Source organism: Ochlerotatus camptorhynchus, unplaced genomic scaffold (genome assembly GCF_037179485.1).
Source record: "Ochlerotatus camptorhynchus isolate MF236.1 unplaced genomic scaffold, CSIRO-AGI_Acam_v1.1 ptg000432l, whole genome shotgun sequence".
NCBI lineage: Eukaryota > Metazoa > Arthropoda > Insecta > Diptera > Culicidae > Ochlerotatus > Ochlerotatus camptorhynchus.
The window spans coordinates 8,107,764-8,251,942 of NW_027040918.1; the positions used below are offsets into that span (position 1 = coordinate 8,107,764).

Genomic DNA, 144,179 nt, shown 5'->3' on the forward strand with positions numbered 1-144,179 from the left:
ATCCACTTATTCCTCGTGTACCACATCCCAGGCAGGTGATAGTCAGAGGCCAACGCCGTCGTAATGCCTCGTTATCACAAATTTGATGTTGGATATATGCTTATCCCTTGCGCACAGATGGATACTTGTTGAATTTTTCATAGAACAAATAAAAAACAATTTAACAATTTTCCATCCCGCAGGCGACACATCGAAGGGGGAAGAGTTGGAGCTCACTTAAATATACCCAATGCCGCCTATGCAGCAACCGATCCGGAGACACGCTTCAAATCTTCCCCTGGGATCTGTGTGTCACATCAACTTTGTTGAGTGAGAAGTCCCTTGTCGGTGGTTTAGGCCACCGACAGGTGAAATTTCCCTCGCTGGAATTTCACAGCCCGGTCCAAATTTATCAATTTTCTATCAATGTGGTGAAGAAGGTTTATAACTTATAGTTTTGATTGGACATTTTAACTGTAAACTTTTATATTTCACGCAATAATGAGTATGGTAATATGAAATGAGCAATGTGTTTACCGCGACCGATGGGCTGTTGGACTTTTCATCCCCTGCCTGTGGGGAAGGAGCTTCTAGTGCAGTTTACTCAAACGATTCATACTAGAGAGCATCTTATTTAAGTTAAGTTTACTACAAAACAAAACCAAAAATACAACTGCCTAGTTTTTCTTTCGTTTCTCTTCGACAACTAATATACCATTCACCACCTCTGTCGGCAAGCAAGTCTTCTTTTCTATAGTTTCATGTTTTCCTGTATGGCAAGAGCAGTGGGTACTCGGATTGATTTCAGTAATTTGTTTTTTTTTTGTCCTGTTTCATATACAAGATAACTCGGTGTGTTGTATAGTGAGTGACTCAGTCCAAATATTGTTATTATTAGTCCTAATTGAATATCGATTTTCTAGATAATACATAAAGCATTTTCACCTCACAATGGACAAAGTACGAATGCCTTTTTCCCAACACTTGTTTCGTTGCCTTTCATCCTGTTTGGGTCCGTTCAAATATTGCGTAACGTGAAGAATGGCATTTATACATACCGCCTCACCATAGCAAATCGTAACAATCGTCCACCCCACACACTAATCTAGGCCGCCGCTGTTCGGCATTTTTTTAACTACGGGATTGTACAGACGTTGTTCAGTTAACCCCATTTAAGGTTATATGATCCAGAAGCCCGGACTCTGATGTCACTTCGCATTTTCCAGGGGTCAATTATCTGCTATCGGAAAACATACAATAACAAAACTGCTTCCCCATGCAATAGTGTCCGAGAAGTGATAAAATATAAAACTTGACGATTTTATAGATTTCTTACTTGAAACGGTCATTTGACGCTGATTAAAAATTAGGTAAAATTTTACCGACTTCGGTAATCTGAATTCAGTGTGTATTCCCACCAGCCGTAGCGCGTGACAAGACTATTTTTTTACATATGAATATAACATCAAGGGGAAATGGCTCTAATGTGGGCCTGAATGTCCCAAATTTGGCCCATACATAAATTCAGTAGAAGGTCAAATTTTCATTAGCAACCAAAAATATGCATTGGTGCCGCCACGATGATGCGTTCATCAAGATAAAAATAATAAATAGGAGATTTTAAGCGATGGGCCAAAATTAGAGCCATTTCCCCAATATATATATTTATTATCATACTTACGCGAAACAACACCCCTTATGTTGCGCGTAACAATTTGTTCCAAAAACTGAGCAGCCCCCGACCCCCATCTGCGTGACGTAATATTTTAACGGGCCCCATTCCATCCCCCACTAGTGAAGCTATTCGAACCACACATCCATTTCCATTGTCATGCTAGTTTCCATGCATCATCAATCATCATTCGGTATGGGGTCTTGTATTCTTTAGTTACTCAATAGGCGTTCGTACATTAGTTTCTTCTTGCAACTTGATAGCGTTGTAATTACTAAGCAACATACAAAAAAAAAGAATATTAAACATTTAACACAAATTTCACACATAAACTGGTAGACGGTATGATTACTCGTTAAATTATGAATGAAAATAGTAAGTCATCGGCTGAACTTGATACCCATCCCTATTAACACAGATGATGTGGCATCAAGTTGGTAGCTTGTGCGTGAGAGAAAGCAAAAAATGAAGCAATTTTTAACATGTTCGTTTCGGTTCCTTTATTCATGTTCGGAAAATTTTGCACTCCCGTATAATACAGAACATTAAAACAGAACACACACAAAATATGATTCGTCATTCTATCGGACATTCAACACATGTGTAGAAGAAAAGTTAACTGCATACCAGTAGTAGTCTTCAAAGTGAAATAAAATGAAAGTACAGTGAAATGTGGTGTAAACGTACAGTTGTTTGTAGTTATTCTTGATATCGATGACAGCCCTGCATATATACAGATATCTGACTGGAAGTGAAGCCCTTGTTGATAAAGCGAAGGTAACTGTCTTTTGTTCGGAACATAAATCTTCTGCAACCACACACTGTGATTTTTATAGTACCTATCATTAAAAAGCTCAAATTTGAATGCAGAATCCTTCCGCGAGACGCTTAGTTTACAACTTCTAAATGGACTAGTGCTAAATATCAACAAAAGACTGCACCACATACGAGTCAAACAATAATAGGTGATCAGTAACGGCAAGCACCGGAGATAAAATTCTATGCAAGTTTTGACGTAGGACTACGTCTTTGATTTCTATATGGGGGTACACTTTGTGAAAACCGAAAATGGAACATGTAACAAATTAAGAAAGATTTTGAACGTTAATAATTCAGCTGCCCCTGGTCCAATTTCAATAATTTTATCACCAATCGATCAGAAATATGGCTACGCATCGATAACAATGCTTCCGAATGTTGATTTTCAACAAGAAACTATTGAAAAACTGGTAAATGTCCAGCATTGTCCAAAAGCGTCGAATTAACTAACAAATCTTCCAATTACCTACATGCATATGCTGCTTCCCCAGCACAGACGTCAGAGAGTAGTAAGTAGACGAAACAAGTCGAAGTGGCATTCGCCTCCGATGCTCGGGCGCGTGCGAATAGGGAGGATGGAATTGCGTAATATTTTGCAAACTCATCGCCATATTCAGAACCACACGCTCCCAACGACCACACCACTGTGTGGTGGTGTTCGGTCGTCGAAATTAGTAGCAGCAGTAGCAGTAGCAGTGCTTTCGGCGTGTGGCGTTGAAAATTGTTCTCCAGTAACAACGAAAGGTTGCCTGCAAGCAGCGAGCTGCAGAGCCCACATAAGCAACCATCAAAGGAGGAAGAAGCTGCACCGCTATGTTATGGATCGGAATCAGTAGCTCTTCGTGAGTCGCTGCGGGTCGGTCATCTATGCCAAGCGTGTCACCCTCGCTTCAAACGACATACAGCTCGACAGCCTCATCCGTGTTGTACACCCAGCTCATAATTACTCAACCATCACTACAAAATGGCCCTTTTCAGGGCCACCAAAAATTTGTTAAAGAGTATTATTTGGACATTGGTCAAGGTCATCAGTTCCCGCAAGCAGCTAGCTTTCAAGGCTCAACCTGTCTATAGAAGGTGTAGAATTGTAGGCCTGAATATATTGGTGCAATTAGTTTTTCCTCGGCTTTCATTCCGCACGATTCGTTTCTTTCGTTTAATCAATCACCCTTGTAGTGACGTCGAAAAGATTGTTTCAATCGGCGCTTACATATGAAATTTAATGTGGATTGCAGAATTTTTTGTATGTTACCAAAATTTATGAATGGATTGCCACTAAATGTTGAGATAATTTATTGATTATTGAATTATCACACTGTATACCATAAAAAAAAACAGCCTGTTTGTGAGTTTTTGCCTGTTTTCAAGTAAGGAGTTATCATGAAAAACAAATCGCCAGCTGGTATTTCCCGGCAACTTTACAAATAAATAAAATCAAACAAAATCATCATGCAGAACTAGCTAGGATTTGTTTTACTTCATATTTCACAAAACTTTCGAGTGTTAAGACATCGTCTCCCGCAAAGTTTACATTTTTCCCTCTACCAACACATACATCAGGGCTAGATAGATCTCCACAGGATCTATAGAATCCACGCAATTTCAAAAAACCAAAATGCACAGCATTACGAAAAGAGGTCAGGTTTCGAACAATAGCAGATAGATTTTAATTCTAAACAAGCCAAACGATTGAAAATTTATCTACCAATCTGCTAAAATGAACACTTAGTTAATTTTCAATAGGTCACTATTGAAAAATACCAAATGTCCAACTGTTGCAATGGTGTTCAAAATTATCACCGAATGTCTGAAAACAGCGCGTTCCCTAACACAGACTTAAAAATCGAATTCGATGCGGTCCCACTGAACGGTGCTCATTCAATCACCGTAAGTGGTGGTGTCCAGTCCAGCAGCAGCAGCAGTAGTGCTCTCAACAACAATAACGAAAGGCTGCCTGCAAGCAGCGAGCTGCAGAGCTCATATGAGCAACCATTGAGAAGGAGGAAGAAGTCTAGGATTGGAATCAGTAGCTCGTCGTGCTCAGCTCAGCATTACTCAACCATCACTACAAAACGGTCCTTTTCAGGACCACCATAAATTTGTTAAGAGTATTATTTGGACATTTGTCAAGGGCAACAGTTCCCGCAAGCAGCTAGCTATCAAGGCTCAACCTGGTCTCTATAAAAGGTGTGGAATTGTAGGCCCGAATGTATTGGTGAGATTAATCAACGTCCGACCATTTTCCAGAACACGCTGGTAGAAAGTGTTAAAAATCCATATAGAATTTGAGAGAAGTGGGAATAATTCGCTTTGGGTGTATATTCAGTCCCCAGAAAGCCAATAAATCAAATTTGTGAAAAAATTAGCTCTCACGAGTTCAATCTCTCGAAGTCCCGCCTTTTTTACATATTCTGCACAAACGATACTTTCCGCCCCGCCCCATTCATATAATTCGGAAGGAAATCCTGTGAGGGGTGAATTGAATACACTTTGATTCCAACATGCACAAAACTTAAAAAACATGAAACATGAAATAAATACTACAAATTTGATACGCTTACAAATAAAAAACGGAAAGAGTTAAGATAATTGATGATTGATCAATTAAAAGAACTAAATGTTCACATTTGTTCCGTCCACTAGCGGTCCTACGTCAAGCTTCCGTTCGTGCCCCTAAGCACAAACCCTTCTACTTTTTCTCTAAGAGGAAGAGGTGACAATTGGCTTCTTCCTCTTTTATTTCTATCTCTTTCTCTATCTTTATCTATCTCTATCTCTATATTTATCTATCTCTATCTCTATCTTACGCACATGAAATCGGCCAATCAGGAGCTGGTTCACGTTTTACAGAAAAGTGGTTCATTTTCGCGCCCGTATTGTCACCTCTTCTCTTAGGTTTTTCTGCAACAACCGCGGATGATGACATAACTTGAACGGAACGGTGCACAGTGGCAGGCCTCCATAAAAATCTGAAACATGGCACAGTGGTCCAGGAAGCTAAATTAAGTGGAATAAATTAATAACTCGAAAAATATTGGAGATATCGTACTGATGTCTCCAAAACATTTTCTTGTGAGCTATATTTGCGCTGGTTGCAAAAGTGTCCTAAACGTCAAATTCAACCAGTAACGTTATTTGGTATCTAACTTTTTTGTTTCAATAGATAGATAAATTGAATTTTATTTATTTAAATTATTTTTCTTCATCGGACTTAACGTGTCTAAATGAAGCCTGATGGGGAAAAGCCTAGAAAAGGCGTAAAAACCCCATACCTTTTCAAAATACATGAATCCCAATAATACAATACAATAACAACGAACATTAATCAAGTCTATAGCATAAAAAAGTTATCCTCCTATGGCATAGAGCTGTCCGTGAATCAGGTAAAAGTCCTCGTCTTTCTCAGGAGTCTGCGTTGAATACGGTGACGAAAGGTTTCCGCTGCACAGTTAAAGGATGGCAAGTTTTTTCATTTCCTGATTTTTAATTCATGAAAATGGAATCGGTTTTTTTCCCGTGTAGTTCACTTCTAACATGCGTACAGTTTTTAAAATTTTCCCCATATTCGAGAAGTTTTCCCCGGCAAAGTATCGGAAAATTTACTCAAACTATGAGTGACCTACGTTTTAGCGATTTTGAGTAATCTGAACTCAAATGTGGGTAACTTTTTTGTCCATGTGCGATTGGTTTGGATTTTTTTTTTCTAAATCATTAAAAATAAACTCACGTCGACCCACGCTGCCGCCGCTGGCAGAAAATAACATATTATGCCGCCGCCGAAAATATTTTGATCGGCGCACAGGTCTATTACATTGAGATATGCAAAATAAAACGCATTTTTAAGCCCCTACAAGATCTTCGTGTCCGGATTTTTTCGTGTTCAACCTGGACAACACGAACATTCACATTGTAGTGAAAATCATATAAAATTAATAAAATTTCTGTCACACAAGTGAACCTTACCTCTTTAACATTTGATACTGTCATACTCCCAGAAAAATCCACGCGATTTTTCTCAGATAAAATACCGCAGCGCTCAATACACCCCCTATTTCTTGATTTTAATTAAGTACAAACATCACAGCTCGTCGTGGGGCAAACGCCGCGTGGAATTTGGGGCAAATGCGCGCCGGGGTGTTTCTGAAACGCCGCGCGGCATATTAGATTAATTGAATCCATCAGTAGAAGAGTGGTGATTAAAGGTTCCAGTCACGCAGGTTTCGATGAGCCGTTAATGAATTTTATTTAATCCAAGGATGATTTTTCTAAAGGACGTATCTGCTTTTGAGCTCTGGGGACGGACCCGGCGTATTGATTAACATCCGTGCCCCTCACGACAAAGTTACGTGTTTAAATCTCATCCGCGGACAAGTCACGGATGACCCAAAAGTGTTATAGTAACTATAATTGGAGAACAAAATCTTTTAGCAACAGTTCGCTTTTTGATGGTGGTGTAAGTTTGCGTGAGCGTGAGTACAGTAGGGTAAATGAGGGCTTCGGCCATGCCTATTATCGTCAGGCAAAGAGGTAGACAAAGACCTTGGGTGCTCAATTTTGGCCAAATAGTGCGCTGATACAAGATGTATCCTCATGCTCAAAATTAGCGTTCAAGGACTTCATTTTCCATACGTAATACTGCCCATAAACGAAGAAACGGCTATTATGCCACCCATGTAAAATATCCAAAGACAGCATCACGTGGTATGTATGATCTGTATCAATGACCGTGAGGTAAAAAAGCCGGAAAACTGCTGGCTAATAATTGTAGTTGTTCAGTGTATAGGCTGTGCCAACCGCTAAGTTGGCTTATCTAGGGACTAACCCCCTAGTCTATACACCAACTGTCCTTCCCGTTGCACTCGTCAGCTCGTGCGATACTCTAGACACACATGGGTGGTCGTATCCGGGTCCTCCCCTGGGTAGGCTCGTGTCCGTCCAGGTTCTGGTACATTAACTTATATCTATGCATGGTAATTATACTTTGCAACTCACCTTTTGATTATAAATGTCGATAATACTGAAACTATATGAATGTTAGTGATCATTATTAGGTGTGTGCTGCAATGGAGTAGTAATTGAAGGAAATGAGGTTCTCATGTGGCTTATAGGTAATTCTAAAATAGGTAAATCATGCAAGCACACACCTTTTACAATTCTTATCCTACTTACCAGTTCCGTCCAGTATATATTGGCTGTTTCCAAATGGTCTAATCCTCTCTGACTGCTTACTCTCTTCTTGTTCACGTTTTTTCGCTTTTTTTTCCTTCTTCTTATTGAAAATCTGGCCGTGTTCCCATTTGTTCTCAGGTAGGTAATATTGGTACATGAGAGGAAGAAAGAAATAGAACAAGTTAAGTGTGAGTTGCATGCGTTGGTTAGTCGTTTGGGTCATGGTGTTGTGTTCCCTATTTTATTTGCCTCTATTCAGCTCTCAGATCGCCCCCTCCCCCCAAACTATTGCGGATGAGAAAAGGAACCCATATTTGGTAACCTCTCACTAGCTGCAATGCATAAGATATGAATTACAAACAAATCTAGAACGGGGCTTCAACATATAACATTTTCTTAGACTGAACATGATTAGTATAGTATGAATAATGAGAATTGTATGAAGAAAAGACGATCCCAAAAGAAAGTTCCCTAGCAATAAAACTATTACTCTGTGCTAATATGAGTTATTTCAAAATGGGCATCCATACTCAGAAACTATACCCGACCTCAACAAACTGTACCGAATTCAGAACAGCTAAACTACTCGGTAAGATTTTGGCATTTCTATTTAATTTTATTAAGCTATCTCACAGAGACCAGATGTCCAAGTTCGGTCAGAAACTTGTGTAAAGTTAAGTGGAAACGTTGCCGTTACGTAGCGCTAGCATCTCCTGATTTCCTCTATAAATTTATCACTTTCGACCAATTTGGCGCTAGTACCGATAAATAACCTGCTGAAAAGTGCCACTTGGCGCTACCAAAACTTAGTGTCTAGTGTAAGTTTTGCAACGCCAGCGCCATCATGTTTTCAAAGAGGGTTTTTAAGTGGGGAAGTCGCCGTTAGTGGCGCTTAAGTCGAATAGGAATCTTTACACAAGTTTTTAGAGAAATTTTGGAGCCTCAACGTCTGTTTTCTGTGGCTATCTTTTATCGAGCTCTTTTCAATAATTGCAACATGTGAATAATGCAGAACAAGTTTAAAATTGTTCTAGTGCCAAATTGGTTTTGAAGGAAGGTCAAACTACAAACGAACAGCTCAGCCGCTCTGAACCCTATGAAAATTATGCTTTCCCAATATGGTACATTCTCTCACTATAAACCTGTCATTTCTAGCCTATCTGAACTATTTAATAAATGGAAACCATAACATGGGTTACGCTCCTCCTAAGCGGGCCCTCCGCATCCTATCTCTGTCTTATCTCAAATGCCAATGGTTTGAATGTATCAATATATACATTGGAAATGACGTTCAATCAAATAAACCCATATCCCACTCACTTGGCCAGGCTTCAGAATCGTCCAGTGGGCAGTGCGCTCTACACTCCAAGTACCCTTTCTTTCAAATTTACCCCAAATTTTATATTTTACCCCTCTGAGTGTTGATTAATCACAATGAAATATTGTGACAGAGCACGGACTTGAGGTTACTAGAGTATTAAATAATCTAGGTCCTATTTAGGATTATATCTGCTGGCTAATAAGCTGAAAAATCGAAATGGCTAATATGCCATATAAATGAAGAATTGTCTAATATCCACTTTTTGGAAGCAAATTTTCCGAAATTTCAATCCCAACGTCATAGCTTTATATACGATATTTTCGTGATTCAATTGATGTATCTCCTAAAACATTTAAACCTCTGTTTACTCAGAATTTTGTTGTTGGCATATTAGCCATATCTTCGTGTATGGGCAGAGTGGGAATTTAATCTTTTTTCCTATTTGACACTCAAACCTTCGTGCCAAACACTGTCGAAGAGTAACTCCAGTTGGGCAGCCAATTAAAGGGTGATACGGTCAAAATTTGGTCAAGGGAAAACACGTGTAAATCGGTGAAATCGTTTATTTAAAAACGTGAACCAGTTCCTGATTGGCCGATTTCATGTGCGTAAGATAGAGATAGAGATAGATAAATATAGAGATAGAGATAGATAAAGATAGAGAAAGAGATAGAAATAAAAGAGGAAGAAGCCAATTGTCACCTCTTCCTCTTAGAGAAAAAGTAGAAGGGTTTGTGCTTAGGGGCACGAACGGAAGCTTGACGTAGGACCGCTAGTGGACGGAACAAATGTGAACATTTAGTTCTTTTAATTGATCAATCATCAATTATCTTAACTCTTTCCGTTTTTTATTTGTAAGCGTATCAAATTTGTAGTATTTATTTCATGTTTCATGTTTTTTAAGTTTTGTGCATGTTGGAATCAAAGTGTATTCAATTCACCCCTCACAGGATTTCCTTCCGAATTATATGAATGGGGCGGGGCGGAAAGTATCGTTTGTGCAGAATATGTAAAAAAGGCGGGACTTCGAGAGATTGAACTCGTGAGAGCTAATTTTTTCACAAATTTGATTTATTGGCTTTCTGGGGACTGAATATACACCCAAAGCGAATTATTCCCACTTCTCTCAAATTCTATATGGATTTTTAACACTTTCTACCAGCGTGTTCTGGAAAATGGTCGGACGTTGATTAATCTCACCAATACATTCGGGCCTACAATTCCACACCTTTTATAGAGACCAGGTTGAGCCTTGATAGCTAGCTGCTTGCGGGAACTGTTGCCCTTGACAAATGTCCAAATAATACTCTTAACAAATTTATGGTGGTCCTGAAAAGGACCGTTTTGTAGTGATGGTTGAGTAATGCTGAGCTGAGCACGACGAGCTACTGATTCCAATCCTAGACTTCTTCCTCCTTCTCAATGGTTGCTCATATGAGCTCTGCAGCTCGCTGCTTGCAGGCAGCCTTTCGTTATTGTTGTTGAGAGCACTACTGCTGCTGCTGCTGGACTGGACACCACCACTTACGGTGATTGAATGAGCACCGTTCAGTGGGACCGCATCGAATTCGATTTTTAAGTCTGTGTTAGGGAACGCGCTGTTTTCAGACATTCGGTGATAATTTTGAACACCATTGCAACAGTTGGACATTTGGTATTTTTCAATAGTGACCTATTGAAAATTAACTAAGTGTTCATTTTAGCAGATTGGTAGATAAATTTTCAATCGTTTGGCTTGTTTAGAATTAAAATCTATCTGCTATTGTTCGAAACCTGACCTCTTTTCGTAATGCTGTGCATTTTGGTTTTTTGAAATTGCGTGGATTCTATAGATCCTGTGGAGATCTATCTAGCCCTGATGTATGTGTTGGTAGAGGGAAAAATGTAAACTTTGCGGGAGACGATGTCTTAACACTCGAAAGTTTTGTGAAATATGAAGTAAAACAAATCCTAGCTAGTTCTGCATGATGATTTTGTTTGATTTTATTTATTTGTAAAGTTGCCGGGAAATACCAGCTGGCGATTTGTTTTTCATGATAACTCCTTACTTGAAAACAGGCAAAAACTCACAAACAGGCTGTTTTTTTTTATGGTATACAGTTTGATAATTCAATAATCAATAAATTATCTCAACATTTAGCGGCAATCCATTCATAAATTTTGGTAACATACAAAAAATTCTGCAATCCACATTAAATTTCATATGTAAGCGCCGATTGAAACAATCTTTTCGACGTCACTACAAGGGTGATTGATTAAACGAAAGAAACGAATCGTGCGGAATGAAAGCCGAGGAAAAACTAATTGCACCAATATATTCAGGCCTACAATTCTACACCTTCTATAGACAGGTTGAGCCTTGAAAGCTAGCTGCTTGCGGGAACTGATGACCTTGACCAATGTCCAAATAATACTCTTTAACAAATTTTTGGTGGCCCTGAAAAGGGCCATTTTGTAGTGATGGTTGAGTAATTATGAGCTGGGTGTACAACACGGATGAGGCTGTCGAGCTGTATGTCGTTTGAAGCGAGGGTGACACGCTTGGCATAGATGACCGACCCGCAGCGACTCACGAAGAGCTACTGATTCCGATCCATAACATAGCGGTGCAGCTTCTTCCTCCTTTGATGGTTGCTTATGTGGGCTCTGCAGCTCGCTGCTTGCAGGCAACCTTTCGTTGTTACTGGAGAACAATTTTCAACGCCACACGCCGAAAGCACTGCTACTGCTGCTACTGCTGCTACTAATTTCGACGACCGAACACCACCACACAGTGGTGTGGTCGTTGGGAGCGTGTGGTTCTGAATATGGCGATGAGTTTGCAAAATATTACGCAATTCCATCCTCCCTATTCGCACGCGCCCGAGCATCGGAGGCGAATGCCACTTCGACTTGTTTCGTCTACTTACTACTCTCTGACGTCTGTGCTGGGGAAGCAGCATATGCATGTAGGTAATTGGAAGATTTGTTAGTTAATTCGACGCTTTTGGACAATGCTGGACATTTACCAGTTTTTCAATAGTTTCTTGTTGAAAATCAACATTCGGAAGCATTGTTATCGATGCGTAGCCATATTTCTGATCGATTGGTGATAAAATTATTGAAATTGGACCAGGGGCAGCTGAATTATTAACGTTCAAAATCTTTCTTAATTTGTTACATGTTCCATTTTCGGTTTTCACAAAGTGTACCCCCATATAGAAATCAAAGACGTAGTCCTACGTCAAAAATCAAATTAAATTTCTTTTTCAAGTTCAATTAGTATAAAATTCAGGAAAAATATTCACTTAGGCTTCCGCTTTTCCAAATCCGAATTGCCGGGCCTTACGCTTGACCCCTGCCATCAGATTTTGTACAGCCACCTTGTCCACCTTCTTCGCCGCAGAAAGCCAGTTTGCCTTGAACTGCTGCTCGCCCTTACCAGTTTTTTTGGTCTTCTTTAGGTTCCGCTTGACAATAGCCCAGTATTTCTCAATTGGGCGGAGCTCTGGCGTGTTGGGAGGGTTCTTGTCCTTGGGAACCACCTGCACGTTGTTGGCGGCGTACCACTCCATGGCCTTTTTACCGTAATGGCAAGATGCCAAATCCGGCCAAAACAGTACGGAACAACCGTGTTTCTTCAGGAAAGGCAGCAGACGTTTATTCAAACACTCTTTCACGTAAATTTCTTGGTTGACAGTCCCGCAAGCTATGAAAATGCTGCTTTTGTACAAATGGCTTGCCAAACCAGATATTTCTTTGCGAACTTTGACAGTTTCATGTGCTTGAAAACATCTGCTACCTTTCCCCTTCCTTTTGCCGTATAAAACTCCTGTCCCGGAAGCTGCTTGTAGTCGGCTTTGGCGTAGGTCGTCCATTACCACGCAGTCAAACTTCGTCAGCATCGTCGTGTACAGCCTCCGGGATCGCGCTTTGGCCGTCGTATTTTGTTTATCATCGCGATTTGGAGTCACTACCTTCTTGTAAGTCGATAGTCAGGCTCGTTTTTTGGCTCGATGCACGGTTGTAGACGATACACCCAGCTTATTTGCGGCATCTCGGAGAGAGAGGTTAGGGTTTCGCTTGAAACTACCGGCAACTCTCTTTGTCGTCTCAGCGGCTTCCGGTTTTCGATTTCCCCCCGATCCAGACTTCCTGGCTGTCGACAAACGTTCCCCTAACACTTTAATTACATTTGTAACGGTTGATTTGGCAACTTTTAGCGATTTTGCCAACTTTGCGTGCGAGTAGCTCGGATTTTCGCGATGCGCGAGCAAAATTTTGATACGCTGCTCTTCTTGCTTGGACGGCATTTTGACAACTGAAGAGTGAATTCCAAAATCAAAATAGGAGCAACATTCTACACACACACACCTTCAAAATGAGGGGTGTTCAGGTTTTTTAAATGCAAAATTGAAAGAAATACGTTAAGTTGATATTGACCAAATTTTGACCGTATCACCCTTTAGTAAGAAAGCCGGACGATGACCGAGTGAAAATGGTTCGCGAAAGCGATCCAACAGGAACAAGAAGAAGAGACGCACAGCGGTCAAAGTGGATCGACCAAGGCGACCCGTCGCAGGCTACGAGTGGCGACGTGTGGCCATCGAATAGAGTGGAGACGATTTCTTCGGACAGCAGAGGACATCAAGGCAGCCTGATTGGTAAGGTAAGTGGTAAGTCTATCAAATCATCGATCACCTCTGAGTTGCAAACTCACTGATCCCATAAATGCCTGTAGGTATATATAGGTCTTTATTTATCCTCCTGACGATAGGTTAATGTTTTACCGAAGCCGGCTTTTTCGGTTTGGAAAATTTCACAACTTCCATGGGCATAGTATAGGATTGTAATTGCTACACAATTTACTAATACAGAAAGTTTGAAAGTTCGAATCGCTCGTTTGACAAATAGAATTGGGTTCTTTAATTTTGAAAAATATATCGGTTCGTTTTCTGAGCACAGCGATATTTTTTTCAAACCCACACACTTTCATCTCGATTTTCAAATCAAGATTTAAAGCAAAATAATAACTTCACCGTTTGACACTAAACTGACAAACTGACAGCTCGCTCCCATACAAAATGACACCGAGGGGCGCTAATAAGGTGATTTTTACAAATGTAATCGTACTTATTTAAAATAGTTCCACTGTACCAAAATTTATGAAATTTTGGGTTTGGGTTCCATTTTTAATGCAGATTACGAATATGCATTTACCTCAATACCCTTAAAGAACCCAATTGTGGACAAACGAAATGCTCCTGGGGCATGTCGGTTCGTCGGTGCTAATACTTTCAATCAAGCCGTAGTGCAATACTTGATTGTAGTGTTCGGAAAATCATTCTCAACTTTCATTCATTGAGCATCCCTGAGACTTGTCATTCTGCTCTGTGAGAGATAAGAGCTAACATTCTAATATTCTCGCTCTGTTCGTTCTAGAAAGAGCACTACATGCAGTATATTATTCACTACAGCTTTACTGTGCGTGTAGTTTTTGGAATGAACTGCGCGGTGAGATTAGATCACTCTACACTGGTGGGAACTATTGAGCGACATAAGAGCTGGAGAACACTCTGCAGTGAACTCACAGAAGCTCACTCCAAAGAACACTGGAGTGGGAGAACTGGTTGGTCCTCTGGATATAGAGCAAGTGCAGTTGCGAATGATTTGACGCTCCGTTTTAATTTTCTATTCGATATTCGTTGATGACTGTATTTGTGCCGGGAGACTATCCGTTAGTCCAACGATATTTCTTTTTTAGTTTTCACGACAGAAGCTCTCAAAAAGCATGCTCTCACACTTGGCTTGTCGCGTTCTCACCGTAAACGTGGTGAGTTGAAATGTATACATCCTCAAAGGAGGCAAAATATACGTACGCTAGAGCCGCATTTGGGTGAAAGGACATCTCAGTGAGAGAATAAAATCGTGAATCTGACAAACAAATCCCACGCTTGATAATATCATGAATTAACGCTTAAGAATTGTTCCACCTTAAATCTTATAAAAACCGCTCAAACGTCATTTGATAGCATGCTCACTAGACTGATGCAAAATTTGAAATTTTCGCTCCACAGTGCTCAAACGGTTTCAAATCAGGTCCTGATTAGCCTCCCAAAATTTAAACTCATTTGGTTAGCAACTGACTTGGCACAAACTATTCGAAGTTTATATGGAAATTACTATGGGAAAACCAAACTTTTTATTCATTGTCTTCTACCCATTTTCCATATTGCTTTTTCGAATATTTGTATAACTATTATTACGGGAAATTTTCTAAGCTACAACTTTGCGCAATATCGTTTTTCAGCCAAATGTCTAATTAAACTGTTATTAATTGTTTAAGAGATTGTTAATGTTATGGCATGATCAAGCAGCTGTTCTGTAGGCAACACTGTATTCTGCAGTGTGACATAGTAGCCATGATATTTGTGCTCTATTCTTCGCACCAGAAACACCAATGTTGACTGATGAACAGTTGAATGAGCATAATCATAAGACATCAGTGACTTGAATCATTCATAACTTTTGTTCCTTACATTTGAAAAGTGGTTTTGGACAAATTTGTAGCTGGAAAAATTTGCTACAATCCAAGTCAGTTTCTTACTAAAGAAGTTCAAATTTTGGGAGGCTAAGCAGGACCCAATTTGGAACCGTTTAAGCACTGTGGAGCGAAAATTTCAAATTTAGCATCAGTCTTATGATCATGCATGTTGTGTTAGATTTCGATGCAAAAACAACAGTTATAAAAATCAATTTCGCCAAAATAATAAGCATTACATTTTTGAACCTGAAAACTCATCGGTGCTTTTGCGATGTTGAATTCTGTAAAATTCATAGGCGAATAAACTCACGCATGAGATTTGAGTTTTTGAGTTTTTCCGAAGTTGATTGACGCGAATTTAGTAAATTTTAAAATGATCGGCTCAATTTAGGTGGATAAATCCTACAGAGGAAATAGGAACGAAAGGGAAAATAAACTTAGCTGAGCATTGCTACGCGTTATTTGGAACAGACGGCACCACATTGAACGGAGAGGAATTTGATATTTTTTACTAAATGTACTTTTCAACACCACTTATGTACCTTCAAATTAACACTTTAAAAAAACGAAGTTGTACATTTATAATATTTTTACAAGAACGAAAACGATGCAGCAAAACAAAAACACGTTATATTCGAAACGCAGCCTACTTGGATTCCCTATGCTTTCTGTCTCTAGTTCCGTTTTCTTTAACATCCGCTGTGCTCTATTCATGCTTAATACCCCGTACAGACTATAGGCCCAAGCGCAATGACATCGGAAGCGGAACGGCAGCGGCAGCGGAAAAGCCCGATCTGAGTAAGCCTACTTGTCGGATTGAAAACTAGTTAGAATTAAAACGACTTGGGTTAGGCTTCTTGATGTAATTTGTGACAACTGTCAAACTTTCCGTTTCCGTTTCGCTTCCGCCCACATTGCGTTTGGGCCTTATGGCTTATATCATGTAATATAGGCTGTCTTGCAATGAGCACTCATACATCTAGTTTTCACTGGAAATCCTGTGTATGAGTGCTTCCTGCAAGACAGCCTATATTAGTCTTGCAATGTATGCGTGCTCATTGCAAGACAGCCTATATTACATGATATAAACCATAGCCTGTACGGGGTATAAGAGTATCATAAATGCCCAATAGGTCGTCGCCGTCACTCATTGCCAATATTTTCCTGAAGGAGGTGCTAGCAGCTGAGAAATTCTCGCTGAATCCGACCCACTTTTTGTACGAGGTTCTCAAAAACCAATTTTTTTTTGCACCCATTCAGAAGTTCTAGTTATAAAACGAGAAAAAAACGATCAGTTAAGGTCAAATTGATGGACCCCTCTGTAACTAAGAGCTCAATCAGTTTTCGAGATTGTTCATTTTTTGCGTTTTCTTGGTTCAATAAAATCACTACATCTTTAAAAATTCTAAAGAAACCCCTTAATGTTTATGCATTATTGAAGAGCGGAAAGTTAGGGCTTCCATTTGGCATGTTTAAAAAATATTTATCATAAAATGTGGTTATCATCACTGACCACACTGGTGGTCACGAAACTGTCCTCTGGGAGATCCGGAACATCCATAAAAGAAATATCGATCTTCGTATGCTCATCTTTTAAAAGTTGCGCACCAAAATGCAAAAAGGCATTTTCGGATGCCAATCTGGATAACTAGATTACATATTTTAGCTTGTGAATCTATCAAGCTCGGTTGGTCGAATTTAATATGGTAGATCTATTAACGGTAGATCTAATAAAAATTTGAAACCTTTAAGAAGTTCTGATTGATAGAAATGCGGGGAAGTTAAAAGACCTTTGTCCCGAACAACGCGATGGTCCGAGATACCACTGCACAAGCGACACAGAACAAGCAGAAATCTAAATCTATTGTACCCACACGCCGCACAGAATTGTAGGTACATCTAAACTCCACACAGCAGGAAAACACAAACATCACGTAGGAATATCCTCACGGCACGATCACTCTCGATCGAGTCGGTAGGTATAAAAGTACCGGCACCAAACTTTACCTATATCAGTACAAATCGAACCATTGTACGAATAACACCCGTTCAATATATGTGCAATCTAACGCCGCGAATTCATTTCTTTTTCTCCTGACCGAAGCCAATCACACAACCAACCAATCAGTCTCTTTCAAGACTTAAAGAGTTTAACTTTCTGTGGCTAAAACCCCTGAACCAGTGACCATTTCCGGATAGTTCGCTCAGCCGTTTCCAGGCGTTGGAGCTCATCGAAGAGGATTCCCAGTGCGTGGACAATAGACTGATGCAAAATTTGAATTTTTCGCTCCACAGTGCTTAAATGGTTTCAAAACGGGTCCTGATTAGCCTTCCAAAGTTACAACTCATTTGGTTAGAAACAGACTTCGCACAAGCCATTTGAAGTTTACATGTAAATTACTATGGGAAATCTCAACTTTTTGTTCATTGCCTTCTATTTTTTTACATATTGAGCTGCGAAACAGTTCGATAGCCATTCTTATAGAAAATTTTCTCAGCTACAACTTTGCTGAAGATTGTTTCTATGTAAAACGAGACAGGAAAAAGTTATTAATTATTTAAGAGATTGGTAAACTTATGACATGATCAAGCAGCTGCTCTGTAGGCAACACTGTATTTTGCAGTGTGACATAGTAGCCATGATTTTTGTGTCCTATTCAACGCCCCAGAAACACAAATGTTGCCTGCTAAGCAGTTGATTGAGCATGATCATAAGACATCAGCGCATTGAACCATTGATAACTTTCGATCCTTGCATTTAATCAAAAAGTGGTTTTGAGCAAAGTTGTAGCTGGGAAAATTTCCTACAAGTACAGTTGAAAGGTTTTGAAGCAGACAGATATGGTGAATTATTAGATAGACATGAACAAAAATCTTGGTTTTACCATAGTAATTCCCATACAAACTTCAAATGGTTTGTGCCATCTTAGTTTCTCACCAAATGGGTTCACATTTTGAGAGGTTAGTCAGGATCCGATTTGGAATCGTTTAAGTATTGTGGAGCGAAAATTTCAAATTTTGCATCACGCTAGTGGACAACCTTTAAGAGTAAGTTTCGACAGCTCCAGGGCAATCTAATAGATTTCAGGAAAATTTACTTCAGCGAAGATCAAGAGCTTCAGGGCAGTTCCATTAAATTCAGGAAATTTTAAGCTTAATGTCCTATGAGTAAGTTACGGGAACTTCGGATAAGTTCTGAAAATGTTAGGACATTTCCATGTATATCAGGAAAACTGTGAAAACTTGAGCGACGTTCATAAAACTTTATGGCAGTTCCATTTATTTCAGTAAATATAGGAAACCGTCATGAAGTTCCGAAAATTTAAGGATAGTTAACAGAAGATCCATGTTTAAAGGTAAGTTTAAAGATCTTCTGAGCATTTCCATTAATTTCTGAACAATTCGAGCAACATCATCAGGAAAACATAAGGGAAGTTCCGTAAACTTCAGCAAACAATAGAGATCTTCAGGAGAGTCTGAGGAATGAAAAGAAGTACTGAGAATTTCAGAAAGTTTCATAGACAAACTGCGGCAACAAAAATTTTTTGAAATTTTTTGTGAACTTCAGGCAAACTTCAGGATTTATAAAGTGGTTCCAAAAGCTTCAGGAAACTGCAGGACCTTTTAAGAAAGTTTGAGAACTTTAGGGAAGTCATAATAATTTCAGAGATGTGGAGATAACTTGAGGGAATTGACATTTTAAAGAACTTCCAAGTTCCTCAAATAAGTTAAACTAGAGAGCTTTAGGGAATTTCAGAGATATTAAAGGCCCTTCCAATAGCTTCATAACTTCGAGAAATTTAAGAAATTCCAGACATTCAGGGATGTTCGAAGATTTGTATGCGTAAGCTCCGATAAATTCCAGTCAATTCAATAAAATTCAGAAAAACTTCGAGAATTTTTTTTAACAGTTCTATTTAGTTCAGGGTAGCACCACGAACTTCAATAGAATTGAGAGTACTTCAGGAATAGATAAAAAAATAAATAAATAAATAAATAAACTAATTTCATGGAAATTGAAGAATGTTTAAGCAGTTCCAAGAAACTCAGGGAATTTCCGAAACTTCATCAAAGTACCAAGACCTATATTTAAATTTCAGAAACATAATGAGCATCAGGAAAATGTAAGATCATTTTAAGGAAGTTCCATGGTATTCAATGCAGTTTAAAGAACTGAAAAAATGCAGAAGCTTCAGCGACGTTCAGATTATGTTCAAGAAAATCGCGAGATCTTTTAAAATGTTCAGATATCTTCAAGAACGTCTAGAGATCTCGAGAGAAGTATATAGATTTTTTGGTAGTTTCATTATGTTTTGGGAAGTTCCCGGAACTTCGTTGATGGTTAGAGATCTTCATATCAGTTTCATTTATTTAAGGAAAGTTTCAGGATATTTCAAGAAATTCTGGGATGTTTCAATAATTTCATGAATTTTCGATGCTTCAGAAACAATGCGAGACCATCAGATTTTTTTTAAATATGATTAAAATTTCCGGAACAATAGAAGAAAATAATGAACTTCAGGAAAGATTCAAAACCTCAGGGAAGTCCAAATAAAACTAGGATTTTTACGCGAATTGACTACTTTTGTGGATGTTCAAAATCTTCCAGAGAATCACAAGACCACCTGATTGCATATGTTAGTTATTCATCCTAATTCATACATGTAGCTTCAGAATAAGTGAATCGTGAAGCTCTTGAATCTTTTTTATGACTTTTACGCATAGTCCGGACCTCCCGTAAGACCGTACTGGTTGCAAATCCAAATTCATTCATGCAGCATAACAAACAAGTTGAATAAAAAAAACTAGATAATATTTTACTAATTTTCCACATTTATGGATGTTCCGGGTCTTCCAGCGGAATGCTTTCCACATCGGGTGCTCTTGCTGGAAGTTTCAAAAACCTCAACCTGGTTCTATTAGCTTCAGAAAAACTACAGGAACTTTGAAGAAGTTCCTAAAATTTCCGAAAACTTCACCGGTGTCGAGAAAACTTCAAAAATATAGAAAACTGGAGGAAAATTGTGAAAACTTTTAAGAAGTTCTAAGTGCCTCAGAAAAGCTAGATCTAGAGATCTTTGAGAAATTTCAGAGATCTTAAGGGCGCAGTTACCGTTACTTTTTTTTCCCTTGATTTGTTTTCCGTCGATCTTGTTTTCCGTACTGAGTACCAATGCTCCCGACGCCAGGAAGGCAGCTCTCTTACGTGGACCCTACCTATCGACCCATCAACTTATGTACCGGGAACCAACGGCTTTACTTCCCTTATGCCTTAGAATATCCTAGGGGTGCCGACTGGGATTGAACCCAGGACCTTTGGAGTGAGCGGCAATCACGCTTAACACTACACCACCGTCGCCGCTGGTTACCATGACTTTAATCCAGCATTTTTAGCAGTTTAAAGATATATAAGCGTGAGTTTAGACACCATCAGGATAATTCCATGATGTGCTGCAACAAAATCGAGAACCCTTCAGATGATCCAAGAACTTCAGGAAATTACAGAGACCTTCATAGAACTTATGAAAACTTCAGAAATATTTCAGATACTTCACAGAAGTCCTGAGAATTTCAGGGAAGTTTAAAGGTGTTAACGAGAATTGTATTTATTTTATAGTAGAACCGAGATCTTCAACAGTATTGAGAGCTTCAGGGAAGCTCCGAGAACATCAAGATAGATCAGAGAATCATAAGGCAGTTCAAATAATTCAAAGGATATTGCAAAAACTCAGGGAATTTCCAGAAACTTCAGCAAAGCTCCGAAAGAATTTTTGGAACGCAATAAAAATAATATGAACATCTGGAAAATGCGAGAGTATTTCAAATGTGTTATAGGGGAAATGGCTCTAATGTTGACCTATGGATCTTTTCAGGGGGGGTCCAGTTTCATTAGTTTCCAACAATTAGCGATTAAGAAGTTCCCAGATCTTCAGAGAACTTAAGAGTTGTTAAGAAAATTATTGAGATCTTCATATCAGTTCGGATGTTCACGGAAGATCAGTTCATTTACATTCAGGGCAGTACAACAACCTTCATGACAACTACAAAAACTTAAGGCAAGGATCTTCAAGAAAGAACAAGGAGCCTCAGAACAGTTCCATTAACATTAGAGAAATTACATACATTTTAAAGAAATTTCGAGAACTTCAGTTAATTTCTGAAGCTTTAGAGAAGATCCATGATTGTTATAAAAATTGAGAATGCTTTAGGAGTCCGAAAAAATTTAGGACTTAAAAAATCGATGAGAAGTATTGTGAGCATCAGACTAGTTTCTCAAAAAACTTCAATCCAGTTTCATTACTTTAGGAAAATTTCGGCAACTTTCAAGTAGTTCTAAACAACAGGCGCCGGTGGTGTAGTGGTAAGCGTGATTACCTCTCACCCCAGCAGGCATTACGTCTCTGATCACGCCTTCCTTCGGATGGGAAGTAAAGCCATTGGTCCCCGGTTCATGAGTTGATGGGTCGATAGGTACGGTCCAGGTGTGGGAGCTGCCTTCCTGGTGTCGGTAGCATTGGTGCTCAGCACGGAAAACAAGATCAACGGAAAACAAATTAAGAAAAAAAAAGAAGTAGCTCTAAATATCTCAGAATAGTCCATTCCAATTCAACGGAGATTTCACATGAAAATTCACTTGGAGTTTTCCTCAGCATTCGCTTTGTATTCTGCCGATACTCTCTGTGAAAGCCCGCCAAGCTTTACGCCCTACAGACTGCCGTCGAAACAGGACGATGCCCGTGTTTGTAAGTTGAGGTGCTGATGCTGCCGTTATACGAAAGGGATGATTGTGTTCAACCATTTTAAATCTGAGCGAGGGGTAAGACGATAGGTGAATTGAACAACGAATACTTATAACTCATTAAGGCCACACCCCACAATCTAATGGAATTATTCTTGAAATCCACTTGAAACGCTTCTATGAATTCTCTAAAAAATGTCACCAGAATACTTCATTCCAAGAAATTTCGTAGGAATTATCTACCAAATTCATTTTTTTTTAAATTTTGTTCGGAAAGACCTTAACATTCTCCTCAGTGAGACACCCTTTGGCAAGATTCATAGAATTTTCATTGAATTAATTTCTGATTTCTACTTGAAATTCATCATCAAATACATTGAAAGTCTCCTAAGAATGAATTTTTATTTCTCCTCGTAAATTGGAAAGAATTTCCTCATAATTGTTTGGCAAACTCTCATAGAAATCTTTTGTGAAATACATTGAAGATCTCCCGGAGTTTTTCTCATATTTAATTGTAATCCTCCTTTAAGCATCCCCAAAGTATGCTCCAATAATGTCCAAGTACTTATGCTCCGGATTCGTTTTCTCTCACAAACTTCATGGAGTTATCCTCAGAATGTCCTTGGAATGTTCCTCTGAAGTTCACAGAACTTCTACTCCTCAAACATTACCAAGAGTTTTGAGTAAAATTTACGTTTCGGATTTTCTTGAAATTTTACTCAAAACTATCCCAGGCTTCACATTAAATCTAAAATTTCTCAAAACTACCTTGGAAGCAGATTGCACTTGATGTTTTTCTCGGAGATTTTTTTCCCTGAACTTCCTTAGAAAGAGGTCCTTGGAAATTATAATGAAATTCCAAGAGCCTTTAAAACTGTGCAAAGAATTTGACTGCAGATTCTTGAAATTTTAGGTTCAGTATTATAACTTTTATGTTCAGAATTTAAAACTTGTTCAAATTTAAAATTTGTGGGAAATATGCATACTCCATAAGTTCAATGGATGAATGAAAATAATGAGTAAAATTAATTGTTTATATTTTAAAATGTATTATTTTCTTGAAAATTTCCCCTAGTAAGAAAATTATCCATGCCTTATTGAGTTTCGGTACAGTTCAATCTGTTGATCTTTCGAGATCCAGAGCACTTGCCCGCCACCGAAGGGCGTCTCTCACGTTTAATCGCCGAATTCAGCAATACAACTGAAACGTCAATGTCACCCCGTTACTCCCTTCCAATTTGGTTGATAATTGTAGTCCTTAACCTTGAGTAAGCCACGGCCCCGTTCTACTGATTGATTATTATGGTCCGACATCCCTCAGGATTGCACCTGCATCACAATGTTACGCCAATTCACTCGGCCGTGCTTGCCTCCAATTTCTCAACCGTCCCACACTTCCAAGATCCTGCTCCACTTGGTCTTACCACCTTGCTCGCTGTGCTCCTCTTCGTCTTGTACCGGCCGGATTCGAGGCAAACACAATTTTTGCGGGATTGTTGTCCGGCATTCTTAAAACGTGTTCCGCCCATCGTATCCGTCCAGCTTTCGCAACTTTTTGGATACAGGGTCCGCCATAGAGTTGCGCCAGCTCGTGGTTCATCCTTCGCCTCCATACACCGTTCTCACATACCCCGCCAAAGATGGTCCTAAGCACTCGTCGTTCGAAAACACCCTGTGCTTGCAGGTCCTCCTCGAGCATCGTCCACGTCTCGTGCCCGTAGAGAACTACATGGTACATTTAGAACGGAGGTGAAGTTCACCCGACCTCAGGGTCTTGTGGAGCCCGTTGTAAGCACGACTTCCGGCAATAATATGCCGACGAATTTCTCTGCTGAAGTTGTTATCCAACGTCATCAATGATCCGAGGTACACAAATTCTAGATAGAGCTGGAATTAGGGCGTAACAGCTTTTGTAAACAATGACTTCTATCGATGATTTTTAGGAACTAATGGCACACCCACGAAGACCAACATAAGTATCCGATAGGGAAAGTCTTTCCATACCAGATGAGGAGGTTGGTTAGAAATCATCGATTGAAGTCATTGTTTACGAAAGCTGTTAGGCCCTAATTCCAGCTCTATCTAGAATTCATCCACCACCTCGAACTCATCTCCGTCGATTGTCACGCTTCTGCCTATGCGAGCCTTATCCCGCTCGGTTCCTCCAGCTAACAGATACTTTGTCTTCGACGTATTCACCTTTAATCCAACCTTCTCTGCTTCACGTTTCAGCCTGGTGTACTTCTCCGCCACGGCCTGAAACGTTCTTCTGACAATGTCCACGTCGTCAGCGAAGCAGATGAACTGGCTGGACTTATTGAAGATCGTACCCCGCACGTTTCATAACACCTTCTAGCGCAATGTTGAACAGGAGGTAGGAAAGACCATCGCCTTGTCGAAGTCCTTTGCGTGTTTCAAACGAGTTCGATAACGCACCCGATATCTTCACGCAGCACTGTACACCATCCATCGTAGCCCTGATCAGTCTGGTCAGCTTCCCGGGAAAACCGTTCTCGTCCATAATCTACCATATCTCTTCACGGTCAATAGTATCATAACTTGATATTCACGACACTTTTGGAGGATCTGCCGCAACGTAAAGATTTAAGAATAGTGATCGCTCGATAGTTCTCACATTCTAGTTTGTCGTCTTTTTTATATACTGGGCATATTACTCCCTCTTTCCACTCCTCCGGTAGCTGTTCTGTATCCCAGATCCTGACTATCAGTCGGTGCAGACAAGTGGCCAACTTATCCGGACCCATTTTGATAAGTTCCGCTGCGATACCATCTTTCCCAGCTGCTTTGTTGCTCTTAAGCTGTCGGATAGCATCCTTAACTTCACCTATCCTGGGAGCTGGCATGTCCCCCTCATGCGCTGTACCGACGAAGCCATTCCTCCTGCTACCTTGGTCCTCCGCCTCTACCCGCCCCGCTACTAGCTTTAGCTATTATAAATATTGATAAACACCCATTGAAGTACGGCTCCGCAAAGCTACCCTAATTGAACATAGTGAAATATATGTATTATAAAAAAACTAATAAGTCAATGCGCCAAAACTTAAATATTCAATTCCAGCACTTGAAAGCTACAGGTCTTCACCAGCGTTGCCTGGTGGCCTCACAACTGAATACCGAATGCTAAGCTCCCTCTTCGATGTAATCAGAAGCTGATATGAACATAAATGTCAGATCATTTAGTAAGTAGAGGTGGGTCGGTCCTACAATACGGAAGGGCGGAAACGAAATCTACAACTTACTCCAACTTCTAGAAATAGTTAGATAATTGTCAAATTAAAATTTACATTTAAAATTTAGGTTCTTCACAAAACCGACAAAAATCTCCAAGTTCAGCGCAGTGCTTGTTGCGTGTCTGCCGGACATCAGAGTCGCGAGGGAGAAAGATTGCACATCACATCACACCAGCAGCAGCAGACGATGAACGGGGATAGGCTAATGAAGTGGATGGCATTCGATGAAGTTGGGAATGGCAGAGAGAAAGAAGCGGCAGAGGCACGTTGAAAACAAAATACTTTCCATTCCACTGATTTCATTTGTCGTCTGCTGTTGGCCGTGAGCAGATCGCTTGGCGCTTCACCAGGAGTGGGTTAAAGTCAGTCGAGCCTCCAGAAAACCAAAACAAAAACAAACCCACGGGATCGCTTTCTTTACCACTGATATGGAAGAGGTTTAAAACCTCCGACGTCTGTTTGCTAACATCAGTGTGTTCGGCATAGTGACTTTGTGAGTGATAATTGATTGTGTGCATGAAATGCAACGTGTAAATAGTTGTTTTACATGTGGACTGCCATCTACAGATTGCACTCGGCTGTGAACAACGGATTGTAGTGTTTAGTACCTGCCAGTTGTTGTGTGTTCATTTTGTTCAACATAAGCTACAAGCGTTCGACATAGCATCTTTTCAATGGTACATTGCATTTTCAATTAACAAGGCTATTTGGAACAGTTAAAGCCCATCTGCTGTGCAGCCGGATCCACCCAGGTAGGTGTTAAGTAGCCATCCCGGCAGAATAATGGAGTTGAAATGAGGAGAAACTTAGTGCTGTATTTGTATAGTGTCACGTTTTTGGGTTATACTGCGGGACTCGTTGGATGTAGGTAGCAACTACAAAACAAAAAATCAGTCTGTCCATAACCAGTTTTGAATTTTGTTTTATTTGTTGTCTGCTATCAAGTGATGTGAAACACATTTTTGCATATGAATGAGTGGAACGCAAATAGAAAGAGATTTTACGACAATCGAAAGAAGCGCTTAATGGGATACTTTTAAACGGCTGGATTAGCGTCAAACGGTCGTTCAATTTCATATCGCTCGGACCAGAGAGCCATAAATTGGCCATCGGAGAAGCAGTAATAAAACGGTAACTCGGAAAAAAGTGAAACCATGGAGACGAGCAATAATGCAATGTGCTTTACATTTCTGAGCGAAGAGGGAAAAACACGCAAACTTAGATAAGAAAGATGAGGAAGTTGCAAGTGTTGGCAAGGCAGCACAAAAAAAAACAAACTTTGATGTAGGAGCCTACTGCAGTGAGGGTACATCGATTTTCCTCCACTATTGAAAAGTGAAGCGGGGACGAACTGGGGACAATCAAAGACTGCAAAGTGGTGCTTTTGTGGGCGCTAAACGTGTTGCAAATTGCTTGAAAGTGAAGTAAGAGGTAAATTTGAATGGGTTTTACCTCTAAATAAACGAGTTTGAAGCGGAAGGATGAAATGGGAACAGTTCTGTGAAAAATGCCTGCTTGTAAGATTTGAGCTTCTAAGATTGTTCAGAGTTGCTTATAGTGCTGGTCCGTCCTCCCAAGCAATAATGTCATGCTTTAACGTGGCCCATTTGGTAATGGACCAACATCATTTGGGTCTATTTCGAATTTTGTAGCGAGTACCATATTTTTAATTGCATTTTGAACAATATTTTCATTTGTCACAAGTTTCGAATAAACCTTATAAATAATTTTTGAACGCCCCCTCAACAGGCGCGTGAATTCCATTACCATGCAATGATTTCGAGAGTGAATTAGTAGCCTACCACTTGGCATAATAAACAATAAATGAGTCTAGTTCAGTAGTGAGTTCCTGGGTGGTATTCATCCCCGTTTTGCTGCAAATAGGCGGTAGGTTCGAGATGGGAAATGACAGGTGGGCAGGAACTCACGGTCTCCCAGTGTTGGTGAGTTCTTTGCCGTTAATGTTGACGAAAAGTTCACTATTTTGCTATACAGAAATTCAAAACAAACATTTTTATCTGCGGATTTGGACAGTTTTTGACCTGTTTCATACGACCGGAAGGTGTATGCTGGTTACAAATGCCGTGCCAAACTGATTTCCTACGCAATTAATCAATCTTTGATGTGAATTTCGCTAATAAGCACGAGGAGCATTTCTTTTAGCAAAACTTGCCATAACAAAATGGGCGGTTCATTTTAGTAAACAAACTAACACTTCTTCCGACTGTGTCACCTCTCTTACTCGCCTAGCGGTAGGTTGCTCGATCGTCGCCTTAGCGTGTACGTACATCGACCCGGTACAAATCCTTTGAAGATTTGTTGACCTTTTTCTGATTTTATTTCCTATCCTTAAGCGCCCATTACATATGTCAATATATTGACAAACATCGTATTGTCAATTTTCCTTACAATATAATCAATATATAAATATTGACAACATTAATGACAATACACTAAAGCGTTTGTTGCTCAGGTCAATAAATTGACATACTGACAATATTATTGAAAGATAATATTGATGACGATGGTTTGATGACGAGTATTGTTGAAAACTGATTTTCATTTCACTTTCTCAATATTCTTCCCCTACCCAAGAGGAGGGAGAACGTACGTCATTTATACCGACTGACTCACAATGCACCTTCACGCATGCAGTGTTGGCATTTTGTTTAAATCTTCGTGTGTGATATAAAATGGATATCAAACTAAATAAAAAAAAGTTTCCTTTTACAGTCGCCAATCACTACCCAGGCTTCGTCTATATCGATGTTCATTTTCTACAAAATCACAAGCATAATCATGTAATTTTGTTTTTTTTTACTTTAAAATAAAATTAATACTATCTGCGTTTCACATGCCTACACGTAACGCAAATTCAATAATATATGCAAGTTTTTCCTTTAGGGATGTTTACCAAAACATCAGCATAATAGTTTATTTATGGAAAACTGCATACCATGAACGTGGGTTATTCAACACGAGTGGTAATTCCACGCAGTCGACAATCGATTTGATTCAATTCCTTTAATTTGTTATCATGTTGTCCTGTGTATTTTCTGTGTCCTGTCAAAAAGTTACAACATTTGATATTAGCGTTGACGGAACCGTCGAGAAATCATATCTTCTAACAAACATTGACAGTTTCTTATTGGAACTTTCAGTGGAGTGAAAGGATAGTACCAACTAGAAATGCTCAGAGGGTGTGATAGGGGTCGAAAACAAAATACAATACGGCAGCAAGGATTTGTTCCTTAATTATCTTGCAACCATTGCTAGAAGCTAGCATTTCAAATGACTTTTATTTTTGATTCGATTTGCATGCAAAATAATAATTGATTGCATCGCAATATTTTGCACATTTCTTGGTGCCATTCATTAACCAACGAAGGTCATTTTGTATTGTTTTTGGTTCCAAAACCTAGTTAAATCTGAGAAGCACACAAAACATAAAGGGGATTGAATTTCTATTCGATTGCAATACTTTCAAATTTATTCTAGAAAGAATAAGAAATCCTCGGAAAAATTCTAATGGGAATGTTCGATTGGCTCAGATTTTGACAGTTCATTTGGCTCAAAACATTCTCTCCGCCCATCTCTTCCTCTGAGTATTTCTAGTACCAACCAATTCAACAATTTTGAAATTTATTACGAAATTGTACGGACCTATTTAAAACCGTTCAATGATAATGTGTCGATTTTATTGATTTCTTACGAGTGATGGTGGTGCGAGTGATGGTAATTTGAAATTTTACCGACTTTTTCAGTAGTTCAAAAACCGGGTAAAATTTTACCGACTCAGGTTATCCGAATTCAGTGTGTAGTTAGTATTTTCCACACTCAAAAAATAAATCACATTTCCAATGGAAAATATCCATTAGAATTTCACTTAACTTTCATGTGATCTCATAATTGGGAATCGCATCACAAAACCACATGAACCTTATGTGTCCAATGAAGTTTATGTGATTTGTCATATACAATTCATGTGATCGTATGAACGTTATTTGAATTTCAGATAAAAATCATTAAATTTGTTATTGGAAAAATATCATGTGCGAAACTATATGAAAACTTTTTCAGTGCATAGGTCCAGTAACGACGTTTTTCTTTTGACCCGCTGATCCATGTTTCTTGTGTGGGGAAATTAAGACAAGTAATATTGACTTTAATACATTGAGGTTAAAAGGCTTCAAACGTATTGCCATTGATGTTGTCAATATTCGTATATTGATGATATTGATAGAATTGACTGTTTTTTTTGTCAATATATTCTGAGTATTGACAAAGTGAAATGAAAATCAGCTTTTCGTCAATACTTGTCATCAATCATCATCATCAATATCACCTTTTCAATAATATTGTCAGTATGTCAATTTATTGTCAATATATTGACATGTGTAATGGGCGCTTTAAATGCTTGGGCCGAACAGTCAGTTGCATGAATAAAGCTGTTCGTTAAAATTAGATGCCGATAGCAAGAGATGCAATTGACGAGAGAGTGAGGATAATTTTCGGAATATCACAAAAATCTAACTTCGTTAGATTTGCTTGATTTTCGGTGCCGAAGATTGCGATAATGTGGCTAATCTGAGGATTTGCAAGACTGCCTCGTTTACTTTGTTCAGATCAGTGGAAGAGGCAGGAGTGGTGGTCCATAGCAGCACGCACAGTGAAGACGAACTGCACCAGGACAGGAGTACTCGGTCCAGTTCCTTTAACTTTAAATATTAGACAGTAATAATGTATAACGGAAATGATAACTCGGCTCTGTAAAGTTTATTCGATTGAGCCTGTACAAATAAAGTAATTTAAAAAAGATACACCAGAACATAACCACACACGCTCGATAGACAGGTAGATAGGAGAGGAAAGGTAAAAGGCAATGAAGAAGTAGGCAGATGAAGGTAGCACGAACATGAACTGTTGCGCCTGTAGGTAGACAAGACAATAAACCAATATGGAATAAAGGTTTTTCTTTTGGAATTTCAAAGGCAATGTTTGAATAAAACCGTATAATATGTTTGTTTTTGATTTGCCTTGATGAGTAGATAGTGAATCTGATTGGGGAATTTCCATGTCCCTCGGTTTTCCGTTTTAACTTTTCTTTTGTGGATGTTTTACTAGGGAGGTTGGCCGGGTTTTCGGAACAAACAGGACTCTGTGTTATTTGTACCATTGTTGTACTTCCCGACTGTAGTGATAACTTGCAAGATCCGGCCAAAATGTTACCGGACCATCATGTTACTGGAGGAAGGGCAGAATTCGGTTCATCATTTTCTCAGTGACGAAAACCTTTGTCTTCTGGCCGCAGCTGCAAGTTCCCTGCCAGATCATATATTTGCGTACGAATATATCCGCAAACACATATTTGAATCAGCCAGGGACACCTCCTCGAGCCCTTATCTTGTAAAATTCTGGTCCTGGAAGCTGCCCGAAGTCGACCTTTACATAGGTTTCATCATCCATAAGTATGCACCCACCGGACTTGACCAGTAGGTTGTCATACAGCTTTTGAGCACGGGTTCTAGCTACGGTATTCGGCTTGAGTGATCGATCTGGTTGCCTGCAGGATGCGCAGGCAAGTATGCCTATTAGCCTTCGCGGTAGTGAATTCGCTGCACTGTACGACGGGCGGCATCATACTTTTTACTCAAATCGCGATCGGATATACCTGGGTTGCTTCTGATGGACCTCACGACCTTTCCATGGAGCTGGCGGTTGGCAGTTCCACTCCGGCGTTTACGTTGAGGCTTCCGATTCGTCGTCAAGGTTTCCCTGTACGTTTTGAGCATGCACTGTACGGTTTTTTCCACGCTCCTCTTGCATGGTGACTGTCTCCTGTCTGTTATTGCTATTGTTGTTGTCAACAAATAGACGTCAAAGCTTCCGTCCAAACGTCCACTAGAAGAGCTGTAATAAGCAAAAAAGTTTGTTCCATTACTATGTGGGCCATGTTTCACTATAAAAATCGGAAGAGTGCTGCAACTTCTCCTGCAAGTCAATTCCGGTTCATCTATACTTGATCTGGAAGCTTCTTCTGACTGACATTGGTCAATTCTAGCAATTTATCTTGAAAGCTCCGACTTCTTCTGGAACCAATCTTTCAATTTTGTCGGACCTCTTCCCTTTACGAAGAGTTTTTTTGAGTGTGTTGGGTGATTTCCCTTTTAATTACGTTATAATTGCTTATGTTGTGGTATCGAGTACTTGGCACTGATGAAATCTGCAAGTAGTAGACGAAATACGCGTATTTGTAAAATGATAAGCAATTATAACGGAATTAGAAAGAAATAAATCAACACACTCAAAAAGATCTTCTTCTGCATTGGAGGCGAACAGTCTCAGGCTGAAAGCCTCCTTAATAATGATAAATCAATCAATCAATCTTCTTCTGGAAGTTTATCTAAACTTTTTCTGAAAGCTTCTTCCGACTTAATTCAAGCAATTGACAATTCGGATGCTGTGGGGCTCAGCTGATTCCATATTGGCAGACCATGTAGCCTAGGACCTTTACCTGGTCCGAACGGGTCTCGCACTGCTGCAAACGTTTGCAGAACTCGGCAAAGATGGACCACACCTAGGCAGAACTCTAGAGCACCTCTTCGCTTTCCTCAGGAGATGAACCTGATGGAGCATTTATACCCGCTCTGGTACGTTAATCCCGGCGTTGACTGCGGACTGTGAGCCCACAAAATGTAATGCTCCGGGGGGTACCGAGCTATTCGGTAGCGTAGGGAAATCCTTCATGGTCAGCGCAGGTGCAGCTGAACACTTTCTGACCTCCTGCCGACCCTGCTGTTTCGTGGTTGTTGCTTGTTGTCGAGTCCGAATGTATTCGGCACGCTTGGGTAGGGTTACCATATGCTGTCCTAAAGGCGGGCATGTCCTCCTTTTTCAATAATTTTTCTACATCCTCCTTTTGCACGCAAATGTCCTCCTTTTAAATCCTTGCATTTTTTCCAGTAACATATTCATAAAATTGTTTTTAAAGAACGTTGTTTGCAGAGCTTATTTGTTTAATTATGTCGCAACCTCATCTTAGCTAGCAAATGCCATTCGATGGTGGGACTAGGAGTATACTACAGCTGTCAACCCCCTATATTTAGGGTGCGGTCCATTTGGTGAATTTTAGCTTGAATTTCACAGATGGAAAATTTTCAAATAAACCTGCTATTCTACCAAACTTATTTCAAATAAACCAGGAATACATTTTGACAAATAATTTCTCGAAAATCGGACGTTCTTTTGTTTAATTTTTCTGATTTTTACTTAAATTTGACATATCGAAAACAAATTATAACGATTTTCGACGTTGTTCGTGTGATTTTCGAGAAGGTATTTGTCAAAATTGATTCCTGGTCTGCCAGAAATAAGTCTGGTACAACAGCAGGTTTATTTGAAAATTTTCTATCTGATTTTGTAAACAATCACTTCAATCGACGATTTGTGCCAACTGCAAGCTCACTCACAGAAACTAACAACACCAGCTACTAGCACTAGATTAAGCTATGTCGTCATCCATGTATATTGCAACAAAGCAGGCAAGCAATATATCATTATTCTTCTACCACTCCGATCGAGCTGTGTGGCAGAAAGAGTTTGACGTGGTAGTCGTAGCAAGCGTTTTGTCTGTATCGTTGGTTGCTTTAAGCTGGGTTTGGATTAGGCAAGTCAAATGATCAACTCAGTTGAATTCAATTGGCTTGAAAAGTTGAGCATGGTTCAACTTTTTTCAATTTAAGTGAGTTGATCAAGTCAGTTGAATGGCAATGGTTTACACGTTCAATTCGCGCTCAAGTCAGTTGAATTCAACTGACTTGATCAATTGACTTGCCCTGTCTAAACCCAGCTTTATGTGTTTGGATTCGCTGGTTGCGCTTGATTTGTTTAGGCGAAGAGAGAAGGGGCACGCGAAGCATGAAATCGAATGTGAAGAATAACATCAATATTAGGAATTATTTTGTATAGACCGCTAAGCGCGCCTCTTCGCTCCCACTATAGACTTTTCTGACGTTGAATCGTCTTTCTCTATCTAGCACACATGGATGAACGGCCGATTTGTTTTCCCACTAATCTGTTTCCCTCTTGCTCGCAATCGTTCGATTTAAATGGTGCAGTAGTGTGCTCCGATTAAACGTCAAAAAGCTCTATGGCAGCGGCTTTAGAGTCATTTGCAGAATCAATGGTAAAATTCACAGGTTGCTTAGATTTTCCATGTTGGTTTCAATCAGCGATGACAAGTATCCTGATTTTTGTACATGATAAAAGTTGGGATGGTTTTAAGGCTGTAAATCTGTAGTTTTCATTCAAATCAGTTAAACTAGATCATTTCCAAGTATCAAAAATGAATTATGAAGGCCATTTTTATGCAGAAGTCTAACGAGAAGATGTATTGAATTGGTAACGAATATAAGTTATGAACAATCTCAATTGAACCTTTGCAATGAATTTTGTGATAGCGCACATATTATAAAACGTTTGAAAAAAAAACTCATTATCCTCCTTTAATGTTAAGAAACGGAATCATTGTCCTCCTTAATCCCCAAACCTCAAATCAAATGTCCTTCTTTTCAAATTTTTGATATGGTAACCCTACGCTTTGGGCTGCTACACTGATTAAATAAATCACATCACCAGTGGAAAACATAACGTTCATGTGATTCCATAATTGGAAATTGCACCACCTACGGAATAGCGTTATGTGTCTAATGAAATCTATATGATTACTCACATAGAAATTCTGATGTTATGTGATATTCAGATAAAAAGCATTATTTTATGTGCTTTCCTAATAGAAACTAAATGAAAACTTTTTTCAGTGTACGATCTGTAGGCGGATGAGTGCTGTGGCAGTGGACAAGTGCACCCATGGATTTGGGTTCACTCACAGACACAAGCTGCGGGGAATGTTTACTAATCATGAACACTAAATGTTCATCAATAATTTATAATGAACATTTAGTGTTCATGATTAGTAAACGTTGCCCGCAGCTTGTGCCACTTTTTCTCGAGTGAGTGAACTCAAATTCATCGGTGCACTCGTCCGTTGGCACATAGTCTCGCTGGTGAACTCTTTGTCGAGCACTTTTCTGTAACGTGAGTTTTGGCACAGTTGTTTCATCTGCTCTTCAAGTGACAGTTTCGGGCTCCCTGGCCGTGATAAAGGCAATTCATGTACTGCGTTACGTCGGCTCGCTTGTTGCAGTAGGTTTCCTACCGCACGATGATGTGCGCAACGTATTTTACGTCTCTCAGCTTCTTGAGGTTGGTGTACCGTGTACCCCTTGGCAAAGTGCACCAAGTAGAAAGATTCATCGACGGTTACATAGTCTCCCTCCATTTTGATGATGTGAGCCGTTTGGCCGATGAGATTGTGTTCCTTTTTCAAACGTTCTAGGAACTATTTTGGTTCGACCAGCGGAAGACCCCGAAGCACAACCCGTTAGGGTTGTTCATTTGGTTTGTCGTGCGTGTAATATTCATACCCACACCGCTTCAGATGTTTTTGTACCTGTTTGAATTCCTCTGCAGAGGTGCAGGTGATTTTGGTACCAAATCATGGGTACCAAATGGGTCTGGGTTCAATCCCAGCCGAGGTCGGTGAGATTTTTCTGAGGCATAAAAATTTCTGGTCACGTCTTCCTTCGGAAGGGAAGTAAAGCCGTTGGTCCCGGCCCATGTGTGTTTGAATGGGTGCGATATCCTACGCAGGTGTGGAAGCTGCCTTCCTGCACATTCGATTGCTGGCTATGGATGGCAATCGATGTCCGCCGGTGATTGGCACTAGATTGCGGAACAGAGACCGACGTTAAATAAATGAAAGAAGAAGAAGAAGTTGATGGCCATGACTACCCGGGGTGGCTTCTTTCCCTTTCCAAGGAAATTTTCCCCAGTTGAAACCACTGACTTTAAGTGTCCTGGAATTGACGCTCCTGCTGAATGTGTCGTTATTCAACGTTGCTGCTGCTTCAACTTGTTTCCATATATACGACAGTTTTGATTTCGTTTTTCTTCCGCTTGTGCTTGGTGCCCGTGGAGAAGCCAGCCACGTCGTGCGGCGTCTCATCTATGTCCATCTCCTTCCGATGCACGCGAAGTTTTCGGAGCGGGCGAAAAGCACGTCTGAACGTGCCTGTTTTAGACTGTTCAATAAAGAAAACGGTCAATACCGGTCAGAGCGTGATGAAAACACCTTTGACAATCTTCTATGAATTCGAGGACCACGCTCACATCACTCTTCTCCGCCAGATACTCGGTCGTTGATGGTACCGGCTAATCTGGACGTGCTGGTCCTTCTATAGAATTACATTTGACTAAAATCGACTTCCCTTCGGTTGTTAGCATCGCTTGAATTTTTCATCCTGCTTCGTCTTTCCTTCGAGATATCCTTGTCATAAATTTTGCTATTATTTGCTATGAAGGTCCATCTTCTAAGTTCAATTTGTAAACAGAGTAAAGCGGATTTTATGATTCACTTTAAAAAGTCTAATAAGCAACAATACATTTTTGACGTAGGACTACGTCTGAGATTTCTATATGGGGGTACACTTTGTGAAAACCGAAAATGGAACATGTAACAAAATTATGAAAGATTTTGATCGTTAATAACTCAGCTGCCCCTGGACCAATTTCAACAATTTTATCACCAATATATTAGAAATATTTCTATGTATCTGTTAAATTTAAGACTTAATCTTTTTTTTTCAAAATTTCGCTACTGAAAATTGCACGAATGTGCAACTGTTGCTATCATAATTAAAACTATCACCGATTGCCTGCAAAAGCGATTTTTCTAACACAGATTTCAAAGGTGAATTCCATCCGGTCTCACCAAACGGTGTTTATTCAATCACAGCGTGGTGAGTGGTGGTGTTCTCCAGAACACAACAAAAGGCTCCCCGCAAGCAGTTAGCTATCAAGGCTGCCCACAACCGCTGATCGGATTCAGCTCCAATTATCGTGTGTAGTGATGTCCGATCGTCGGCATCAGCAGCAGCAGTGCTTTCGGCGCGTGGCGTTGATCATTGTTCTCTAGTACACAACGAAAGGCTGTCTGCAAGCAGCGAGCTGCAGCCCAGATGAGCATCCATAGAAGGAGGAAGAAGCCGCACCGCTATTGATCGGAATCAATAGCTCTTCGTGAGTCGATGTGGGCCATCTATGTCAAGCGCGTCATACTAAAGAGTATAAACAGAGAGAACCTCGCTCAAATTCCTATTCCTACACAAAACACAAGCTCCTGCTGCAGTTAACAAATAAGATTTATGATATGAAGTTTATGATAGATTAAAAGAACAGTCTTATGGAGTGATTGAGAGCTGCTTTAAATTTATTTTTTAAAACATGATACCTAGTTTTTTTTTACTTTTTCGCCAGACTGTAATAGGTTAAAAAAAAGGAAAAAGAAAAAAATAAAAGGAGAAAGACAAAAGGAAAAATTTGAATTACTTACCAGAAATGTTTTACCCTTTGAACAGCTGTATTTAAACCAAATGGATTGTTCATTGCCGTTATAAAATCATCATAAATCAGAGTGTATGCCAAATGGCTCCTGGATTGTTAAATGGGGAGTGAATTCCTAAGCAAAATGTTCACCATAACCAAGGAAAAGTCTCTGAACAACTATACAGAATACATGTATCTTCTATCTTGTATCAATATAATGTCCTGTTTATAGGTCGCTGGGCATTTTGAATGTATGTCCTATTTTTAGGACACAGGGCGGATATGAGTTACACAGCAAAAAAATAATTTTGATATCACATCAAAGTGGATGTACTTCAATCGTGTAAAAAATATAGTGTAATATTACTTGAAAAAAGGACAAAATTATCATTAATACAGTGCATGAACTGACATTACGCTGCTTCTACTGCATTTGTTTATTTTTGTGACCATAAAAATTACAAGAGATGTTCGACATGATTGAAGAGTTGGATGTAAAATTAAAATTTACTTTTTGCCTTGTAATTAGGGTGGACTAAATGTTTGAATTGGAACGTAATATGCAACACAAGAAAAAGATGTAAACTTCTTCACTACTACTTCAAGTAGTATGAGTTTATCATTTCATGCATAGCTCAAACACCAAACTCCGTAGATCATTCGGACCGCCGTTCATTCAGGCTTCAACCCAGTCGGCCGATCATTGAGGCACACTGGACTGGATCGATCGATCGGTCGATCGAAAAAAAAAACTCGCATGGTGAATGAATTGGATAGCAATTTGCGACCAATTCCCTCCCTTTTACCATGTGGTTGGAGGTAATAATTTCACGAGCTCTCAACTCTTTTCAATGACTCGAAACCTGTTTCCTTCGAGTGCGGGGCTGCCGTCGTCGAGTTGTTTGGATTGGAATTGACTTAGGAGGTTTCGCAGCGTACCGGATTGTTACTTTGAATAGGTGAATGTTAATTTTTTTTTTTCGAGCATCTGCAAATAAACCATTGATATTACAATTGTAAACAATTCAAACGTCGAATTTATCTTTCACATAACTTCAGTGAAAATATTATGCAATCAAAGCTATGGAAACAGCTTTTGATCCCCACAACAATAAAGCAAAACAAAAGTTGTCAGCTAGCACGCGGCAAATATAGAAACTGGTTTTAATTATTCCTGTTTCGGGCACCTTGACTGACAATCCGAAAAATGATGTCACTGCATGCAATGGCTAATGGGTGGATCATGCACTAACTATCATAAGCTCGTCATGAAACCTCGCAAATGCGATATGGATAATACAATTTTTTGGTATAAAACAACAGAGAGGTGTAAACGTAATTCTTTAACTTAGGAGAAAGAACTGAAAGTCATTCACAGTTCACTTCAAAGATTATTATTGTCACTGCAGCTGCAAATGGGATAAACCCAGAAGCGAGTAATTGCTGTTTTCAAAAGGAAGCATGAACTATTTACTTCACAGCCATCAGCTGCCGAAATACTGTGGAGATTCATAAAGTGCATCGAACAATGCATCAGGATTCGATATGTTGTGGCAAAGTTACAGTTAAATCTATTGTCTAACTGTCAGATTTGCCGTAACGGATCAAATCCGGAAACATTGTGTGCTGCTATTGAGATCACATATTGAATGTTCTAGTTGTTCAAGTAAGGACAAATTTTTGAACTTTTCTTTTATTCTTAATTTTTATTAATTTTTTGAGAAATTTTGCACAGAAACCGGCCTTCAAATTCTTTTTTTTTCGAATATGCCATTTTGAAGTTTTTTGCAAGACTTAAAAGGGCCGAATTTTAGTTCAAATGCGAATAAATGTCCATAACAAACAATTATGCAAAGCTTCATGGAAATTGGAGAAGGTCGAGTCTGAGTTAGAGATTTCTATGCTTGAGAACAGTTAAAAACAAATCTATGATTCACAATTTATGCAACCCATCACTTGTACTACTCAATGCTTATACTGATAACTGGAAAAAGGGAGCGAACCTCGTGCGTGGTTCCCTTAAATGGATTAAAAGTGCTTACCATGCTATTCTCCCCTACCGGCTACTGGTGCATCCCATGGTGTGATGCGCCTGGCTTGCACGCCAACTGTTCCTATTGGCTAATCCACCTAACAGAGTTTTACTAACTCAGAAAGTAAATTTTTACCCTAATCCCATTTTTAGGCATCTGATTATTTTTGGATTAGGTAACTCTCGCAAAATCAGTGCAGCCATGGTAAATTGAGAGGCTACTCACTGAATTTGCAAATGACCACCTCAAATTCATGCGCCTTGTTTCACGAGAATCTATAATTGTTATTTAAGCATATAAGCATACTTTAGTTCCCTTGAATAATGAGGTATGTATGGGTATTATTTTTTGGTATTCAGCTCGCCACCCAAGTAGCACAATTCTGTCCCAAAAAGTTGCAGCAACTTGTTTATAACTGAAATAAGTCGTATATAAGTTTCCAAGACTAATTTATAACAAGGGTGCTACTAGGGCATAAAACTTAAAAATACTTACAGGTAAGCGAGTCATTCGAATAATCCTATCCAATTAGCTATCGAGTTTTGCTACGTAAAAAACTTTGGTTAGTTCGATGTGAATCCATATCCTTGATAAGCCAAACCCTCACCACTGTTCTATCCCTACATGGTAGTTTTACGTGCCCAGATTCTTCATAAACCAAAATCCTTATGCGACACCTTAAATCACATGCCAATTGCAGGGCTGGTAGTGAGTCACTTTTTAGTGACTTGGTCACTTTTTTCAACCCAGTCACTAAAAAGTCTCTTTTTTAAGGCCAAGTCACTAAAGTCACCTTTTCTTGTAATCAGTCACTATTTTCAACTTTTTAGCGTGAATTTATTTCAAGATTGATCATTCTTTTCTTTGTGGCGTTTAATCGTCTTTCTCTATCTACAGGTTTCTAAATAAAAGTACCTGAGTTTTCCAGGTTTTTCCAGTACTTTAACGGATAAATTCCAGGTTGAAAATAAAAAGCTAGTTTTTAAATACGTTAAATATATGCTTTTTTTTTGTGGATCAAAAACAACAACAATTTACCCAAACGTTTTTAAGACATGGCAATCAGTTTTAAAGAAACAGCTTTACAATCAAATCCATTGAATGTTGAAGTTTAACACTTACTTAATTTCTCACTTAATAAAGTTTAAAAAAATTTATACTTAATTTGAGTAAGTCCAAGCTTAAAATATGGGGAACTTACTGGAAGCTTTAAGAACATCAAAGCGGAAAATTTTAGGGAACTTTTATGAAATTCCTGGATATTCAGAGAACTTCACAGGTGTCAAGCGAACTTGAGAAATTTAGAAAACATGAGAGGTATTGTGTAAATTTTTAAAAAGTTCTAAATACCTCAAAAAAGCTAGATCTAGTGGTGTTGTGTACTTGGCACTGATGAAGTCTGCAAGTAGTAGACGAAATACGCGTATCTGTCAAAAGACAAGCAATTATAACAGAGTTTAAAGAAAATAAACCAACCCACTCAAAGCTCTTCATAGATCTAGAGAATTTTGGGGAATTTCAGATCTTAATAGCAGTTTCCGTAGCTTTAATCCAGACTTTTGGAGCAGTTTAAAGATCTGTAATGGGTAAATTTAGAAAAATTCGGGATAGTTCCATGATGTGCTGAAAAAAAAAATCGAGAACCCTTAAGATGTTCCGAGAATTGCAGGGAAGTACAGAGCCCTTCGGGCTACAAAATGGTAAGTGACAATCTGGAAGGGGTGATATACCTAGCTCCGGTCCTCACAAGTTCCTACCTCACGCCTCCACGAGTCATATGATCACAAAAGACTGCCAGTTGAAACATGGACACAGCTGGTTGGCGTAGCCTGGGCAATGTTGTCAATCCGACAATAGCAGAGTGAGGAGCTGCGACGCGAACACTGGTGCGGTAACCATAGCACGGTGATAGAGGAAATGCTTCGCCAACCCGAGCGTCTGTTCACCATGGAGTTGCGGCTCAAAAAGCGTCTGACTGGCATCCAGCGGCTGAATAAGAAATGCTCTTCCGCGGAAGCTACACCTAAGATGGCAGCCCCATCACGGCGGATAGGAGACCTTAGGCCAACCACCTACTGTCTCTGAAACCTTTACAATTGTTACAGAAACCAACAGAGAAAGACATCTAACTGAATTAATGGCAACGACTTTTAGCGCAAAACAACGGACACGAATTGGATCATGGAATGTATTGACGTTAGCCCAGCAGGGTAAACTGGCACAACTCACCAACGAGGCTCGACGCATGAAGCTAGAAATCCTGGGACTGAGGGAAGTTCGTTGGCCAAACTTTGGAGAACACAAACTGCCGTCGGGACAGGTACTACTATACTCTGATATTCGAGGTGAAAACGCTCCCCGCCATCGTGGAGTTGGTCTCCTACTTAGCGTCCAGGCAAGTGCTGCGCTCATCAAGTGGGAGCCTGTTAATGAGAGGATAATCGTTGCCAGATTTAGAACACGGGTTCGTAAGCTTGCCATAATCCAATGTTATGCACCAACCGATGCTGCCGAGCTACAGGACAAGGAGAATTTTTACAGTCAACTGAATGTCGTCGTGGATAAGGTTCCAAAGGGTGACATCAAGATCTACACTGGCGACTTCAATGCGAAGATCGGCTCCGACAACACGGACTATGAGCGTGTCATGGGACGCCATGGTCTCGGCGAAATGAGCGGTGAGCTGTTTGCAGAATTTTGTGGCAATAATGACATGGTGATCGGGGGCTCGCTCTTCCCCCATCGGCCAGTGCACAAAGTCACGTGGGTTTCCCGTGATGGACATACCGAAAATCAGATCGACCACATCTGCATCAGCCGAAAATGGAGACGGAGCCTTCTTGATGTCCGGAATAAACGCAGCGCCGACATCGCGTCTGACAATCACCTTCTAATTGGCGAAATCCACCTACGCATGGCGCGGATCCAGCGACAGGAGGAGAGACTCGGGCGGCGGTTCAACACACGCCGACTTGAAGATCCAGCGGTAAAAAGGTCTTTTGTTGAAGAACTTGAGACTCGAGCTGCGGACGTTCCAGAAGGTGGCAGCGTAGAAGAACAATGGACAGCCATCAAGAATGTCTTTATAGAAACAAGCGAGAACAACTTGGGTGAGGAAAGAGTGGATCATAGATAAAACCTGTCGGAAGATTGAGGAGCGTAGAGAAGCAAAAGCCGCGATAGAGCGGGCGAGAACCAGAGGAGCCAAGAACGAAGCCCGTCAACGGTACTCGGCTCTTGCAGACGAGACAAGCGAGCGTGGGTGAACTCCCTGGCCGACGAAGGGGAGAAAGCCGCAAACACTGGCGATATACGCCTCCTCTATGATATCTCACGACGCCTGAGTGGAGCAAGGATGAACCCGAGGATGCCAGTGAAGGACACGGCTGGACAATTGCTTACCGACCCCACTGACCAGCTGAAACGCTGGTTTGAGCACTTCGAACAACTTCTTCAAAATTCGACGGCCAACCAGCCATCAACATCTCGGCATGATCCGCCTAGGGTGCGGCGCAGTAGATTGAAGCAGCTATCCGAAGCATGAAATCCAACAAGGCTCCAGGGGTCGATCGCATATCAGCAGAGATGCTCAAAGCTGACCCCATGCTATCCGCACAAATGTTGCATCAACTATTCTGTACTATCTGGGACACCACGACTTTTCCGGCCGACTGCATGTAGGGCATCTTAGTGAAGGTCCCAAAGAAGGGGGATCTGACTGTTTGCGACAATTGGCGAGGCATCATGTTACTGTGTATTATTCTCAAAGTTCTGTGCAAAGTTATCCTGAATCGGATACAGGAGAAGATCGACGCGACTCTCCGACGGCAGCAGGCAGAATTCCGTGCCGGAAGATCTTGTGTGGACCATATTGTCACGCTCCGCATCATCCTGGAGCAGTTCAATGAATTCCAAGAGTCCCTTTATTTGGTATTCATTGACTACGAAAAAGTTTTCGACCGTCTCAATCACGAGAATCTGTGGGGCGCCCTGAGACGCAAGGGAGTCCCGGATAAAATCGTCAACCTTATCGAAGCGCAGTATGAGGCTTTCACGTGCAGAGTTCTGCATAACGGAGCCTTGTCCGACCCTATACGGGTAGTCGCTGGTGTGAGACAAGGATGTATACTACACAGCAAAAAAAGTTGTTGAATATTATATCGAAACAGCTGCACATACACAGTTCGAAAAAGTAGTGTAAACAGTTCGAAAAAAAAGTGTAAATTTGTAAATGCACATAAATGGAGCGTGACATATCATATAAGTTTACATTATATATCATGTAAAGTTCTGAGACATTTCATGCAATGTAGCAAATATTGTATGCAAAAGCCCATTTTTGTAAACAACATTGTTTACAAGTTGCTCGGTTGCGTGAAATGAAATACAAATCTATGTGAATGAATGTTTACATCACAATTAAAATTCAGAATTTTTATCTGTGTAGGTCGATCTATCGGTTGTGTAATATTACGATGAACAATGTACTCGAGGGCCTTTGATACAATATACAAAACCGATGTAATTTTTCCAATGTAATAAATTTGACGCACAAAAGCGATGTACACAATTGGATGTAATGGCAAAACGATGTACACGGCCGTTCAATGTTACTCACTGGCTGAGCAAAATTTTATAGCAATCTCTTTCTCCCTCACAGAAATTTCCGTGAGGGAAAATTAAATTGCAATACAATTTTACTCAGTCACTGAGCAAGATTCAACGACCTTGTGAAGGAAAAAGGACAAAAAATGATGAGGCACTGGACCGAGCAGTGGAATGAGCACTTCTTGTACTTGCCTACAAATATACCCCATAGATTTTTTTTATTGATAATGATAGATGATGATGCTTACATGATCATGGCAACCTCATATCATCCAGCAATAAGTATATCTTTGCCCCATTTCTCCTTTTTTTGAAGGCTGGAAATTTTGTATGGATAAACTTTGAACCAATATGCGATGGTCGAATTTTGCACCAGGGGCCATCCGTTTCCAATATTCATATTACAAAAAAATGATGAGGACTGAACCGAGCACTGGAATAACAATGGCGGTTCGTCGTCTTGAACGTCAGGTCGATCCGCATCGGAGCGAAAAACCTGGCAATGTTGCGAGATTTAATATCGCGCAGTAATTATCTGTCATATCGCATAATATTAGTGTAATATTACACAACTATTTGTTGCATGACTTGTGTGCAGCTGTTTCTGTGTAATAATAATGTTATTTATATGTGAATATTACACACATGTGACGAATGAAAAATAGTCGTTTTGTTTTTGTGTAATTTGAAGAGCGATATAATATTACATCGAATTGTTGTTAATTTGCATATATTTCTCACAATTACATCTAGTTTCTTGATACGTTTGCATCATTACGTTGAGGCATATTACTTTTTTTTTTGCTGTGTATCAACGCTACTGTTTCTCATCGTAATCGACGAGATCATGGTAGGTGCAATTGACCGTGTACCGAACCGTGGGCTGATTTGGTAGCCTATCACCATGGAGCATCTCAACGACTTCGATTTGGCTGATGATGTTGCTCTACTAGCACAACGGCGCTCTGATATGCAGAGTAAGCTCAACGACCTAGCCGAACGCTCCTCTGCGACGGATCTCACCATCAACGTCAACAAGACCAAATCGTTGGATATCAACACGGGCAACCCTTCCAACTTTACGGTAGCGGGGCAAGCAGTGGACAAGGTCGAAAGTTTCTAATATCTTGGCAGCCAAATAGCGTCGGACGGCGGGACCAAGATCGACATAGGTGCACGAATCAAGAAGGCTAGGGCTGCCTTTGCGAGTTTACGAAACGTATGGAGATCCAACCAGATAAGTCAACGCACAAAAATCCGAATTTTCAACTCGAACGTAAAATCTGTGTTGTTATACGCCAGCGAAACGTGGTGTGTATTAGCGGAGAACACTCAAAAGCTGCAGGTCTTCATCAACCGATGCCTGCGGTATATAATTCGTGCCTGGTGGCCTCACAACTGTATCTCGAATGCCGAGCTCCATCGTCGATGTCATCAGAAGCCGATAGCAACAGAAATTCGAGAGCGAAAGTGGAGGTGGGTCGGCCACACACTTCGACGGGGCGGAAACGAAATCTGCAAGCAAGCGCTGGATTGGAATCCGGCAGGACATCGCAGCAGAGGCAGACCCAGGGGCTCATCGAGGCGGAGCCTCAATAAGGGTATTAAGCAAGCCGATAGGAATCTGACCTGGACCTGGGTCAAGGCAAAAGCGAGCAGCCGCCCAGGATGGAAGTCTTTCACGTTGGCCCTTTGCACCGCTGGTGGTGCACAAGATCCTTTAGTAAGTAAGTACAGAGCCCTTCAGAGAATTTAGGAAAACTTCAGAAATATTTCAGAAACTTCACAGAAATCCAGTTAATTTGAGGGAAATTTAAAGGTGTTTAAGGAAATTCCATTTATTTCCGAGCAGCAGAACCGAGATCTTCAATAGAATTGATAGCTTGAGGGAAGCTTTAAATAATTGCAAGGAAATTGTAGAAACCTTAAAGAAGTTGTTAGAAACTCAGGGAATTTCCGGAAACTTCAGCAAAGCTCCGAGAAAATTTCTGGAACGTGATAAAAACTATATGAACATCCGGAAAACGTGAGAGTATTTTAAGTGTGTTATATCATGGAGATTTCAAGAACATAAAAATACGAAAATTTAGCTAAATTGATTAGAGAAAATCAACGAATTTCCATTAATTAAAAAAATGCGAGAACTTTTAGCAAGCAGTGCAATCTTCAAGAAATTCCTGTGAACTTCTAATAAATTTAGACACTTTTAGATAGTTTCATGATATTCAGCGAAGTTCCGAGTACTTCAAGGACGAACAGATAGCTTCAGAATAATTCCATTAACTTAAGCAAATTTGCAGAGACTTACAAGGAGTTCCGTAGAATGCTGGGGTATTCCATGAGTTCTATGATTGATCCTAAAACGTCAGAAGCGGCAGGGAATTATGAATAGATACCATTAAATGTGCCGGGTTATTAATAAAATTTAGAGAACTTAAGGTAACCATACATAAGTTCAGGTAAAATTAGTGAGCGTTTATAATGGTTATAATACTTAAGGAAAATTGTCAAAACTTCAAGGCAGATCATTTCAGTAAAGTTGCGGATTCTTAAAAAAAATACTGAAGATTCAGGGCAGTCTAGAGAACTTTAAAGAAATTCAATAATCGTTTAGGCAGGTAAGTCTAGACTATTGAAGAAGTTTCAAATTAGTGTCGATAATTTAAGGGATGTTTCATGAACTTCAAAAAAATCTTGAGAACCTCAGTGAAAATCATAGAATTTTATTAATTATTTCGTTCTAATTCCATGAACATTGCGGGAGCACAAAAGTTGCAGACATTTAGAAAAACTCCGAAAACTTCACAGAAGTTTAAGAATTTGATGAGAAGTATTGTGAACATTCGGCTAGTTTCTCAAACTACAAAAGAACTTCAAAACTTCCCTTGGAATTCTACTTACATTGTAAGTCGCATAAGAATTCATTGGCATTTCTCCTCACAAATTCCTTAGATTTCTGCTCATAATTTGTTTGGCGAGCCCTCCTGAATTTATTTTCCGAATCCCTTTGAAGATGTTCTGGAGTTACTCTCAGATTTAATTGTAATCCTCATTTTAGTATTTTAAAAAAGATTCCAAGGTCTTATGCTCCAGATTCGTTTTCTCGCACAAACACAAAATTATCCTCAGAAGGCCATAGGAATTTTGCTCTGATGGAGTTGTGGTCCTCAGAAATTTTCAGAGTTTTCATTAAACATTGCTTTTAATTCAGGGTTTCTTGAAATTCTACTCAAAACTATCAGGCTTCACAAGAAATCTAAAATTCCTCAGAACTACCTTAAAATCAGATTGCATTTGATGTTTTTCTGAATGTTTTTTTTTCAGAACTTCCTTGAAATGAGGTCCTTAGAATTTGTATGAAAATTTAAAACAGTCCATGGATTTTAAGTCCAGATTCTTGAAAATTTCTTGAAGTGTTATAGCTTTTAAGTGCAGAACTAGTTCAAATTTAAAATTGATAGGAAATATGCATGTTCAAGCCTCTGTTTTTTATTATTTATTTATTAGTTACTGAAGATTAGTCCACTGTGGATCTATAAAGCTCAAAGTGTGAATGAAAATAACGAGAAAATTATAATTATTGTATTTTAAAATTCATTATTTTTTTTATATCATTAGTAAGAAAATTATTAAACTCTTGTAGCCTTCCAGGTAGTTTAAGGACAAATAAAATTTCCTGAAGTTTTCCCGGTTTTCCAGGTTTTTACAGTTAGTAGGCACTCTGACTAATACCGTGGGTTTGGCCATAAACTTTCTATTGAATCTTTCGCTTTAAAGTTTCATAGCGTACATAAGTGTTTATGAGATACTTATTGCATAAGTCTAAAACATCAAACATTTATTTTCTCTTAGGTCACTTTTTGGTCACTATTTTTACAACTATAAGTCACTATTTAGTCACTTATTTCTTCAACATGGTCACTAAAATCACTATTTTTGACAGCAGTGATCGCTACCAGCCCTGCAATTGGTAAAAAAATTACTAAAGTTATTGGAACTTCTCTAGAGTTCCCAAAATCTTCCAGATGTTAAACGATCAGACTTGAGGATCCCGTAATAATTGGAACTTCCCGAACTTCATGATACTTCTGAAAATATTTTTTGGCTTTTTTGAATTTATAAGCACTTTTAAATGCTCTTTGGATTTCCCTTAAATTCTTCAACTTTCCAGCTTTCATAAATTCCTTGAGTTTCCCTGAATTCCACCGAACTTCTTAAAAGTTCCCACAATATTCCTGAGGTTAATGGAACTGTCTAGAAGTTCATTGATCTTCGCTGAGGTAACGGAATTTCTTTAAAATTCTCTAAACTTTTTTGAAATTCTTTGGGTTTATTTAAAGATCCCAAAACATACTAGGTATTCTCATGAATCTTCCCTGACGTTCGCAATTCTGCTGCCCCCGTTAGTTCCCTGTTCTTCTGTTAAATTCCTGATATATTTCTGAAGTTTAACCAAAAGTCTGGTCTTTCCCTAAGTTCTCGAAACTTTGGAATTGCCCTTAAGATCTGTAAGCTTCCTGAAGCTCTTGAAACTTTTTGTATAATGTTTTCATAATTTACCTCAAGTTATCTGTACTTTTATGAAGTTGTATGGACTTCCTTTAAAATCTCTAGATATCCCTAAAATTTTCAGAACTTCTTGACTTTTTCCGTATCTCTTTGAAGTTAATGAAACCGTCTTGAATTTTTCGAAACTTTTCTGAAGTTCCAGAAGTATTACATAAGATCCAGAAGTACTGCAAAAGTTCCTTGTACTTCCCCAATGTTCCTGTAGTCTGTTGATGACTCCTATGAAATTCTCGAAATTTACTTTCAATCCTGGTAACTTCTATTAGTTTCCTGAAATTTCCTTAAAGTTTTTTTTTCCTCTGTTCGGGACATAACACCACTGCGACCAGTAATTTGATCTATTGTTTGATATTGCTATATCCCGTGTCCTTATTTTAGTCCATACCGTATTACTCCATCACTATTGAGAAATCATGATGAAGTGTTCGGTTTTGATACAGTTGTCACTCTTGCCTTCATCGCAAGGAATCGATTTCAATTAAAAGGTCTAAATACCCTTCGTAGTGTTGGAACACCCACGCGCCCCTTTGTCAGTCAAAATTGGATTCCTTAGCAACAAAATTAAACAATAACACCGATTATGACCATGCATCAGAACCATAGTCTTAACCACTTCAACCTAGGGAAAAACGTATAGAAGATTAGGAATCACATAGATGGAGACTAACTAACTCATTTTTCCTTGTTTCAAGAACATCCTCGGTGGACCAAGCCGAGTCTTGTTACTATCGACAAGGCATAAAAAGTAACAAGGACTAAGATGTGTTCCTTGGATTACTGAAAAATCCTGTTCCCCTAGTTTGAAATAGTCAGAACTAGTAATCGGTGATAGATCTTACATCAAGTAACGTACCACGAAAAGGTGATCTCCCCACGTTAAAAAGTTTCGTCGGTCAGGTAGCCACCGGGATCGAAACCTAGTAACAATAAGTTGAACGGAAACTTAATCGTCCCTTCAACTGAATTTGATTACGCTTTGCATCATATTATCAAATTTTAAGTATAACTCTATACTGTGAAGGAGCTTGACATCGAACCCATGATTTTCTGTTCAGTAAGCAAAATCGGTCACCACAAAGCCACCGAGCTCCTCATTTCACAAAACAATTACAACCAAGTTCCTATTCAACTTGCTGTTACTAGATTTCGATCCCGGCGATAATCTCACTGACGAGTCCCCGAGGCGAACCAGTCGCAGGTTGAAAGCCTCCCTAATAACGAAAACTTAACTTAACCTCAGTGACGACGATAACAACTTAACCCTGCTATCAGTTCTGTGAGGAGCACGTGTAAATCGACATTTCTACGACTAAAAGTTATTCTACGGAGCTAGTTACGCATTGCATAACCATGACTAACCACCATGACAGCCCTGCGCAAAATGCAACTACAAACATCTTAAAAAAAAAAAAATCACCGTTCCGAATGACTAATCATCTCCCATCTCCCAGAGGCAAAATACACCTAGTCAATGTCAGCTAAAAAATTAGTCGAATCCAAAACCTTGTCCCTTCCAAAGCAGCAGTCAATGAGTCGTTAAAAATAGCCGCCTTCTCGAACGTTGCCTGTCAAAATCAAATCCTAGACACTCGACAATGAAGGCAATGTTGGTATGGTTCCTCTCTAGTAGACATTCAGCAGCCCCGCCGCACCGAAAGAACCTGCCAAAGACTTGAACGCGCTGAAAAAATCAGTAAAAGCAGACGCGAAACCCGAAACGTGATCCAGCAGCGCAGCACGCCTCAGTTCAGTTAGCGAAATAAAAAGTGGTTAACCTTATGCATGCTTTTTGTTCCTTTCTTCCTCCAACAACAACAGCACAGCCCACAGCCAACCCGACGACAACGACGCCACCGCCACCGATAGTGCTGCTTGACTTGGCTTATTCTAGGAGGCACACAGCCCCAGCAGAGAGACGCTCGGTTTCCCAGGCATTCAGCCAGCGTTAGTCTGATTCAGTGCCTCTCGGCGTGCACATCGTACCGGCAATTTGTCCGGAGTGTTGTATTCCGATATGCTCTTTTGTATCAAGTAAAAGATCCGAAAAATCTTCCCGATCGTGATTCAGTTTGTTGCGGTGCCAAAAGAGTGTGTGGGAATCCATGAAGAAAAGTGTTTGTTACGTAAGCGCAATTAGTGTTACCCGGAGAGTCATTTGTGGTCAAACTGCAAGATTTGAAGTGTGAGTGCGTTCTCTATCTCAGTCACGCTGCGCTGATTGACGTCTCCGTAGGTCAGAGGGTGCCTTTAGTGTGATCGTAGAGGGGATTGCGTGTGCCCATTCGATAATAGCCCAGCTCAAAGTGGTGTGGTGACCTAATGATTGCGGCTCGACAGGTCGTTTGAATGCGAACTTGAGCCACGTGAATCATTACGCATATACGCATAACCTCTAATAGCTCTAGCTGCTGTAAGAAGAAGCATAATAAGAAGAAAAAGACGGAAGCCTACAGTTCGAGAAAAACAAACGGAATCACAAATTGCTCGCTGCAGAAATGGGTGCGATTGTGCCATTGCTAGTTGGTGTGATTCTGTACCTCCGGCCAGCCGTCTGCAACGATAACCTCCGGGTGGCTTACCAGTGGAGCCAAATTGACTTTGAATACCCGTCCGAGGCGGACCGAGCGGATGCCATCCGCTCGGGGGCGTACGTCGCAGAAAATGTAATTCCGATCGGACTGGAAGTCTACAAGAGACGCCTGTTTGTGACGTTACCGCGCTGGAAAACGGGAATTCCCGCTTCGCTCGCTTACATCAACGTAAACGGTGAGTTTTTAAATATACTCTTTTCTTTTTATGAATGCTTTTCTTGTGGGATGATGATTTCATTTGCTTGTAGATACAAGTGTAGCTTGAGTTTATTATTATTTTTTTTTTTAATTCCGGGTGAGCAAGGATGGGAAATTCCACCTACGTCTCTACTCATTTGATCATAAACTTTGCATATTACTCTCTTATAGATTGTACCTGAGTTCAATTTCATCTGCTGGAGATATTGAAGCTTTCGAAGTTGTAGAAGAGTGAAACGATTTTGATTTTCCATTAATTTGATTGAATTTGTCCTCAATTCTCAAATGAGTTTTGCAATTTGGTTTTCATCTAAATCTTGTTCATCTAATCCATGTGATAAGAGTAAAGTGGATTTAGGCATGGAAAATCACTTGCATTCATTTATTCATTCCGTAAAATAATGTATTAAGCTTTTGTAGGTAATAAGGTAAATGGCTCTAATGTTGGCCTATGGATCTAAGATTGGGCCCATCGCAAAAAATCTGCTATTTATCAATTTTATCTAGATGGACGCGTCATTGGTACGGAACTATTGGATATTTTTGGTCGCTATTGAAAATGTAGTCGATTGCCGAATTTATGTATGGGCCCAAATTAGGGGTATTTAGGCCGACATTACATCCATTTCCTCTACTTCATACATTATTTTATGGAATTATGTTATTGAAAAAAAGTTAAGAGGCAAACGAATGTCAACGAACACACGACATTAATGTAAGTGATTTCCCATGGTTGAGTGAGGAAAAGGTTCGTTTTGTATTTTTGCAAAATTTGCAAACACAACAAAACAAAATTAAACAATTGTTCAATAGGTCTTTTGCTGACAAGCTATCACCAAAATCAAAATCACAACAATTCGTGATGTTTTCGAAAAGTTACATTGAATAGTTTATTTTGAGGTGAAAAATTAGAACTTTGCAAGAAGTTTGCAGACCTAGAAAAAAAGAAAAACAATATTGGATGAATGATTTTATTTCAGGTCATGATTGCGTTTCTCTTTAGCGGGGAAAAAGTTCAAGTGTTTCTCCAAATCCGTCAAAACAATCACATAAAGGGTGATACGGTCAAAATTTGGTCAAGGGAAAACGCGTGTAAATCGGTGAAATCGTTTATTTAAAAAATCAAATTAAATTTCTTTTTCAAGTTCAATTAGTATAAAATTCAGGAAAAATATTCAATTAGGCTTCCGCTTTTCCAAATCCGAATTGCCGGGCCTTACGCTTGACCCCTGCCATCAGATTTTGTACAGCCACCTTGTCCACCTTCTTCGCCGCAGAAAGCCAGTTTGCCTTGAACTGCTGCTCGCCCTTAGCAGTTTTTTTGGTCTTCTTTAGGTTCCGCTTGACAATAGCCCAGTATTTCTCAATTGGGCGGAGCTCTGGCGTGTTGGGAGGGTTCTTGTCCTTGGGAACCACCTGCACGTTGTTGGCGGCGTACCACTCCATGGCCTTTTTACCGTAATGGCAAGATGCCAAATCCGGCCAAAACAGTACGGAACAACCGTGTTTCTTCAGGAAAGGCAGCAGACGTTTATTCAAACACTCTTTCACGTAAATTTCTTGGTTGACAGTCCCGGAAGCTATGAAAATGCTGCTTTTCAAGCCACAGGTACAGATGGCTTGCCAAACCAGATATTTCTTTGCGAACTTTGACAGTTTCATGTGCTTGAAAACATCTGCTACCTTTCCCCTTCCTTTTGCCATATAAAACTCCTGTCCCGGAAGCTGCTTGTAGTCGGCTTTGACGTAGGTTTCGTCGTCCATTACCACGCAGTCAAACTTCATCAGCATCGTCGTGTACAGCCTCCGGGATCGCGCTTTGGCCGTCGTATTTTGTTTATCATCGCGATTTGGAGTCACTACCTTCTTGTAAGTCGATAGTCCGGCTCGTTTTTTTGCTCGATGCACGGTTGAAGACGATACACCCAGCTTATTTGCGGCATCTCGGAGAGAGAGGTTAGGGTTTCGCTTGAAACTACCGGCAACTCTCTTTGTCGTCTCAGCGGCTTCCGGTTTTCGATTTCCCCCCGATCCAGACTTCCTGGCTGTCGACAAACGTTCCCCAAACACTTTAATTGCATTTGTAACGGTTGATTTGGCAACTTTTAGCGATTTTGCCAACTTTGCGTGCGAGTAGCTCGGATTTTCGCGATGCGCGAGCAAAATTTTGATACGCTGCTCTTCTTGCTTGGACGGCATTTTGACAACTGAAGAGTGAATTCCAAAATCAAAATAGGAGCAACATTCTACACACACACACCTTCAAAATTAGGGGTGTTCAGGTTTTTTAAATGCAAAATTGAAAGAAATACGTCAAGTTGATATTGACCAAATTTTGACCGTATCACCCTTTATGCGTGAAATGCATTTATTGGCTCAAGGTCAAGCCCACCATCAAAGCAAAAAAAAAAAATTGCGGAGTTTTGGGAATTTTTTTTTTCACTAAAAGTAAGTGACATATTTCAAATCGGTTTACACACATTTATTCTAGATAAACATTTCAAATGGTCCTATCTGCATAGATCGATTCTCTTCATCGACTTTCTCTTTCGTTAATAACTCAACTTCAAAAGCATTACCTGCTGTGTTCGACGTTCTAACCGCAAGATAATATCTTCTGCTATCAAACTGTGTGGCAAAAATAGCACGAAATGTGTTTGCGTAGGTGTGGTTATCAAAAGAGACAGTCGATGAAGAGATTCGATAAAAGTAGATAGAACCTTTTGACATTTTAATCGAGTATTGTTCTTACATTCGTCTTCGAAAATCATTATATTATATATTTCCTGGTGGTATTTGTTCCCAGGACGGCGCTCCCAGAAGGAGGCCTTTTCAAAAAGACGTTCCGCTGACACGAGCAGAAATTATTCCACGATCTATCTTTTGAGGAAGCACGCTATTAAAGGGCGAACACGAAATTATTGCGACACCGAAAATGTCATGCCAATTTTCTTATAATGTTTAGAATCAAACCAAAATTTTAGGGTAGTTTTATACATATATTTACTTCAAAAATCAAAAGAAAAGTTAATCGATGGAGCCTTGAGTGTAAAATTGAACGCATTTTGTGTCATCCGGTACCAGTTTCCCAGTTTTTTTTTTTTCATTTTCTTAACATGTCCTTCTCGTCTTTGACTGTCTTCTTGCTCTTCCGAAGTTCCCGCTTCATTATTGCCCAGTACTGCTCCACCGGACATGTTTGGCGGATTCATGTCCTTTGGAACAAAATGGACAGAATTGGCCTCATACCACTCCAGGACACTTTTAGAATAGTGGCATGATGCCAAATCTGGCCAAAATAGCGGAGCTTCGTCGTGCTGCTGCAAGAACGGCAAAAGGCCCTTCTCGAGGCACTCAGATTTGTAAATCTCGCCATTTACTGTGCCCTTTGAACCGAAAGGCTCACTCCTCAGTCCGCAAGAGCAGATGAGGTATTTGGAGGCGAACTTCGACATTTTCTTCTTCTTAAATTTGTCGTCCACATCGAACTTGCTCTTGCCGGTGAAAAACTCCAACCCCGGAATTTGCTTAGAATCGGCTTTTATATACGTTTCGTCGTCCATCACACAGCAGCCATATTTTGTCAGCATCTTCTCGTAGAGCTTCCGTGCCCGAGTTTTAGCCGTCGATTGTTGCCGCTCATTACGGTTTGGGAAGTTCTGTACCTTGTATGTATGTTGTCCAGCTCTCTTCTTTGCATTCTGGATGTAGCTCTGCGACATGCCGATCTTTTTAGCCAAATCACGGCTTGAGACGTTGGGATTTGCTTTAATCATCCGCTTCACCTTTCCCTCCGTCTTTTTGTTCTCCGGTCTCGGTTTTCTTCCAGCTCCTTTGCCGTGGTCCAACGTCAACCGCTCCTGGAACCGCTTCAACACTCTGGAGACGGTTGAATGGTGAATGTTCAACATTTTTCCCAACTGCCGGTGCGACAGGTCAGGAAAGGTGTTTGGAAAGAATTTGTTCTCTCAACTCGCGTTGGTTCACCTCCATTTTCGTTGAATCGAAAAACACGACTTCGAGTTTGACAGCATGTACACAATACACATCAATGAGAAAGTGTGCAAAATTTGGTTGATTTTTACCCAATGGTAAAAAAGTTATGCCCTGTTGAATGTGTCGCAATAATTTCGTGTTCGCCCTTTAAAACAAAATCTTATCAAATAAATAACAGGAAAATAAAAGTTATACTGATTTTTTATCTAGATCATTTTTTTAGTATACCTTTTACGTTGGTTTTCCTTTAAACCAACACATCGTTAAAGTTATACAATTATTCTACTTTTTTAAACTTGATCAATTCTTTCTTTAACTCTATAATGTGAAGGAGCTTGGGATTGAACCCATGATTTTTTACGCTTTATCTCATATTTAGAATAAATCCGGTTCACACTAAAACTCTATAATGTGAACTTGAGATTTCACCCATAATTTTCTGATCAATAAGCAAAATCGGTCGGCACTAGGCCGCCGAGCTCCTTATATCACAAAAACATTACGATCAAGTTCCCGATCAACTTGCTGTTACTAGATTTCAATCCCGGCGGCATTCTCACCGATGAAAATAACAACTTAATTTTGAGAAGGATTTTTTTATGGATTTCAGATTAACACATCTTAAACAAACGATCTTCTATTCAGTAAGCAAAAGTGGTTGATGCCTGCAAAGCTCATCATTAATGTTTCGAGACGGTATTTGTTAAAGATTGAATCAAATTTAAACCAATAACTGGAAAGGATCTCATCCGAATGACCTGTAATTACCCGGCCTCCTAATGTTTCATAAGCTCTTCCAAATTTACTGCTTAAAATATGTAATTTTTAATTTCCGACTTTTTCCCGATTTCCCGGTTCACGGTGTTCTACAATAGGTCTTATTCATCTGAATAACATTAACAGAGATAGCAATCCAATGACATTTATATAAGGTCTGGGCCAACAGACAGCTTGCTGGTGTTAGAAGCAAGAATGTTGTAAACATTGCTGAACATCTGCGAACAGATAGAAATACGTCACTGCCAACAGCTGTTTCGTGTAAAAAGATAAACATTGCAATAAAATACGAACACCACTGAACATTTGCACATTTCACTAACACCAATAAGCCCTTTGGCCCAGACCTTATATAAACGTCATTGATAGCAATCTCCTATCTAGTCGAAACACACAAAACGAAACTATCTCAGAGAGTGAGTAACTTTACTCATTCTTAAGGATACATTTCTAAATGCGTTGGTAACTCAGCGCATGAGTAACCTATGTAAAAATGAGTCACTCTCTGAATAAGATTCATTTTCAGTGAATGTAGACTGCTCAAGCAAGCCTATTGAATCAAATGTTACTAGTGCTGCAGGGTGAGTGAATTCTGAACTAAGAGGCTAATCATGCGATAGATATTGTCCATCCGAATAACTTCACTGAATACAGAAACCTGCTTTCTGGCCGTGCTGTCAAGTTAAAACATGGAATTTGATGCACTGATACACTGAGCTTGACTATCCATTATCCAATTTCTAGCCGAGATGGCACTAAATACATTGAAAACAAATATTACTCAGAGAATAAGTTTCTTTTACTTATTCGTATTCATGCGTTGAATAGCCTACACTTTATTTCATACGAATGAGTAAAAGTGACTCACAACCAGTGTTGGCAATATCAAGAGCATCATGTGAAATGGCGTACAAGCTTTACACAAGCTACGCAAACCATCAACATCGCCGGTAAGAGGAAGCGATGATGTTGTTGGTTTGCGTGAGTGACCTTCGGTTGGTGAGAAAAGGGCCTACAAATGTTTGTTTACAAAAAGCGTGTATGTCCTTTTCACGTGTGGCTCTTGATATCATCAATCAAATGATATTTTTCTGTTCTCATACGTTCTCAATATCACGCGTGATATTGAAACAAAATGTCATGCTTGATATTGATTTTACAAGCTCCTTTGATATTGCGAGACTATTCACAACGCGCAACCGTCAAGCTGAGAGTTGACTCGACACAAAAATGATTCCGTTGCGCATCGTTTTCTTAGAAAGAGAAAGTATAGTTTGCTATCTCTTTTCACTGTTCACCGATGGCAGACACGAAGTGACTGTTGCCAGTCGTTATGGAAGTTTCAGTTGCGTTCCGATGTAAAGCAAAAATCATGAAACTCAATCTCACCACTGTTTGTTGAGATTTGCAGCTGGTGAGTTTTGTTAGCTTAATACTCCGAGCTGCAACATCATAGCTTGAAAATCAATTGCAGTTGTGTGCTTGTTGATTTTTGTCTATGAAAATCAATCGTGATCTTCGGTATTGGGGAGATTTGATTTTTTTGATATTTTCCCAACATTGCTCACAACTGAGGAAAAATTATTCACTCTCTGAGTTAGTTTCGTTTTCAGTGTGCAACGCAACGAACACCTCGATTTATCATTCGGCAGCCAGAGGATGACTGCAGTAAAACTTTCTACGTTTCGCTTACTTAAGCATTTGGATTATCATTCTATGTCCCTCTTTTTTTCTGTATTTAGCTGATGTAGGTGAATGAATAGGAAAAAAATGCTACGATGTCCACGCTGCAGCGAAAAAGTTCGAGGTTGATCCGTCCAACGTGCAACGCTGAATGATCATGCGGCTTCGGCTTGTGTTGTTAGGGACCAACTTTCTGAAGACTGTGTTAGGGGTGAGCACCTTGCGGTCGAAGAAAATATATGAGAAATTTGAATGTTTCCATATTTCTTAATTTTTAGCTATTTAAATATTTAAAAAATTTATAATGTGTGACATACCACACAAATCTTATAAAACTATCGAATCGATCGACATACAAATCACCAAAATACATTGATTATTTGCCAAGTTATAAGCATTTAAAGTCTGACCAATTTTTGTTGCATTTCCCTGGATTGGCACCCTTCCCGAAAGACGTAGCCCTACGTAAAAAAAAATCGAATGATAGGGGGTCCCGTTAGTCACTTCCTTTCTTAACATGAAACCATCGCTTTAATGCAGCGTAGCGTTTACTAAAATGAACCCAGTGCAAACCAGACTCTTTTATCCAACATACTAGTGATTACTCGTGGAAGTTCAGAGGATTTCTCAGCTTCCAACAATGCGAGTATCACGGCAACACATTCCTGCACATTCGGATGCGGCCGGCGCTGGTAATGCCTATTATCAAGTTTGACATCACCAGTTTTTACACATTGAGAATGTATGTTAGTCCCAAGCATCATCTGTTGGGTCTCTGTGTTCTTACTGCTGATCTGGAAATAACGGAGTAGCAACCGCGGGCGGTCAATCATGCTCATGCTCATGATAACAGAATGTTTGACTGACCAGCCAACTCAGTAATGCTGCAAGGAGTATTCCGGTAGAAATATTACTGACTACTGTGCTTTCTTGTTTACATGATTTACAGTATAGTATGTTCAAAGTGTTTTTTATGTTACTTCATACGCGAAGTTAACGATTTTCAGAGTTGGTTGGAAATGCTAACATGAAGCTTTAGTGTGATGATTTATTAGCTAGAGAATGATCTTTAGAAGAGGGTAGGTGGATAGTTCCGTTAGAGTACGGCAGTATGAAAATTGAATAGAAGTTGAAAATGAGCGAAGGGCCATTAAAGCGACAGTTTTCAAGATAGACGCACATTTTTGCCTAGCCCGTACGATGTACGCGGAGACTTGAAGTATGTCTCCAAGTCTACAGGCAAAAATGTGCGTCCCTCTTTTTGCTCATAAACTGACTGCGGCTGTGGAATAGTTCTAGCGACGTTTTCATCACTACCTAAAGCCCCACGTTGCGAGAGCATTCCCAGTCGATGGTGTGTTATAATGCAGTTCTTCTTTACCCAACTATTGTGTTGCTCCTCTCGTCATGACCAACGTGATCATCTCAGAGAGAAAGCAGTAGGGTGGTTGTTGCGTGCTGTACCATCATCAGCATTGTTGACGGCTACTCCCGCCTTGAGTTGTTACATTCAAAGTGTTTTTTATGTTACTTCATACGCGAAGTTAACGATTTTCAGAGTTGGTTGGAAATGCTAACATGAAGCTTTAGTGTGATGATTTATTAGCTAGAGAATGATCTTTAGAAGAGGGTCAGTCGCTAGAACTATTCCACAGCCGCAGTCAGTTTATGAGCAACAAGAGGGACGCACATTTTTGCCTGTGGACTTGGAGACATACTTCAAGTCCCCGCGTACATCGTACGGGCTAGGCAAAAATGTGCGTCTATCTTGAAAAACTGTCGCTTTAATGGCCCTTCGCCCATTTTCAACTTCTATTCAATTTTCATACTGCCGTACTCTAACGGAACTATCCACCTACCCTCTTCTAAAGATCATTCTCTAGCTAATAAATCATCACACTAAAGCTTCATGTTAGCATTTCCAACCAACTCTGAGTATAGTATGGTAAAATTGTTTACTGACTTCATTTAGACTAATGGAAATAATCGTAAAATTGTATATCTGCAAAAAATGTGATGCATTATTGAATAATCTGTAATGATCTATATTACAGAACCGTTTCGGAGAAAATAAATTACCGACTTAATAATAAAAAAATAAGTATGGGAACCGCGACAGCTATGCTGGAGACCGCAGGATACTACAGTGAGTGAGTGTATCAGATTCATATAACACCTTCACTTCAAATACACAACAAAAGAGGATTATCTAACAAAATCGTGACATTTACAATGATAATGCAAATCAACCCGTCCACATTCTCCTATCCCAGAGTCGTTAATTATAAATACTTTCAACGGAAAGATTATAACACAGAATCAAACTGACCACGATGCATCGCAATGACGCTAATGATCGCACGATATCATCTAGAGTACACTGTGCGCATCATCACGGCAGCCGCATGCCGATGATTGGTTCACCATTAAGATCGATGCAAACTAAGCCGCTGAGCCGGTTCCAATGCAACAACCGTATCTAGCCTACTCACACCAAATACCAACATGCGCAACACGAGATGAGTCGACCCGCAGAGGGAGGGGTGGTACAAAGCAAACAGACGAATAAATGTAGCAAATGTGTACGATTTGGCACGTGTAAATGAGTCTAAAATTGAAAGGCGTGAGAATTTGATCCTATGAATGATAATCGACCGCCATTCGTTAAAAACCAACAGTTTACCTACCCCGCTTCCCTTAGCAATACAGGCACCTTCCGAATAGCGCGGTGGGTGGTACTGTCCACCCAACGTTATATCTCGGCTGTTCGGTGACATATTGAGTTTATTTTTTTTTTGTAGGTGACTTGTATATATTTGTTTCTAATCAACTCAATTGGTTGGAGGATAGCCAAGAAATAGCGGTGGGTTGACAGCACCACCTACCGCGCAATTAGGGAGATTCATGTAGCTACTACTAGCTAGTATTGTTGTAGATACAAACATTCCAAACCAACAGTCATCAGCACATCAGATGGCGGCAAATTGAATGGAGTGTCGAGTGATTCCCCAACCGGGAAGTGCTTCCAGGTTCGGTGCAGAGTTCACGCGGAAGGTTAGAAGATGATTTTTAGATTTTTGCATAATGGTGCTGTTTGAGCAAACAGATTTTTCAAGAAGTTCCAGTAACTCTTAATACATGGGAGAACTTCTTCCAAATTGGATTTTTTTAAATAAAAAGCAAAATTGTTCAACACTGTTCCCACTAGCTATATAAATAGCAAAGCAACATTGACGAGTGTTGATTTATTTCAGCAATTATTCTCAATTGCATCATGCTCTGGATTGCTTCCGCTAGTAGCTGCAATGTTGAAAGGCATATCGGTAGGGTTGTATGTACCGCTTGCGCGCTCGAGACCACTAACTGCTGTAACTTGGCTTGGAACTTGATACTTTAATATTTATTGAGTGGTTGGAATAGACAAAGGTACAGCACAACTGGTTAGGGTTGGATAGATACACCACCAATATGCACATACCTAGATCGAGCGATCTCCGTGACATTTGGAATGGATTGCCTTGAATGACAATTAACCCTTTCAGCTGTGGTGGTTGATTGATTAGTTATTTGTTTTTGATTGGTACAAAAAGTTGAGCTCTGTTCTTCAGAATTCCTGTATGCCGGTCTCCCAGGCCGGATTTTAGTTTATTCAATGACTTGAGCTACTCTGGTTTTAATGGTAAGTTCTGTTTTTGTCAATGGTTTGGCTGGACAATGTGTTCTAACCATCAAGAACAAATGATAGTTTTTACATTCGTCACCTCTCCCTTCTCCACTAAATTTCTAAATTTCTGAAAATCATTAGGGGGCTGCTAAGCTTGTTACAATATATTTCTACAAGTCTATTCTATTTTCTATTTTATTCTTATCAAATGTAATGTCCAAGATGTCATAAGTTATAGTTTTAACTATTTTTTTCTCGTTAACTGACATAACCTCAAAAATGCGTGTCGATGCATGTTGATATGGCTGGTTTACAGCAATGCAATGACCAATCGTTATGATTCAGTCATTATCCAAAAAGTATGGCTATCTACTTTTTTTCAAATATGTAGACTAGGGTATTTCATTTTGAAAAAAAGTGATGAATTTTTGATAGGCCACCCTCCAGTTCGATTCATAGCCCCAAAATATGAACCTGTGCAAAAAATGGTAAAGATTGATGAAGGTTTAGAGGTCGCGCCAATGATTTGGATTTTGTATGGAGATTTTGGTGAATTAGTATGGGAAATTATTGATTTTCGTTTACATTGCTCTAACTTTGGTTGTAGTTGTCCAAACGTTGAAAAAAAAAAATATGTGGTTGTCATGACAATGATCAACAAGCCTGTTGTTGTTGCGATGAAATTGGCGTTGTTGCCTTGTACATATTCATCTGTCAATTTACCCTATTTTGCCATTTTTTCACATTTTTATAATTCTTGATACGCTGCAAAACTGAGCGTAGCAACTGTAGGCTTTTTGTTTATTGCCATAGCAATAACATACTAAATTTTTTCGACATTTGGACAAGTAGAAGCAAAGTTATAGCGATATAAGCGATTTTTTAAATTCTTCCATAGTAATTCCCATACAAATTTCAAATCATTGGCGCGACCTCTAAACCTTCATCAATCTTTACCAATTTTTGCACAGGTTCATATTTTGGGGCTATGAATCGAACTGGAGGGTGGCCCATCAGAAATTCATCACTTTTTTCAGAATGAAGCACCCTAATGTAGACATTCAAATGGACCTGTGGTTGGCCAGCCGGAACGGAAGAACCCGGAAAAGTCCCGAGCAAAATGCGTGTCGATTCATGTTGACATGACTGGTTCTCGGCAATTTGGTTACCACATCTTAACACTCCGAATACGATGCCTCCGAAAAAGTGTAACGGCAGGCACAACTTAGCCATTTCTTAATGAATTTCAAAAATGGTGGTACCTTTTGAATTTCTAGGGTTTGTAGATGATTTTGATTGCAAAAAGATTGAAAATAAAGTCGTCTACTTGTTTAAAAAACGAAAAGAGTTGTTACACGTTTTTTTGAAAACTGTGTTTTTAGGGTTTTGCAAGTGGCGCAAGATCTGTAATTTAGATTAATGGGCACAAATGTTCACAATTAGTCAGAAAACAGTTATGGTTCCTATATATGGATCCTGGAGACAACGGAACGGTCCTAAAAAAATCCGGAACATCCGTAAAAGTGGTCAATCCATGAACCTGATCCTTGAGCTCTGCGGTTTTTTGAAAACATTAGGAACTTTGATATAAAAAAAAATATTTAGGGTCGTGACATAAACCTGTACCTGGATGGCCATGAGACCGTCCAGCAGAAGATCCGGATCATCCGTAAAAGTAGTAAATCCACGATCCTGATCCTAGAGCTCCGCATTTTTTTAACATTAGGAACTGTGATGATAGAAGCAATTTGGGGTTGTGACATAAACATGAACCTTGATGGCCATGAGACCGTCTTCCGGAAGATCCGAAACATCCGTGAAAGTGGAAAATTCACGAAACTGATCCTAGAGCTTCGTGGTTTTCTTTAAAACGTGATATTAGAATGAATTTGGGATCGTGACATAAACATGAACCCAGATGGCCATCGGACCGTCATCGTTCTGGACTTACCAGAGGATGGCCCCATGGCCATTTGGGTCCATGTTTATGTCATGACTCCAAATTCTTTCTTATATCGCAGTTCCACATGCTTTCGAAAAAAAAACGTAGAACTCTAGGATCAGTTTCGAGGATTGATCATTTTAAAAGATGTTCTAGATATTGCTGAGGACAGTCCCATGGCCTTCTAGGTACATGTTTATGTCACGATATGACAGTTCCAAGTGTTTTCGAAAAAACCGTGGAGCTCTAGGATCAGTTCCACACATTGACCACTTTTCCGGTTTTTTCGGATCTCCCGGAGGACGGTTCGATGACCATCTGAGTCCTTGATTATGTCACGACCAAATTCATTCTAATATCACAGTCCCTAACGTTTTCAAGAAAACAACGGAGCTCTAGGATCAGTTTCGTGAATTTTCCACTTTCACGGAAGTTTCTGATCTTCCAGAGGACGGTCTCATGGCCATCAAGGTCCATGTTTATGTCACGATCCCAAATTCATTCTATCATCTCAGTTCTTAGTGTTTTTCAAAAACTGCGGAGCTCTAGGATTAGTTTTATGGATTGACCACTTTTACGGATGTTCCGGATCTTCCGGAGGACCGTTCCGTTGTCTCCAGGATCCATATATAAGAACCATGACTGTTTTCTGACTAATTGTGAACATTTGTGCCCATTAATCTAAACAAACACAGTTTTCAAAAAAAACGTATAACAACTCTTTTCGCTTTTTAAAAAAGAATACGACTCTATTTTCAATCTTTTTGCAATCAAAATCATCTACAAACCCTAGGAATTCTAAAGGTACCACCATTTTTGAAATTTATTAAGAAATGGCTAAGTTATGCCATTGCAGACTTGCCGTTACACGTTTTTCGGAGGCTTCGTAGTCGGCGTAAAGTTTTTTACCCACCGTATTCGGAGTGTTAAGATTGAGCCATTTCTTGAAAGGTATGACTATCTACTTTCAAACGTAACAGACATGGAACCGATTGGAGTTGTTGGACGATAAAATCCGTGAAAGGTGGTTCTGTGGAAATTCGGATTCATCGGGAAAATGGTCAAATCCTGAAAGTAGACCTAGAGATTCGCGATTTTTTTTTCTAAACTGCATACAATCATGAGCATAGAAGAAATAATATACCACCACCATATCGATTCTGCACCACAGTGGCCTGAAAACGGTCCTGTGCATATCAGGAATCACCGGGAAAATAGTCAAACCCTGAAAGTAGACCTAGAGACCAGCGATTTTTTTTTATTTACTTATGATCATTAGCATAGAGGAAATATGACATCAACATATCGATTATGTTACCGGGTGGCAAGGGTGGCAAGGGTGGCATACAATCATGAGTATAGAGAAAATATACCATCACCATATCGATTCTGCAACCAAGTGGCCAGAAAACGCTCCTCTGGATATCTGGAATCACCGAGAAAATATTCAATTCTTTGTTTATTGTTTATTGTTGTTTTACATCAACAGGCTGGATGAAGCCTCAATGATATTAACCTAATCAACAATAGTAAAATAAACAGTCAAGCATGGTCATAACATAAAAAAAAAAATTTAAAAAACATAGGGTAGAGAACTACTTCGGCCTAATCGCCCATTTTGGGCCTATCGTGCAGAAAACACAAAATAATTCCATGATTTCAGAGTTAACAAGTCAATTATGAGTTTGGTACGACACTTTAGTTAATAAACTACCGAACGAAGTCAATGAGAACGCGTGATATAAAGGTTTGCACCCATAATTCACAAAAACAAAAGAAGCGCTCCGACCAAATCAATTTTTATCTTCATCCGATGGCCGACGTGAATTCATTTGCGTTTCAATTGCGTTTCAATTGCGTTTCAATGCGTTAGGCCGAGTTAAGAATCCGTAGGCCGAGTTTGGTGTCAAGAAGCAGTGTTAGACTTTTGACAATATCTCAACGATTGGTTCCTCTTTATCCAATCTTACTGTACGTACAGAAAGGTAAATAAATTTGGAAGCCATCAGTAATAATAACATGCCGTTTGGTGCTAAACTGCGCTAGATTAAGAAAGACTAAGAGCGGGTTGTGCTTAATAGGCCGAAAATGGGGTAGTTAACCCTATATCTTATAGTAAGTAACTCCTACCAGCGAAAAACAGAAGAAAACTTTCGACGAAGCGCATCACGGGAGAGATGAAAGTCGAAAACAGATGCAACTATGTTGAATATTCTCTGCAGTCTGCATGCTCGATAATTTGTGCGATGTAGAGGCACTCTTAGAATAAGGTTATTACGAAGCGGTCGGGGTTGAACATTCAGGTCAATTTGCCTCACGATAGCCTTGCAATCTGTCCTTCCTTGCAGGATATCGGCCACGGTTAGGGCTCTGCTAGTGTCTCTTCTAGTCCGGAGAAGTTCTAGGTCGATAAGTTGACAACGGCTTTCGTAATCGAAACGGATCATTCCAAGGCAATATACGCAACGCAAAACGAAGAAAGCGACGTTGAACAGATTCAATTCTTTCGGCACCGTTGTTGTAGTTTGGGTTCCAAATAGCTCAAGTGTCGATCGAACAAGCAAACAATAGAGAGATTTTAGACAGTAGATATCAGAGAAGTTTGAAGCTATCCTAAAAATGAACACTTAAGTTCTTAACGCGATTCCAAGAACACGCCCAAGTCTTCCACCTGATTCACGCGTTCGATTGTCGAGCCAAGCAGGTCATAGCTAAATAATATCGGTTGTTGTTCTAGTGAGAACGTAATAGCGGAGCATTTGGCTGGGTTCACTACCATTCTGTTTAACCTGCACCAACTAGCGAATACATTCAGCTGCCGTTGAAGAAAGTGACAGTCAGCAATGGAGCAGATTCGTAGGAAGATTTTGAGGTCATCTGCATATGATAACCGAGGAGCTTCGATGACCAGATGCACGTCGTTGAAGTAAAGTATAAAAATCAACGGTCCCATGTGGCTTCCCTGAGCCATAGGAGATTGCAGATCAGCTAGCTTCTTCGTTACATCAGGTATACGATGTAACGAAGAAGCTAGCTGATCTGCCATCTCCTATGGCAACCTTTAGCTGGCTACCGGTAAGATATGATCGAAACCAACTCAGAAGATTACTGCATACACCGAGCCTGCCGAGTTTAGCAATCGCAATAGCTTGGTTCAACTTGTCGAATGCTGCGGATAGGTCTGAATAAATAACGTCCGTTTGAACCCGATCTGACATGCTTTCGGTTATATACGATGTGAGACACAGCAGATTGGTGGTTGTAGAGCAGCCGACAGTAAACCCATGTTGATCAGCACTCAAATACTGCTTGCAATGGGACAGCAACGGTTCCATAATCACTAGCTCGAATAGCTTCGAAATGGCACTTAACTATGTAATTCCTCGATGGTTATCCACAGCTCGTTTCCTTCATTTTTTGTGGACGGGAAACATGTGCGCTAATTTCCAGCAAGATAAAAATATGCCACTGGAGATAGACAGGCGATGAAGCGGAATTAACAAGCTAGCAATATGCCTCTTCAAAAATATACAGATGGAACTCCATCAGGTCCAGGATTGAAGGATGACTTGAGCAGAGTCGCGGCCTTAGAAGTCATCTCAGCATTAACATAAATTGCACCCAGCCTTTGATCATTTACTGGCACGTTCCACGTAATATGGTCGTCAGTTAGTATCTCATTAGTGAATTTACTGGCAAACTTGTCGGAAAAAGGCGACATATATCCTGAACGGTGGCAGCAACTTCTCCGTTGAATTCCATAGATGATGGGAGGACGGATTCCCTGCGTTGCCCGTTCACATTCTTAAAAGTAAACCTGGAGATCCCCGTAACGTGGGTAGATCACCTTTTCGTGGTTACGGGATGTAACATCTACCACCGATTCCTAGTCCTGACTACTTCAAACTAGGGGAACAGGATTTTTCAGTAATCCAAGGAACACATCTTAGTCCTTGTTACTTTTTATGCCTTGTTGATAGTGACAAGACTCGGCTTTGTCTACCGAGGATGATCTTGATACATGGAAAAAAAAAATAAGTTAGTTGTCTTCATCTATGTGATTCCTAATCTTCTATTCGTTGTTCCCTAGTTTGAAGTGGTTAAGACTAGGGTTCTGATGCATGGTCATTATCGGTGTCATACCTTAATTTTGTTGCTAAGGAATCCAATTTTGACTGACAAAGGGGCGCACCTTTGGAGGGTGTTTCAACACTCCGAAGGGTATAAATAGCGGGACCTTTCAATTAGAGTCGGATCCTTGCGATAAATGCAAGAGTGGCAACTGTAAAAAATCGAATACTTCATCATTTCTCAATAGTGATGGAGTAATACGACATGCACTAAACTAAGGACACGGGATATACTACAATAGATCAATTTACTGGTCGCAGTAGTGTTAGGTCCCGAACAGAGGAAAAAAAAAACCTGGAGATCCGTGATTTTTTAGAAAATGTTAAGAACCCTTAGATGAGAAGACATATCTCAGTGGCAAATTGATTTGGTCCCCCGGTGGTTATTGACAACCTTCTGGATATCCGGATTCATCGGGAAGTGATCCATTCTAAAAAGTAGTCCTAGATATTCGCGATTTTTTTTTTCTAAAATGCATACAATCTTCAGTATAGAGGACATATATCACCATCATAGAGATTCTGCACTGGGTCGCCAGAAAACGATTCTCAAGATATCTGAAATCACCGGAAAAGTTGTCATTTTCTGGATGTAGATCTAGAGACCCGCGATTTTTTTTTTTTTTTCATTTTTGAAAATGCATCAAGCTCTTAGCTGATAACAAATATATCTCAGCACCATATTGATTCGATCCCCCGGTATCCAAAAAATGCGCTTCTTGATATCCAGTTTCACCGGCGAAATGGTCAATTCCTTGAAGTAATCCTAGTGATCCGTGGTTTTTGTTTTTCTAAATTGCTTGCAATCTTGAGCATAGAGGAAATATACCATCACCATATTGATTATGCTGCTGAGTGGCCAGAAAACAGGATTTCCGGAATCACCATACAAGTGGTCAAAGAACTCTGCGATATTTTACAAATTGCACAGCGCCTTATGTAAAGTGGAGAATTCTCAACACCATGTTAATTCAAACACCTAGTTGCCACAGAACACCCTTCCGAATATACAGATTCTTCGTAAAAGTCGTCAGTTTTTGAACGTGTGCCTGGAGCTATGATTGTTTTCTATGCAAAATGCTCAGAATCCTGAGCATAATTGATATGGTAGTCATATAATACCACCTTAGACATTCGGATTCCTCTGAAAGTGGTAATTTTCTTAATGTGTTCCTGAGTTACAATTCAGTAACCATTTGGTATCCACTCTGATTAATGATGGTTTTATAGCGGCAATGAACAATCCATTTAGTTTAAATACAGCACTTCAAAGTGTAAAACATTCCTGCTTAGTAATTCAGTTTCTTGCTGTTATAATATAAAAACCTTTTATAGGCTGGCAAGAAAGTCTAAAACTGCCTTGTTTTGAAAATAAATTTAAAACAGTTCTCAATCCCTAAAACTGTTCTGTAATTCAAACATAAGCGTCATTAGCAATTGTTTATTAATGTCTTGGTGAAATTCTTTATAAAAGTGTTCTATTGTTGCTTTTTAGGCTTTTTAAAATGCATCATAAACTCCCCAATTACTGTTTACAAATTGAGTTTAAAAGATGGTTCCTCATAGTTAATAAAAGCCACATTTATGACAAGGAAATCCCGAAGGATAGACGAAGTAGGATGAAAAATTCAATTCGATTTCAGCAAAACTTAATTTTTTAGAAGAACCAGCACACCATCAACGACTGACCATCTGGCGGGGAAGAGTAAAGTGAGCGTGGCCCTCGAATTCATAAAACATTGTCAAAAGTTTGAAAACATACCAGCCTTCTCCAGATCTTGTGAACAGATGACAATCGAAACCGACAGCAAACCACTGAAACTGTTAGTTAGCGGAGATTAGCTGGTTTCCGATCCATAGCAGCGATTTTATTCGGCGAAAGAATCAACGCTTCGAAAATTTCATTCAAGCGTACATCCCTTCATCGTTGGATGGTACACTTCTGTAACCACCCGGAAGAAGGGGATCTTTTTCGGGAGCGGTTGCACTTCCAGCTGTTCGAAATGGGAAATGTTGTAAAACAGTTTCGCAAACTATGCGAGTAACTGCTCCCAATCCATCGGGAGAAAACCGCCTGGAAGAACTTTGGATCCCACAGCGCAACTATTGAAAGATAAGCAAACTTTGACGTTTAACGTTTTGCAGGCTACTTTGCCTCCATAAATGCTGCCGAAAATCTGAACGGGTTGACTTTATACCCCGTTCACATTACAGCCTATATCACGTAATATCGGTTGTCTTGCAATGAGCACTCATACATAGGATTTCCAGTGAAAACTAGATGTATGAGTGCTCATTGGAAGACAGCGTATATCACGTATACGCTGTGATGTGAACGGGGAATTCGATAAATACAATTCAGCCTGAAAGTTTTCTGCATAAAAGCCATTTTAAAACCTTATGAACTTGTTAAGGTTCAATTTACTTTGATGCATTTTTGAAAAATTCAAATGCAGTTTTTTTCGACGCATCATTTCACATTGCAAAAAGCTCGCGTCATTTTTCGTAAAATAGCAAAAAAAGAATAGAATGACGCAAGCTTTTTGCAATCTGAAATGATGCTTCGATAAAAACTTCACTTGAATTTTTCGAAAATGCATCAAAGTAAATTGAACGTATTTCTTGAAAGCAAAACAACTTGTTCACAAATGACCCATGAAAAACAACTTTTATGCCACCGCCATGTTACAATTAGTTTGCTTGTTTTTTACAATCTTCGATTTTCAATCTAGGGTAACTGGATGTTATGTCGGCCTAAATACTCCTAATTTGGGCCCATACATAAATACAGCAACCGACTAAATTTTCAATATCGACTAAAAATATCCTTTAGTACCGTCCCAATGACGCGTTCATCTAGATAAAATTGATAAATAGCAGATTTTTTGCGATGGGCCCCATCTTAGATCCATAGGCCAACATTAGAGCCATTGGATATAACTATATTTTGGTAAATTAAGCAATGAACAAACATTTAAATGTGAAAATCATAAAAAAAAAATCGGCCTAGCTCGATCTGAAGATTTTTTTTTTTTTCAATGTAAAATAATTAGTCAAATCGACGTTTTACGAGGGCGGACTTATTTTTTTTCAATCTTTTCACGTACATTTCACATAACATTTAATAAGGCACTTAAAACTTAGGCCACTTAATGAGAACTATTGTAATTAATTTGTATATTTAACAAGATTTTTATACCATCAGTTTCTATTTAAATTATTTTGATAACATCGGATTAATAAATCCTTTTCTATCTTGATTGATGCTTTCCTAGTAGATTTAGCAAGCAGCTAGGGGAAATGGCTCGGAAAGGGTTTTTATTGTTGCTAAATACATTTTGTTGTAGCTATCAAATGGTTCTCAAAGCGTTCGTCATACAACCTTTTGCAGTAAATCAATCTTGAAGAGCTTCGAGAATACACCCTTTAGAACCTTCTCCAGCGTGGGCCAACTAGACATATTCTAGTCTTAATGAGGATTTGGTGGTTGTATTAACTGACATAACCCCAAGCCATAAAAACTTCCTCAAAGCCCCAAGGCTGCAAAATGCGTGTCGATTCATGGTTGACATGGTTGGTTCTCAATAATGCGATGATCAATCTTTATGATTTAGCCACCATTCGAAAGGTATGGCTATCGTCTTTCATTTAATACAGGTAGATGCCCGATTGAACCTATGATTGGCCATCCGGAACGGAAAAACCCGGAAAAGTCCCGAGCAAAATGCGTGTCGATTGAAGTTGACATGACTGGTTCTCGGTGATTTGGTTACCAAATTTCAAGATTGAGCCACTATTTGAAAGGTATAACTATCTACTTTCGAACGGAACAGACAACGAACTGATTGCACTTGTGGTTGGCAAATCGGAACGGGAACACCCGCGAAAGGTGGCTCTGTGGAAATTCGGATTCACCGATAAAATGGTCAATTCCTTAAAGTAGACCTAGAGATCCGCGATTTTTTCTAAATTGCTAACAATTATGAGCAGAGAAGAAATATACCATCAACATATCGATTCTGCAACCAAGTGGCCAGAAAACGGTCCTCTGGATATCCGGAATCATCGGAAAAATAGTAAATTCTTGAAAGTAGACCTAGAGATCCGCGATTTTTTTCTAAATTGCTTACAATCATGAGCATAGAAGAAATAAACCATCAACATATCGATTCTGCAACCAAGTGGCCAGAAAACGGTCCTCTGGATATCCGGAACCACCGGAAAAATAGTAAATTCTTGAAAGTAGACCTGGAGATCCGCGATTTTTTTCTAAATTGCATACAATCATGAGCATAGAGGAAATATGACACCAAAATATTGATACTGCTACCGGGTGGCCGGAATATGGTGCTCTGGATATCCGGAATCACCGGAAAAATAGCAAATTCTTAAAAGTAAACCTAGAGATCCGTGATTTTTTAGAACATGTGAAGAACCCTTATTTGAGAAGAGATATCTCAGTGCCATAGTGATTCGGTCCCTCGGTGGCCATAAAACGCCCTTCTGGATATCCGGATTCACCAGAAAAATGTTCAATTCCTATAAGTAGTCCTAGAGATTCGCGATTTTTTCTAAATTGCATACAATCATGAGCATAGAGGAAATATGACACCAAAATATTGATACTGCTACCGGGTGGCCGGAATATGGTGCTCTGGATATCCGGAATCACCGGAAAAATAGCCAATTCTTAAAAGTAAACCTAGAGATCCGTGATTTTTTAGAACATGTGAAGAACCCTTAGTTGAGAAGAGATATCTCAGTGCCTAGTTATATCTCGGTCCCCCGGTGGCCATAAAACGCCCTTCTGGATATCCGGATTCACCAGAAAAATGTTCAATTCCTAAAAGTAGTCCTAGAGATTCGCGATTTTTTTCTAAATTGCATAGCATCATGAGCATAAAGAAAATATGCTGTCACCATATCGATTATGCTACCGAGGGGCCAGAAAACGGTCCTCTAGATGGCCGGAATAATCGGTAAAATTATCCATTCCTGAAAGTAGCCTAGAGTTCCGCGATTTTTTTCTAAATTGCATACAATCTTGAGCTTAGAGGAAATATGCCATCGCTGAATCGATTTTGCTGCCGGGTGTCCATAAAACACCCTCGTGGATATCCGGATTCACTGAGAAAATGGCCAATTCCTAAAAGTGATCCTAGAGTTCCGCGATTTTTTTCATAAATTGCACACAATAATAATCATAGAGGAAATAAGCTATCACTATATCTATGCGGCTGCTAGGTGACCAGAAAACGGTCCTCTGGATATCCGTAATCACTGTGATCAAGGGCAATTCCTGAATGTAGACCTAGAAATCCGTGATTTTTTAGAACGTGTGAAGAACGTTCAGTTTAGATGAAATACCTCAGTGCCATATTGATTCGATCCCCCGGTGGCCATAGAACGCCCTTCTGGTTATCTGGATTCACCGGGAAATTGGTTAATTACTAAAAGTAGTCCCTGAGATCCGTGATTTTTTATAAATTGCATACAATATTGAGTAAAGAGGAAATATGCCATCACCATATCAATTCTCCTTCAGGGTGGCCAGAAATCGTTCCTCAGGATATTCGGATACATCGGAAAAGTAGTAATTTTTACAAAGCGGTTCTAATGCTCGGTGAATTTTTAGTAAATGTATTGATCCTTAAGTTAAGTGGAGATATCTCAGTGAAATATTAATTCGTTCACCCGGTGGCCATAAAACCCCTTTCTGAATTTGGAATCACCAGCAAAATGGTCAATTAAATTAAAAGTGGTCCTAGCGATCCGCAATTTTTTCAAAATTGCATACAATCTTCATCATAGAGGAAATATTCAATCACCATATCGATTCTGCTTCACGGTGACCACGAAGCGGTCAGCTAGATATCCAGAATCACCAGGAAAATGAGCAACTCATAAAAGTAGACCTAGCGATCCACGTTTCTTTTTTAAATGTGAAAAACCCTCATTTGAGAAGAGATATCTCTGCTCCATATTGATTCGATCCCCCGGTGGTCATAAAACGCCCTTCTGGATATCTGGATTCATCGGAAAATTAGTCCATTCCTAAAAATGGTCCTAGAGACCCGCAATTTTTTCTTAATTGGATTCTATCGTGAGCATAGAGAAAATATGCCATCACTATATCGATCCTCCTCCAAGTGATCTGAAAACGGTCCTCTGGACATCCTGAATAAACGGGATCAAGGTCAATTCTTGAAAGTAGACCTAGAGATTTGCGATTTTTTAGAAAATGTGAAAAACTCTTAGTTGAGAGAGATATCTCAGTGCCACATTGATTCAATCCCTCGAAGGCCATAGAAGGCCCTTCTGGATAATCGGAAACACCGGAAAAATAGTGTATTCCTAAAAGTGGTTATGCACCTCTCATAATATCAGCGCTAGCTGGTGTTACTAGCTCGCTGATCGTCTGCCTACTTACGTTGCAGGTTCAACAGCATTTGAGCGACTGCCCTGTTGACGGCATCCCAGGTGCCCTCCTCTTGACGCATTTCCTCGCCGGCATTAATTGCGCCAAGAGCAGACATCTCCCTTCGTATTGTTTCGAATCGAGGTCGAAGACCACATTGTACAATGTTATATTACCCAATAAGCCCATTGACAAATGTGCAGATGGTTTTGTGAAATATTGAATAGCTTTGTTGTGTGTGTACTAACACATTTTTTACTGTAATTCTATGTTTGCACTACGGAGTTATAACATGTTACATCAAGATAGCCTTGTAACATTTTATAACCCGTTATGCGAACGGCACAAGTGGTGTTTCTTGTTGTAGCGTGATTTGTTTATTTTTGAAGCCATCTATATTTCAAATTCAATCTATTCGAAAGTGACGTGTTTCGCTTTGTCTGAATAAAAAAAATAGTGAATCAAGTGATTGAGAAGAAAGTGAGGATGAATCGGAATGCTCGATTGATGAGGAAATGGTGGTGGAAGAATATTCCGAGGAGGAAGACATAATTATTGGTGATGACAATGAAGAAACTGTGGGTGAAAGTCAACTGAATGTGTATACATCAAAAAGTGGTAAGCAATAATGCCAGAAGCAACAACATTCCTGTTACTGTGGCTAATGACAATAAGATAATTGAATGACAGAGATGCTGAGGATAGCTGTCTGATGTCCTTTGTATAAGATCCTGCTCAACTGGCTTGTTGGTGTTAGTGATATGAGGCAATGTTTAGTGGTGTTTGTATTTTATCATAATGTTTACTTTTTTTTTGCATGAACTGCAGTGGTAACGTCACGTTGGATATTCGCTATATGGAACGTTCGTAGGTCTCACGCGTCGTCACTGTACGCTTGCTCAGCAATGTTCACAATATTTTTGCTGCTAATGCAAGCAAGCTATCTGTTGGGCCAGATCTATAATATATGTGTTGTATCGGACATCGATCTATGCCAGGGTTTTGTCAATGTTATGAAGTATAGGAGGAAGGTGGTAAAGTTCGAGAATCTGTTTGTATTACTTAGTAAAACAAAAATAACGTAAACTAATAAAAACATTTCGTCAATATTTGCAAGGACAGGACTGAGATTTTTTTCGGCGCCGGTGGTGTAGGGTAAGCGTGACTGCTCTCTCACCCCAACGGGTCTGGGTTCAATCCCAGCCAAGGTCGGTGGGATTTTTCTGAGGCATAAAAATCTCTGGTCACGTCTTCCTTCGGAAGGGAAGTAAAGCCGTTGGTCCCGGCCCTTATGCGTTGATGGGTACGATATCCTTACGCAGGTGTGGAAGCTGCCTCTCTGCACATTCGATTGTCGTCAATGGATGGCAATCGATATCCGTCGGTGATTGGCACTAGATTGTGGAACAGAAAACCGACGTTAACAAAAAAAAAATAGAACAGCAGGTAGCTCAGGACCATATTCAGAAATCTACCACTTGTCAGAGGAATCCGGATATCCAAGTTAATATTCTATGACTACCACGTGAGTGAATCGATATGACGCAGATAAATTTCAATTTTTCTCAGGATTCTGAGAATTTATTAAAGTCAAAAAATCATAGGTCCAGGCACACATTCAAAAACTGACCACTTTTATGAAGAATCTGGATATTCGGAAGGGTGTTTTATGGCTACTGGGTGTTTGAATTAATATGGTGCTGAGATGTATCCTCCTCGCAGAGTTTTATGATTACTTTTACGGTGATTCGGGAAATCCAGTTTTATGGTGGCATAATCAATATGGTGATGGCATTTTTTCTCTATGCTCAAGATTGTACGCAATTTAGAAAATATTATGGACCTCTAGGACTAATTTAAGGAATTAACCATTTTACCGGCCTTTTATAGCTTCCGGGGGATCGAATCAATATCGCGCTGAGACATATTTGTTCAAATAAGCGCTCTATCCATTTGCTAAAAACTTGCAGAGCTCTAGGTCCACTTCCTGAAAATGACTAGTTTTCCAGTGATTCCGTATATCCTGAGAACCGTTTTCTAGCAACCCCTGGCAGAATCTATATGGTAGTGGTATATTTCCTCTATACTCAAGATTGTATGAAATTTGGAAAAAATCGCGAATCTCTAGGACTACTTTTAGGAATTGACCATTTTTCTGGTGAATCCGGATATCCAGAAGGGTGTTTTATGGTCACCGGGGGACCGGATCACTATGGCACTGAGATATCTCTTCTCAACTAAGGGTTCTTCACATGTTCTAAAAAATCACGGATCTCTAGGTTTACTTTCAGGAATTGGCTATTTTCCCGGTGATTCCAGATATTCAGGGGACCGTTTTCTGGCCACTTGGTTGCAGAATCGATATGTTGATGGTTTATTTCTTCTATGCTCATGATTGTAAGCAATTTAGAAAAAATCGCGGATCTCCAGGTCTACTTTCAAGAATTTACTATTTTTCCGGTGATTCCGGATATCCAGAGGACCGTTTTCTGGCCACTTGGTTGCAGAATCGATATGTTGATGGTTTATTTCTTCTATGCTCATGATTGTAAGCAATTAAGAAAAAATCGCGGATCTCTAGGTCTACTTTCAAGAATTTACTATTTTTCCGGTGATTCCGGATATCCAGAGGACCATTTTCTGGCCACTTGGTTGCAGAATCGATATGTTGATGGTATATTTCTTCTCTGCTCATAATTGTTAGCAATTTAGAAAAAAATCGCGGATCTCTAGGTCTACTTTAAGGAATTGACCATTTTATCGGTGAATCCGAATTTCCACAGAGCCACCTTTCGCGGGTGTTCCCGTTCCGATTTGCCAACCACAAGTGCAATCAGTTCGTTGTCTGTTCCGTTCGAAAGTAGATAGTTATACCTTTCAAATAGTGGCTCAATCTTGAAATTTGGTAACCAAATCACCGAGAACCAGTCATGTCAACTTCAATCGACACGCATTTTGCTCGGGACTTTTCCGGGTTTTTCCGTTCCGGATGGCCAATCATAGGTTCAATCGGGCATCTACCTGTATTAAATGAAAGACGATAGCCATACCTTTCGAATGGTGGCTAAATCATAAAGATTGATCATCGCATTATTGAGAACCAACCATGTCAACCATGAATCGACACGCATTTTGCAGCCTTGGGGCTTTGAGGAAGTTTTTATGGCTTGGGGTTATGTCAGTTAATAAGTATGACTGATTTCACTAGTTTGAAACAATAACGGGGTGTAGTATGAAGATGGTTGTTTATTTCAAATTCAAGTTCAATGCTTGATGTTACATTTTTGCGAATTGAGCAAAACATTCTGAAATAAAAGGTTATCTCGATGATTTTGGGTCTAACATAAATTCAGCTCCCACTGGGTGTTGGCACATTCCTGAGTTCAACTGAGATCCTGAGGGTTGATATAAACCCATTTTTGTAGCCGCAAGACGGTGTTACTTGTTGCAAAATTGAATCTCGAAATGAGTATGTGCGTCTCGTAACATATGTTGCACTTAGTTGCGTCTGACAAAATTTATCCTTTGAGTAGATTGGTGTGTCTGCTCGATCCAGCTGTGTCCAACCAAAATCAATCCTTTGAGCGCATTGGAGCCAGGGCTCTACATTTTCGAAGCTCTAAAATGACCTCGTGTTTTGTTTCTCTCATACATACGTGTTCGACGCTTCATTTCTATAACGCCTAGCTAGACTATCAGCAAGAAACGAAAATAAAAAAAGCAGGACGCTTAGAAGGAAAGGCTGGCTGTGGAACTTCTCGTCGTTGCTTTGCTCGTCGATTTTCTAGTTAAACGAAACCTCATTATGGCTTTCAATCCCCTTTCACGAACACTCTATCACCGCTCTCTCAATTTGTTTAAAATGCGTTATGTCCCGTTTTCGATCATTTTTTTTAGATAAATATATGGATGGAAGATAAATTAAAAATATTACGTGTAATCTTCAAGTGTTTTCACGTGAGAAATGCTTTAAATTTGTTATTTCATTTTCCGTCATATACGTCATGAAACCTCCGTTGATGTGTTTCATGAAAGAATAAACTATCAAAGTCGAGCGCTCTTTCGCTCATTCATTTCACCGAAGCTTGAAAGGAAGACCAATGGAGCGAAGGGAGAAAGAGAGACAAGCGATTGAACATTTGTTTGTGCACGCCGACTGAGGTTCTAGAATGATGCGAAGCTGTTCGACATTAACAGAAAAAGAAAGCCAGCAGTCTCTTCGTCGCATCAATTTGGTCGATTGAAGCTGATATTGTGACGCCCTGATTGGAGCACCTTTCAGTAAATGCACGAATGGTAATGAATTAATAGAAGAGAAAGATGTATCTTCCGATTACAGTACTTGTTTGCTAACAGCCCTGTTTACAAATTCCACTCGCTAACTTGGCTGACTTGACAAACGTCAAAAAACACTGAGGTGAACTTCAATGGCTTTTTTGATCGACGTTAACCCGTAAAGTAACAGGAGGATTTTTTTTCTTCAAAATGCTCTTTCTCAGCAATGTTACAATCGATTTTCATAAACCTGGATTTTTATTGAAGGGAAATAGTGGACCTAACGTTTGGCGTATGTTACGTCCCGGTAGACCGCTCCCCGCTTTTGTGAGATGCAAATATGTCTGTGTTTTTTTCGTTTTTTTCCCACAAGTGTTTTCATAAATGCTATTTGTTGTCTGGCGAATTGGCTACCTGCTGCGTTTCATCTTTCCTGATAGATGTAATGTGGAAAGTAGAGATGAATTTAGGTGTTTCTACGATGTCTGACCACCATTGGCGTGCACAGGGTGGGGCGATTGCCCCACCTTTTATGAATAAGATTTTTATTTTCACGTTTACAAAATTATGTAATAAAATAACTTTCTTGATAACCTGATTTGAAGGTAAAATAATTTCATTTAATAATAGAAGGGCACTGGAAACCTTTTATTGCGTCAATTACTTCGAGATGGTGCCTGAAAATTGCACCACAAAGGTGAATGAAGGGACAAACTTCAATTAAATGTTTTGTTCAAAAAATTGCACCACAGTGATGCATACAAAAAATTTCTTATGCATTTTTTTTCAAGGTGGTTCATGGAGGGTTAAAAGAAGAGGGTAAATTTAAGGTTGAAAAAATTCACCTTCGTGGTGGTAAATCGAAGAAAAAGCTTTCTATTGATTTTTTTCTGGTGTACAAATATCATCAAGGTGGTGCATGAAGGGACTAATCAAAATAAATAACTCTGGTGGAGAAATTGAATCACGCTAAAAATTTGGAGGTGCACATTTAACTGAAAATTTCTGGTGGAAAATTCGCAACACTATGGTGAATGTAGAAGCAAGGTTTATTCATTTTTTGGTGGAAAATTTGCACCATTTTGGTGCATGAAGAGGCAAAGCCTGAAAATTACACCACAAAGGTACATGGTGAAACAAACTTCACTGACAATTTTTGGTGCAACGTTCTGGTGAATGGAGGAGCATGCTTTATTGAAAATTTCTGGTGCAATATTTGCATCGCGCTGATAAATGAAATGAACAGAATATTTCTGGTGGAAAACTTGTACCGGTATGGTAAATGAAGGCACAAGCTTTATTTAAAATTAAGCTATGTTGAAAATTTCTGGTGGAAAACCTGCACCGTTCTGGTGAAAAGATGGGCAAGCTGTTTGGAAAATTTTGGGTCTTTATTTTGCATCCTTCTGCTGAATAGAGAAACAAATTTCTGGACTAAAATTTTCGCAATTCTGATGATTGGAGCTGCTTTACTGTAGATTTGTGATGAAAGACGATAGGAGAAGCAATCTATGTTGAAAATGTCTGGTGGAAAATGGAAAAAGGAAATCTGCACCAATCAGAAGATTGGAGAAGCAATTTTTAGTGAACATTAATGGTGGAAAATTTGCATCGTTCTGGTCAATTGAAATTTTTTGGTTTAAAATTACCTGGGGGTAAGTTTGTATTGAAAATTTTTGGTCGAAGATTTGCAACAATCTACTGCATGGAGGGGCAACATAAACATGATTTCCGAGAAGAACCTCAAGGGTATTAAATTCTGAGGGCAGTTCAAAGAGAAAATATTACTGGGGATAATTTCATGAAAATTCTGCGAATAATTTCTAGTGAATCCTGCAGATAGTTCCATAATAATTTTGAAAAGAATGTCGAGAGAATCTAATTTTGAATTAAATTCCAAAAGAATGTTGAGGAAAATTTCAAGGGAACTCCGAGGGTAATTTCAAGCTCATTCTGAGAAGAATTTCTGGAGAATACAGAGGAAATTCTTCAGAAACTTAGGGGAATTTCAGTTCCAAGGTGTTCTGAGAAAAAAAAGTTCAAAAATATTCCGAAAAGAACCTCAAGGATATTGAATTTTTATGTCAGTTCCAAAATATTTCTGGGAAAAATTCAAAGAAAATTCTGCGGATAATTTCTAGTGCATCCTGCAGATAGTTCCAAGATAATTTAGGAAAGAAAACCGAGAAAATCAATTTTTGGGTGAAATTCCAAAGGGATTTTAAGTAATATTCCAAGCGTATTCTAAGTATAATTTCTAGCTCATTTCGGGAAAATTTTCTGAAACTCTTAAGAAATATTCTAAGAAAAAATCATGAAGAGTTCTAAGTATAATTCAAGTGGACTTCGTACTCTCCATTCCCAGATTGAATGCACCATAGAAAAATTGCCCCTCCTTAACAAGATTCCTGTGCACGCTAGTGCTGACCACGTTAATATCTATTTCGGGAGCTATGGAACCCGGATCTATAAAAGATAGTAATATTTCTCGAAATCGTATCGTGCAACATTTCAAATCATGCCAAAAGGGTAGAATCAAGCCAATGAAGACCATTTGAGGTGAATCCGGTGACATTTGGCCAGTTTGACATCAAATCAGAGGTTCAGGAATTCGGTGCAACAACCCCCTGTCTCGCCGGAGGACTATCGTGTACAGCTCTGTTTAGAGTCCCACGCTGGTACTAGGACGGTGATCAGCCGCTTCTAACATGATGAACAGTATGCGACCAAGATACAACAAAAGAAAAGATGGGCTCGATAGCGATCAGTTCACCAGAAACACCACATTACAGAGACGAAGTAGAGTATGAACCAAAAAAACTGTTCTTTGAAATGATTGACATGGCTTGCCTCAATGCATACAAGGTATGCACTCGACATGGAATATTTCAAAGTCAAGACGCCGGGCCGAATTTTTACGAATTCTATCGGAAGAATTGGCGATTAACCACATGAATTCCCAGATTTCAGTGGGCCACCTTCCCCTGGATTTATCCACAAGCATCCAGTCGTTCATCAGTGATCGCCCGATATTATGTGTAAAGAAATGTATTGTAAATATCACATTGCTGAAGAAACTTTCATAATGTGCATTTCCTGCAATACAACACAAAGTGTTCCAGTTCATTTAGTACAAAAAACAAACCGCAATCAACGCTGCCGTAAGTGTTCTAAAAGACGAGTTTCATTTACTCTTGTGAAATGTTGCTGTTGTGAAGAATATGTTTGTAGTAATTGTTCAATAGACACGAAAAATTGCGTTTGTTTCACCTACCAGAAATATAAACAGCATAAAAAAGAACGATCATAAAATAAGTAAAACATATTTCCTTCAATGTACGGTATTTGATACAACTTCTGTGTAATATTTTTCAAAGTGCCCCAATGTCTCTGAAGGGATAATTTTTTCGGCATCTAGTTTTATATATATAAAAAAAACAAGTGGGTCGCATTAAGATACGACGTACTGAATATACCTGTTTAATATATACATATCAATTTCCCTTTGCTGATCTTATTATTACAATTTATATGATCTGACATGTAGTGATTCGTTTGTCACGAATGATACTAAAGGGTGATCCGGTCAAAATTTGGTCAAGGGAAAACGCGTTTAAATCGGTGAAATCGTTTATTTAAAAAAATAAATTAAATTTCTTTTTCAAGTTCAATTAGTATAAAATTCAGGAAAATATTCAGTTAGGCTTCCGCTTTTCCAAATCCGAATTGCCGGGCCTTACGCTTGACCCCTGCCATCAGATTTTGTACAGCCACCTTGTCCACCTTCTTCGCCGCAGAAAGCCAGTTTGCCTTGAACTGCTGCTCGCCCTTAGCAGTTTTTTTGGTCTTCTTTAGGTTCCGCTTGACAATAGCCCAGTATTTCTCAATTGGGCGGAGCTCTGGCGTGTTGGGAGGGTTCTTGTCCTTGGGAACCACCTGCACGTTGTTGGCGGCGTACCACTCCATGGCCTTTTTACCGTAATGGCAAGATGCCAAATCCGGCCAAAACAGTACGGAACAACCGTGTTTCTTCAGGAAAGGCAGCAGACGTTTATTCAAACACTCTTTCACGTAAATTTCTTGGTTGACAGTCCCGGAAGCTATGAAAATGCTGCTTTTCAAGCCACAGGTACAGATGGCTTGCCAAACCAGATATTTCTTTGCGAACTTTGACAGTTTCATGTGCTTAAAACATCTGCTACCTTTCCCCTTCCTTTTGCCGTATAAAACTCCTGTCCCGGAAGCTGCTTGTAGTCGGCTTTGACGTAGGTTTCGTCGTCCATTACCACGCAGTCAAACTTCGTCAGCATCGTCGTGTACAGCCTCCGGGATCGCGCTTTAGCCGTCGTATTTTGTTTATCATCGCGATTTGGAGTCACTACCTTCTTGTAAGTCGATAGTCCGGCTCGTTTTTTGGCTCGATGCACGGTTGTAGACGATACACCCAGCTTATTTGCGGCATCTCGGAGAGAGAGGTTAGGGTTTCGCTTGAAACTACCGGCAACTCTCTTTGTCGTCTCAGCGGCTTCCGGTTTTCGATTTCCCCCCGATCCAGACTTCCTGGCTGTCGACAAACGTTCCCCAAACACTTTAATTACATTTGTAACGGTTTATTTGGCAACTTTTAGCGATTTTGCCAACTTTGCGTGCGAGTAGCTCGGATTTTCGCGATGCGCGAGCAAAATTTTGATACGCTGCTCTTCTTGCTTGGACGGCATTTTGACAACTGAAGAGTGAATTCCAAAATCAAAATAGGAGCAACATTCTACACACACACACCTTCAAAATGAGGGGTGTTCAGGTTTTTTAAATGCAAAATTGAAAGAAATACGTCAAGTTGATATTGACCAAATTTTGACCGTATCACCCTTTATGTTATATATAATTTTATTTTAAGTTCCTAAGAACAGATTCCAATGAGATCACATGTGAACGGATACATTTGTTTGCATTGACCTTATTTTCTTTTTTATTCATGAGCCTTGTCTTATCTATTATAATCATTTGACAAACCGTATAATATAGATTTCTCGAATGCAGTCATATCATACCAACCAGTATTCTGGAATTCACGGAATATTGGAAACGATTCCAATGGGGCAATATATCAACAGACATATCTCCAATAGTTGACCTCATCTTATCATGCTTACTTATCAGTCAGGCAAAGATCTGGTTGTACATAGAAGTCGTATCCATGCAACTCGATCTATTGTTGCACGTTGTTAGCCCAGTCTGCGAAGACTCCGCAGATCACCTACCACCTGCTCGATCCATCTTACTCGCTGTGCGCCTCTTTGTATTGTGTCAGTTGGTTCGTTATTGAGAAACATTTTCACCGGACTGTCGTCCGACATTCTAACGACGTGCTTAGTTCATCGTAAGTGCCCTAGTGGTTCTCACAGCTGCTGGTGCAATTTGCGGTTCATTCGTCTCTTCCACGTTCCTTCTTCCATCTGCACTCACTCCAGCGTAGATGGTACGCAACACCTTTCGGTCAAAAACACCAAGGGTTGGTCGTCCGTAAGCAGGGTTTCGTGATGGTAGAGGACTACCAGTCAAATCAGTGTTTTGTAGATAGTCAAATTCGTGGTGCGACGAACTTGATTCTTTAATTCTTTCATCTTATTATGCTGATGATTTGACATGTAGCATGCTGTTTTTTTCCTCGACTATTTCGACGGTTCCTGGAACCTAATTCTGGGATCCTAAGAATCGATGCCAATGTGGCCGGATGCTACCGGATGAATCTCAAACTGTTGTCATTGACCGAATATACAAATTTTATTATGATTTAAAAAGCAGCATGATATGATTCTCACGATTATAATAATACCTTACACCAAACCGGCAAATGCAGGATTATATTACATATTTGCATAAAAAATGATATAGAATTTGATATTTCACCACATAATCAGATGTAACAGAGTAACGTGGTCGTTGGAAGGTTATGATTTGAAGTGTCGTATGATATGGATTTCTCGAATATCATTAGGCTATCCTGAATCTGGTATTCACGAAATCGAATTCTGAAATCCCAGAACCGATGCCAATGTGATAAATGAATCACCATAAATAATCTGCTTTTTCCATATCGTATTCCTTCTGCAAATGATTTGACCCGATGCTCGATTATTTTGCTTTGAATATAACTATAACAAGCTGCATCCCAGAATTCATGGAATTGAATTCCGGAACCCCAATGTGGTCATATCATCGTATACATACCAAACTGATTTAATCGATTATATCTTGTCAGTTTGATATGATTCAACATGCCCAATGATAACGGTGCCTTGAAGTTGTTTCGGAATTCATGAAACAGAATGTCGGTGGTCATATGTCATTGAATTGCGTTGACCTTATATTCACATTTTATTATGATTTGAAGTGCCACATTAAATGATTTTCTTCAATATAATCAAAGGAGTCACTTCAAATAGCCTTGAATGACCTCTTTTATTATACTGATATGATTTGACATTCATCATGATGCATTTTCCTATAATATAACGATGGCCTATAGCACTGGATTCCGGGACCCCCAGAGCCGATGTAAATGTGGCCAGAGTCATCTTAAATAACATAATTTGGCATGCCCCATGATACCTACTTGGAATTTACAGAACCGAATTCCTGAACCTCTGATTTGATGTCAACCTGGCCATATGTCACCGGATTCACCTCAAATGGTCTTCATTGGCTTGATTGCACCCTTTTGGCATGATTGCTCGATATGATTACCAGAAATATTACTATGTTTTATAAAGCCGGATTCCATAGCTCCCGGAATCGGTAAAAGAGTGGCCAGACATCGTGAAAGCATCTAAATTCAACCCTATTTACCATATTCCATCTATCAGAAAAGATGAAACCCAGCAGATAACCTATTCGCCAGACCACAATTTCGATGACAAATCCTGAAAAATATACTTCGTCCCCTCCTCGCAAAAAAAATGAGATTTTAAGACCCTTGGACTCGGCTTAATTTTCAGGATACAGTCAGTTTGAAGAACTATTAAGAGAATTTTAGATTTTTTTTCCAAAATAAATTTGAACTGATTCTAGAATGAATTCTAGAAATAACACTAAGGAATGTCAGAGATCATTTTTAGAGAGTTATAGGATAATCTCTTCGAGAGTTTCGCCCAGAACTTACATGTCAATTGAGTGAGTTCAGATTAAAAATTTAAGCACTTCTCTAGAAAATTCCATGACGCTTCTGAACGGGACTCCAGGATTCGTAAAAATTCCAAGGGAATTGAATTTGGAGGGTACAATTCCAAAGAAAATTCTGTGGATAATTCCATGCGCATTTTGAAACGAATTTCTTGATAATTTTAAGGAGATTTCCAAGTAATTGCCAGATTAATGTAGGGGAGAACTCCAAGATAATACTGTACAAAATTTGAAGACAATTTTCGACGGGAGAATTTCCCCTGCCCAATGGTGTTGGCAGGGAAAGGGGATTACAAATTTTGCTCTAGTATTATAGTGCTGAGGAAATTAATAGCCGATGGGATTGCCAAAAAAGGGTACGCTTTGCACCTGGAATTATTTTGGAATTTACTGGAAAATCAGGGAATTTGGTTTTCTTCATTGGGTCGACACCCTGACTGACCTCCTTCAGGGGCCACGTCTCAAGGTTAAGAAATGTACACGATTTGAATGAGGCTGTGGAGTTATTTCGGGTCACGTTTTGCCATACATTTTAAGCAGAAATTTGTTCAGACTTAAATTTGAATTCCAATAGTCCGATTCACCTCAACCCAGTCAGTTTCTGTCAACATATGCTTCATGACACTGACAACACGAATTACGTTGAATACTAGACTAATTGTTTTGATACCAACCAGTCATCTATGGCCACGCTCACATGGCGGGTGATAAATGCAAAAATTGCTCATGCAAGGTCTTTGCTAAGCGGAGTCGAAAGCTGAATACATGATAGGTTCCCTCCGCTAGCCAAACCCACTTCTATCACCTGCCTGCCTATCCCTAACTCAGCAGACCAGTTGCAGCGCACAAGAAGTGGATTTGGGGCTGTAAGGTGCCAGCCAGTACTGTAGAGAACGGGTTTGTCGATGCCGTGGTCCATTAGTCATGCAGTAGAGTGAACCGTACCCACTGTATATGTAGCGTTAGGCCACACCAAACAACCGGTACCTTGTGTCTAGTACGTGTTTGATTGCTACCAATGCTGGTAACGTGTCCAAATAGACTGCCACCATTCCCCAGGGTATCCATAACTTGATGTGGACAACGCGGAATGACCCATGAAGTTGCCGATATTGGATGATGGGTTTCCTTCCGAACAAATGCATTCACTGCGGTCTCAGTGTCGGTGTGCTTAGAAGGTGTGGCGAATTCCTACGAGGCTTTTCCTTGTTTTGTCTTACTGCGCTAGTTGCACCCAGAATGACATACCGCATTGACATCGGATTGGAATCAGAATATTTGTTCTTGCTAGGTCCGTGGTGTGGTGCAGCATTTGCAAATCGATAATTATGTAGAACGGTGATTTCGATTTCGGAAGTGACTGCGGCTGACCCTAATAATGCAACCGCAGAGCCGACGAGCAGGTTTTCAAGGATCATTGTGCGTTGCCCCTTCATCTATTTATAACCATTGCATCATAGTGCGGGAATCCGTTGAACATTGTCATAGACTCTGCTACCTTCAACGCGCCACCATGATCGTACAACAGCTGATAGTGGGAACAATAATCCGTGATCCGATTAATTCCGTAGGTTCGCGGACAATTAAGCCGTTAATTGTGGGAAAATTTAATTTGACTTGCTTGGGCGGCTTTTCTTCACGCAAACCGCGAGAAACCGGGTGAATTGCTTGCATACCTACACCGAGCAAAGCCAGAACTGCGCTCAGCAATTAGCAGTCGTCGAACTGTGAAGTGTTTAACATGGTTCCGGATTGGAAGGGCACACACCACCGCACTATCCGCTGGAGGTGGTTCGTTCCGTTCCGGATGCATTCGTAAAAGTGTATCGTCAGGCGGAGAAATGATCTGTATCGGCACTGACCGATTGCACGGTGGTAATAAATGTGATGGTTGTTTACAATAAATCTACTTGTTAATTAGTTGTTTTGATTAATGTTCATTATTGAGTGGATGATCGTAAATGTAATCAATGGAAGTCACAAGGGCAGTTTGGCACGTTGCAGTGCAGTCAGTATTAAACAGATGCGAAAAGTTCTACAATAAATACAATGTATTTCATTTACCGGTTTTTTGCACCAAATGGTTTCTTTGTTTTTCGTTCGCTACAAGCAGGGTTGCTTCCACTCACTTGCTATAGTTGTTATTATTATGATGTTTTTTACTTGTAAGTTGAAAGAAGAGGTTGTAGAGTATGTGTTTAAAACATGAAACCTGTCAGTTGTGAGTGCTCGCGAGTCGTAAAATCGCTAATTGTAGCTATCTGAAAGTGAATTTGACAGGTTTTATGTTTAATACCTTGCCTTACATCTTCATTTTGTATCTAACAAGTACACAATATCATTATAACTTCAATTATAAAACGCAACTGAGTAAATTAATCAACCTTTTTGATATCGTTTCTGAACATGTCATTGTTCCATTATCATAGTAACTTATAACGGCGCCGGTGGTGTAGTGGTAAGCGTGATTACCTCTCACCCCAGCAGGCCTGGGTTCAATCCCAGTCGGCGCCGCCGGGATGTTCTGAGGCATAACATCTCTGATCACGCCTTCCTTCGGATGGGAAGTAAAGCCGTTGGTCCCCGGTTCATGAGTTGATGGGTCGATAGGTAGGGTCCAGGTGTGGGAGCTGCCTTCCTGGCACGTCGGTAGCATTGGTGCTCAGCACGGAAAACAAGATCGACGGAAAAAAAAAAAAAAGAAAAAAAAAAAAATAGTAACTTATAACTTATTTCAACATATCAGAATTCAGAACGGGTTCAAGAGACAGAATTCAGAACGAGTTCAAGAGAACTTAGTGTTCTAGATGCACTTCCACAGTTATTAATTGAGAGCTTTCGATGGCTGTACCATTTGTGCATTGGTATAATTTGTGTGGTAAGTACAATCATACTCGAGAAATTTTCCAAACTGCGAAAAAATCCTAGACCGGTTCGGGAATCGAACCCAGCCACCTCCAGCATGGTCTTGCTTTGTAGCTGCGCCTTTGCCGACTGAGCTAAGCAGTCCCGCTCTGTAGAGTATAAAATAGCTCATTTTCATACTGGCCAGTTGCTGGATCCCGGAATCATCCAAAATTTCTTGCAAACATTGGTTCATGCGATGTAACGTTGATGTCATAGTCTTCCACTTCCTTGTATTTTGAACAACGGTGGAAGTGGTTGGAGGTTAAGCGAATTTTGATTAATCTGAATTACATTGCAATTTGGAGATCCCTAAAATTTTGGAGGCCAGTCCACTAGTCTAATACAAAAGAATGCCAGGGTTTAGATCTGAAGACTAAGGGTATGGAGTTATTCCGTTTTTTTTTTCGCTTCGAAACGAAATCCCACGGAATTTCGCTTGGAGCAGAATTTTTCGAGTTTATTTGTCAATTTTAATGAAATTCTGTTTTGTCTATTTACAATATCCCTATTAAAACAAATATGTAAACGAAGAAATTCATAGAAAATATTGCCCTCTAAACTTGGCCGAGATATGGCCAACCAAGTGAAATTTATTTTCTCCTTAGGGAAATTCAGTGTTAGCTCATTTTTGTCAGCCCCTCCCTACGTCATGTTTATTTTGTGAAATATTGAAGTGACATAAAATGTATAAATAAAAACTACAATAAGGGATAGCCCTATGGGGTTATACGCAATGGTGACGTAGGACTACTTGGTCTTATATAATAAATCTTATTTGTTAACTGCAGCAGGAGCTTGTGTTTTGTGTAGGGATAGGAATTTGAGCGGGGTTCTCTCTTTATACTCTGTAGTAAGACGCGCTTGCCATATAGGGTAACCAACTGATTTTGGACCCCTAGAGGAAGTGAGATCACGTTTATGTCAAAATAATATTATTTGTTTATTATTATTATGCAATTTACATGCGGTTGTGTTCGAAAGCTACTCATCTTGGATGTAATATGTCACTAGATGTTTTATTTATTGATATATACTCGAAAAATAATTCTTTTCACATCATGATATTCACATATTTTGGACCCTTCCACTTGATTTTGGACAGTGTCCATAATATATTTTGGACACACTGATTGGGAACGAATATATTTTGGACATGCTGAAGTTCTTTCAACCTATGAGCCTAAAATTAATTACGACGGTCACTTCTTCCTATCTCGCATTTGTTAGGTCCGTCTAGGTGGGAAAATTTTCAAGAAGGTGCCGTAAAACGGGGTCTAATTGATCAGCGGGGTGAATTTGATCGCTGAGTATACCCAATATTGTACTTATGCATAATATTTTTACAATGTATACAAAGATACATTCGTACGCTTAGTAACGAAAAACATGTTACACATGAAAAAACATCACGAGAAATTTCAGCGATCAATTTTGCCCCGCTGATTAATTACACCCCGTTTTACGGTATGCATAAAAGTCAACCCCCCGTTACTCGCGCTGTTGTACTTTGTACAACACATATGAGTTTTCCATTGCCATTTTGTTGCTGCCAATCGATCTGAAACCAACTTGTATTCCTCAAAAAACTTGTTTTGAACTTAAAAAGCTAAACTTTGATTAATATTAACCCCCAAAATGCGGATAATAGAGAAAATGTAAATGAAAACCGCGTAAACGGTGTCCATTAGACTGATGCAAATTTTGACATTTTCGCTCCACAGTGCTCAAACGGTTCCAAATCGGATCCTGATTAGTCTCCCAAAATTTGAACTCATTTGATAAGAAACTGACTTGGCACAAACCTTTTGAAGTTTATATGGAGATTACCATAGGAAATCCAAACTTTTTGTTCATTGTCTTCTTACCTTTTTCCATATTGCACTGTTCAAAAATTCAAAAACTATAATTATGGAAAATTTTCTCAGCTTCAACTTAGCAGAATATAGTTGTTGACCCAAACGTCAAATAAAATAGTTATTAATTGTTTAAGAGATATTCTGGCATGATCAAGCAGCTGTTTTGTGAGCAACACTGTATCTTGCAGTGTGACATAGTAGCCATGAATTTTGTGCTCTATTCCAAGCGCCAGAAACACCAATGTTGCCTGCTGAACAGTTGATTGAGCTTAATCGTAAGACATTAGTGGCTTGAATTATTGATAACTTTTGATGATTACATTATATTGAAAAGTGGTTTTGGACAAAGTTGTAGCTGAGAAAATTCGCTACGAGCTCAGTTATCATTTTTTAAAGTAGAATGATATGGTAAATTGTTAGATAAATATGAACGAAACATTTGGTTTTCCTATAGTAATTTCCTTATAAACTTCAAATGGTTTGTGCCAAGTCAGTTTCTTATCGAATGAGTTCAAATTTTGGGAGACTAATCAGGACCCAATTTTTAACCGTTTGAGCATTGTGGAGCGAAAATGTCAAAATTTGCATCAGTCTAGTGTCCATACTACGTGGGATTGACTTAATTGGTTACAACATGGAATATCTCGAGATCCTGACCAGATAGAAAGTTACTGTCTTCGGCATAGTTGTTCAGGAGGTCAAAGCCTATTTCTTAGTGTACAATAGTTCAGAATTATCTCACTTCGTGGTGCTAGTATACATGTGAAATTCTCGTGTATAAAATATCTCTAGATCCTGACCAGATAGAAAGTAAATGCCTTCAGCAAAGTTGTTCAGGAAGTCAAGCTCTTTTCGTTGGTGGAGTAGTTCAGAAATTTCACACTACAAGGCGCTAGTATATACGTGTAATTCTCGCATATACAATAGCTCGAGTTCTTGACCAGCTAGAAAGTTACTGTATTTGGCAAACTTGTTCAGGGGGTCAAGACTTTTCGACTGGTAGACAGTAGTTCAGAGTTTTCTCACCACGTGGCGTTTGTATACATATACACTTCTCGCATATGATATATCTCTAGACCTGCTAAAAATGTACTGTAATCGGCAAAGTTGTCCAGGAGATCAAACCCTATCGTTGGTGGAAAGTACATAATTTTCTCACTAGGTAACGTTGAAAGACACGTGAAATCCTTGCATATAAAATATCTCTGAATGACCCGCATACTAGTGCCACGTAAAGGGAAAATTCTGAATTACTGTACACCAACGAAAAGATCCTAACATCCTGAACAACTTTGCCGAAGACAGTAACTTTCTGTCTGGTCAGGATCTAGAGATATTTTATATGCGAGAATTCCTCATGTATACTAGCGTTGCAAAGTGAGAAAACTCTGAACTTAAGTCCACCAGCAAAAAGGCCTTGACTTCCTGAACAACTTTTCCGCAGACAGTAACTTTTTATATGATCAGGATTTCGAGATATTTTATATGAGAATTTCACGTATATACTAGCACCATATAGTGAAAAAATTCTGAACTATAGGCTGGAACTCCTGAACAACTTTTTCGAAGATAGTAACTTTCTATCTGGTCAGGATTTCGAGATATATCACATGCGAGAACTTCACATGTATACTAGCGCTATGTAGTGAGTAAATTTTGAACTACTGTCCACCAGCAAAAAGGTTATGATCTCTAGAACTACTTTGGCAAAGACAGTAACTTTCTATCTGGTCAGGATCTCGAGATATTCCATGTTGTAACCAATTAAGTCAGAACCCTCGTAGTATGGACACCATTTACGCGGTTTCCATTTACATTTTCGCTATTATCCGCATATTTTGGGGGTTAACTGTAATAAATATTTAGCTTGTTTAGTTAAAAGCAAGTTTTTTGAGGAATTCTCGTTGATTTCAGATCGATTGGTAGCTGGGCTGCAAAATGGAAATGGAAAACTCACACTGTTGTACAAAGTACAACGCGTGAGTACTCGTGTTACAAAAGTTGGCGCGAGTAACGGAGGAAATATAATATAACATAAGGAAACAACTAATCATACCATAAAAAAAATCATTCAGAAGTAAATCTTAATACGGAGACCTGACTCTATGCTTGCAGTCCATATTATTTTTTGTATGGGCTGTTCATAAACTACGTCGACGGTTGTTGAGAGATTTCAACCCCCCCCCCCTTCCGTAGAAGACAGTCTCAAACACAAAATTTAAAAAAATTTATGGACCGTAGACATCTGCCAAGCACTCCCACCCCTCTAAAGCGTCTACGTAGTTTATGAACAGTCCCTTAGTTAAATGCGTTTTGGAGATAGGAAAACTGTTGTGGAAAACTAGGAACAAGGAAAACTAGGAAAACTCAGAGTGGACCACTCTACGTGTTTTGCCGTTTTTCCCATTTTGAATCGCCTGATAAACAAGAAATATATTTAAAAACAATGAATTCATATAATTTTGATTGATTTACTTACCAATTTAATCAGAAATCTGAGATAATAGCACGATCGACCAACCGGAATTTTTTTTTGTCGCTCTTTTGATGATTCTCATTTGATAAGTGTCCAAAATAAGTTGGCAACATTTTTTTACGATCTTTTTTGGACACTTTTTATTTAATACTTTTTAAGTAAAATCTTAAGGTGAAATCTTTACAAACACGTGAAATACACCTTCCAAAGTCAGATAAACTGATTTGATAAAAAAAAATCATTGAATTGTATATTTTACACCAAATTTAAAACAAGTACACTAACGCCGATTCCTCTTGACAAACGTCGAAACATGAAACTGTTTCAATAACATTTTCTAAAACTGCATAAATTGAGCAATTGTAAGCAATTTGAGGTGAACTAATGATCTTGAGACATAGCAAGTAATTGAAAGAATGTAATTACAACATCAACCCAGATGAATTTGAAGAAACTAGACAGTAAGCGAGGAAAATATATGAAAAGGGTCCAAAATATGTAGGGGTCCAATTCAAGTTGGTTACCCTATGTATGGCCCACAGCAACTCACGAAGAGCTACTGATTCCGAGCAATAGCGGGTAAAAGTAAAGTTCTTCTTTATTTTGATTTTTTATGTGGTTTACAATTGCTAATACAGGGCAAGAGGTTAGCCAGAAGGGCTCTTTATCTTTGGTGAACTTTTTGATTTTGTGTTGTACATGTTGTTTTTTACTGTGTAATGTTTTTCAATTTTCTTCTTGTGAAGTATGTTGTTTGAATTTATTAATTTGTTATTCTACCTACTTAACCTAACGTTCCAAATCCCTGACGATCTGTTGACCGGATCGCCTACAGCAATCTCTGAACCTTGCGGTGGAGTCAGCTCTCCGTAACTCCAGTGTCTGAAGACCAGCCAAGCGAATTTCTAGTCCGCGGGGGACTGTTAAGGATCATCCTCAGGATCTTGTTTTGGATCCTTTGGAGGTGAAGGCATTTGGCGCAACTCTTCCAGATTGGCATCCCGAATTCTATTACGGGAAGGATGATTTGTTTGTAGACAGCAAGCTTATTTTTCAAGGACAGGGTAGACCTCCTGTTCATGAGTGGATACAACGATCTTATCTAGATGTTGCACTTGGTTTTGGTTTTGTCAACGTGCTCCCTGAAAAGAAGCTTGCTGTCTAGTGTTAGTCCGAGGTACACGACCTCTTTGGACCATTCCACCACTGAGCCGTTTAAGCAGATATTATTATTTTCAGACGGAACAAGTCTGGGAGATTTTGAGTGTGGAAAGATGATGACCTGGGTCTTTGCCGCGTTGATACGGATCTTCCAGCTGAAGTTTGGCAGTCAGAGCTCCGATGATCCTACCCTTGTAGACGATGGATGTGTCATCTGCAAACAAAGACAACGATCCACCATCAGGGATAGCCGGTATATCGGAGGTGAACAGGTTGAATGGGGCCAAGGATGCTTCCTTTGGAACCCCGGAACCGATGTTGAAAGCATCCGATGTGATGCTATTCAGAGAGACTCGGAACGTCCTGTCCCATAGGTAGTTGTTTATTATCTTCACTAGGAAGATTGGAAGACCGTACTTCTGCAATTTGAACACCAGGCCATCATGCCAGACATTGTCGAACGCTTTTTCAACGTCCATCAACGCCATGGCAGATGTTTTCGAAACAGAATTGTTCCGTCTGAGAATGTTTGTCACTCAAGTCTGGTGAACGGTCGAACGACCTTTCCGAAAACTGTTCCTCAAGTAAGGTGTTGTTTTGTTCGACAGATGTTAGGAGCCGGTGGTAAACTGCTCTTTCGAACAGTTTTGATAACCCTGAGAGAAGGCTGATTGGTCAATAACTTGAAGGAGAGGACGGATCTTTCCCAGGTTTCCGGATGGGTATGACTTTAGCTGACTTCCAACACGAGGGGAAGTAGCCAAGTCTGAGGCACTGGTTAAAAATCAGTGCCAAATGGTTGTAGAATCTGGAACTAAAGTGTTTGAGTTCCAAATTCAGGATGTTGTCGAAACCTGGGGCCTTCATGTTTTTAGATGATTTGATAAAGGCAAACAGTTCGTCAGCCGTAATCTCAGATTCCTCTGGAAAAATATTAGGAATCTATGAAGATTGGTTGCATTTTCAGCAACCTCAGATTCATGAGGGCTGATGATGTTTTGTCCGAGATTATGGGAGCTGACGAAGTGTTGACCTATCACGGCAGCTTTCTCTTCAGGAGTTATCAGATGAACCACTGGGTTGCCGGGACGGGACGATCCAGTGAGGTCAGTGGAATGGGTCTTGGCTTATTTTTAAGGATTTTTGTTAGTTTCCAGAAGGGCTTTGCACAATCTGGGAGAGAGCGGATCTTGATTTCTGAGGTCCACCATCCTGGCTTGGATGGTTTTTGTAAGACGATTGCAATGGATCTTCAAGACACGTAAACCAGAACGCTGCTATTGCCTTCGGATGGAGTTACGGAGTCTGATGAGTTCTTTGGTAATTCTATCAAGGTTCAGAGTATTGCTCACCTGTCTGGATACTGGCACGTGTTGTTACCTGGCCCGGGATATCACCTCCTCGATGGAACGCAGACACCGGTCAACGTCTTCGAGCGTCTCCGGTAGGACACCGTAGTCGACAGTGGAGTCAACACAGTGTTGGAACTGCTCCCAGCTGACACGATGGTAGTTACATCGGGAAGCTTGGATTCGGTTGACGGATGAGCCTACTTCGGCCACCACCGGATAGTGGTCCGAACTCAGCTCCTGATGGGTCACAGGTAGCGAGATGTTGTCTCCCATGTTGCTGATGAAGATGTTTATCGTGGAGTGAACGCCAGACCGGCTCAACCGGGTGGGACAGTCCGGCGCTAATATGGCGTAGCGAGCCTCTTGCAGGTCGTCGTTCAGGATGGTGCCGTTTTGGTTGCGTCGACTGTTGCCCCAAGCCTGGTGTTTGGCGTTCAGGTCGCCAGCGATGATGTACTTTTCGCGCCGTCGAGTTAGTTTGATGATGTCCCTCCGCAGGTCTACTGCCGACCCCTAAAGTTTCGTTGGTTTTTAGCTGGAAGCTCGGCAGAAGCCGACAGTAGATGTTTCTCCTTACAGCAATGGCTACTCCTCCTCCCCCGGAGCTGGTTCGAACATGTCTTAGAAGCCTGAAGTCAGGAAGGTAGATGTTTACTTCCGGTTTCAGGTGGGTTTCGGTGATAACGGCAATGTCGATGTTTTGTTTGTTGAGGAAGTCAACGAACTCGATGATCTTGCTCTTGAGCGAGCAAGCGTTCCAGTTGGCGATCTTGATGGTTTCACGGTCCATAACTGAGCATGAAGGTATCGACAGCTTGGAGCTGGTCAGATTTGTTCTTAATGGTGTTGGCAATGTCGTGCATCTTGAGGAAGATGATCATTAGTTCCGCAGCGGTGAACTACGAACCATCGTTGATTTCTGGCTGCGGTAGGGACGGTCCATCCTGACGCCAGTTTAGCCCAGGGGCTGTGGGGAGATCCTGCGGCTGTGGTCTCTTGGCCTGAGCTTGCAGGGACTCTGGCAGTTTGAACTTGAGCGGTGGCGGCCGCCGCAGCAGCCAATCGTTGATTGAGTGGCAGCGGTGTCAGCACTGTAATCGGTCGTCGAGGTATCGGTGGGAAGTTCTGGTCATTAATTTCCGGCACCTTCTTGCGGCCAGGCTGGTTTCTCATCGATGCTTTCTTCCGAATCTCGATGTACTCGGTGCGCTTCGGGCAGGCCGTGCTTGTAGCTTTGTGATCAGTACCGCAGTTGGCGCAAATGGGATCGGCTTCATTGAGTATGTCGCAGGCGTCGGTTTTGTGTTGTTTGCCACACTTGATGCAGCGGCTGACCATATGGTAGTTCTTCGTTCCATGCCCGAACAGCAGGCAGTTCGAGCAATGGGTGACTCTACGGCTGACCGGCTTGTACCGCTCCCACTTCACCACAATGTTGAACAGGACGCGGAGGTCCATCAAAGTTTTTGAGTTCTTCACAAGGTGAACCAGGTATAGCTGGTTGCGGTACTTGGCGGCTTTGTTGTGGCGGGCCATCTTGTGAATTTGGACCGGCTTCAGTCCATTAAGCTCTTCCAAGATGCCGCCTGTGTGTCGTATAGTCCGCGCAGGACCACCTTGAACGGCTTAACAGCCTCGATGTCATGGGAGAAGTACTCCACCCTGTGATTGGTCCAGTGTGGTCTTTGCCGCCTTGTAATATTTCAATGCCGGAACCATCAGTTTGTATCCTTCCGTGCACAGCTGGATGGTGCACCGGACACCCTGCGTGATGAAGAAGTTTTTTTTTTTTCGCAGTCCGGGAGGGAAGCCTTTCACGTAGAAGGGCGGCATTCTGTCCTTCTTAGGCGGTCCTGCAATAGTGGGCGGCTTCTTCCTTTTAAGGATGCTCATGTGGGTTGCAACTCGCTGCTTGGAGACAGCCTTTCGTTGTGTACTGGAGAACACCACCACTCACCACATGGTGATTGAATAAACACTATTTGGTGAGACCGGATGGAATTCAACTTTGATATCTGTGTTAGGGAAATCGCTTTTCGCAGGCAACCGGTGATAATTTTATTATAATTTTCCTTGAATTGTTTTCTGTCGATCTTGTTTTCCGTGCTGAGCACCAATGCTATCGACGTTAGGACTACACCTGGACCCTACATATCAACCCATCAACTCATGAACCGGGGACCAACAGTTTTACCTCCCTTCCGAAGGGAAGCCTCTATAAACCCGGGCCTGCTGGGATGAGAGGCAATCACGCTTACCACTACACCACTGGCGTTACTTATAATTTTAATTATCATAGCAACAGTTGCACATAACCGTGCAATTTTCAATAGCGACAGTTTGAAAAATGATAAAGTCTTCATTTTAACAGATCCGTAGAAAAAAATCCTATCGATTGGCGTATTAAGAATTAAAAGCCATCATCTCTGGATCAAAATCAAACCATTTTCATGACGCGAACGACTTTGGTTTATGAAATCGCACCCCCAATGTTGTACTTGAAGGCATGGTATGTTAGATTTAAACATAGATAGAGCTGGAACTAGGCGTAACAGCTTTTGTAAACAATGACTTATCTCGATATTTTTTTAGGAATTCAAGGCACGCCCACGCAAACCAACATTACCGTCGGGTAGGGGAAGTCTTGCCCTACCTGAGGATGATGTTTATTTGCGTGGGCGAGCCTTGACTTCCAAGACATCATCGAAAGAAGACATTGTTTACAAAAGCTGTACAAACTCCAGCTCTATCTTGATATGGGAACTGACATCCTATTTCAAATGTCCAAAAAATACTCTTTTACAAATTTACGGTGGTCCGTTTTGTCGTGATGGTTGAGTAATGCTGAGCTATTAGGGTGTTAACCACATATCAGGCTGGTGAGCTGTATGTTATTTGAAATGAGGCTTGACATAGATGGCCCACAGCGATTCACGAAGAGCTACTGATTCCGATCAATAGCGGTGCGGCTTCTTTCTTCTTCTATGGATGCTCATGTGGGCTGCAGATCACTGCTTGCAGGCAGCCTTTCGTTGTGCTCTGGAGAACAATGTTCAACGCCACGCGCTGGAAGCACCGCTATCTGCTGCAGCTAATGCAGACTACCGGACACCACCACACACGGTGATTAGAACTGAATCCGATCAGCGGTTGAGACCAGCCTAGGTTTCCAGCTGATTGCGAGGGGCCTTTTATTGCATACTCGAGTACACCACCACTCACCACGAGGTGATTGAATAAACACCGTTTGGTGAGACCGGATGGAATTCAACTTTGAAATCTGTGTTAGGGAAATCGATTTTCACAGGCAATAGGTGATAATTTTAATTACTAAATCAACAGTTGCACATTCGTGCAATTTTCAATAGTGACATTTTGAAAAATGATTCAGCCTTAAGAGCAGCTTGGCGCAGCTACTCTTGAAGATGGCGGGAGGGACATCCGTTCCGCCATAAGTAGTACTGTTGTAGCGGCACTAGGTACTGTGATCCCGGACCGAAGAAATGACTGGTTTGACGGCAAATGCAAACTGTTAGTAGACAATAATTGTATTGTCAATACATTCTATATTGACGTCAATACATCGGTATTGACAATAATTCTGTATTCACATCATCAATATTATTGTCAATAATTCCCCTTCGTGCCAATAAATTGATACGTGTGAGGTTCGCTATATACAAACAAGCGCCGAAAAGACAAAACTCGGTTTTTCGAAGGAAGAAGCGTCAACAGGAAGACCGAGATCGCGAAGTGATGGAAAATCTGTACCAAATGTTGTCCTGGAGTGGTACGAAGCCAACGGGGTCTCTTTCGTACCCAAGGACATGACCCCCCCCCCCCCTCCAACGCACCGGAACTAAGGCCCATCGAAAAAATACTGGGCTATTATGGAACAGGCATTACGGAAGCATCCCAAGGAGGTCAAATCTGAGGAAGACATGAAGAAAAAGTGGGTTTCCGTACAGAAGAAGCTGTAACCAGAAGTTGTACAGAACATAATGAGTGGAGTTAAGCGTAAGGTACGAGCGTACGGTTATGGTATTGAATTTGAAAGAAAAAAATATGCCAAAAGCTTACTAATGGGTTATATTTTATTGTCTGAAAACTTGAAAAGGATCGGTCCACTAGGTAATTTTCTACAGCGTTTTTTTTCCGTGATCCAATTTGATGTGCGACAACCCTTTAAACTTAATACTATCATCATATTATATATTAAAAATAATATATACACACCTGAAACCCGTCCCTACACAAAATCAAATAAAAAGGTTTATGTATGGTAAACACGTCCGGACATTAACGAGAATATGCGTTTATATATTCACTATCGCAACTACGGGTAATCATCGAAAGTACTTGCATTTTACTCAGGCACTTTTGTGCAAATTGCAATCATCCTCTCCTACTCGAAATGTGCTACGACCAACCTGGCACAACGATGTCCTATACACACTCTGATCAAAGCGCAGGGATGAAATGTCTTAAAAATGTCTGCCGAAAATAAAAGTCTTCACGGGATTTAAAATGGTTTCAAATTGAAGACACGTCTTCAAATCTGGCGTCCATGCACAGGCCGACATTGCATTTATTTTCTTTATATGCGAAAATTAAGCGATCTGAAATAACTGACGTATGGGTCAGGAGAAATAAATTCTCAATTAATCAAATTTCCCTGGAAATCTTCTAAATGATTCACCTTCATTAATTACTCAGCTTTCACTAACCCATGCTCTCTTTTTCCGCCACTCAATTTCAGAAACCAACAGCCAATCACCCAAGCTGCGACCGTACCCGAGCTGGAGTGCCCACCGACAAATGACCGAAGAGGAGGCACCGGAAATTGTTTCCCCATTCCGGATACGAGCCGACCGGTGCGGACGACTATGGGTGCTGGACACCGGGATTTCTGATCTTCTGAACACCGCCAAGGTTCTGGCTCCCACCTCTTTACTGGTGTACGACCTGCACAACGACAACCTGCTGAGACGTTACAAATTCCCCAAGGATCACATCAAAGAAGGATCCTTCTACGCAAACATTGCAGTTGAAGATTCTAACTGTGACGATACGTTCGCTTATGCAGCTGATCTTGGATCACCGGGATTGGTAGTGTATTCGTGGAAACTACAGGAATCCTGGCGTGTCCAACATCACTTCTTCCATCCCGATCCGTTGGCTGGAAATTACACTATCACCGGAATTTCATTCCAGTGGGACGATGGACTGTTTGGAATGGCTTTGTCACGACCTCAGAACGATGGATTCTCCACCATGTACTTCCATCCTCTGAGCTCGACGAATGAATTTTCTGTTTCTACGAGGATACTCAGGAATCAGACACTAGCCACGTCTGATAAAATCTACAAGGAGTTTAAGGTTCTTGGCTCCAGAGGACCAAACGGTCAAGCCGGTGTTGCATTCCTGGATCAAAAGACGGGAGTCATTTTCTACGCCTTGCCGAACCTTAACGCCGTTACCTGTTGGAAAACATCCAACCGAGCATACACTATCAAATCGCTCGGACGAGTGTACATGAGCGTCACCGATATGGTGTTCCCTAACGATGTTAAAGTGGATGACGAGAGCAACCTGTGGGTCCTATCGGATCGACTACATCAGTACATGTACTCCAGTCTGGATCCGAAAGATGTCAACTTCCGTATCCTAACTGCAACCGTGAAAGACGCTATTGAAAACACAGCCTGTGATCTTAAAATCAAACCTCTGCCGGACATTATCACCAACCTGGGCGATATTCTACGGCCATCAACGACAACTGTGCCTCCCAAATCTGGGGCACAAATGGTGCTCATTTCCCACGCGGTTCTTCTACTCGCTGTTTTCGCCAAGTTGCTTCTATGAACTTTAGCATGTGTGTTAAAACAGTGTGGTGGTGCTCGATAAAATAGTCCTACAACAACAACAACATAAATTCAATCAGTCTTGGAAAAGACTCAAAACTGCTATCAGTAACTGTAAGGAAATATTAATTTCATTTTAGCACAGCTTTTTCAACGCACCGCGCAGAACCAAGGAAATAAGGCACAGGAATTCACTCAAATCAGTCAAATAACGTTAAGTTTGAAGGCTCTTGTTTGTTACTTCATTACCTGTAAAGTAAGCTACCGAAGGAAAACTATTGTAAATTATTTTCGCTTTCATAGGTAAGGCAACTAAAACTAGAATTTTAGAGAACCGTTGCAGGAATCGTTAGACGAGATTCGCAAGATTACCAGATATGATAAATGTTAAATAATCAGTATTGGAAACGAACAATCACAATCTTGTTTTAAGCTATCACGTTGTAAATTATTGTTTTAACTATTTAACTCGATTGTAGAGTCGATCGGGGACACGATTTTAAATGAACGCAATCTTGTGTGGAAACATGCAACGGTAGAAGCAGGAAAAAAAAATGTGCTATATACTAGCTGATTCATCAATAATTGGGACACATTAATCAAAATGTTTTAGCAAAATTAAAGGTGTAGAATTGCTATCAAGATGCTTTCCGTGTAAATTAAACCGTCCACGTGTCATATATCGAATGTTGTTAGTCATATTGTATGAAGGAAAGAAGTATAGTTGTTGCAAGAACCAATCTCAATTGCTTATTTGATCCGAATAATGGCCGTTTAAATTTATCTAAATATAAATTGCGCAAGTTGTACCTTAGTAGACTCCTGAGCGAAACATATTTGCTCAGTTACGATCCCTCACCTCACTCACAGGCAAGCGCATAACTACTTCGGCTTTAGTCCGCTTTTGTCGATTTGTTTTAATTTTCGATGTCGAACTGTATTGCTATGCCGCTACTCGCATGTCAGACCCATTTGAAAAAACGTCACATTTAGAAAATAACAGTGAAAGATAGTTCTTGTTTTTCAGCTAAATCTAGTTATGAAGTCCATTACTAATGGTCAAAATAGCTTCGTTCCAAGTTGAGTTCATCGTTGGTTAAATTAATACATTTATAGCAGTGATATTTTGTTGGGATACGTAGAATGAAATCATGCTCATGTACCTCTCATAATCTCAGCGCAAGCTTGTGTTAGGTACTAGCTCGTTTATCAACTTGCATTGCAACATTTCCTTGACGACATTCTCTGCACCAAGGGCAGGCATCTCCCTTCGGACTGCTTCAAATCGAGGATAGTAGAAGACCACTTGCTCCGGTATATCGCCACATTTCCACACTCCGAACAGAGAGGTGACGTTGCGTGACCAAACCGATGCAGGTACTTCCTGAAGCAACCGTGACCAGACAGGAACTGGTGGAAGTTTATTTCGTCATGCTTCCTGTTCACCCACGTCAAAATAATCGGAATTACCCGATGAGTACATTTACTGTTCTTCACCGATTCCCATTCCTGTTGCCACTAGCCCATCGCTTATAGCACTCACTGTCCTCCGCCAGGGTGATGCCGATAGGGATCATTTCAGTGATAAAGCATACTGCCTCCGACGAGATGGTTCTGTACGCACTCACAGTTTGCATGGCCATTAGACTGATGCAAAATTTGACATTTTCGCTCCGCAGTGCTCAATTGGTTCCAATTCAGGTCTAGATTAGCCTCCCAAGGTTTGAACTGATTTGGTAAGAAACTGACTACCATTTGAAGTTTATATGGGAATTACTATGGTGAAACCAAACTTTTTCTTCGTAGTCTTCTATCCTTCTTCCATATTGCACCGTTAACCGTTTCTATAGCTATTCTTATGGAAAATTTTCTCAGCTACAACTTTGCCGAATATTGTTTTTCTGCCACACATCAAATTAAATAGTTATGAATTGTTTAAGATATTGATAATCTTATGGCATGATCAAGAAACTGTTTTGTGGGCAACACTGTATTCTGCAGTGTGACATAGTAGCCATGATGTTTTAGCTCTATTCTACGCGCCAGAAACATCAATGTTGCCTGCTGAGCAGTTGATTGAGCATAATCATAAGACAATAGTGACTTGAATCATTAATATATTTTGATCCTTACATTTTATCGAAAAATGGTCTTTAACAAAGTTGTAGCTGTGAAAATTTACTACAAGTACAGCTATCAACTTTTACAGCAGAGTAATAGAGTTAATTATTTGATAGATATGAAAACAAAATTTGGTTTTCCCATAGTAATTTCTATATAAACTTCAAATGGCTTGTGCCATGTCAGTTTCTTACTAAATGACTTCAAATTTTGGAAGGCTAATCAGGAACCAAATTGGAACCGTTTGAACACTGTGGAGCAAAAATTTCAAAATTTGCATCAGTCTAATGGCCATGAGCCGTTACGTACCCAACAAAAATTGATTAAAGGCTGAATAATCCAGTTTTTAGCTGAAGAAGTTTGTTTTTGCCTGAATAAGCTTTAAGCACTGTTCAATTTCGTTAAATTCTGCTTCGTTTCCAGCGCTGCAACTCAGGTTGGACCACCATATCTCAGTATCGACGTGGATACACTAACCAGGAGCCGTCTCTTGCTACTGCTTGGTCCAGAGTTGGTCGGCATTATTCTGGTTATCGCAGGACTATTCGACGTGGCTATTGATGTTCAGCCGGTCATTTCAGGTATTTCAACACGCGCGTCGTGGCTATGGCGTGCTCTCCGACGGTGATTTCTGCCCACTGCAAGCTTTACAACTACTGACTAATAGCTCTTCCGTTTTGTGGCGAACTATCTGCAGCTTCGCTCCTTGCATCCAGTTACCAATCATGTCGATCGCCTCGGTCGCCAACATGTCCACCTTTTTCAGCGTATGGCCTGTGACCGTCAAGACGTCGTCGTCCGGGAATCCAACGATCTCAACTCCTTTGGGCAGCTTCAGTGTTAGCACGCCGTTGGGCATCCCGTTCCAGAGCGTTGGACCAAGGATGCAGCCTTGTGGAACTCCCGCCGTGAGCTTAGTCGATCTCTGTCCCATGTTTGTCTCGTAGACCAGAACCCAGTTCTGGAAGTAACTCCTCAGCAACCCGTACAGGTAGTCCTGAACCCTCATTCTATACAGCGCTTCGGCGATGGTCTCCCAGTTGGCGCTGTTAAATGCATTCTTAACATCGATCAGCGCTTCTGTTTGGACGCGTTCTCGGCACTCTCAACCACTGTCCCAATTACAGCTACCGTTGATCTCCTTTTCCGGAACCCGAACTGCCTCTTCGACAATCCGTGTTCACTCTCCGTGCATTTTGTCAGCCTGCTTAGGATGATTCTTTCCAAGAGTTTTCCGAGTGTATCCAACAGTCATATAGGCCTACATAATGCTGGATCCCCCGGCGGTTTTCCTGGTTTCGGCAGCAACACTAGCTTCTGCATCTTGCACTTATCAGGGAAGTGAACATCCAGGCATTTCTGCAGCCCTATTCTGAACATGTCCGGGAACGCTTTCAACGCTTCCGACACCACGTTGAGGATTCCATCTGGACCGGGAGCTTTCTTCACCTTCAATCTTTTCGCCACTGCTACGAGTTCCTCGTTGGTGACTTCAACGGTATCTTCCTCTCCATCTCTGTACGGTGTAGGTGGCCGTCGTTGGGTCGTGCTTCGGGAAAAGTCCTTTCACGATTACTTTCAGCTTCTCTGGCACATTTTAGCGGGCATCGTTGGACCTCTGGTTGGATCAGTGTCTCGATACAGCTTCTTTAAACAATTTGACTTGCTTTATCTTTCGTTTAAGTGCGTCCTTGGCCGCTCGGAACACTCCTCTACGTTCCTCTCTGGCTGCTTCTGTTCTTTCTCTCTGATCACGTCTTTTGGCTTTAAGACAACTAACGTGGAATGTGCTAAATGACTCGTTCAAGCAGTAAGCCAATATGGTCGTGTCACATGCTCTCACTAACGTTTCTGTCAACTCGTCCGTGTTCAGATCCGTGGGGCCACTATCCACCCGGAGTGCTTCTACGAAAAGATCCTTGTTGAAAGCCTTCATCTTCCACTCCGGTCGCAAGTTCTCGTCCTCTGTACTGCCACAATATTGCGTTGGCCGATTCCATATCGGATCGCCTGATGGTCGCTATAAGTATATCCTCCGCACACTCTCCAATTCATGTTTACCACCAGCGATGGACTGCAGAAAGTGACGTAGATGATGGATTCCCGGCCATCTCTGCGAAAAGTGCTGCTGGTGCCTTGGTTGGACAGTCTAACTACCAACTTTGCCAGGGCTTCCAGCAGACTGTGGTCTCTTGTGTTGATACATCTGCTTCCCACTCCACTGTCCAAGAATTGATGTCTCCTCCGATGACCACCGGTCTTCATCCGATCAGCTCTCATATGAAGCAACTGCATATGAAGATTCCATAAATTTTGACGATCACGAAACCTTGGTATGAACTTGCAACCACTTCTTTAATGGGGTATCTGCACATAACTTGAATTGCAGCCATCCCAGCTCTATCCGCCACCCAGTTACCGTTATCGAGAGGGACCCGATATGGGTCCGCAATGATTGCATCGTTGCACTTTGTTTCCGTTGTTGACTGCCAGTTGCTCAGCAGTGTCGCAATGATTGATGTTTATTTCGGTTACCTCCATTGCTGTGCAGTCACCAGTCGAAAAGTTCTTCCACCCTCCTTTTTGCAGAGCATGCAACTCGGTTGCTTCGTGCAGCCTCTTGCAATGTGACTCTTCTCTTCGCATTTCCTGCACAGATCTTGGTGACCGAAATTCATGCATTCGAAACATCGCTCCAGTTGCTTGGTAACTCGAAGAGTGGCTTTCAGTGAGCACCCTTACCACCCAACCTTACTTTGCTCGCCTTCAAGAGCTTGTTTGCCGCAACTGTAAGAAACCGTACGCCTTCCTCATCCGGACATCTCCCAGATCACAGTGCACCTTCAACGCACTTCTCAGCTTCTCTTCTGTAGTGATCTCGTCCAGATCCCTAAAATCGACCACTGGCTCCTGCGAGGGGGACGGCTCTATCTACGATGCAAATAAGATTGTGTTTTGCTGTGGCTAGCTGCGCGCACGCTGAGTAGATAGAAAGAAGATTGATGACGGTTCTGAAGATTTCCTGCAAAAAGATGATGAGCGATGCAAGTAGATGCGACAAATGAAAGAAGATTTTTCGAAAATTGATTCGCTAGTGTGAGATTTGTTGAGCATCTAAACTTGAGATTTAGATGTGTCGCCCCCTCGGTCTCCTGGGATAGTGCTTTTACGCTCGCCCCTTCGCCCAGACTTTTATACTGCTGAACAAGAATAGGAGAGATCGTGGCAAGTGTGTGCATCGTTCTAGCCTAGAAAAAGTTAATCCTACTCAATTTAAAGATGTTTTCATGGACCGTGTACGCCAACATCTGTTCTCAGTTTGCTAAACTTCTAAATTATCTGGATCGTTTTATTCACTGATCATTTTTTTTTTTACGCAATGGGTCGATCGTTTTGTGCAGTTTCTGGATTCAAAAGAAGGCCCTTCCAGTATTTCTTTCACCAGGATTTGTTATTTACTTATTATTTTTATTATTAAAATTTTTAGCAAGCTGCCAAGTTCATCTCATAATTTTCGGATTAATGCTACAAACAGGTAAACAGTTTTCAAAACATTATAAATTTCAGCTAACCCTTGTGTCGGTTCACTAAATTTTAGGGAAGTTGATGCCTGGACAAAATTTTGTCGCATCCTGTCACTCAGCAACATTAACGAACGGTAACATTTAAACCAACCGCACAGGAGTGGAACTTCGGATCAGAAAGTGGCTCCACTTGTCATTTGAGAACACTAGCGCATCTAGCGGTAGAAGGCATCTTCTGCCTGCATTTAAGATAGGCAGCATGCTATGATAGTGTGAGTGCACATAGGAAGCCCGTGTGGAACGCTACCACAACACATCGCTTGTTAAGCAGAAAAACGAACCACCTTTGATTCACCGATTTGTTTGCACTTCGCCTTCTGTTCTGTGCCAACCGGTCAGCACTCTTGATTATTTCAGTTACCGTGAGGACGTAATTTGTGATTAGCCCTGGTCCCTTTCAATTTGTCTCATTATTTATGTATGGTCCTTATATTTGAAATGACGTTTCACGTTCATCTAGTGATGGCCGATTTTCATTCGAATAATCGATTAATCTATTAACGAACCGAAAAGTAAAATATTTGTAATATTTGCCGATATAAGCATTAACTTCTCCAGAGGATCATCGACCATCGTTTCAAACATATGCTGCACTCTAATTGATGGAAAAATGACAGTACAGCGAACAAAAAATAATCGATTAGTTGTTAATAGAGCAATTAAAAAATGGGAAATCTCTGATTTTGGGGTGATTGATTTGATAAAAAAAAGGGAGCAAAATTTCATCTCTACCAAGGGGACAGCAAAACCACAAATTACCTTTCATTGGATGAAAGAGCGCACAAAAATAGAAAGTTTATCTTCCGGCTGTTTCATCTTAGTATTCTTCTTTGCTAATACTGTCTGCCACACTAATACTGCAATTTTACTAAACTTATGAATTGATTACACACTGAAATAATAATGCTACACACTAAGAAATTATGATCGACTTCGGTAAATTTTTACCGATCTTTCAACAGCTGAACTTTCGGTTAAATTTTGATCCTCATTTCAAAAGCAGTTTCACTAAACTTTAATTTCAAAACACTGTCAGCGCTTGAGTCTTGCCATTGTGGTGAAGATTTTTTTTTTTTTTTTGTTTTTAAGCCTTGATTTAAAATGCTTGATTTTTACCGAAAAGTTAAGCTGTTGAGAGTTCGGTTATTATTTCTAAGTGTGTGGGGGGCGACCCCGGCGTACTGGTTAGCATCCAAACCTCTCACGCCAAAGTCACGAGTTCAAATCTCACCCCCGGACAAGTCACGAATGATCCAAGAGCGTTAAAGTGACTTTAATTTAAAAAAAAAAAAAAAAAAAAAAAAATTCTAAGTGTGTACGAATGGATTTAGTCCCCTTTCTCACAGGGAGAGGGTATGACCAAAGAAAAATACTAAGATGAAACAGTCGAAAGAAAAACTTTGTATTTTAGTGTCCTCTTTCACGGTCCCTTTCATCCAATGAATACCCCTCGTATCATAGGCGTAGCAACACAAAGGTTTTCGGTGAAATGGCGTTCGGTGAAATGGCGTTCGGTAAAATGGCGTTCGGTCAAATTTTCCATAGATTTTTTTTTTCGTCCCTCCCTAGCTCAAAACCTGGCTACACCCTGGCCTCGTATGCAAGGTAGTTTTGTGGTTATGCTGTCCCGTCGGTAGAGTTGAAATTTTGCGCTTTTTTATTAAAACAATCAGATCAAAATCAGAGATGTCCCATTTTTCAATTACTCCTATAATTTTCCACCAATGAGAGTGCAGCACATGTTTGAAACGATGGATAATGATCCTCTGGAGAAGTTAATGCTTTTATCAACATGATATAACCAATTGCAAACATTTTAATTTTCGGTTCGTTAATCGATTAATCGATTATTCGAATGAAAATCGGCCATCACTAGATGAATGTGAAACGTTATTTCAAATATAAGGGGTGTTCATAAATATTGAGATAAATTGAAAGGGACCGGGGCTAAACACAAATGATGGCCTCACGGTAACTGAAACACTTTTTTAATTAATTAATTTATAATATTTTCTAAAATGCAACTTCAAGATGAACTAGCCCAATGGCAAAAAATCTCATAAATAATTATTAAAACAAAACTAAAATCTATCATCCTAACCAATGGGAAAAAACCGTAATTTTACTACAAAGTGAACTGATTTTGTTTAAGCTTCCTAAGTGTAAGGTTCATACTATGTAATCACATCAACATATCAGCTCTATTGGATTGAAAAGAGTCAAACACTTCAAGGTACAGTTGAATGTGTGTTCTGTCTTAAAATCCCAGTTCAATTTATTACCGCAGAACAATATTGCCACATTGTTGATTAATTGATTAGTTTGTATGATAATGGGCCTGCGCTGCTCATATTCCGAACAGCTCTGCCACTGATAAGAATGTGGGTGTATTCAATTGTATACCTACCATTAATGATGACTCGCAAGCTTCGACTGCAAATGCTAGGATAAATGGTTACAACCGATTTGCAGCGCAAATCTGAAATTTATGGCACACTTAATTCATTTTTCGATACGCATATTTAATCACTATGTATTTTTCCACATACATCCATTATCTGCGATTGGTTCAACGTTCTTTTCGCACTTCAACAGGATCATGATTATGAACTGATAAACTTGAAGTATTTATGGTAGAATCAAACAATTTCCCAACCCATGTTACAACTTTATGTATAAGTAGTAGCACCTCGATTCGTTTTCCACTTATGGTGTATTTCTCTATCCTGGATGTTGTGTTCCGACAAAAAATGAATCTGTTCAGTAAAAATGTTAATCGCTTAGTAGTGCTTCTTGTAGACTAAGGATGATCCGTGACAAGCTGAAGCAGAAATTTTGGGATATTCTGCACTTTTTGTGTTACGATCCGAAACGACTGGTGAGAATAATTGTGCTGAGCATTTGCAGTGTGGTGGTGATGTTCCAGGTTTGTGTCGAAGATATTATGCGAATAAAATCGCAATGTGCTAGAAGAGTAAATTTTGTTCCATTGCAACTAGCTGACAGAATGCTTCCACAAGTTGATCCATCCGCCCATCACGACCCATTCGCGGTTCGATTTGAACGAATCGATGACCTATCCGTCGATTACATTCTGCCGGAACCCACCGTACAAGTACGATGTGATGGAACGGTACAATCTGTCTCAGCATCCAAAGTATGCCAGTTCATTCAATAACTTCGACTTCAATCAGAGCACGCTGGATGAGCTCTTTCGGGAAGCAACCTACAATCAGAGTGAATTCTTCATACAGTACGGATTGAATGGACTCGTCGATAGTGAGCACTCAACTCCGAAAATAGAATCATTTTGGATTAATTGGGATACATTTCCAGATGTCGAAGTGATCAGTAGCATGCATTTGGATATGGGACAGTGCTACACGTTGAACCCATTGACAACGACAGATCGTTCGTGGAAGGGCGTCGGTTACTCCATTCTGTTGCAGCATGACACCAGAGATGACGTTTACTATCTAGGAGAAGATCTGCCCGGTTGGCACGTTTTCATTCATGATCCGACGGAGGGATTTGCAGGTGAAGTACATGCAGTGAATAGATATATTTTTTTTAAATCATGGCTGGTGGTTTAACAGATGTTTATTGATTTATTGCTATAGTTATGGACTTTGACTATTTGTTTAGTATTACTTCTGCGTGAAGTCAACGATTTACATAGTTGAAGATGCTTATTTCAAATAACAGACTGAAGTGGTAATTTATATACGATAGAGTGAGGAGATGAAACTATAGAATTGATAGTTCCGTTTAGAGTAAAATGAAAATTGCATATAGAGGAGTAGACACTTTCACTCTATCGTATAAAAATTACCACTTCAGTCTGTTATTTGAAATTAGCATCTTCAACTATATAGTTATGGTATTTATTGTAAGATTCTGTATGAAGATAGATTTATCTTAGTAAAACGCTTGATTTTCAATTTTCTATCTAGTGGACTAATTGTAGTCAAATTAGTGGCATATGAATAATGTTTATTACGACTAAAAATATTGCGCATTTTGCACCAAATTAGACTCCTGTGCAAAAAATAATTGCACAGTAATATTTTCGCACATGCCAGAAAATTTAAAAATCGACTTATTTGACAGCAGTAACAGCTTTAGAACATTACTAGCAAGCTACACTGTTGAATTAAAACTCTAGAAAGCATTAAGAAGCTCCATATTTGACTATTATGACCAGTGCGAAAATATTAACGTGTACTTATTTTTAGCGCAGGAGTCTAATCAGGTGTAAAATCCGCAATGAGCAAAATTTCAAGAATTTATGTTCATTTTTTTCAAGAAAATAAGGTTTTTCAAGAAAAAGGCATTTTTCTTAAATTGCTCTAAATTTTTTTTTTTTTTGTCTTTATTTTAGAGATTTTTAGCCTGAGGCTAGTTCATCTCTTATTAAATTGCTCTAAATATACCTGTAAACTTAACAAAATATGCCCAATTCTGAGCCAATAATTGATAAAATGTATACTGAGTCAGCTGTCAACATTAAGATACGTACCTTTTAAACTTGTGCTCTTAGAGCCGTTAATCTAAAATTTAAGGGCAGCTGTACGATCAATTTTGAGATACACAGTAAATACAAAATTTGCTCCACAAGTACTATCCAAATGTTCATATCGCGAAATGAAGCATCGAGAAGACTTTGATATTGTCGATGCAAGCTGAACTCCCAAATCCAAGCTTAAAGTTGCATAACATCCAACATCCAGCAGCCACCAAGCGTTAGAATTTGCAGTTTTTACATTACAGATGATTCTTGCTGTATAAAGGGTGTATTCGATTACAAATTCACAAACATAAACAAGCAAAAAATAGGTCATGATCAGGCATGGAAAATCATTTGCATTCATTTCGTGCATTCATTTACATTCATTTGCCTCTAACTTTTTTCATCAACAGCATTCCGCAAAATGATGTATAGAGCTTTTGTAGGGTTTGTTAATAGCTACAACTTTTGTTAACAAGTCAAATCCGTATCTCTGATGAATGACGAATCAGAGCAAATAGAAGCCACTACTGTTTTTCAGTGAATGTATTTTACATACACTGAAAAACAGTAACAAGTTCTGCCCGCTCTAGTTCGTGATGCATAAGAGATACAGATTTGAGTTATGACCAAAAGTTGTAGCTAATAACAAAACCTACAAAACCTCTATACATCATTTTGCGTAATGCTGCTGACGAAAAAGTTAGAGGTAAATGAATGTAAATGAATGTACGAAATGAATGTAAATGATTTTCCATGCCTGGTCATGATTCAAAAACGAGCTTTGATGTGGATTTTAATCAAGAAAACAAAATGTTATCTCAAAAATGTTATGCAGTGGTGAAGACCTACACTTTGCTAATTATTGCTTATTTTTTCCCATTCCTTGATCAATTTATTAACGGATTATGAATCTTTAAAGTGTTACAGAAAATGCTGTTTTTGTTTGGCTTAAAAGTATTGATTTTTCATTTGTTGAAGGGTTTCGATTGCGTAAGTCAAAATGAGCCGAAATTTTGAAGAGTATTTTCAGATCAACTGCACAATATTTTGAAACATAATATTTGGCTATACAATTGGTAAGGTTCCTTGAGTCAATAGCAACCATGACGAAAGAACTTCCTTGCATAACCGCTACCAATGCTATCGACGCCAGGGAGGCAGCTTCCACACCTGGACCCTACCTATCGACCCATCAACTCATGAATCGGGGACCAACGGCTTTACTTCCTTTCCGAAGGAAGGCGTGATCAGAGATGTTATACCTCAGAACAAACATAATGTAGTACTAGAATGGGGTCTTCTTCTTCTTCTTCTTCTTCTTCGCATTTCAAGCTTAATGCATATCGCATATTAGCTTATTGCGTGCTCTCAACTTAGTGTTCTAGATGCACTTCCACAGTTATTAATTGAGAGCTTTCGATGCCTGTACCATTTTTGCATTGGTATAATTGTGTGGCAAGTCCAATCATACTTCTATGCCCAGGGAAGTCGAGAAAATTTCCAACCCGAAAAATTCCTAGACCGGACCGGGAATCGAACCCAGCCACCTCCAGCATGGTCTTGCTTTGTAGCTGCGCCTTTACCGACTGAGCTAAGGGAGGCCCCTCTAGAATGGGGTACGTTAATCGATTTGCTTGGGACCAATAGGCTAGTCAAGCAGTGAGCCAATTTAAAATCGTTAGTTTCCACCGGTTGGTTTTATTCCGAGTTTCCGAAAGGCCACCGGGAGAGAAAAGGTACCAGTCGTCTAGAACAAGGTGATGCTGGAAATCCACAGCAGCAGGCATCTATGGGTAGTGCTGATTAATATTTTAACAAAACCAACCCACAACCTCGTTCTAAATATTACATATCCACCAGAAGGCCATCCGGTGACCCGGATCAACCTCAATCTTGATTATTATGTGTTCTTGATCAAAGTATGCCTTGATTGTTGTCTGCAACTATATGAAATGAAGTAAAATTGCGATTTTTGTTATATCAGCTGGTCATTGGCTCCAAGTGTCAGTCACCAGATGGTCCGCCGGAAAATTCGGAACATCCGTACAATTAACTGCTTCATTGTAAATTTGATCAAAGTAGGCCTTGATTTTTCCTGCAACTATTTATTGTGGTTTTTGACATATAAGCTGTTTATTGACTCCCAGTGGTCACCAGATGGTCCGCCGGAAAATTCGGAAAATCTTTAAACTTGATTGCTGTGTAAATTTGATTTGTTCTTTAACTTTATGGAATGTAGTAAAATGGTGAGTTTTGTTATATTAGCCAGTCATTAGTTCTAATTGGCCACCGAATGGCCCACCGGAAGATCTGGAACACCCGTAAAATGTATTGCTTCGTAAATTTGATCAAAGTAGGCCTAGATTTTTCCCTGCATGTATTTGCGGTGTGGGAAAATATTAGCTGGTCATTGGCTCCGAGTGGTAACCAGTGTTTAGTGGACACTCAGTATTTAGAACCAGGTCGTCGATTGGCTTTGTTAAAATATTAATCCATGATCATCTTGTTCTAGACCCGGAAACCTAGGAAACCCGGAATACAACCAGAGTCACTTGGCCATTCTGTTCCAATTTTCAGTAGACCATAATTTCGAACATTTGTTTACTCACTGTAAAAATGTCAGCCAATTTCATGGGGAAACAAAAAAGTTATACCCATGCAAACATTGCTATTCGTATACCTGTACGTAAAAATTAAAACCGCGCACACCGCAAAGGTAAAGTAGGTGGTGTTCATTTGAAACGCTAAAAACTTTTCGGGTTTAACTCGGATTCACATCCTGTTTTCAGTCAAGATGTTCCCAATACTTCAAAGATTCTACATTTTGTACACGAAGAAAATCAAACTTCAAGCCCTTTGAGCAAGGTGTTCCCGTGAACCAAATGATTTCAAATTTTGGCAGGGTGTTTCTAAACCTAATCTAATTCTAAAATCTAATTCTAGTCTTTGATTTTTTTTCCATTTAACGCCGAAACCTCTAGTGCTTAGGGTAATTTGCCAATTCTTGCACACTTCATATTGTGACAGGCTATTCAGTGATCAATTGTTGAATGATAACAAATGTGTTTTTGAAAATCAATATTAGGAATATTGTGTTTAATGTTTTAAATATTTTTACATTGTTCTGATGATATCAGGCGAATTCTTAAAATTAATTTTTCTGATAATAATCTTCAGTTGTAATATAAGCTATTAGAAGCTGAAAATTAATTTAAGTTAAGTAATGTTTACAGGAAAATTTGCAATGTAAATGTACGTTGTAAAATTTTCATAAAAATAATAATGGTCAATAATTGGATCACATTTAGACTCTTGGTCCCGAATTATTGTCTTTGGCGATAACGCCTGAAGGTATGCAACGTTCATCACGTTATACAGCACAGCAGATGGTCAGCTGGTCAGGCTAGATCCTGCTTCAAAAAATAGGTTTCAATTTGACATTAATTAACGTGACGTATAACTGGCTCTGATTTCCCAACGAATGAGACAGACAGCATTTTAAAAACTTAATCAAAGTGAGGATTACAGCGGGGCTGTGGTGAGGACTGGGTGCGTGAACAAGGTAGAGCTCCACCGCAGGAGACAGTGCCCGGTCCGGCGGAGAAACCCCGACGGCAGAAAAAATACACAGTTCGAAAAAGTAGTGTAAATTTCTGTCACTATGATGCACATAAATGGAGCGTCACATACCATACAAATTCACATTACAGATCGTGTAAATTTATGAGTCATTTCATGAAATATTCTAAATATTTTTTGCAACCATCCATCTTTGTAAGCAATATTTCTTGCAAGTTGCTAGTTTACGTAAAAAGGAAGTTTACATGCTCCAATTTTAGCATGCATGGATGTTTACATCACCATTAAAATTCATATTTTTTGGTGTGTAGGAAGGTGAGGAAAACACGATCAGTGCAGCCACCAACGGGGGGCTAGATTTTATCATGCAAGTGGGCGTCCTTCAGAAAGGCGATCGCCGCAGCCAACGTTGAGGGGTCGTAACCAAGCAGATTACTGACGTTCTCCGGGAGTCCATGTTGTTCGCGTAGCTTCTGGATCTCCGGGCAGACACACAGCACGTGTTCCACCGAGGCGGAGATGCTGCAAATTGAACAAACCTTGCGTTCCAGTCGAAATTACAGGAAATCCTCGCATGGCCTGTCCGGAGTCTTGAGATGATCCACTGGTCCTTGTACTTTTGGCTGTCCAGCCAGGAGCGTGCGGTTTCCTTGATCTTCCTCAGGAAAGTGGTCCGCGACTGGAACCATTCCTGCTGCCAGGCTTCTATAATAGTATTCACAATCCAACGCCTGACGTCTAGGAGGGGTACGTTCCTGGTGTAGCGGGGACGGGATGCACCAGATCCCACCAGTCTGTCCGCAGCCTCGTTTCCGGGAACACCGCAGTGTCCGGGGATCTACGTAAAGACGGTTGAAGGTGGGGTGTACCGTGTAATGGCTTGTATCCAGGGGTGGCTCGGGGCTTCGGCTTCCAGCGCTTGGATGACGCTGTGTGATTCAGTTCACACGAGGGTCGGTTGATCTGCCGGAGTGATGGCTGCATCTATTTTTTTTATTAAAAAAATAATGTTTATTCTTCTAAAAAACGTCAATGAATATAGGAGAAGGGGCCCTGCCCGAGCAAAGCTGAAGATCAAATTGAAATCAAAATTTGCTGTTATGATGTAACTTATTTTGAATACTCCAGTTGATCTCATTTTGGTTGACTTAACGGTTAACACAGCAAAAATGAGAGCAAAATTTTACACTGTTGAAGCAAACGGAAAACTAATCCTGCTTTCAATGAAATCAATTTGATTACTGATTTTGCATTCATAATGTTTAACTGAATACGGGCCTAGAGTAAATGGTTACCATTCATGTTTCTCAAGCTGAAAGACTTAGGCTCCAATCTCACCGCGGGCAAGTCACGAATGACCTAAAATGTGTTAAACAAATCAGATAAACGATAATTATTAGTTCAACGGCAGATGAATTTCAATTAAATTTTAAACAAGACGTAAACAGCAGAACTTCAAGTTAAGTTGCTTTCATTTAAAACGTCTTGACTGCATAATGAAAGCACAATATGATATCAGACTTATGTCGCAACATTTGAAATCAAAATGAGTTTTCATTATGATAGGAACTGCACACTTTAATATCGATTTGCTTTCATTTTGTTAACCGACTTTGCTCGGGTGGTCAGCCGTACGACGCAACTTAGTCGCGATGCTCTTACAAGAGCGCTGAACGGCACTGAAATCATTCTCATTTTTTATTGAACAACCGTTAGAATAGCTGCGGCTTCAGTGGAAAAGACGGAACACTTCTCCAGTAGACTTTGACTCGTTGCAGTGTTCAGTCCTGCCACTCTGAGTCCAACTCCAGCCCGCAACCGCGATCCGTCCGTAAAGCGATGAACGTGCCCCGGATAAACCGACCCGAGAAGCTCTGCAATATAACGTCTCAAAGCTACAGAGTTATCTCCGGCTTGGAATCCACCCTTAATCCGCTTATCTATTTTGACGACGTTTGATCGCCAACTCTTCTTTCCTTGCCAGTGGACCCTGGCCACCGGGGGAAGGTCACGGCTGGCTGCAGTGCGGAGGGCTCTGTTCCCCTCGTTGAGGATGAAGGACCTTTTCGTTCCCGGATGTCTTAGCAGCGAGGGCAGCGGCTTTTGTAGCAATGGCTGCAGCAGATCGATAGCGGAAAGGGAGGATTCCGATTTCCACACATTCCGGAAGTTTGGAAATAGCTGCACTTAACTCTCCATCTAAGTTGGTTATCCATCCGCAGGGCAGGTACGCACAGCCGATAGCTAAGTTAGCGGCGTTCTTGAGGTGAACGCCAACGATTGGTAGGTTGGTTTGGAGGTCAAGAACTTGGTGTGGAATGCTCCTAAGCACCCCGATGACTACGGAGTGCCTGAAGTTGCCACAGCACTTGTAGATCCAATCGTATCTCCCTCCCAGCGAACGATTGAGTTGGTCGGTTGTAACTTGATTGACCTCTTTTTGAGCGATTATCCAGGAGGCATCGCTTTGGTAAAGGAGCTCCAATTCATATAAAGAGCTGCTCCATACTGCATATGCTGGGGGTGTTTGGTTCCGGGTTTTACATATTTTCAGGGTAGATAGGGCTCCTAAAGTTATGAAAAAGTCCCCATGAAATAGGGTCGGAAATCACTGCTAAGTGAGTTATTCAATGTTTTTTTGTATTGCCAACTTTGGTTAGCTATATTTTTTTAATCCTAATGTGGTTTTCTGATTTCAACATACCAAATGAAAGATTAAAGTCTCAGCTATCAATGCTCTTCGAAAAAGAACTCGATTAAAGTTAATTATCATACATTAAAATTGAAAAGCATGTTGAAAGTACAAAAAAATTTGGTAAAATTTCATACATTTTAGTGTTTTTAAGTTGAAAATTTTCATTTTTGTTTATTTACTTGTTCAAAAAAACATTGTCCATGCAGTTCCCTAGATTTGTGCCTTTGGCTTAATGGTTTCTTCGTAATTATTGATTTAAAACAGCCATAAAAACTTGTGACGTTTTCATAAAATGCGCTATAGTCACCCTATTCGTTCGTACGTTCGACTGTTGCAGTGGACTACGCACATGAAAATTTGGTAGAATGTTATTGTAAATGTTTAGCTACATTCTTAACTTTTGATTACCGCACATCTCCTGCGCCGAAAGAAAACATAACTGCGGAGATGTTTCGCGGTATCGAATATTGCTCAGTCTCAGCAGAAAACACAACGAGAGACACCGAATCGGCGAATTCTGAGAGCGGAAAGGAGAGAAGTAGGTAGTGGTAATAAGTCGATATTCTTTTTATTTCATAGCACTCGCAGCTCAGCTGAAGTGCTGTTTCGATGGAGGAGTGTGGAGCTCCGCTGCTTCTGTATACACACTTAGATTTTTATACAGGTGTTCGTATTTTTACTGGATTTTTGGATTACTGACCCGGTTAAAATTGAAATTACTGTTATTCGTAAAGATTGGTTAAATCGTAAAATTTTATTTTTCATCATTACACGGGGTAGCTCTGTTAACGGCGCCGGTGGTGTAGTGGTAAGCGTGATTACCTCTCACCCCAGCAGGCCTGGGTTCAATCCCAGTCGGCGCCGCCGGGATGTTCTGAGGCATAACATCTCTGATCACGCCTTCCTACGAAGCGAAGTAAAGACGTTGGTCCCCGGTTCATGACTTGATGGGTCGATAGGTAGGGTCCAGGTGTGGGATGGGAGCTGCCTTCCTGGTGTCGGTAGCATTGGTACTCAGCACGGAAAACAAGATCGACGGAAATCAAATCGAGGAAAATAATATTGACCGCATCAGTTAAATTAATAAAATTGCTGATATTGTAAGTGAACATAACGAAATTTTCTGTTTAATCATCACAGAATCACTGAATAATTATTCTTGCTCAAAAATGTAATTCCAAGATACATTTAGCCATGTTTTACGGGTGTGCACTAATTAGATACAAATTGTGGAATAATAGAATTTCAAAGCAAATGATGCGTGCAACAATTGGACTCTGAGGGACATTCAAAAGTTTTACTATACATAAGGGGCTGTCCATAAACTACGTAGACAGTTTAGGGGGGGGGGGGGGGAGTTGACAATTATCCACGGCCCATACAAATTTTAAAATTTTTTGTATGTACAATTGTCTACGCAGGGGAGGGGGGGGGGGGTCAATAATCCCAAAAAATGTCTACGTAGTTTATGAACAGCCCCTAATGATTTTACCAATATAAATCGCTGATAAGAGCTGTGAATAAATGCTTCATGAATCACTTAGGCTCGCAATTGTTGAAATCATTATTACAGTTGAAATTCTATTTTTCGTTATTCAGAAACTATGAGATACTATAATGATAATTTTTATTTATTAGAAGCAAGAATATATGGTAAAGTTTGTGCATCTATATATATAAAAATGAATTTCTGTCTGTCTGTCTGTCTGTCTGACCCTTATAGACTCGGAAACTACTGAACCGATTGGCGTGAAAATTTGTATACAGGGGTTTTTGGGGCCGTGGAAGGTTCTTATGTTGGTTCGAGACCCATCCCCCTTCTGTAAGGGGGGGCTCCCATACAAATGAAACAGAAATTTGAAATGGTTTTTGGAAAATTGGAAAAAAAAAACGAATAAACGATGTTATTCTTTCGTGTTTAACATCAGAATCAGAAAAGCAAAGTAAAAGATACTTGTCAAAAAGGTGAACACTAGATCGAATCTATAGTAGTAGTAGTAACAGTAAAGTCCGCAATATGGGTATACCAAGTAGCAAGGGGTTGCTCACTCTAACAAAATTTCTGCATAACTCGAGAACTAATCAAGCAAATGGAACCAAATTAGGCATGTGGGGGCGAGTGTGGGGGTATAAGGAGATAATCATAGGGGGTAGCCCCTTAGATAATAGGGAGGGGGGCTACGTACAATATAGCATGCTTTTTTTTTAAATCGGCGCATAAACTCAAGCTAATATTGAATCCCGAGCAAGACCGGGCACACTCAGCTAGTGACATATAAAATTGGTCAATTTTACTTTCAGGATGTCACAACTAGCGATTGTATGATCGCTGATTGCTCGCTCATCGCGTTGCTCATCGTTACAGCTAATCGCAATTATGGTGACCCTCTGAAAGGTAAATTGACAGATTTTATGTGTCATACACACACTTTCCCTTCTCCTCTTGCATCTTTTAAATAATAATTATCATCAAAATATTTCAGAGCTTCATAAATCCGAAAAATTGCATTTTAACTATAATCAGCATTTGCAAGCTTGGTTTCTTGATGAGTTACTACTTCAAAAACGATTTCAACCTCTTTAAAATGCAAAATTTCCAAAAGTATAAATTTAAACACATAAGATGACCTAGGCAGAAGCCATGCAGGGGAAATGACTCTAATGTTGGCCTATGGATCTAAGATTGGGCCCATCGCTAAAAAGCTGCTATTTATCAATTTTATCTAGATGAACGCGTCATTGGGACGGTACTAAAGGATATTTTTAGTCGATATTGAAAATTTAGTCGATTGCTGAATTTATGTATGGGCCCAAATTAGGGGCATTTAGGCCGACATTACATCCACACATCCTATAACACGAATATCGATATGTTGGATTCTTAGGCAATATTCAAGAAATTATTTGAAAAACATCCATGCGCTTATAGGAATTTCCTTCACTGTATATTCACCTCCCCTAGCTAGCCTATGCATCAGGCGCATTCGTTATTTATAAACCTCTCTCTACACTTGCACAGAAAATCGCATGCAATCATCCGGCCGAGTGGAGTATCTATTCATCGAGGTGGATGAAGAGGTCGAAGTAAAACTAACCACCCAACATTTCTACATGCTGCCGAGTGTGGAAAATATGTGCACCACCCATATGGACATGAGCTCTACCAGGGTAACTAATTAAAATAATTTCCCACTGCAATCCAATCATGAAACATTCAACAGTGTAGCGAACTGTGCCATTGGCGCCACGTAATTAACATCGTTGGCTGTACCGGTCCCTGGATGCCGGACACTGAGGAGGAACTGTGCGACACGGCCAATGAAACGCAGCAGCTGATCAAGCACTACAAATTGCTGGAAGATTTGGACAGTCGCATTTGCGGATGCTACCAGCCGTGTTCGACGACCATCTTCACGGCGTACGTCATGAACAGAAAGCATTTCAACATATCTATTCCTGCGGGACAGGTTTGGTTGTACTACACCTCGAAAATGGTCACTGTACGTTTCGGGTTAGGCCATTTTGATCCGTCAAAACTAAATTCATCATCCCATTCTAGATCGTCGAAGAATTCCACGGGTACGATCTGACCCAGTTCGTTGCCGATCTGGGAGGGTCGCTTGGCTTCCTGCTAGGGCTGTCGGTGCTGGGATTGATCGGACTGATGGAGAAAATCGTTGCGGTGCTGTTCATTCGGAAACTGATCGCTGAAAAGAGAAATAAACAGAAAACTCAAAGCGATGCAGATGCCGAGGAAATGGAAAAGGAAAAATACAATGATCCCAGCCAATCCAACACCAGTAGCACGGATTGCAGTGACACAACGCTGGCAGTTGCAAATGTCAAAAAATAAAAGTTTATTAAGTTAAGCGTATCATTCTCGCAACATGTCTAATATTTAGATCGATATATGTTTGTATATTAAGATGATCCCCAGAGATAAATGCATTATTCTATATTGAAAACAAAAATTAGTTTCGGATACATAAGTACGTCCACAGAGGTCGCGTCATGTATCGCATCTTGGCGGATATGGTAAGTGATTTTTTTTTTCAACTGACGAGAAACGCCAATTTATGAGAGGAAACCTAGGATCGATGCTAATGCTGTGCAAACAAACATTAGTTTGTGATAAGTATAAATATTGTGCGATTTACCATCATTCCCAAACGGGTGTCTGTGACGTGTTTCTCGTACTCAGGGTATTTATAGCCGTTTTGCATGGGATTGTTTATTTTGACCAAATCGCTCTAACTAAAATCAGAGGAACGGATTACTATAGGAATGGAGGTTTTTCAACGGGATGTTTTTCATGGCACAATGAATAATTTGGAACATTCTTAAATAAGGTGCCAATTCCAAGAGAGGGAGAGAGAGAAATTACTTTTGAGTATTTTTGGCGACGATAAAACTGTAATCAGGGATTTTTCTGAAAAAAAACCGTTTCCGTAGAATTACATTTTTTGGGTATTGACATGGTTGTTATTAGGTCATTCAAAGCTATGACTTCATGGTATGGAATTTAGAGTAATGGAATTCGGAGTTGGCAGTTGGAGTAATGCACCAAACGGCTAATACAGCACAGGACAAAATTATATGACATCGTGATTTTTCAATCTCCCCGAAAAAGTTCAATTTGCTGGTACTTTTCAGGATGTGCATCGTAGATTCATTTCCTCATTTTTAATCTTTAAACACTTGGCAGTGGTTATTGGTGAAGCGAAGAACTGTTTACTTGATTAATGGATTTATTTTTAATGTAGTTAATGGTATTCTGGCTTGATATTTGTTTGATCAAATTGAAAGAGAAAGTGACGATCATAAATATAATACGAGAAACGTGGAGGAAATTAGAACACAGAATTTTTTGATTGGCGCTTTACAAAATTTATTGCTTATTTTTTTTTTTTTTTGAAGAATATATGTTTTAAATTCGATACCCAGGCACCATTGCCGTAGTTACTGGGGATGCCAAGGGGGCCAAGCCCCCTCCAGAATTATCTAGCCCTCTCCCCCAGAACTGTTGGTGAGTTTGTTTTTTTTTTTTTCATATGTTAGGCCTTTTTCCACTGGTAAAAACTAAATCTAATCCGAATTGTTTTAACTGTGGTCTTAGCTTACAAGTAATATCTTGATCAAATGGAACGGACACTCGTTTCAAGGGTTCAGGTGCTGCGGTGAGGGTTGTAAATAATCTCCTTTGTAGAATTCATGCTTTTTTTTTATTGATGATTGGCTGGATTGTGGTCTCCTTGTATCCGTTGAGTCTCGCTGTTTCGAAGATGTACTGTAATTCCTTAACCTTTCCTGTATCGCTGAGTGGAAGAGTCTGCGTGCGATGAATCATGTGGTGGAAGGCGGCCATTTTCTTCTCTCTCTCTCTCTCTCTCTCTCTCTCTCTCTCTCTCTCTCTCTCTCTCTCTCTCTCTCTCTCTCTCTCTCTCTCTCTCTCTCTCTCTCTCTCTCTCTCTCTCTCTCTCTCTCTCTCTCTCTCTCTCTCTCTCTCTCTCTCTCTCTCTCTCTCTCTCTCTCTCTCTCTCTCTCTCTCTCTCTCTCTCTCTCTCTCTCTCTCTCTCTCTCTCTCTGTCTCTCTCTCTCAGATGAGACAGCCCTATGGGGTTGAACGCAATGGTGACGTAGGCCTACGCGGTCTTATACAATAAATGATAATGCGTACCTTTATTCAACCAGGTATTAATCTGAACCAGTTTTGGGAAAATATCATAAAATCAAAACTCACTAACGCCCAAAATCACGCTTGATTTTCGTACACAACAATCAAAAAGCAAACAACTACGGTTTTTTTTGGCAAGCTGTGATATCGCAGCTCGGTATATCAAGCTAACAAAACTCACCAGTTGCAAATCTCAACAATCTATTAGCGAATTTGTTTATTATTCAGTTCCAACCTGGATCGGGTATCAAGATTGGATCTGCTTGTTTTCTGACAAACGTCAGTTTGCTCGTTTGTTTTTAAAACCTAGTTCAGGTTGAGGTTCACACTGACAAAAAGTTCGGTTTCGCACTGGGTTGGAACTGGTGTTAACCCCGATAATAAACGAATTCGCTATATGATTTTTGCTTTACACCCGAATGCAACCGAAACTTCCATAACGACTGGCAGCAGTCACTTCGTGTCTGCCATCGGTGAACAGTAAAAAGAGATAGCAAACTATACATTCTCTTTCTAAGAAAACGAGGTGCAACGGAATCATTTTTGTGTCGAGTCAACTTTCAGCTTGATTTTTGTGCGTTGTGAATAGTCTCGCAATATCAAAGGAGCTTGTAAAATCAATATCAAGCATGATATTTTGTTCCAATATCACGCGTGATATTGCGAGCACATGAGAGCGGGAAAATATCAATTGATTTCTGATTTTGCCAACACTGATCTGAACCATATTTTAATTATTTTCCTTCTGGAGGCGAACCAGCCCAAGGCTGAAAGCCTCCCTAATAAAGATAAATTAATTAATTATTTTCCTTACCTCATTTTTATATTTTCATTTTCTGTTCTATTTACTATCGTACAGATTTGTCTGGAATCTGATGAAATATTGCTTGGAGTCAATGCCCATGATTGTGCAGGGTAATTAAAATTTTTATTCAACAGATTGCGTTCAACGTATCCACATCGTATAGTGGCCGCATCAAACAGACCGCTCGTAAGTCCACCGCAGGAAAGGCTCCTCTCGAACAGATGGTCATCGGAGGAGTGAAGAAGTCTCATCGCTACCGGCCAGGAACTGTCGCTCTGCGTGAAATCCGTCGCTACCAGAAATCGACCGAGCTGCTGACTGCAAGTTGCCTTTCAAGAGTCTGGTCCGTGAAATCGCCCAGGACTTCAAGAGCGATCTGCGCTTCCAGAGCTCGGCCGTTATTGACAAAAAAAACATAAAAAGTGTGAACTTTAGTGGTTGACCAACGTTTCTAATGCAAAATCCTACGCTGAATTCAATGCCGTGGTCAGAAAAATTAAAGTAGAGCCATTTTTGAGATACACAAAAAATTTGATTTTTTGAATTTTGGACAAAAGTACGATTCATTCCTAGTTGAACACTCAGTCGGTTAACAACGTCCCGGTCTCAGTCGCGCGGCATCTAATTTTTTCCGGTGTTTTTTCCGCCCGAGCGGTTTTTTCACCCCCCATTGGGTGCCCCAAGTGACCAGTGTGCAACAGAGGAAGTGGAATTCCATGGGCCGAGCCCCTTGGAGTTGCCATCCAGCTTTAATCCACCCCGGTAATCCATCCGGTCGTCAAGTCATTTTATCATCATCGTGCCGACCCACCAACACCAATCATCACCACCAGCAGCAGCAAACGGACCATCTAGCTGCAACGGCTGATAGGTTGTTTACAACCGGCATAAGTATTAGACAATACATTTTGCAAGTCCATTGCCTCCCTATTGTAGTTTAATTTTGCCTCGTGGCGCGTGACTCTGTCTCTCACCCCTGGTAGGGGAGTATGGGTCATAGTGAGACAACTTTTTGCAAGTAGATATAAGTTTTTTTTTTTTGTTTCGATTTTTTTTTTTTTTTTTTTTTGATTTGTTCGTACGTCGGGCAAAAAATTTAATTACTAGTAATTAAAATTAATTAATTAGTGAAGGTTTTATTTTTTTTCCTTCTTAAGTGGTTGCGCACCGCTTTTGCGCAACACTTATGGCATCTTCCGATGCCTACGTTACGCGAACCAGATACTATGAACCGTCTTCGAAAGGACCATGGGTTGTCTTTTTTCGGCCCAAAAATAAACCTTTGAAAACTCTCGACATAACGAGAGATTTGCTGCGTAAGTATCCGGGAATCTTGGTACACAAAGAAAGATTCAACAAACTGCGTGTAGAAGCACCGACTTATGATGTGGCAAATAAAATTGCTGATCACGAGTTGTTTAGTGTTGAGTACAACATCTACATCCCTTCTCGAGATGTGGAGATAGAAGGCGTGGTCTCCGACGCGAGTCTGACTGTCGAGGACTTGAAACATGCCTCGGGAACTTTTAAAAACTCGACATTCGCTACCGCGCTAGTGAAGATACTGGATGTAAGGCAACTGCATTCAGCATCTTTGCTAGACGGTAAAAAAGTTTATAAACATTCAGACTCGTTCCGGGTGACTTTCGCAGGTTCAGTTCTCCCAAACTTTGTTAAAATTGATGGTGCTTTTTTTCCGGTGCGGTTGTTTGTACAGAGGGTATATAATTGTACCAACTGCAAAAGGCTGGGACACTCGGCCAGCCATTGCGGCAACAAAACTCGTTGTGGCAAATGTGGTGAAAACCACAAAGAGGATTCTTGCCACAAAGAATCAGTAAAATGCGCTTACTGTGGCGAGAATCCTCACCCCTTGCAGGAGTGCCCGATGTACAAACAGCACTCCGATAAAGTGCAGCGTTCAATCTCTGGACGCTCCAAGCAGACATATGCTCAAATGTTGAAGGCTGCATCAGCCGTCCAAGATGCAAACCAATTTTCGGTTTTGTCAGTTGAAGAATCGGACTCTGACTCATCCGATGAAGGTGATTCTACGGTGGTACACGCACCTTCAAAAATAGACGGTTCCTCAAAAAGAAAATGCCCCTCCCCGAAAGTGCGCCGTAAGAAAACTAAAGTCACCTCCAGACGATTGCCAAATTCCCAGGGTAATGGGGATGAAAAAACAAAACCGAAGGCTCCTGTTGATCCAATCCCTGGATGCAGCAAGAATTTTCCGCCATTGCCCAACAAAGATAAAAAAAATAAAAAAGCTGCTCCTCAAACTTCTCAAAAGAAATCCAAGTCCGAACGAGGTTTGCTAGCTTTTTCGGACATTGTGGAATTCATATTAAACATGTTCAACATACAAGACCCTCTAAGAAGCTTAGTTTCTGCCTTGCTTCCAACGTTAGAATCATATCTTAAGCAATTGACTGTTTCATGGCCCCTCCTTGCATCAATCATATCTTTCGATGGATAATTCGTCGAACGAGGTTGAAGATATGATCACTGTGCTACAGTGGAACTGCCGTAGTCTAGTGCCTAAACTAGACTCGTTCAAATTTTTACTTCACAATTCTGATTGTGATATATTTGCTCTCTGTGAAACATGGCTTTCTTCCGATAAAGAACTCAACTTCCACGATTTTAACATTATACGCCTGAATAGAGACGATTCTTATGGAGGAGTACTTTTAGGGATCAAAAAGTGCTACCCTTTCTACAAAATTTCCCTTCCTGCTCTATCCGGCGTCGAAATCGTTGCTTGCCAAATAAATGTGAAGAACAAAGATCTTTGCATAGCTTCAGTATACGTTCCACCAAGAACCTCCATTAGCCGTAGTCAACTCTGGAATCTAGTTTCGATTCTTCCATCCCCAGTATTAATTCTGGGTGATATGAACTCCCATGGTACTGGGTGGGGTGATCTATATGACGACAATAGAGCGGCTATTTTTTACGATTTATGTGACGATTTCAATTTGACTATTTTGAACACTGGTGAAGCGACACGTATAGCAAAACCTCCGGCTCGAGAAAGCCGACTCGACCTATCTTTGTGTTCAAGATCGCTATCATTGGATTGTCAGTGGAAGGTTATCAATGATCCCCATGGTAGCGATCATTTGCCAATCATCATTTCAATAAAGTGTGGCCCTCACTCTGCAGAACCATCTCGGGTTCCATTTGATCTTACAAGGAACATCGACTGGCAGAAATATGCAACGGCGGTGACAATCGGTGTCGAATCAATAGATGCGCTTCCACCATTGGAAGAATATCGATTCCTAGCCGATTTGATTTACAAAAGCTCACTGGAAGCACAAAAAAGAAAAGTTCCAAGTGCACCCTTTAAAAGGAGACCAGCCACACCTGGTTGGGACGAAGAATGCACAAAATTGTATGTAGAAAAATCTGATGCTTTCAAAGCTTTTCGTAGACACAAAACCTCCACTTACTTCGAGGAATATTCAAAGCTTGAGACAAAGCTGAAACAATTAATCAAAGCAAAAAAACGCGGTTATTGGCGCAATTTCGTCGAGGGACTCTCACGAGAAACCTCAATGAACACCTTGTGGAGGGTGGCTCGCAACATGCGTAACCGCTCATCTTTCAATGAGAGTGAAGAATACTCCAACCGATGGATATTCGATTTCGCTAAAAAGGTCTGTCCGGACTCAGTTCCAGCACAAAATATTCTTCGAGAAGCGTCTCCTAGCGGCGGCTCTCTGGATAGACCATTCTCAATGCTGGATTTCTCTATGGCTCTTCTTTCATCGAACAACTCCTCACCGGGAAGCGATATGATTAAATTCAATCTTCTGAAAAATCTCCCAGATATCGCTAAAAGACGCTTGCTAGATTTATTCAATTCCTTGCTAGAAAACAACATTGTACCGCCTGAATGGAGACAGGTCAAAGTAATAGCCATTAAAAAACCTGGCAAATCAGCGTCTGACCATAACTCATACCGTCCGATTGCTATGCTTTCGTGCATTAGGAAATTGTTGGAGAAAATGATCCTTCGGAGACTCGATCACTGGGTCGAATCAAATAACTTGCTATCAAATACACAATTTGGGTTCCGCAAGAGCAAAGGAACAAACGATTGTCTAGCGCTGCTTTCCACAGATATTCAACTGGCCTTTGCACACAAGGAGCAATTGGCTTCAGTATTCTTGGACATTAAGGGGGCTTTTGATTCAGTTTCCATTGAAATTCTGTCAGACAATCTGCACAGATGTGGACTTTCTGGAATTTTAAATAATTTCTTGTACAATTTGTTGTCAGAAAAGCAAATGAACTTTTCCCTTGGACAACTGACAACTTCCAGAATTAGCTACATGGGCCTGCCCCAAGGCTCATGTCTCAGCCCTCTTCTTTATAACTTTTACGTCAAAGATATCGACAACTGTTTGGCAGAACAATGCACGCTAAGACAACTTGCAGATGATGGTGTGGTTTCCGTAAGAGGTCCACATGCCGTGGACTTGCAAGGACCATTGCAAAATTCCTTAGATAACTTGTCTTCTTGGGCTATGAATCTAGGGATCGAATTCTCGCCGCAGAAAACTGAACTGGTAGTGTTTACTCGAAAGCGGTACCCAGCCCAAATGCATCTTAATCTTTTGGGCAGAAACATTACTCAATCATTGTCTTTCAAGTACCTTGGGGTCTGGTTTGATTCAAAGTGCACTTGGAATGCCCATATTACGTATTTGAAGCAAAAATGTCAGCAGAGGATCAACTTTCTCCGTTCAATTTGCGGCACATGGTGGGGTGCTCATCCGGGAGACCTCATAACGCTTTATAAAACAACTATTCTCTCTGTTCTAGAGTACGGCTCTTTCTGCTTTCTCTCGGCAAGAAAATGTCACCTAATAAAATTGGAACGAATTCAATATCGTTGTCTGCGTATTGCTCTAGGCTGTATGCACTCAACGCATAACATGAGTCTCGAGGTTCTGGCAGGAGTAACACCCCTCCAGAACCGTTTCTGGGAGCTCTCTCTCAGAATACTAATCAAATGCGGAGTGACGAACACACTTATAATTGCTAATTTTGAAGAAATTCTTGGGCTGAACACACAATCTCGATTTATGAGAATCTACCACCACTACATATCATCAGATATGTGTCTTCCTTGTTATACTCCAGACCGTGTTCACTTCTCCAATCGCAGTTCCTCAATTGAATATGATCTGACCATGAAACAAGCAACTCATGGGATTCCCGATCAACTTCGACCTATTATTATCCCACGTATTTTTACTGAAAAGTACCAACAAGTCAATTGCATGAAAAGATATTTTACAGACGGGTCCCGTCTCAATGGATCCACTGGCTTCGGTGTCTTCAATGAAAACTCTAGCGCCTTCCGCAAACTTCAGGAACCTTGTTCCGTTTTTGTTGCTGAGCTGGCAGCAATCAACTTCGCATTGGGGATGATTTCCAATATGCCCACAGACCATTACTTCATCTTCTCGGATAGTCTCAGTTCGATTGAGGCTATTCGGTCGATGAAACAAGGTAGGCACTCATCTTATTTCCTTTCAAAGGTAAGGGAGCAGATGTGTGTGCTGGTCGAAAGATCATATATGATTACCTTTGTATGGGTCCCCTCACATTGCTCAATCCCAGGCAATGAGAAGGCGGACTCTCTCGCAAAGGTGGGCGCGCAGGAAGGCGAATTGTATGACAGGCAAATTTCACACGATGAATTTTACCATTTAGTGCGTCAGAGTACCCTTTCGAGTTGGCAAACCGATTGGGACACTGGAAATCTTGGACGGTGGTTACATTCAATTATTCCTAATGTTTCTTCGAGAGCGTGGTTTAAAGGCTTGGGCTTAAGTCGTGACTTCATTCGCGTGATGAGTAGACTTATGTCCAACCACTACTCGCTAGATGCTCATCTCAATAGAATAAACCTCGTGGACAGCAACATCTGTCGGTGTGGAAACGGTTACGATGACATCGATCACGCAGTTTGGCAATGTACGGATAATGACGCCGCCAGAGAGCGACTTTTGAATACCCTCGAGGCCCAAGGAAGACAACCCTATGTTCCTATCAGAGACGTGTTGGCAACCCGTGATCTCTGCTATATGCAGTCCGTTTATGTTTTTCTTCAAATGTCTAGTATAAGAATTTAATTCCTTTTGTCTTTTGTCTCTCTTTATTAGTTTTTGTTTGTCTTGTCCCCCCGTCTCGATGAGTCTCATCGTCGCCCACTGGTCACCCACCATAGCCGGTCGAACTCCGGACGAAGCTAGAACAGCACTACCGTTCATACTGGCGACAACGCTCTGATGAGACAACGAAACCCTACCCCAAGCTCCTCCCCTGATCCTATCCTTCGAAAATGTACCCTTCTAACCTCGAGTAAGCCGCGAGTAATCGGCCCAACTCCTACTAGACATAGAATTAAGTGAATTTTGTTACACACAGTGAACAATGAATTATCGGCTCCGTAAAGCTAACGCGATTGAGCCTCCCAAATAAACGAACTAGATAAAAAAAAAAAAAAAAAAAAGTACGATTACTAAAATGTCAATATCTTTGGAACTAAAGCACCAATTTTAAATCTTTTTTTTTTTTGCTAACGCTGCTTTCAAACATTTAAAAGTTCAATTAATCATCAAAACCTCTTACACGTTGGAAATCGATTTGTGGCCCTGAAAAGGGCCGATTAATTGTTTGGATGGTACGAATTTACTTGGAGCTAGTGTACTTGGTGACGGCCTTGGTTCCTTCAGAGACAGCGTGCTTGGCCAACTCACCCGGCAGCAGCAGACGGACAGCAGTTTGGATTTCGCGGGAGGTGATCGTCGAGCGTTTGTTGTATTGAGCCAGACGGGACGACTCAGCAGCAATACGTTCGAAGATGTTATTGACGAAACTGTTCATGATGCTCATGGCCTACGACGAGACTCCGGTGTCTGGGTGGACCTGCTTCAACACCTTGTAGATGTAGATAGCATAGCTTTCTTTCCTGCGCTGTCTCCTCTTCTTCTTCTCTCCCTTGACGATGACTTTCTGCGCCTTTCCGGACTTCTTTCGGGAAGGATAGTTGTGTAAGTGAAGTAGGTTATTTTTAAATTAGGATTCACTGTGGTAAGAGATGCGATCGGTTAAAGCAGAATTTGTTTTGACGTAGAACTACGTCTTTGTCGACTATACTGGAGTGCAAATCAAAACATATGTGTGGTGAAGGAGTGTTAGGTTTTGAACGCTTGTAACTTTGTCATTTATAGAAGAAATTAAAATCCAAATACGCAAATCGATAGGATATTACATTACGAACTTGCTGAAATAAACATCTTGCCAATTTTTTGGTAGTTTAACTTTTGAAAATGTACAATTGATAATTTTATCACTGTTTTCATGAAATAAGCCTTTTTACCAAACCCAGTCATCATAAACGAATACCACTTAGTTGCACATCATTCTGCTTGAACCTGAAAAGATATAAATCAGCGCTGCTCTCCTGCCTCTGCTCATGAGTCATCATTCGCTGCCAGACTGTTGAGCAGTTCAGTCGATTTGAATTCTCTCTAGTTTCGTTCGTTCGTTCGCAAGTCGAATTAGCTCCGCGTTGTATAGTGACGCTCTCGCTGACCCAGCCATGGGTAAGAAATCGCGCGGTAACGCGAGTGCCGGCTTACCGGGAAAACAGACTCTCCCAGGAGACGGCGCGACCACCGAGCCAGCTCAGAAGAAGCAGAAGAAAACCCCATTGCCCGTCCCGACAGGCGTTGCGGACCCGCAGCCGGGGCCTCCCGGAACTAAACGACCCAGACCTGAAGACATCAGCGCCACCGCATCGGCAGCAAAAAAGCTGCTGAGCAACAATCCGTTCTCCGCCCTGCAGAACGGAGCCCAGCCGCAGTCGGACCCTGAGACGGTGCCTAAAAAAGTTAAGTTGCCACCCTTCTATGTGAAGGGCTTCCCTCCCGGGCTATGGGAGCAGCTGGATTTCTACATTAAGCAGGGCCTTCGCTGCACCATTCAACGGTGCACGGAAGGCTACAAACTGATGGTCTCGGCCGAAAATCACTACAACGCAGTCCAGGCCCTCTTGGACAGGATGAAGCTGGAGTACTTCTCCCACGACGTCGAGGCCACCAAGCCGCTGAAAGTGGTGCTGCGCGGGCTCCACGACATGGACACCACCACCTTAATGGACGAGATTAAAGCGAACGGCCTCAAGCCGGTCGAAATCCACAAGATAACCCGCAGCAAGGCCATCAAGTATCGTGACCAGCTCTACTTGGTCCATCTGCAGAAGAACTCCACAACCGTGAAGGATCTCCATACGACACGCACACTGTTCCACATCGTAGTGAAGTGGGAGCGGTATAAGCCAACCCACCGTGGCGTCACTCAGTGCTCGAACTGCCTATTGTTCGGGCACGGCACCAGGAACTGCCGCATGGCCAGCCGCTGCATCAAATGCGGCATAAACCACAAGATCGACGACTGCGACAGCATCGAGGAAGCCGCTCCCACATGCGCCAACTGCGGTGCTGCCCACAAGGCCACGAGTAAGGCCTGTCCGAAGCGGGCCGAATACGCCGAGATCCGGAAGAAGGCCTCGTCCAACAACCAGCCCGGTCGCAAGAAGGTCCCGGAAAACAACGCGCAGAACTTTCCTCCGTTATCACCGGTCCAACCACGGCCAATTCCAGTGTTGGCGCCGCTCCCGCTCAACCAACAGTTGGCTGCTGCCCAGTCGGCTGCCGCTGCAGTACCCAGTCAAGCCTCCGGCCCATCGACGGATCCCCCTGCTCCGGGATTGGCCGGTACAACCGGTGAAGCTACAGACGATTCTCCGCTGTCAACGGATGAGATCGTCACACTGTTGGCCCAGGCCATCATCATCAAGCGCACCTGCGCAACAAGAACACAACAGCTCCAAGCTATCATCTCCTTCGTCGCTAATTATGGACCGTGAACCCATAAAGATCGCCAACTGGAACGCTCGCTCCGTAGGGGCGAAAAACATTGAGCTTGCAGACTTCCTCCGCAAGCACGACATCGACGTGGGCCTTCTCACCGAGACCCACCTCAAGACCGGTGACAGCTTCTGGCTGCCCGACCACAGCATTGTCCGGCTTGATCGCACCAGCTCCAGGGGGGGCGGTGTCGCGGTCATCATCAAGAAAGGCATCAAGTACTGCACCCTACCCCACTACCGCACTTCCATCATCGAGGCCGTCGGCGTTGAGGTGGAAACATCGACCGGAAACGTCCGGTTCATCGTTGTCTACTGCCCCCGGCAATGTACCGTTAGCAATGGTACAGCACAGCAGTTCAAGAACGACCTTGCCATCATAACCCGCACCAATGCCCGCTTCGTAATCGGAGGGGACCTGAACGCCCGTCACGAGGCCTGGCGGAACTACCAGCAGAACCAAAACGGCCGCCTGCTATTCGACCATTCCCAGCATGGTCTCTATTCCGTCTGGTTTCCGGACGAACCAACCTTCACATCACCGGCGGGCAACCCATCGACGCTGGACCTGTTCTTGGCAAACACCAGATTAGCCAAGCCGGTTGCCGTCAACGACCTGAGTTCGGACCACCAACCGGTGCTGACCGAGCTGGGCTACAACGTGGCCCCTGCACCGTGCCAGCGGAAGGACTACCATCGAGTCAACTGGGTCCAGTTTCGACGCGTGGTCGACCGCCACATCGACGACAACCCACCACTCGACACAGTGGAGGACATCGACCGGGCTCTGGAGGGTCTCCATCAAGCCATATCCGTGGCTGACGAAGAGTGCGTTCGACGAGTTCCTGTGAGGGGTAAGTTTCAAGCAATTGATTCCCACACCAAACTCTTGATTCGGCTCAGAAATGTTCGTAGACGCCAGTTTCAGCGGACTGGGGATCTGCAGCGTAAATACGAAATGGTCGATCTGAATCGGCAGATCGCTTCCAGAATGGTCTCAATCCGGAACGAGAGTTTCGGGCGGCTCGTTCAGAACCTGGACGACCGTTCCAGACCATTCTGGAAGGTTGCCAAGGTGCTGAAGTCTCACCCCAAGCCCATTCCACCACTTAGAGTCAATGACGAACGGCTTATCACCAACGAAGAGAAGGCCAATGCAATTGGGGAGCACATTGCCCAATCGCATTTGCTTGGCTCTACAATCCCAAGTCCACTCGAGAACCAGGTTGTGCAGTGCGTCCAGACGTTAGATACCTCCCCTTGTGCCGTCCCTCCAGAAGAACGGATTACAGAGGAACAAATTTGCTCAGCGCTGAAATATAGCAAAAACATGAAGGCTCCTGGGTTTGACGGAATATTCAACCTAGCATTGAAAAATCTCAGCCCGAGGGTCCACTCGCTGCTGGCTGCCATCCTCAACAGATGCTTGGAGCTGCACTACTTTCCAAGCATCTGGAAGGTGGCAAAAATCATCCCGATCCGCAAACCTGGGAAAGACCCTTCACTACCGTCAAGCTACAGACCGATTAGCCTGCTCTCAGCGCTGAGCAAGCTGTTCGAAAAATTGATCCTCAGCCGACTAAACAAGTTTGTGGAGGAACATGACATTCTTCTTCCGGAACAGTTCGGGTTCCGCAAGGGGCATTCCACCAATCATCAGCTAGTGCGGGTGATGAATAACATCCGAAGTAACAAAGCTGTATCCAAGTCCACAGCCATGGCCTTGTTAGACGTCGAAAAGGCGTTTGACAATGTCTGGCACGACGGACTTATATACAAGCTTTGTAACTCCAACTTTCCACCATACCTTGTGAAAATCACCCGTAACTATCTCCAGCAAAGGTCGTTCAGGGTGTCGTTGAATAGTTCCCTTTCGGGACAATTTCCGATCCCAGCAGGTGTTCCGCAAGGGAGTCTGCTGGGACCACTGCTTTACAGCATCTACACGTCGGACATCCCTCCTCTAGGAGACGGTTGCGTGTTCTTTCTGTTCGCAGATGACACCGCGATAGCCGTCAAGGGTAGGATGCCTCGTGAAATTACGAACAAGCTGCAACGATGCCTTGACACCTTTACTGATTATGCCACCTCGTGGAAAATCAAAATCAACGCCTCGAAAACCCAAGCGATCATGTTCCTTCACAGACAATCACCAAAACTTAAACCGTCTCCCTCCTGTACCGTAATAATGGATGGTACAAGGGTCGAGTGGTCCACTGATGTTACTTATCTCGGGATGTTGTTCGATGAGAAGCTCCTGTTCCGCTCGCACATAGAGAAAACCCTAGTTAAGTGCTCCGCCTTGGTTAGGTGTTTGTATCCGCTCATTTGCCGCAGATCCCGCCTCTCAAGGCAAAACAAACTGGCTGTTTACAAACAGATCATAGCCCCCGCGATCTTCTATGCCGCCCCGGTGTGGGAATCGTGCGCTCAGACCCACAGGAACAAAACCAGGTTGCACAGAATAGAGTGTTGAGGATGATCCTAGATCGTCCATTCGACACAAGAATAGCAGACCTCCATCAAGAGGCAGAAATTCCCAAAGTAGATTCCAAAATTGATGATATGACAACTAAATTTATTCAAAAATGCAATCTTTCTGAACATGCTTTAATAAGCAATTTGTACATAGTAGGTTAAGTGTATATAGTAGAGTAGGTTAGTTTTAAGCTGTAAATAGTAGTATTAAGTAGTTTCTCTTCAAATTCTAAAAACAAAACAAACCAATCCCACCAAGGTGGTCGACCGTGTACTAAGTCTAGGACTAATCCTGTAAAACAAATTTTAAATTTTGCCCATACCTAAAGATGAAGAAAGCAATTAAATCACTTAGTAAAAATTTATATGGTAATCGTCCAAGTTAAACTAAAATAAAGATCATTTAAACTAACTAAACTAACTGCCTCTGCTCATTACCACTTCGGACGGCGTGGCACTAGGTCATGCAGCAAGCAGGACCAAGTCAGCTGCCAAAGGTGGATCACGGCGTGTCCACCACAACGAGGAATGAGACTTGAAAAAACGTGCATGTAAAACCCCCTCTCCGAAAAAGACATGGACTTTGACGATCATTTTTTCCGGGAAATAAATTTTAAGCAAACCACAATTATGTATAAACAATTAATTTTTTAAAGGAGAGCCAACATTTTCAAAAAAAAAAAATTGCTTAACAGGAGACATAGACTCGATGAGTTATCACCAAATGACTGAAAAACATATCTGGTACCTCTATATATGCAATTATATTAACATCCAAAGTCCATCCTTTTTTACATATTCTGAAAAAAAGAAACTTTTTGTTCCGCCCCATTCATAAAAAACGGCGGGAAATCCTACAAGGTTCGGTTGCACATCGTTCTACTTGAACCTGAAAAGATATAAAAAAGCACTGCTATCGTGCTTTTTCTTATTGTCACTTCGGACGGCGTGGCACTTGATTCTGCAGCAAGCAGGACAAGTCAGTGGCTAAAGGTGGATCACGGCGTGACCACAATGAAGAATGCGACACAATGAGTAATGAGGAAAAGTATGTATGTAAACCCTCTCCTCCCACTCAACAATAACCCGAAAATGACATGGACTTTGACGATCACTTTTTTCCGGGAAATAAATTTTAAACAAACCACAATTATTAGTAAAAACAGAAGTTTTTCCCTTAATTTCTTCCCTGCCCCAAAACTTTTAAATTTGAGAAAAAAATTGCTTGAAAGACATATTCGATGATGTTATGTTGGTGAATTACACACAACTGACTGTAAAACATATCTGGTACCTCTATACATGAAATTATATTAACATCCAAAGTCCATCCTGTTTTTCATATTCTGCACAAAAGAAACGTTCTGCCCCGCTCCCATTCATAATAAAATGGCGGTAAATCCTGTCAGTTGCGAGGCTTAGAAAGTATGTTTTGTGCAGAATATGTAAAAAAGGAGGGACGTCGGATGTTAACCTAAATGCATATCATCATAGATAGAGATAGATAGATAGGTTCTACGTCATACTGCGGTCGTGTCTAGGACACAATTCTTTAATTTTTTTTTTTATATAAATCTAGTGGGGATAGAATAAGGCAAAGTGAAAAATTGCAAGTAAGGGGACAGGTCTGGGATTGAACTCCCTACCTTCTGCTTAGTAAGCAGAAACGGTAACCACTGAACTACCAACCCTCGTCGTAATGCTACATCGACATGTTTCGTCTAGGCTTTTGGACAATGCTGGACATTTACCACTTTTTCAATAATTTCTGGTTGAAAATCAACATTAGGAAGCATTGTTATCGATGCGTAGCCATATTTCTGATCGATTGATGATAAAATTATTGAAATTATTCCAGGGGCAGCTGAGTTATTAACGTTCAAAAACTTTCTTAATTTGTTACATGTTCCATTTTCGGTTTTCACAAAGTGTACCCCCATAGTCTACACTGGCTTGACGAAATGGAAATAAAATATAATATAGAAATCAAAGATGTAGTCCTACGACAAAAATCAAATCTCTCTAAAGAACAATACCACGCTTGATTTTCATATACAAAAATCAACAAGCAAACAACTGCTGTTGATATTGAAAGCTATTATATCGCAGCTTGGATTATCAAGCTAGCAAAACTCACCAGCTGCAAATCTCACTAAACTGTGGTGAGATTGAGTTTCCTGATTTTTGTTTATTTACACCCGAACGCAACCGAAAGTTCCATAACGATTTGTAGCAGTCCCTTCGTGTCTGCCATCGGTGAAGAGATAGCGTTATTATATGTACTTCCTCTTTCATAGAAAACAAGGTGCAACGGAATCATTTTTGCGTCGATTCAACTCTCAGCTTCAACTTTACACGTTGTGAATAGTCTCTCAATATCAAAGGAGCTTATAAAGTCAATATGAAGCATGATATTTTGCTCCAATATCACGCGTGGTATTGAGGGCGTTTGAAATGAAATGTAAATTTGCTAACGATTATGCCATCACTGGTTCTAATCTGGTGACGCCCTGCGAGCGTCTGATGACGACGAACAGTGATGCCACATATACAGATTTATCTGTAATCACCCAGTATTTTTTTTTTCAATATTTTAATACAGTCATATGTATATACAGATTACATATTTTTGTCAAATATACATTTGGTAAGCTTTCACTTAAATTTGACACATGGAAAATATTCAAATAAACCTGCTATTTTACCAGACAGCTGCTATTTTTCGACAGTTATTTAATTCCTCAAGGACGCTGGGCTATACAACAACATTAAGGTCCTTTTAACTTTCTTTTGGCTGACGGGACATCTCTGCCGGACGGGGGATTACCCCTCCTACCATAGAGGTAACTCTAAGACAAATAGGTCCCGAAGAAACGTGCTCAACTTTTTGGCTCACCTCTGGTACTATCTTCGGTCCCAAGCTTGTCGAATCACCCCTCGAAACATAGGAAAAACCAATAACCCCTCATTTTATCTGTCAAACTTTCATAGCGAATCAAAACAAACATTGCGTAGTACTAGAATTTCGACTAGAATAGGGTACGTTAATCGTTTGCTTGGGACCAATAGGCTACTAAAGTGGTGAGCCAATTTAAAATCGTTAGTTTCGTATTGATTGTTGCTCCTACGGTGGAGCTTCGATCTCTTTCAAAACCCTACATAACTTTGATGTACCAGATTGTTTTTTTTTTTTTCGTTGCCTGTATTGTTAGTCTTTTTACTGGAATCTGTTTTAATAGCTTCTTATGAGTACACGTGAATTGTAAGCCAACTCCGTAACAAAATTTGCAGGCAGAACCCCCCCCCCCCCTGGGGCCTCCTATTTTATAGAAATTAACTAGCCAACGGCTAAAAATCTCCCTAATAAAGTAAAAAAAAAATTACCCGACTAATTTCTGACAGTCCAGGAATCAATTTTGACAAACACCTTCTCTCAAATCTGTTGATCAATTACAGAGGAATTTTCGAACATTGTAAATTATTTTCGAAGTGTCAAATTTAAGTGCAAATTCTCCAAATGGAACACAGCCTAAATATCACATTGACACCATGTGATGTCAAGAAGCTCTCATGAAGATTTTCAGGACATTGCTCAAGACTTTATTGACCCTGTAGAACCTCAGGATATTTGCTCCAAAATAGTTTGGAGATCATTAAATATCTGATGATTACCGTTATTGGTTCTCATGCGCATGTTATCATAATTTTGGAGAAACTTGAAGACTTCAGAATGTCAAAAAGATGTTTAATAGTTAATGTAGGCCCATACTAGTAGAAAACTTGCCAAATAATGCGGAATAAGCAAGAGAATATTCTTAGTCACCTCACTGTATGGCGATTCCCCATAGTGTCATGCATGTTTAATAACGGATGACAAATGAGAAACGTTTACAAAAATTTGCATAAGCACATCCCAAAAAATCAAGCCACTAACAAGACCTCAAACGAAGACTAATCATGGCAATACAAATGTTCACATTTTGGTCCAGCTGCGGTGTGATTTGGTTCTTATTTATAGCAAATCTGCCGCTGCACGGGAATAAGCTAAATAATCATCAGGCATTCGGCACCAAACAACAACCACGTCCAGTTCGTACCGTAGGAGGCAGTGGGAGAAAACTCCAACAAATGTCGGACGTTGTTGGTCCCGTTTTTGTGTGCAACTTGCCGTGCTGAATTCCAAGGAAAAGTGAAAATACAAACAAGAAAAACGCGAGCAGTGAGTAAATCTTGCTTTCCTCTGCTTCTGCTACTAATAGGTACGCGTGCAGACAGTTTTCACCACCCTACGTCAGTGTGGTGGCAGGTCCATTTTGAATGGGGCAGCCAAACCACCATATTCGGCGCGGAATGTTGCGCCCCTAAAACCGACCACGGCGCACTGATGCTCTGCCGGCTGGGTGGATGTGTTGAATACCTACATTCATTTTCGTTTATATTTATAATAATAAGTTTACCGATGCTCGCCAGGCGTGATGTGATTGACCGGTCAGCGGTGGTGGTGGATGCCTGTGTAGTCCCACACTCAATTTCAGTTTCGCAGCTTATTTTCGACGGATTCTCAACGACTGAAGGAAGCGAGAAAAATCCGATCTTCGCACCGAGTATGAGCTGCTTGCTGAGCGAACGCCAACATTTTAGGTGGTTAGTCATACTCGTCGTTACCATTACGATGGATGAGGTGTTTTCCAGGACGGGTTCGGGTTCGCGAGAATGGTTTTTGTAACGCTTAATGCTTGATTAAACTTTTGCAAAATGCTTCTTTGCTGCGTAGCTACTCAGGTTCTCTGTCCTGCCCGTGTTTTTTTTTTCAGTCAGAGGAGTGGAGTGACGGTCATTCGTCTAGAAAAAGCTTCTAAAAGAAGATTCTAAAAATGTAATTTAAAAAAGAATTTAAAAATTAAAGGGTTGTGTCTTAGACACGACCGCAGTATGACGTAGAACCACGCAAAATTGATGTTTGTCATGCATTTTTGACTATTATACTTATTATTATGAATGGGGCAGGGAAGAACGTATCTTTAGTACAGAATATGGACTAACAAGAATAATCCATCCGTTCAGGAAAAAAAAAAACAAAACATATTTGAAACATTGGATTCATCGGTATGAATTATTCATGTTTATTTAAGCTTTTCGTGGATTAATCATGGAGACAAACATTTAAATAATTAACCTTCTACAGACTACTACAAGATAAACTTAATCAATATTAAATAGAATATTTACATATTTAAATTGTATTGCATTACTCATAGAAATTAAAATGAAGCTGATGAAGCGGAGGAAGCAACAACAATACATAACATTATATGCATCTATTTATTTAACAGGTTATTTCTCGTCATACATGACATCATTAGGATGAGATTCGATTTCCATTTTATGGTCATTCCTGTTAGGTATACATCACACTTTTTATTATTGTTATATTAAGTATCATTTGAGCTAAAAATATTTATTTGCTTAATAATATATTGAAATTTCATTTTTCAGGTATAATCATAAATAGATTATTTAATACTCTAGTAACCTCAAGTCCGTTCTCTGTCACAATGTTTCATTGTGATTAATCAACACTCAAAGGGGTAAAATATAAAATTTGGGGTAAATTTGAAAGAAATGGCACTTGGAGTGCAGAGCGCACTGCCCACTGGACGATTCTGAAGCCTGGCCAAGTGAGTGAGGTATGGGTTTATTTGCTTGAACGTCATTTCCAGTGTATATATTGATGCATTCAAACCATTGGCATTTGAGATAAGACAGATATAGGATGCGGAGGGCCCACTTAGGGGGAGCGTAACCTATGTTATGGTTTACATTTATTAAATAGTTCAGATAGGCTAGAAATGACAGGTTTATAGTGAGAGAATGTACCATATTGGGATAGCATAATTTTCATAGGGTTCAGAGCGGCTGAGCTGTTCGTTTGTAGTTTGACCTTCCTTCAAAACCAATTTGGCTCTAGAACAATTTTAAACTTGTTCTGCATTATTCACATGTTGCAATTATTGAAAAGAGCTCGATATAAGATAGCCACAGAGAACCGACGTTGAGGCTCCAAAATTTCTCTAAAAACTTGTGTAAAGATTTCCATTCGACTTAAGCACCACTAACGGCGACTTCCCCACTTAAAAACCCTCTTTGACAACATGATGGCGCTGGCGTTGCAAAACTAACACTAGACACTAAGTGGCAATTTTCAGCAGATAATTTATCGATACTAGCGCCAAATTGGTCGAAAGTGATAAATTTATATAGGAAATCAGGAAATGCTAGCGCTACGTAACGGAAACGTTTCCACTTAACTTTACACAAGTTTCTGAGCGAATTTGGACGTCTGGTCTCTGTGAGATAGCTTAATACAATTAAATAGAAATGCCAAAATCTTACCGAGTAGTTTAGTCACAGACAAACAGACATAACGCTTAGAAGAAAATTTTTGAAAAAATATCGTTAAGCATATTTTGTATGCACACTAGCATCCTCTTTCATGCACATTCCCAAGCTTTGTTTTGAAACCGGGCATCCCTCGTTCATGCAATTTTTACACTAGTTGCTTTTCCCTCGTTCTGTTAAAGCATCAGCTGTGTTGAATAAAAACAAAACAGATGGAAGTCAGTGATGTCGCTTCTACGAAATTTTCCGTAGATCTATAGAATTGATTGAATTTTGCATAAATACGGATCCGTAAGAGAAATTCACAGAAGTTCAATCTTTTTAGGGATTTTTTTTTATTGTTTAGTGTGATTTTTCATTTGCCGGGAACAAGTGGTCATCGTACAGCGTAATATTACCCAACAAGCGGAATGACCAATCAACTGGGGTTTGGGTTTGGGTGTAATATTCAAAAACTGTTTTTCTCAGAGTTGGTTGGAAATGCTAACATGAAGCTTTAGTGTGATGATTTATTAGCTAGAGAATGATCTTTAGAAGAGGGTAGGTGGATAGTTCCGTCATAAAATCGTAATTCCAAATCATTCTCGTGCATCTTCAAGATAGGTGTTTAATGTATACTTAGGTGCAATAAGACCACTGAAAAAGCGCATGGGTTTTGTAGAACATTAGAAAACATTAGGCTGACTAAAACGGGTCATTACTGTACAGTGGGTTGCTAATTTTTACCAATATCGTGGTATTCTTAATTATTAATTAAGATTAATTAACCACCGTTCACATTACAGCGTATATCACGTGATAAGGGCTGTTTTGCAATGAGCACTCATACATCTAGTTTTCACTGTAAATCCTATGTATGAGTGCTCATTGCAAAGCAGCCTAAATTACGTGATATGGGCTGTAATGTAAACGGGGTATGACAGACTTTAAGGTATGTGCATGTTAGCTTATCATTCTCAAGAGCTGACATCTACTAAATTGAACTGAAAAGAACCTGGCATCACTGATCTGTTTGAAATGAAGGGGCTTGATTAACGCTAGTGGCGCCACCATGATAAATGCAAGCACATTCCCAACTAAAACCCTATTTGCGAAGAATGTGATAGTGAGTGTTATGTCTGTTTGTCTGTCGGTACAGTTTGTTGAGGTCGGGTATAGTTTCTGAGTATGGATGCCCATTTTGAAATAACTCATATTAGCACAGAGTAATAGTTTTATCACAGACAAACAGACATAACACTCGCAAGTTGTGCATCTAACAAGCATTTAACGGTTAATTTAAAAGTATTGTAGTTGGTAGTACCGCCACCTGTGGCGCGCATAGTTATTTTCCTTGCGTTTGACGTTTACACACTACTGCCATCTGTTCAGCGTACTACTCACCACAGTGTTCTCAACAGATGGCGCTAATGATTCAGTGACGATGTTTTACAGTGAGAAATATTCAATAAGGGGAATATAGGGAACTTTCTTTTGGGATCGTCTTTTCTTCATACAATTATCATTATTCATACTATATTAACCATGATCAGTCTTAGAAAATGTTACATGTTTAAGCCCCGTTCTGGATTTGTTATTCATATCTTATGCATTGCAGCTCGCGAGAGGTTACCAAATATGGGTTCTTTTTCTCATCCACAATAGTTTGGGGGGGGGGGGGGGGGGAGGGGCGATCTGAGAGCTGAATAGAGGCAAATAAAATAGGGAACACAACACCATGACCCAAACGGCTAACCAACGCATGCGGCTCACACTTAACTTGTTCTATTTCTCTCTTCCTCTCATTAGCATTAGCATTAGCATCGAACAAGTTGCACAATATCGTAGGTGGTACGAATTCAAAACTATTAAGAGCAAGACGGATATCTATTACTGGACAGATAGTAAGTAGGAAGTAATAACTATCTCCCAGATAAAGACATATCCCGCTCCAACAGTTAAGGATTGTCCTGGCCACGTCCTTACAACTGGTAGGGATAGGAAAGGTATGTTAGTCCAACATTTACTTAAGAGAGATGCAGAGAACTCTACGACCCCTCATAAATGTCTCGGGAATTTAGGAATTATGTTAGTAGGGAAGGTAAGCCATAGGATACACCCAGTCAGTGTTGCTGGCATATGTAGTTTTTTTTTATTAATGTTGAAATTGCTGTCCGGATCATCTGCTGAAAGATAAGGTTGCTGAAATAAAATGAAAATATAACATAGTGAACTCGCCATCGTTGTCACACCCGTAGCTAATTAAAAGGAAGGAAAAATGTTGTGTTTTATCTTTTTTCTTCTTCTATTGATTGAGAGGAAAACTCCCGGGAGTGAAAATAATTGTACTACCTCTTCTCCCGTAGGCCCAAAACCTCTATGTCTTTTCAATTTGAATTATAATCAATTAAAGTAAACTTAAGTTCATGTGATGTGTATGTGTGTGTGTATGTGTATTCAATCTAACCCCCACTGGCCGGCAGTGGTATTATGGAAGAAATTTGCTTACAACAATCCTTGATGTAATAATTTAAAGCAAGTTTAGTCCGGGAGTTAGAAAGCGATCCAGCAACCCATTTCAGAATGCCTGGTAATTCACGTCCATTCCGAGGTTACTTTCACATACAATAAGCCCCGCGTGTAAACACTACCGTTATCATATGAATAATGGTACTGCAAACACACTTCCAGATTTCGAAATGTGATGTTTCGAAATCTGGCGCGTATTTAGTAATATATGGAAATATGCATTTATGATTGATTATAAATCAGATGGATCTCACCAAATTCTGCCTC

The 144,179-nt window shown here is 40.5% G+C and overlaps 2 protein-coding genes across 2 annotated transcripts; both read left to right on the forward strand.

Moving 5' to 3' along the window:
- Window positions 1-25,751: 25,751 nt before the first annotated feature.
- Window positions 25,752-101,340, forward strand: yellow-b. The gene is made up of 3 exons (XM_065234257.1): window positions 25,752-26,225; window positions 49,947-50,894; window positions 99,496-101,340. The coding sequence occupies exons 2-3, from the start codon at window positions 50,624-50,626 to the stop codon at window positions 100,599-100,601; spliced, it is 1,377 nt and encodes a 458-aa protein (XP_065090329.1). The 5' UTR covers window positions 25,752-26,225; window positions 49,947-50,623; the 3' UTR covers window positions 100,602-101,340.
- Window positions 101,341-109,019: 7,679 nt separating this feature from the next.
- Window positions 109,020-121,007, forward strand: ppk17 (pickpocket 17). Its single transcript, XM_065234260.1, has 6 exons — window positions 109,020-109,231; window positions 109,305-109,584; window positions 109,642-109,842; window positions 120,109-120,257; window positions 120,311-120,589; window positions 120,649-121,007. The coding sequence occupies exons 1-6, from the start codon at window positions 109,112-109,114 to the stop codon at window positions 120,940-120,942; spliced, it is 1,323 nt and encodes a 440-aa protein (XP_065090332.1). The 5' UTR covers window positions 109,020-109,111; the 3' UTR covers window positions 120,943-121,007.
- Window positions 121,008-144,179: the final 23,172 nt, after the last annotated feature.

What these genes read in the sequence shown, in the direction of transcription:
- yellow-b (XM_065234257.1), top strand. Translation starts at nt 50,624, where the DNA reads ATGGGTGCGATTGTGCCATTGCTAGTTGGTGTGATTCTGTACCTCCGG. An exon ending in CGCTTACATCAACGTAAACG is followed by an intron (nt 50,895 to 99,495) that starts GTGAGTTTTTAA and finishes ACTCAATTTCAG; the next exon opens with AAACCAACAGCCAATCACCC.
- ppk17 (XM_065234260.1), top strand. Translation starts at nt 109,112, where the DNA reads ATGATCCGTGACAAGCTGAAGCAGAAATTTTGGGATATTCTGCACTTT. An exon ending in TGGACATGAGCTCTACCAGG is followed by an intron (nt 120,258 to 120,310) that starts GTAACTAATTAA and finishes AACATTCAACAG; the next exon opens with TGTAGCGAACTGTGCCATTG. An exon ending in ACACCTCGAAAATGGTCACT is followed by an intron (nt 120,590 to 120,648) that starts GTACGTTTCGGG and finishes ATCCCATTCTAG; the next exon opens with ATCGTCGAAGAATTCCACGG.